This window comes from Thamnophis sirtalis, unplaced genomic scaffold (genome assembly GCF_051295495.1).
Source record: "Thamnophis sirtalis isolate CommonGarterSnake01/CBP01778 unplaced genomic scaffold, rThaSir2_p1.2 scaffold_3, whole genome shotgun sequence".
Classification (NCBI taxonomy): domain Eukaryota; kingdom Metazoa; phylum Chordata; class Lepidosauria; order Squamata; family Natricidae; genus Thamnophis; species Thamnophis sirtalis.
This window is the reverse complement of record NW_028261383.1, coordinates 168,415,058-168,557,667: the sequence shown is the minus strand read 5'-3', so window position 1 is coordinate 168,557,667 and position 142,610 is coordinate 168,415,058. Positions and strand designations below refer to the sequence as shown.

The following is a 142,610-nucleotide window of genomic DNA, read 5'->3' as shown; positions in this document are numbered from 1 at the left end:
TACTTTAACGGAAGTGGGTTTCAATTTTTTATTTTAAGATGTGGTATTTCCCAATTAATGGAGGAACTGTGGCATTTCCCCTTTTTGTTCATATACTTGGATAGCCTGTGCCTGACTTCTGTCACAACCACATTGGATGAGAACACTTCTGTTTCTTTGCTAGATTCAGTGACGTGCGGTGAGGTTTATGGCTGGTGAGGCAGCAATTGTTTTAGACTTGTGGACTTCAACTCCCAGAATTCCACAGCCAGGCATGCTTAGTTCCAATTTAAAGTGACAGCATTTGTTGTCCTCCTTTGCTAAATAAGTTTCCTTCTTTCTTTTTCTTATCCCTTCCCCTCCTTCCTCCCTCTCTCCCTCCCTCCCCCCTCTCTCAAACACACACACACAGACACAGACAGTTGCAGCAGGAGGATGGAGTTTGAATTCCTCCCTCTGACCTACACGTACCTTTTCCAACTGTTTCAGAGAGGATCTCAACTCTTCTTGCCTGCCATCATGAAAAGAAAACAAATGTAAAAGGAAAAAGGCAAGAGCTGAGGTCAGGCTGAGCTAGTTGCTGCCAGAGTCATCGTGGATGACTCTGCTTAACTGTTTTAAAAAGCCTCTAAAGAAACGCCCTCTACAGGAGGCAGGAGAACGCCATGCCTCATCTACGTCAGGAATTTTTCGGCTTTTGACCCTTGTTTAACTCTGCTCGAGTGATCATAAAAGTCAGACTAGATGAGGCACCTCGTTCTCCTGCCTCCTCCTGTAGAGGGCGCTTTTTTAGAGGCTTTTTTAAACAGTTAAGCACTAAGCAGAGTCATCCATGGTGACTCTGGCAGCAACTAGCTCAGCCTTTTTCCTTTTACATTTTTTTTCTTTTCATGATGACAGTGGTGAGGCTCTGCCTCCCCTGCCCGTGACCCAACAAAAGCGCGAACGTCATAAGCGCGCCGACAAAACCGCGGCGCTAAAACCGTGATGTCAAAACCGCGCCGACAACAGCGCGCCGACAGAAGCGCGATTTAATTTAAGGTAAGATTTAGGGTTAGGTTTAGGGTTAGGTTTAGGGTTAGGGTTAGGGTTAGGGTTAGGGTTAGGGTTAGGGTTAGGGTTAGGGTTAGGTTAAGGGTTAGGTTTAGGGTTAGGTTTAGGGTTAGGTTTAGGGTTAGGTTTAGGGTTAGGGTTAGGTTTAGGGTTAGGTTTAGGGTTAGGTTTAGGGTTAGGTTTAGGGTTAGGTTTAGGGTTAGCGCGCTTCTGTCGCCGCGCTGTTGTCGGCGTGCTTCCGGGCTCATTCGGCGCTCATTCGTCGCACGGTTTTGTCAGCGCAGTTTTGTCACCGCGGTTTAGTCAGGCGCGCTTTTGTCGTTCGCGCATTTGTGGTGGAACCCCCCTGCCTCCCCTCACTGCATGTCCCTGGCTAGATTCATACATCACCTTTCATTAGGATATCAACATAGCATACACACACCTTCCCCCCCCCACACACACAATTGCGACCGTGTGGTGGGTTGGGCTGAGAGAGTGACAAGGCAACCCTGTAACTCCCATGCCTCAAAGAGGGCTTGTCCATTTCTGCCCTTCACTGCTCCAGCTGTCCCTCGATCACTTCTGAATCTCGGTTGAGTACCAGCCACTCTCAGTGCACTGTTGTCACCACTTCATCGTCCACCCCACTAGTTTCATCATAAACTCACCTGGACAAGAGCTCTCATCACCCTCTGGTTGGCTGCCTTCGCTTGTCCAAAGCTTCGTATGTTGAAAGCACAGATTTTGAAAGATGCAACCACAAGCATCATGTCCAGCAAGAGAAACATCAAGGTGAAGGTTTGCGCCATGGGCTTAGTATGCATTTGATCGCAGGAGAGAACATGTGTGTCTCCAGCTGCATAGGAGACAAAACAATGGTGCAGAGAACTACATGGCCATGTCAGCAAGGGGGAGGACACCACCTTTTGTGCTGCATGTTGAGTTGAGAACAATGTAGCAGAGAAAACGCTGGACTTCGTTGGGCTTGTCCCCTTCCATCTCATTCCTGATTCTTTAGCATCCCCTATGGATAGACCTCAGGAGCATTCTGGCAGGATCCAAAAGTTGTTTGAAAACTCTGTTTTCATCTAGATGTGCTGGAATGCAATTCCATCAGTGCTCAAGCTGAGGAAGGATGAATGAAGCACACTAGCCAATTTACCTTTTCAAATCAATACTTTTATTGATCCAGTTTGATTTTTCATAAAAGAGTCTCAATCCAGTTGAATTGTACAATTGCAGTTGGGCATGTACAGTGTGAGCATACACTCTTTGGTATTACAAACCTGTGTATGTGTATGGCTGTGTGTATGTGAAAGAGAGTGTGTGTGGATCAGTGTGGATTCCTTGGATTAGTCTCTGTAGATTTTTCAGAAGATTTTTTAGAGCTGGTTCACCATTATCTCCTTCCTAGGGCTGAGAGAGAGTGACTGGTCCAAAGTTATCCAGTTGGCTTGGCCTAAGCAAAACTAGAATTCACTGACTTCCTTGCCTGGTGCCTTAACCACTAGACCAAACTGACTCGAGGTTCGAGGTTCATTTTATTTATATGCCGCCCTATTCCCGGCGGGAGTCAGGGCGGCGCACAAACCCAAGGAGGTGAAGGGAAACACAAAAACTACAGCAAAAAGTACAGGGCATTTAAAAACAACCAACAGCCACACGATTCGAGAAGGGAAGGGAACTCATCGACCCCAGGCCTGCCGACACAGCCAGCTTTTAACGGCTTTTCGGAAGGCCTGGAGAGAGGTGAGGGTCCGAATCTCTGCGGGGAGCTCATTCCAAAGGGCCGGAGCCGCCACAGAGAACGCCCTCCCCCAGGTAGTAGCCAGATGGTATTGGCTAGTAGACGGAACCCAGAGGAGGCCTAATCTGTGTGATCTAATGGGTCTTTGGGAGGTGATTGGCAGCAGGCGGTCTCTCAAGTACCCAGGTCCAATACCATGAAGGGCTTTATAAGTGACAACTAGCACCTTGAAGCGTATCCGGAGACCAATCGGTAACCAGTGCAGCTCGCGGAGGATAGGTGTAACGTGGGTGTACCAAGGTGCACCCACAATTGCTCACGCGGCTGCATTCTGGATGAGCTGAAGTCTCCGAATGCTCTTCAAGGGCTGCCCCTCTCTTATATGCACATGCATACTTACAATAAATGTTATCACAACAAGCAAGATTCTAATAAAGGAAAATATTTGTAGCTCAGGGTTGAAATGAGGGGTCCTTGGTGCTCTCTGAGTTTGCTTGTTTTCTTGCAGATGTTTCATTACCCAAACATCAGCGCTAGTAAGAAGTGCTGATTGCTGCCAGTTTATATACTCAAGCAAGATTCTTCTTGAATAACTCTGCTCGAAACATAACCTTTCATTATAATTTCCATTAATGGTATTATTTAAAAATACTGCAAATAATGGGGAAGAACAAAGTCAAAACGCAAGATTTAATCATGGGAGTAGAGCTAAGCTATAAATAAGGTGTGGCAGTGATTGAAAATAATGCAAAGCCAGAGCTATCTTTAACACATACCAGGGAATCTACTGAAACCAGTTCAAACAATGGTGCATCATTTAGAAAGAATTAAAAAGTTCTTGTTCAAAACCAGTGTTCATTCCACAGTTAATATTACATATATTTATATATGTAAGAGCCGAGGTGGCGCAGTGGTTAGGGTGCAGTACTGCAGCCACTTCAGCTGACTGTTATCTGCAGTTCAGCGGTTCTAATCTCACCGGCTCAAGGTTGACTCAGCCTTCCATCCTTCCGAGGTGGGTGAAATGAGGACCCAGACTGGGGGGCGGGGGCGATATGCTGACTCTGTAAACCGCTTAGAGAGGGCTGAAAGCCCTATGAAGCGGTATATAAGTCTAACTGCTATTGCTATTATATATTACCAGGCCCCTTAAAATTTTTGACACCGGTTTTACAAAATAAACAGTAGAACCATAAAGCCAGTGCCTGATATAAAATCCACAAAACTGTCCATCCACCTCAATGTACCTTAACTGACAACACCTTTTTGGTTAAAATTTAAAATTACAATAAAAGCTACCTTAATTATGTGTTTAACTTTAGGGAGCAGTAAAAGTGGAGAAAGCACTGAAATACACGAATCTTCAGAAATGCATTATTAAGGTGTTTTTTTCATATAATAATCTAAAGTTTTCTAAAGTTTTCCTTTATCATGACGGATTTGTCATATAGATGCATATTAAAAGAATAAATGAAGGACTTAATGAAACTTATTGATTCATAAGGAGAATTCTGCTCACAAGTTTATCCCTTCTTATTTAGGCCTAGATTTTTTTTTTTAAGTAAGCCAGGAAACTGAACTTCAACATGTAAATGTCAATGCTATTTTTGCTGCTGATTTTCAGAAATTGGCGGAGCTTACATTGTGCTGTAAAATATATAATATTTATACTATACAAAATCTACTATTCAGGATCCCTGAGGTAGTTGAGTACAATCAGGAAGCAGAATCAAGAAGTCAACCTGTAAGGATCTTTGAGAATATGAGTAGATATCCAAACTCAAAGAGGCTTTGCCCAAGCATGGCTCAACTGGATGAGAAAACCTTATACATTTTTACTGCCTGAAGGGTCCTTTTGCCAATCTTGATGAGAAGGATCAATCCAAAATAGTGGTGGGTTTCAAAATTGTTTGAATCTACTCTGTGGGTGTGGCCTCCTTTGTGGGAGTGGCTTGCCGCTCATGTGACCGGATGGGAGTGGCTTGCCACCCATGTGACCGGATATGAAGATGCCGACGACACTTGTCAGAACCACCTTAAATTACCTCACACACAGCACTGGCCTGCATAAGAATAGGATGTAAACTTGTTTTTAAAAGGCATCTTTGGTTTGCGTTAAAACAACTTCAACACACGCAATGTTCTGATTGCACCACAAACGCAGTAGTCATCCTTACCTTTCACAGAGGCACTGAGTTTTATAAATAGGAGCATGATAGTGTAGAATAATCATATCCAAGGACCAGTGGTGGGTTTCAAAAAATTTTGGAACCTCTTCTGTAGGTGTGGCCTGCTTTCCGGGTCCACTGGTGGAACCTCTTCTAACCAGTTCAGTAGATTTGACGAACCGGTTCTACTGAATAGGTGCGAACTGGTAGGAACCCACCTCTGATCCAAAAGTAGGTACTTTGGGGAGAACCTACTTTTGCAAGATCCAATCTGGGTTGGTTACTGGGACCGGAGGTTTAGTCTTCCAAGCTTTCAGACTTGTGTTGAAGCCCATCCTCAGGGAATGTCTCTCTAGTAGAGTGTGTACTTTCAGCTGTTCTCTGTGTGGTGTTTATATGGTGCCCAGCTGAAAATAGCTTTTTAGTTGTTGACTGGGAAGTTGATGGCTGGCTATTAAGCCATTGGCTGTTGTTTCCTTGAGCTGTCAAGCCCTCCTCTCCTAAGTACTTGATAAGCTGGTGGGAAACCAGCACTCCCGTTGACTGAGGAGGGATCCATTTCCCAGGCTTTCCCAGAACTTACTGTCAGAACATCAGAGACTCACCACAGATGGAAGCTGAATCTAGAGTCAACATAATTGATTCAAGTGCTGTTGTGAGAGTAATGTACCCTTTTAGTAAGCCTCATTGTTCTAGGACTAGCACAACAGCCATCTTCTTCCTTCATATGTCGTATCTTGAGTCTGATATCACAACTATAGTCAGCAGCACAAGACCAGCTAAACTAGCTGGCTGGAGCTTCTTGCAGGAAGAGACAAGTTCCACCTCGACAGGATAATGATCACTGATCTCTAAGGCCTGGAAAGTGAAGAGAAAGAGAAAAGGATCAGAAGTGGAAATGTTTCTGTTTTCTGCTCCGAACCCAAGGGAAGAATTGCCTTCGCCACCAATTCATCACTTCAGCCCAATCTTTCCTGCCCCAGTGCTTTTTTCAGAGACGTGGGATTATAGCTAACATCACCCCAAATCAACCTAATCATTAAGAAAGATCTTGCAATTGGAATTGAATGGAGAAGAAGAAATAAGAGAAGCAGCAGATAATCTCTCAGATTTAGTTATAGGGGTCATGTAGCATATCCTGACATTTTATAGAAATGTTGCTCAGGGATTGACTTTCCAGTCCCCTGTGACTTTAACATCCCTCTTTAAAAATCTTTCTCCTATCATAGTACAGAGAACTAGTGCCTGAATTATAAAATTTTTGGATCAAACCTGAGATTGGTTCCCACAATGCAAAAAGGTCACATTCTTTACCTTTATTTTGTGGATAAAAGATTTCAGATTCAGATTCAGATTTAGTGTATTTGTATGCCGCCCTTCTCCGGGAGGGACTCAGGGCGGCGAACAACTCAAAGGGGGAAAAAGGGAACATAAAACACAATACGCATGATTAAAATAAACAAGAATCATACAACCATACAAGTCGAGAGGGGAGGGGAACTCATCAACCCCAGGCCTGCCGGAACAGCCAGGTTTTGACGGCTTTCCGGAAGGCCTGGAGAGAGGTGAGGGTCCGAATCTCTGCGGGGAGTTCGTTACAAAGGGCTGGAGCTGCCACAGAGAAGGCCCTCCCCCGGGTAGTAGCCAGGTGGCATTGGCTGGTGGACGGAACCCAGAGGAGGCCGACCCTGTGTGATCTAACGGGTCTTTGGGAGGTAATTGGCAGCAGGCGGTCTCTCAAGTACCCAGGTCCAATACCATGAAGGGCTTTATAAGTTACGACTAGCACTTTGAAGCGTATCCGGAGACCGATCGGTAACCAGTGCAGCTCGCGGAGGATAGGTGTAACGTGAGTGTACCGAGGTGCACCCACAATCGCTCGCACGGCTGCATTCTGGACGAGTTGAAGTCTCCGAATACTCTTCAAGGGCTGCCCCATGTAGAGAGCATTGCAGTAGTCCAGTCTTGAGGTCACGAGAGCGTGAGTGACTGTTGCGAGTGCCTCCCGGTTCAGGTAGGGACGCAACTGGTGCACCAGGCGAACCTGGGCAAATGCCCCCCTGGTCACAGCCGACAGATGATGTTTGCACCACAGACTAAGCCAAAATCTAACTGGCCACACTGTGACTTAACGTGTTCTCATTATGCTCTTTTCTCCAGTAAACTGATCTCTTAAAGCAGTGGTTCTCAACCGGTGGGTCGGGACCCCTTTGGGGGTCGAATGACCCTTTCACAGGGGTCGCCTAAGACCATCGGAAAACAAATATTTTTGAAAAAATACGGAAAACGTAAAATAATTTTATGGTTGGGGGGTCACCACAATATGAGAAACTGTATTAAAGGGTCGCGGCACTAGGAAGGTTGAGAACCACTGCCTTAAAGCATCATACATGGCGCATTGGTTAGAGTGCAGAACTGCAGGCCACTTCAGCTGATTGCTATCTGCAGTTTGGCGGTTCAAATCTCACCGGCTCAGGGTTGACTCAGCCTTCCATCCTTCCGAGGTGGGTAAAATAAGGACCCAGACTGTGGGGGCGATATGCTGACTCTGTAAACCGCTTAGAGAGGGCTGAAAGCCCTATGGAGCGGTATATAAGTCTAACTGCTATTGCTATTCTGAGCTCTATTCAAAGCACAGTTTCTTATGAAGAAGCCCCTAAGTAGTTTCAGACCACGGTATTTGTGAAAAAAATTACATGTTAGCAGTGGTGGGATTCAAATAATTTAACAACCGGTTCTCTGCCCTAATGACCATCTGGGTAGGTGGGGCTCGGTGGTCATGTGACTGGGTGGGCATGGCCAACTCAAGGTCACTCAGGTCGATGGGCACTTCGCCTTGGCTGTTACAATGTGATAAGGGTTAACCGGAGAGGCAGTTTCTGTAAGCAGGTCAATAAAGATTAGGCTAGGCACAACACTAGAATGTTTCCTTCCTGCCTTCCTTACAGGATTAGCCCTGTAAAGTGGGGAAAAAACAAAAGGAGATTTCTTCCAACAATCGGTTCTCCGAACTACCTAGAAAGTTACCAACCGGTTCTCCCGAACTGGCTGAATCCCACCACTGCATGTTAGGTATGATTTTCCTGCCTCTTGTGTTGAGGATCCAGATTCATTATGAGTCCAGCAGCATACATCATACATTTAATAAATGATGATAATGAGGATAATGTATCTCACATACTTAAACGTATATTTGATATACCAAAAAAAACCTTCCTTTTTAGAAAAATTTCACTGAGCTATCAATATAATTAAATTTTCTATGCTTTGAGGCTGCACCACATTATCCTGCTTATTCATTTATTGCACTTACGTAATCTTACTAACTTGGATTACCCTTATTATGTTTTCTGTATTTCCTTAGCTTTATGGAAGGTTGCTTTTCATGCCCTTCATAGAGACAAAACTGACTAGACATAGAAACAGCTTTTTTCTTCTGAATGTAGTTGCATCATTTCTGTCTCCCTTCCAAAAGTGACCGGTACCTCTTCCTCAGAAAGCCCAAATTCCTTGGGGAAATCAAATGGACGAGCTGATCCAGGCACAACAGCATCCAGGCAGCGTTCACCATGAATCACAATCCTGTTGCGAAGAAGAAATAGATTGTTAGCAGGATGGATCTTGCAACATGTACACCAGACCCAAGCCTACAATGCTGGATCCTGCTGGTGATCCAATGAAATAATAATTCTAAAAAGTCAGGATGTTATATAAGCTCACTTTTTTATGATAAGGGAACCCTTCGAGATTTGGGATTTAGCAATAGCAATAGCAGTTAGACTTATATACCGCTTCATAGGGCTTTCAGCCCCCTCTAAGCGGTTTACAGAGTTAGGGTTAGGGTTAGGGCCTTGCACAACATTATGGAGTCATTTAGCACTTGGCAACTCTTCAGGGAATCAAAGCAGAAATAGCAATAGCAGTTAGACTTATATACCGCTTCATAGGGCTTTCAGCCCCCTCTAAGCGGTTTACAGAGTCAGCATATCACCCCCACAGTCTGGGTCCTCATTTTACCCACCTCGGAAGGATGGAAGGATGAGTCAACCTTGAGCCGGTGAGATTTGAACCGCTGAACTGCAGATAACAGTCAGCTGAAGTGGCCTGCAGTACTGCACCCTAACCACTGCGCCACCTCGGCTCTTCAGGGCTTTCCTGATGAGCAGCACCCTACCCTTCAGAGCTAAAGTCCTGTGCCCAAGCAGTCTTAATCCCACCTGTCATAAGCGCAGTGGGTCTTCTCTCGAACAGTGGTGTCAGCTTTGTCTCCTATGAGCCAATGAAAGCCAGGTTTCTGGCGCAGGCGGATGTCTTTCCAACGTTTCTTGGCCACGTATCCACAGTCTGCGTTGAAATCACCCAAGAAAATCATGTCCTGTGTTGGAAGGAAGAAAAATGACATCTGGTCTTTCAAAAATCAATAAGTTGCTAGTAGAATTAGCGACTTAGCATTATCTCAGCTGCAACTCTTACTGGCAGATCTTCACCTAGCAATGGGGGTGATGTTTTACGAGAATAATATGTAGCATTTGATATCCGCAGCACATGGCTGACCTTGAAAAGATAATCAGGGTGGGGCGTCGTTAGAACATGGATGGAAGACCACCAGGAAATCCCAGGCCTTGGTTAAACTGGGAAGTGGAAAAACGTCTTCAAAAGACAATAACAAAATATTTCTATATTGAGAACCAGGTTGGAGTGACAGTTAAAGGCTGGACTAGAATCGGAGAAATGGCATGGAAGCCAGCTGGGTGTCTTTGGGCCTGTGGCACGACAAAACCGCGCTCCACTAAAGTGCGCCCGATTAAACCGCATCGCTGACATCATCAGCAGGGCGACAACAGCGACCGCGGAGAAAAAAGGGCGCTTTAAATAGCGCTTTGAAAGCAAGCCGATTCAAGTTAAGGTAAGGGTTAGGTTTAGGGTTAGGGTTAGGGTTAGGTTTAGGGTTAGGTTAAGGGTTAGGGTTAGGTTTAGGGTTAGGTTAAGGGTTAGGATTAGGTTTAGCGTTAGGTTAAGGATTAGGTTTAGGGTTAGGTTTAGGGTTAGGTTTAGGGTTAGGTTTAGGGTTAGGTTTAGGGTTAGGTTTAGGATTAGGTTTAGGGGGGTTAGGTTTAGGGGTTAATTTTAGCTTTAGCTTTTACAGCGTGCTTTTTTCGTTGCGCTGTGATGACGTCAGCTACGCGGTTTCGTCGAGCGCGCTTTAGTCGAATGCGGTTTTGTGGTGGAACCTTTGGGCCAATCTATCTCTCTCAGTCCAGCCCACCTACAAGGTTGTTGTGGTGGGGGAAATAGAAGAAGGGAGCATAATGTATGCATGCTGCCTTGATTTGTACAAATAAAACTGATATATAAATCAATAAATAGATGCCAAGGAATATATTGTTCAACTAAAACTTCATTTCATTCTTGAGTGTTCAAGGTCCTTCACCTGTTATCTTGTAATCCTTTTCAAGGACCATCAGTACACATTGCAGAAGGATAACAGAAGCTGCATTATGAGTCTGCCTCAAAGATGAGATGCTTGCATGAATAAGGAAATGCTGTTTTAACCTGCTACTCATTAGATGGGCAATTTATTTTTGCTCTTTGCTTTTTTTACTTGTACTAACTTTTCTTGAATGGTAGTGTATGACTTCCATGAGTAAGTGGGGAAAATGTTGAAGCAGGCACAGAATTGGTAGAATTATTTCTAGCCACTGTTTTCAAAGTTAAGATAAATAGCAAACTCTAACTAGTCACATAAGCTGACATGAAATGGTAGCAATATTAATGTGGCATCGTGGCCCGACAAATGCGCGAACGACAAAAGCGCGCCGACAAAACCACGGCGCTAAAACCGCGATGTCATCAACGCGCCGACAACAGCGCGCCGACAACAGCGCGCCGACAGAAGCGCGATTTAAGTTAAGGTAAGGGTTAGGTTTAGGTTTAGGTTTAGGTTTAGGGTTAGGGTTAGGTTTAGGGTTAGGGTTACAGCGCGCTTCTGTCGCCGCGCTGTTGTTGGCGCGCTTCAGCGCTCATTCGTCGGCGCGCTTTAGAACTTGCGGTTTTGTCACCGTGGTTTAGTCAAGCGCGCTTTTGTCATTCGCACATTTGTGGGTGAACCATGTGGCATTCCTTGGAATTGCCCAGCATACTTAAATTCAGCTGATATGTTGCTGGTGGGATAGTAACTGGCTTTACATGTATCACAACTTTAATTCTACTTTCAGTCTACCTTTACTGATGCTAAGGATTTTCTTCTGAGAGTGAACAAAAGCGGTTCGGAAATATGGTCTTATTTTCAAGACCATATTTTCCAGGAAATGCTTTCTCTCATTTTTGAATCAGCACCATTTCCTAGGTAGGGGAAATGGGATGGGAGGAGAGGGACAGCCAGACACTAGGACATCATACCATTGTAGTAAAGGCCTTGCCCTTTCCTATGTGATTGTGGTGTTGTGTGCATGCCTCAAAGGAATGGAGATTGTGCAGTGATGGAATGCTGCTGCTTTTTTATTGGCTTAAAATGCATTTCTTCCCAGAGGGACTGTCCCCACTAGTGTTGACTGACAATGTCCCTTCCCCCTGGAAACAGGCAATTGATCACAAGCTGGGCTCTTATGGGCTCTCACCGTTATTCTTAATATCCCTAGGCTTTGAGCAAGCAAAGCAAGTAGTAATTAATAGAATGAGGGACATGGAGTTCCAAGAAGAACTAAATAGGTTGCCTCTCCACAGTAGGGACAGAATCAAACAGGGTGGGTGGGAATCGGCAAGATATCTAAATGACCTGATCTCCCCAAAACAAAGAATAGCTTTCTTCAGAACCAGATTTAACATTCTTCCTTCAGCAATCCTCCAGGGCAGGTATAAGAGAACACCTACAGCAGAACGGGTTTGTATATGTGGTAAAGGAGAAGTGGAAGATATCTCACATGTTCTATTACACTGCGAGCTATACAGAGCTTGTAGGTCTGCACATATTCTCCCCTTATTAGAGAGATTGCCAGGGAGGGCAGACAATTTTTATCTAGGCTTCCTCCTCCAGGACACTAACCCGGTTACCACGTATGCAGTGGCAAAGTTCTGCAATGTCCATAAGAAAAAAATTGAAGTATAGTTGTCATCTTGTACCAATTATCTGGACATACCTCTAACAATCTTTGGACCATTATGTTATTATCCACTTTTAATGTTAATTATATTTTAATGTTAGTATTTTTTAATATAGTGTAAAAACTAATGTGTATTGCTGGTCTTTGACCGTAATAAAGATTTTTACTTTTTACTGCTGCTTTCCTTGTGATGAAAGCAACAGGGTCCCATAGATGCTGATGGTCTGAACGGATATCACAACTCTTCTATTATGGGAATAGAGTTTCCATGTATACAAAGTCATATGAATGTTGCAAATGCAGCTGGGGATGTCAACCTGCAATGGAAAAGGAGTGGGGGGGGGGAGGGCCGTGTAAAGGCTCCAATGTTTGGGGCCCTTGTATAAGTTCTCTGCCTCTTGCATCAATCACTGACATACCTCTGTGGCCCAGCGTTCCTGAACATTCAGGAAAACATCATAGAGAGCATCGATTTCAGCTTCTGCCTTGGATGGCATCGTGTGCTGTGGGATCAGCACCAGCTCTGGAAGCTCTTGGGAGAAGTGCAAATAGAAAAAGACAACTGTAAGGACTAGCCACTCAGTTTGGAAACCAAAATCAACACATTATTCTGATGAACCACTGAGGTACCTGGGTAGCAGGGGTGGGATTCAAATAATTTAACAACCGGTTCTCTGCCCTAATAACCATCTGGGTAGGTGGGGCTCGGTGGTCATGTGACTGGGTGGGCGTGGCCAACTCAAGGTCACTCAGGTCGATGGACGCTTCGCCTTAGAGAGCCAAGGTGGCGCAGTGGTTAAATGCAGCACTGCAGGCTACTTCAGCTGACTGCAGTTCTGCAGTTCGGCTGTTCAAATCTCACCGGCTCAGGGTTGACTCAGCCTTCCATCCTTCCGAGGTGGGTAAAATGAGGACCCGGATTGTTGTTGGGGGCAATATGCTGACTCTGTAAACCGCTTAGAGAGGGCTGAAAGCCCTATGAAGCGGTATATAAGTCTAACTGCTATTGCTATTGCTATTAGTTGTTACAATGGTAATAAGGGTTACAGCAGTTTCTGTAAGCAGGACAATAAAGATTAGGCTAGAAACAACACCAGAATGTTTCCTTCCTGCCTTCCTTACAGGATTAGCCCTGTAAAGTGGGAAAAAACAAAAGGAGATTTCTTCCAACAACCAGTTCTCTGAGCTACTTAGAAAGTTACCAACCGGTTCTCCCAAATAGGTGCGAACCGGCTGAATCCCACCACTGCTGGGTAGTCAGTATAGGACAAAATACAAAATAAAGAAGCACATTCAACCACAACAGTGAGAACAAGCTAAACTTTGGAACCTCTGTTTGCTCTCCCCTGATTATTCTGATCAGATTTGAAACAAACCTTTGAATGCAGGTATCATGGAAAACATTGAGACTCTTCTTTAAAAAAAAAAAACACTCTGGCCAGAGGTGATAGAAAGCAAAGGGTCCCCATGCACTGCTCTAACTGACTGGACAATAGAGATTTCTGGCCCAGAACATCTTGGTGGTTCTAATTATCTAGAAGAGCAGGAGTCTTTGAAATGAGGCTTAAGGGGAAAAAATTGCCAGGAACTTCACTCTGGATCATTCCCTCCAGAGATCTGGATTATTCTTGTTGAAAATGAACCCTCGTTTGTAATATAGGATTTCACCTTTGTTTGCCGTGCTGAAACGGGCGATAAAGGGTTCACGAGCAAAGACATCCGGTCGGTCCGGATGCAGATCTTCATATGTATAGTGATCCAGTATCCGAGTCTTCTGGTTCCTACAGGAAGTGGGAAACACAGGAAAATAGGCTTGGTCCCAGGAAGGAGATGAAAATAAGGGTTAAAGATCCAACGATAGATTTCTCTCCAAGCTGGATTTCTCTTCCTAGCTCCAAAAGAATTTTCCTTGGTCGGAAGGATTCAGTTTCTCTTTGCGGTAACTTTTGTGTTCCCACTGATTTTTCTGGCTTTCCATTCCTCCACCTACCTTGGATGGACCACTGCATGTTTACAAGTAAAGAAGGGGTTAAGATTGTATTGATTCTGTAAGCTCTGCTGATATGGTCACTTTTCTTTTTTTCACCCATATTTCAGATCTTATAAAAAGTGATCTTTTATGGGTATATTGCAGGGGTTGGGTTCCTGCCAGTTCTAACCTCAGCTATAGAAGAGGTTCCACAAATCTACAGTGCCGTTTAGAACCGGTTCCAGCTCCCTCCCCCCATCCGCACACCATCAAGATGAAGAGCAAGAGGAGGAATTCTGGGAGTTGAAGTCCACAAGTCTTAAAGCTGTCAAGTTTGAACACCCCTGGGTTTTTTTCCTAAAGGATTAGGGGTGCAAGGGTCTTGCAACTTGACAGTTTTAAGACTTGCCTGCTTCAATGCCAGAGTTCCTGAGCCAACATGACTGGAGGAGGAATTCTGGGAGTTGAAGTCCACAAGTCTTAAAGCTGTCAAGTTTGAACACCCCTGGGTTTTTTTTCCTAAAGGGTTAGGGTGCGAGGGTCTTGCAACTTGACAGCTTTAAGCCTTGCGTGCTTCAAATGCCAGAGTTTCTGAGCCAACATTTTGGTTGCTAAGCAAGAGCGTTGTTAAGTGAGTTTCACCACATTTTACAAGTTGGCCACGCCCACCCAGTCACATGGCTGGTAAGCCACTCCCACCTCATCACATGGCCAGCAAGCCACTCCCACAAAGCAGGCCACACCCACAGAAGAGATTCTAAAAAAAATTGAAATTCACCACTGGTATATTGTGTGCTCTGCTTAATGCATTACGAAGGGGGAATTGATGGGGTTATAACTTAGTGACAAGTCCTAGTGCATTGTTTTGCTTTTGTCCTTTATCCTTCTACCAATAAAAACAAATTATTTGAAGACAAGGATTGGTCACATGGGGTCTATAAGCAACCCTGTGCTGCAAGATCTCCCTCGTGGGCTTATGCTAGGCCCATAAATCCCAATTATTTTCACCTCCTGCAACTTACATTGTGAGACCTTGCTAGATGTGCAGTTTGTGGAATCTTACAGCTTTTTAATCTTGGGCTCCTCCACCTTTAAGGGCATGGGTGAATCTTAATGTGTCTCTAAAGGATGATAGTTGGGAAATAGCAGATGTACGACTGGGAAAGTATTTATTAATGTTTGGAAGCGAATCATGGTGGTGGATGGATTTGTATACAAATCCATGTCTGCAGGTGACAGAGGATACAATGAAATGTGGATGGATGGATGGATGGATGGATGGAGGTAGGTAAGTAGGTAGGTTAGTAGGTTAGTAGGTAGGTAGGTAGGTAGGTAGGTAGGTAGGTAGGTAGGTAGATAGAGTAGATAGATGATAGATAGATAGATAGATAGATAGATAGATAGATAGATAGATAGATAGATAGATAGATAGATAGATAGATAGACAGAGAGAGTAGATAGATGATAGACAGACAGACAGACAGGCAGCAGATAGATAGAGTAGATAGATGATAGATGATGGATGGATGGATGGATGGATGGATGGATGGATGGATGGATGGATAGATAGATAGATAGATAGATAGATAGATAGATAGATAGATAGATAGATAGATAGATAGATAGGAGTAGATAGATGATAGGTAGACAGATAGACAGACAGACAGATAGATCAATAGATGGAGTAGATAGATGATAGATAGACAGACAGACAGACAGAGTAGATAGATGATAGACAGACAGACAGACAGACAGACAGATAGATAGATAGAAACAGTAGATAGACAGATAGACAGATAGATAGACAGACAGACAGACAGACAGACAGAAAAAGATAAATACAATAATTTGATAGACGGATGAGACATGGATAGAGAATAGATTGCAAGTATGTACGTTGCGGTGGAGTATACATGTTGCATGAAAACAAATAAAATAAATGGATTCAGAAGGCTTTTATGTTCAGGCCAAGTTCATCTCAAAGGCCTGATCTGGTTCCAACAAGAAACAACCCAAGTTTAGGAATTCAGAATTATAATTGATCTGACATAGAGGTTATAAAAATCATAACAATACATCATTATTATCCTTACGTTCAATAACATATGTAGATGCAATCATAAATATTGCTACAGGTAGTTGGGCTGAGTGAATATACCGTACCTGTATATGTATACATATCGTTCTTGATAATTTCCACGTCCGAGCAAAGGGCTGGTGAGGTGACTGTAGCTATGTAGGTCATCAAACCTGGGAAAAGAAAACCCCACGGGATTTAAGCCTGCTATATTTGCTGATCAAAGAGTACATGGCTATGGAAAGATAGGGAAATATTTACCCTTAGATAATCTCTTGATCTTGCCAAACTAAAGCAACAATCTGTCTATAATGATATTGTTGAAATTGCTAGGGAGGAGCTGTTTTAACATTAACTGGGTAATGAAAAGAAGGACTAGGGGAGACATGATAGCAGTCTTCCAATATCTCAGGGGCTGCCACAAAGAAGAGGGAGTCAAACTATTTTCCAAAGCACCTGACGGCAGGACAAAAAGCAATGGGTGGAAACTAATCAAGGAGAGAAGCGACTTAGAACTAAGGGGAAATTTCCAAATAATTAATTAGTGGAATGGCTTGCCTCCAGAAGTTGTGGAGGCTCCAACTCTGAAGTTTTTAAAGAAGAAATCGGGCAACCATTTGTCTGAAATGGTACTGGGTTTCCTTCTTCAGCGGGGGGGACCCTTCCAACCAGAGGTGGTATTCAGCCAGTTCTGACAGGTTCCGGAGAACCGGTAGCGGGATTTTTGAGTAGTTCAGAGAACCGGCAAATAGGCTGGCCCCGCCCCCTGCTGCCTCCCAGCTGATCTTCTTTTGTTGCCCTGAACAGGAGAACAGAGCAGGAAAGCAGGTTAGTGGGGTGGGGAGGGAATGGGGATTTTGTAGTACCCTTCCCCTGCCACGCCCACCAAGCCACACCCACAGAACCGGTAGTAAAAAAACTGGAATCCCACCACTGCTTCCAACTCTGTTATTCTGTTAACTTTCCAGTTTCAAGTTTAATTTTATTTATAGGCCGCCCAATCCCGGAAGGACTCCGGGCGGCTTACAGAGAGGGGAAAGAAAAGAAAACAAAAGAAAATAAAAATAAAATAGACAAGTTAAAAAAAAAAACACAGATACATTCATTTCAGTCGGGGCTGGACCTCAACAATGAGGTCAACAGCCCCAGGCCTGCCGGAATAGCCAGGTCTTGACAGCTTTTCTGAAGGCCATGAGAGAGGGTGAGGTCCGGATTTCTGGGGGTAATTCGTTCCAAAGGGTCGGGGCAGCCACAGAGAAGGCTCTCCTCCGGGGAGCTGCCAGCCAACATTGTCTGGCTGACGGCATCTGAAGGAAGCCCACCCTGTGGGATCTTACCGGCCGTTGGGAGGAGTGTGGCAGTAGGTGGTCTCACAGGTATGCTGGCCCTAAGCCATGCAACTTTATTTCTCCTGACAGATTTTCCATGCTTCCTCCCCCCCCCCCCCCCGCTCCCTCCCTCCTGGCAATATAAGGAGAAAGGCAATTGCTACTTGTCATCTTCAAATATCTGGACTACCTTTCCTGCCTAAAGGGGTCTCTTCCTTTTTCTGATCACTCCAAATTCTTGGCAGCCCCCGACTGCTCATCTATTTCAATGACGTACAGTCAGGGGGGGCACAGCCTCACCACTGTCAATCATGAAAAGGAAAAAAAAATGTAAACGGGAAAAGGCGAGTGCTGAGGTTAGGCTAGCTAGCTGCTGCCACACCGTGAATGACTGCCTGTTTAAAAAAGCCTGTAAAAAGCGCCCCCTACCATGAGGCAGGAGAACTGCATCCCTCATACTTGAGAGACCGCTTACTGCCAATTACCTCCACCCGACCAATTAGATCCCATAGATTAGGCCTCCTCCGAGTCCCATCTGCCGGTCAATGTCGACTGGCAACTACGCGGAGGAGAGCCTTCTCGGTGGCAGCTCCGACCCTATGGAACGATCTCCCCGTGGAGATTCGTACCCTCACCACCCTCCAGACCTCCCGCACAGCCCTTAAAATCTGGCTATCCCGTCAGGCCTGGGATTAAAGACTGTAACCCACCCGAATAGTATGAATGGCTCAATGCTTTTGAGCATTGAGCATTGAATGCTTTTAATGATGTATTGTCTTATGTGTTAATTGTTTGTTTCCCTCCCTTTTCGAGTTGTAAGCCGCCCTGAGTCCCCCCAGGGAAAAGGGCGGCATATAAATAAATTACTCAATACTCAATACTCATCTAGCCTGACTTTTTAGGTGCTCGAGCAGAGTTAAGCAAGGGTTAAAAGCCTAAAAAATCCCGAGGTAGTTGAGGCACGCAGTTCTCCTGCCTCATAGTAGAGGGCGCATTTTTTAGAGGCTTCAACTCTGTCATTCTGTTTAAAGCTGCAGCGTCGCGCTCACTCTTCCTCCTCTCTCTGTTTCTGATGCCCCCCACCCCACGCTTCCTGTTTTCTTTCAATTTCCTTTTTTCCCTCTTTTTTCTTTAATAAATGCTCAGGCATTCTCTCCTCTCCCCTGACACCTCACCAGGGGTGGGTTTCTCGCCCCGTTCCAACCAGTTCAGTTGGAACGGGGCCGGCGGCGTCCTTGTGCACGCGCGCAGTGCATGCATGCGTACTAGCGTCTGTGCAATGCTCCAGCTGCTCCTGGAGGATCGCGCAGGCGCTGTATGCGTCCTGCGCATGCGTGAAAGCGCAGAACTCGTCAAAACCGGGTAAGAAACGCGGGCCCTTCGGCGTTCCCAGAAGTTACTTACTTCCGGGTTCGCTGACCAACCGGTTCGCGGGGACCGCCGCGAACCGCCTGAAACCCACCCCTGCACCCCACTGACTAAAGCACTTTCTTTCACCCGCCTCTGCTCGCGGCAGAGCTCAGGCGGGCTGCCGCGAGCTCAGGCATGCAAAAGAAAGTGCTTTAGTCAGTGGGGTGTTCGGGGAGAGGACTGCCTCACCAGCCATAAACCTCACCGCACGTCACTGATCTATTTATATCCCTCTGATCTTTTGGGATCATGTTTCTTGTGCAGCCCTCAGACTCACTGGCGCAAGGCATCCATCAAAGCAGGCACTGCCTTTCCTTTTGCATCCATCACTTCTTGTAAGACTGAAATATCACAGCGAGCCAAGATCTGTAGACATAAAAAAAAGGAATAGAGCAGAGTAATAAAATTAACCCCTTTGGGTCCCTTTGAATTTCTTTCTTTCTTTCTTTCTTTCTTTCTTTCTTTCTTTCTTTCTTTCTTTCTTTCTTTCTTTCTTTCTCTTTCTTGCCAAGGTGGCGCAGTGGTTAAATGCAGCACTCTAGGCTACTTCAGCTGACTGTAGTTCTACAGTTTGGCTGTTCAAATCTCACCAGCTCAGGTTGACTTAGCCTCCCATCCTTCCGAGGTGGGTGAAATGAGGGCCCGGATTGTTGTTGGGGGCAATATGCTGACTCTGTAAACCGCTTAGAGAGGGCTGAAAGCCCTATGAAGCGGTATATAAGTCTAACTGCTATTGCTACTGCTATCTTTCTTTCTTTCTTTCTCTCTCTCTCTCTTTCCTTCCTTTTGTCTCTCTGTCCCTTTTTTTTCATCTCTCTCTCACTCTTTTTCTTTCTTTTTTCTTTTTTCTTTATTTATTTCTTCCTTTCTTTCTCTTTCTCTCTCTCTCTGTGTCAGTCTGTCTGTCTGTCTGTCTGTGTGTGTGTGTGTGTGTGTGGCAGTGGTGGGTTTCAAAAAATTTTTGAAACCTCTTCTGTAGGTGTGGCCTGCTTTCCGGGTCCACTGGTGGAACCTCTTCTAACCGGTTCGGTAGATTTGACGAACCGGTTCTACCGAATAGGTGCGAACTGGTAGGAACCCACCTCTGGTGAGAAGGATGGAGAGGAACGTTGCTGCCAGCTGCTCCTATTGCTTTTCTCTTAGCATAACTCAATTAGAAATAAGCCCAATTTAGCAAAATATAATTTGGAGAAGGCATTGTATTATGGGTACTGATGAATGACAAGGGAATCAAGAGTTTTGCATTGTTATGCACCCTACGCTTCTCCATTTAAAATGGACTTCTGGAATTGGTACATGAATACCCAGAGCTCTGGGATTCAGGCACATTATGGCATCATTGCACACATGATGCAAATTATGCACTTATTCATGCCATGAGGCAATTGATGCCAACTACATTGAACACATAATTTGAGGGCTGATGTCATGACCTCACTGGGATTTCGACAGGATGCATAGGATGAAATAGCTTTTCCCAAGCTCAGTTTCCAGATGCTAGACTAGGCCAGAGCATAATAGAGAGGTTGTGGTTGGACATTTCATGGAAGCCTAGTTGACTTGGCATGTTGGATAAACCAGGCCATCACATTCAACCACAAAATGACTTAATCGTTTGGCTTTTGTATCATATGAGAAGACAGCGATTATATTTGGCTGGCCCAGCTTAAGAGTTTAACATAACATGTGGACACATCTACCAGGATGTGTTCACACAGTACGTTTTAAGGCAGAGGTCTTCTGCTATTCTATTTTCTTTTAGGCAACATCTGTACAAACCAGTGGCCTGGCTGAATCATTTCTGAAGTGCTCCTTTTCATTTTACAGGAAGGAGTACACATGGTCGCCACTATGTTTCCAGTTCAAAACAAATTCCCTGCCCATATAAAATAATGATATTGTGAACTTAGCAAGATTGCAAATCTGTGTCAAGCCTCTACTGCTTTAGATTGTAATTCTCCTTCGTAATCATTAATACACACACACACACACACACATATGTGTGTGTGTGTTTTTTTATTTGTGCTGATAAATAAATAAAGGGAGACTAGTATAGATCTATTTCAAGCTATTTAGCTCTCATCAGCTAGCCATACCCTTACTGGGATTTGAACCTGGGCTCAAAGGTACCCAGGTTCAAATCCCAGTAAGGGTATGGCTAACTGATGAGAGCTAAATAGCTTGAAATAGATCTATACTAGTCTCCCTTTATTTATTTATCAGCACAAATAAAAAAACACAAATATAACAAAGGCAACAGTAAAAAACATTGGGTTTCTGTCATGATGGACTCTTGTGACGAGCTTCCTCCCATAATTGGGGCTTACCAGGGGTTGTAAAAATCTAATAGATACCTTTCACCCTGGCTTCACTGATAACGGATAAGAGCCTGTGGCCTAATGGCTAAAAAGTCTGCCTAGTATGCAATATAGCCCAGGTTCAAATCCCAGTAAGGGTATGGCTAGCTGATGAGAGCTAAATATCTTGAAATAGATCTATACTAGTCTCCCTTTATTTATTTATCAGCAGAAATAAAAACACACACACACACACACACACACATATATATAATAAAAATCTTCATGTGAAATGGTAGACTAAATGCTGAAGGTGCACGGAACGCTGTTACCTTCCCACCAAAGGCGGTCCCTATTTTTTTTCTGCTTGCATTTTTACATGCTTTTAAACTGTTAGGTTGGCAGAAGCTGGGACAAGTTATGGGAGGTCACTCCATTACGAGGTGCTAGAGCAATGGTAGTCAACCTGGTCCCTACGGCCCACTAGTGTGCCGTTCCAGCTTTCATGGTGGGCGGTAGGGGTTTGCTGTAATTCTGCTTTATAAATTTTATAAAGTAAAGTTACTTCCCTACTTTATAAATCACCATTACTGTGGAACTGGTGCGTGGTTAGAAAATTTTACTACTAACAGAGATACAAAAGTGGACGGTAGTTAGAAAAAGGTTGACTATCCTTGTGCTATAGCAATAGCAATAGCAATAGCAGTTAGACTTATATACCGCTTCATAGGGCTTTCAGCCCTCTCTAAGCGGTTTACAGAGTCAGCATATCGCCCCCGTAGTCTGGGTCCTCATTTCACCCACCTCGGAAGGATGGAAGGCTGAGTCAACCTTGAGCCGGTGAGATTAGAACCGCTGAACTGCAGATAACAGTCAGCTGAAGTGGCCTGCAGTACTGCACCCTAACCACTGCGCCACCTCGGCTCTTGCAAGAGATTCAATCTGCCAAACTGCTGACCTTTCTGATCGACAAACTTAGCGTCTTAGCCGCCGCATCCCATACCTTCCTATAGCTGGTCTATGATAACACTTCTAAGCCTACCTCTTTTACACCGTTTTAATTTTAAAAAGTATATATGCTTGTAAACAGCATTCAAATATACAGCCCTTCTTGTGTAACATAATTAATTCTTGTGTGAAAATAAAAGAAAAGAATTCCAAGACTCCCAATTTTGCAGCCTTTGCCATTTTATGCTTATTAAACCAGTTTTCACTTGCTTTATAGCAATAGCAATAGCAATAGCAGTTGGACTTATATACCGCTTCATAGGGCTTTCAGCCCTCTCTAAGCCGTTTACAGAGTCAGCATATTGCCCCCAGTAACAATCCGGGTCCTCATTTTACCCACCTCGGAAGGATGGAAGCCTGAGTCAACCCTGAGCCGGTGAGATTTGAACAGCCGAACTGCAGAACTGCAGTCAGCTGAAGTAGCCTGCAGTGCTGCACTCTAACCACTGCGCCACCTCGGCTCTTTATATTTGGAGAGTTGACTTGGCTTCTGATAGACATAAGAAATCAGTCCCATTGTAGTGATCTCAAGTGCTGGATGAATATTTCAGACTTTGCCCATACCTTCATAAAGGCTAGAAATTTAAATTTGTTTTTAAAGCAAAAGAAATTAGTTTTCCATATTTTTTTCTTATCAAGGGCCGCAAAGAGAAAGGGGAAGGAAATAGCTGGGGGGACTCAGGTGCTATTTTGCCACTTACCTTAACAAGTATGTCCACAACTCTAGGTTTGTTCACCTTTCCTTCAGCAAAGCGTTGAGCGTTGAAGGCACAAATCCGGAAGGCAGCTGCTTCTGAGCATAGCAGCAGGAGCAGCACGGCAGGCAGAGAGCAAAGCGTTTCCATCCCTTAGGAATCCAGCTCTGTAAGTGAAAGAATGAAGGAGAGAAAAGGGAAAGAGCGTGGCACGACAAAACCGCGGTCCACTAAAGTGCGCCCGATTAAAGCGCGTACGTGACATCAGCAGCAGCGCGACAAATAAAAATAAATTAAATTAAAATTAAATTAAAGCAAGCCGATTCACGTAAAGGTAAGGGTTAGGTTAAGGGTTAGGGTTAGGTTAAGGGTTAGGGTTAGGGTTAGGGTTAGGTTAAGGGTTAGGGTTAGGGTTAGGGTTAGGGTTAGGGTTAGGTTAAGGGTTAGGGTTAGGTTTAGGGTTACGTTAAGCGTTAGGGTTAGGTTTAGGGTTAGGTTAAGGGTTAGCGTTAGGTTTAGCGTTAGGTTAAGCGTAAGGTTTAGGGTTAGGTTTAGGGTTAGGTTAAGGGTTAGGCTTAGGGTTAGGTTTAGGGTTAGGTTTGGGGGGGGGTTAGGTTTAGATTTACGCGTTAATTTTAAGTTTACTGCTCACAGCGTGCTGTTTTCGTCGCGCTGTGATGACGTCACGTACGCGCTTTCGTCGAGCGCGCTTTAGTCTACCGCGGTTTTGTGGTGGAACCGGAAAGAGAGCAGACTGCTTGAGAAACTGGAAGGGACAAGGGGAAGGGGAGGAGAATTATCTCTCCCAACAAAACCTAGGCTAAAAATGGAAAGGAGGGCAACAAAGCAGAGACCAATCCAGACACAGGGAGTATGTTGATGCTTCCTGGGCCAATATAGCCTTTGGTCTTGGCCTGGGTAAAAATGACAGCCAGGGATGGTGTAGTGGCTAAAGCTGTGATGGTGAACCTTTGGCACGAGTGCCAGAGGTGACATTTATTTTATTTTATTTATTTATTTAGTGGGTTTATAGGCCGCCCAATCCCGAAGGACTCCGTGCAGCTTACAAAACGAAAAGAAGAGTAATTAATTAAAAAAAATAAAAAAACAATGTAAAACATCACCCATGCACCCAATCTAATCAGGGCTCGACTTCAGCAATGAGGTCAACAGCCCCAGGCCTGCCGGAATAGCCATATTTTAACAGATTTTCGGAAGGCCATGAGAGTGGGCAAGGTCCGGATAGCGATAGCGATAGCGATAGCAGTTAGACTTATATACCGCTTCATAGGGCTTTCAGCCCTCTCTAAGCGGTTTACAGAGTCGGCATATTGCCCCCAACAATCTGGGTCCTCATTTTACCCACCTTGGAAGGATGGAAGGCTGAGTCAACCCTGAGCCGGTGAGATTTGAACCGCCGAACTGCAGAACTAGCAGTCAGCTGAAGTGGCTGCAGTACTGCACTCTAACCACTGCGCCACCTCGGATCTCTGGGGGTAGTTCATTCCAAAGGGTCGGAGCAGCCACAGAGAAGGCTCTCCTCCGGGGAGCTGCCAGCCGACACTGTCTGGCCCACCCTGTGGGATCTCACCGGCCATTGGGAGGAATGTGGCAGTAGGCAGTCTCGCAGACATACAGAGCCCTCTCTCTGGGCACACGTGCTATTGCCAGCTCCTCTTCTGGTTTCCAGAGCGCACATGTGCAAGCCAGCTGGTCTTCACGGGTGCCAGAAAATGGTATGAAAATGGCACCAAAAATGGCCAAAAAAACAAGCCATTTTTCTGGGCTGTTTTCAGACTATTTTCCAGGCATTTTTTTGAGCCAAAAACAGCCCCCTAAACAGCCTGAAAATGCCCCCCAAAATGGCGTGAAAACCTCCAAAACTACCCCAAAACGGCATGAAAACTACCAAAACTACCAAATGCATGTGCTGGCCAGCTGGTCTTCGGGTTTCTGGCATTCTGGTGCATGCACACACATGCACTTGCATGCACACACATTCTGGTTTGTACACTCGGTGCTGAAAAGGTTCGCCATCCCTGGGTTAAAGGCACTGAAGAAATCCATTACTCCACTGCCATTTGAACTGGGTCCAAATGGCAGTAGAGTAATATGGGGCCAGTCCTTCTCTCTCAGCCCCTGGAAGAAGGTAAGGGTAATAAACCAACCCCTTCTAAAAGCACTGCCAGCAAACCTGTCCCATTTAGTCCCCAGGTGTTAAGACTGACTCAAAGGCACACATGCGCAAAAGTCAGAACCTGAGGATTGTTACCTGGCCCATGGTAGATGTTGTATTCCCTTCTCTATCATAGCCTTAATCCGGACAGAACGTCCATCCAATTAATTATAATTGAACTCTGCATCTATAATTTGTTTTATGGCTAAGCTCCGGAGCTTGTCCTTAAGAGTAGGCTAACTTGTTTGAGCTCTTGCAAACAGCTAATGCCTGAGTGGAGAATTAAGAGTAGCCTTGGGTAAGATGGGTAGCTATACGTATTCAATTAATTATAAATAAAATGAATTCATAAATAACTCAAAGCTCTTGCTTCCCGTTCCATTTCACGGCGTTTTAGAGGGGGGGAAAGGAGAATCGGTACCGAAAGCGTTTTAGGGAAGGCAAGAAGCGCCTATCCGAAGTTGCCCAACGTATCCCGGGCGCGGACCCGCATGTTAATGACTTGATAAAATCTACTGACTCACTAGAGCAGTGTTTCTCAACCTTGGCCACTTGAAGATGTCCGGACTTCAACTCCCAGAATTCCCCAGCCAGCATTCGCTGGCTGGGGAATTCTGGGAGTTGAAGTCCGGACATCTTCAAGTGGCCAAGGTTGAGAAACACTTGCACTAGAGTCATCGAAGCAAATCATTTTCTGCGGGCCGATTCTAATCAGGTTTACTACGAAGGAAGCCCCCGGGAGAACCAGAATACGAACTTGGAAATGGGGCCGGTATTTGGTTTGAACTCTGGGAGTTGAAGTCCACAAGTCTTAAAGTTGCCAAGGTTGGAGACCACTCCCTTAAAGAGCAGGCTTGGTCGCTCGGGCTGAACCTCGTCTGCCGTAAGACAGACACACCACAGATAGGAAGGGCGCCGGACATTGCTGCGAGTCCTCCCCCCCCCACACACACACACTTCTTTTACCCGCAAGTTTGGGCGATGGGATCCTGCTTCATGCACCCGGTCCTCGCTGCCTCCCTTCGATCGCCAAGCGCTTTACTGGAGTTTACATGGAGTTCGGCGACCGCCAGCGCCAAGTCAATCCCACTTCTCGCCGCCCCTCCCAATCCAGGGCTGCAGCCGACGGGGCGGAGGCTGGACGTAAACTCGACTCTGGGTCCTAACCCAGAGAGGGAGGGCGCTCGCAGACGGAGCTCAGTGGCTTCGCCTCTTTTGGGAGGACTTCACTTGCGCCCCCCAGTCCCTGTCTAAGTGGCTTTCTCTCGGAAATTCTCCGTTTCCCGTGGCTGGCCAAGCTGCAAGTTGTTAGCACAAGGGAGAGAGAGTCTTGTTTAGCAAGGATGTGTCACCGGAATCTACCCAACCAAAGATACCTTTTATAGCAATAGCAGTTAGACTTATATACCGCTTCATAGGGCTTTCAGCCCTCTCTAAGGGGTTTACAGAGTCAGCATATCGCCCCTGATGCAGCCCTCAATGAAACCGAGTTTGACGCCCCTGCTCTAGAGATTCATTGCCCCTCCTGAGGCCGACCTCAGACCTATGATTGAATTCAATAACTAGATCCTTCTCCATTGCAATTCTGGACAGCAGCCCTGTTGGCCACTGTTTAATAGCAATAGCAGTTAGACTTATATACCGCTTCATAGGGCTTTCAGCCCTCTCTAAGCGGTTTACAGAGTCAGCATATTGCCCCCAACAACAATCCGGGTCCTCATTTTACCCACCTCGGAAGGATGGAAGGCTGAGTCAACCCTCAGCCTCTTTTCTCTTGCTATAGTTGAGATTTTGAGATTTGAGAAGTTTATTTATATGCTGCCCTTTTCCCTGGGGGGGACTCAGGGTGGCTTACAACTCGAAAAGGGGGGGGGGAACAAACATTTAACACGTAGGACAATACGTCATTAAAAAAACACAACATTCATACCATTCAGGTGGGTTACGGTCTTTAGCCCCAGGCCTGACGGGATAGCCAGATTTTGAGGGCTGTGCGGAAGGTCTGGAGGGTGGTGAGGGTACGGATCTCCATGGGGAGATCGTTCCATAGGGTCGGAGCTGCCACCGAGAAGGCTCTCCTCCGCGTGGTTGCCAGTCGACATTGACCGGCAGATGGGACTCGGAGGAGGCCTAATCTATGGGATCGAATAGGTCGAGTGGAGGTGATTGGCAGTAGGCGGTCTCTCAACCCCCAGAGACTAGTTTCTGTCTCAACCCCCCACCCCCACCCCTTTTCTAGCTTCTCTGAGCTGCTTCCTTAGCGGCTTCCTGAGGACCCAGATGGTTGGGGGCAATATGCTGACTCTGTAAACCGCTTAGAGAGGGCTGAAAGCCCTATGAAGCGGTATATAAGTCTAACTGCTATTGCTATTAGCACTTTTCAGCGCAAACAGAACAATGGCATTTCCCCAGGACCTTTGGGCTCTTTCCTCCTGCACCCCTCTCTGCTCCTAGTTAGCCTGGGAATTAGTGCCACCCTTACCGAAAGGTATGCCAGGAGGCAAAAGATGAGTCCCGGCAAGATCAGAAATCTCTGGGCCTTGCTGAACTGGTTGCAGAGAGGCCCACCGCTTCTCCGTCATGGGTCTCAACAAATCATCCACTTGAGGAGAATGGCAATGGGCTCAGTTCCTGCCACCAGCTTCCAGGAACCGGTAGATCTACCCACTTGTGGGAATGGGGAGATGAGAAGTAGCTGGAGAAGTTCAGGATGACAAGGAAGACACTCTTTGACATAGCTGATCAGTTGATCCTTAGGCGAAAACCAATCTCTGTGAAGGAGCCATTGCTTTGTGGTGGCTGGTGGCAACCATGTCTTCCTACATGGAGGTTGCCCAACACTTTGGTGTTTGGGAGATCAGCAGAGAGCACGATTGTTCTTAGCAATAGCATTTAGACTTATATACCGCTTCATAGGGCTTTCAGCCCTCGCTAAGCGGTTTACAGAGTCAGCTTATTGCCCACAACAATCCGGGTCCTCCACCTCGGCACAGTGGAGTATTCCACTGTTCTTGAAGTATGCTTTGTCACTGATGAAAGAAATATCCTTCTGGGTTCAGCTCCAAGTGGGGAAAAAGACACTGGAGACGTGGAGGCTGCTTGGAAAGATGGTTTATTGGTGGACAGGACCACGTGGCTTGCGTCCTGAACAGAAAAGGTGATCACAGGCTTCAATGTTGGTGGAGAAGAAGAGAAGGGCTGAGGGAGGGGCTTGCTAGGCTTTTTATAACCTGTTCAGTCCCACCTCTCTGTTTCCTGTTCCTGTGTAAGAAATGCATTCTGATTGGTTGTCAGACTCCCATGGGCCCATGCAGGGGCTACTCTCTAGGCTGTGTTTTGAATCCAGGTATGGATGAGTTCTCAGATGCCATGTGGTCAGTTGAGTAAAGTTCCTTAATCCCTTCCCCCTGCAGCTGCAGTGGAAAAGTTTTTATTATGTAAAAGTGGACTAGTTTGGCCTTAATGGTCCATTAACAGTGGGGACGGGCAGGAAGCTACAGGCAACTATTCAGTTCCACCACAAAACCGCGGAGGACAAAATCGCGCTCGACGAAAGCGCGCATTTGACGTCATCACAGCGCGACGAAAACATCGCGCTGTGATCGAAAAATGTAAAAATAAATCGAAAACCTTACCCTAACCCCCCCAAACCTAACCCTAAACCTAACCCTAAACCTAACCCTAAACGTAACCCTAAATCTAACCCTAAACGTAACCCTTAACCTAACGCTAAACCTAACGCTAACCCTTAACCTAACGCTAAACGTAACCCTAACGCTCTAAACCTAACCCTAACCCTTAACCTAAGCCTAACCCTAACCCTAAACCTAACCCTTACCTTTATGTGAATCGGCTTGCTTTAATTTTATTTTTATTTCAATTTTTAATTTTTTTCGTCGCGCTGTGATGACGTCAAATGCGCGCTTTCGTCGATCGCGCTTTTGTGGACCGCGGTTTTGACGGGTCACGAACTATTCTGTCTTTTAAAACATGTTTCTTTCTTTTCATATCCAGAGAAATATTCTGCCTTTTTCAATATTTCCTAGGATATTTCATTTTTCTGGGAGAGGGCAGGGTGATAACTTCCCACATCACAAAGCATGTTCTTCTAAAAAGGATATTATTTGCTTGGGTGAATACCAGAAGCTATGTTTCCAATGCACCCAATGAATCATCAAGGTTGACAAAGTTGGTTGGTTGGCTGGACTGGATGTGTCCTTGAAGCAAAAACAGAACCTAACATATTCCTGCCTGCATAAAGGTGCCAGTATGGCAACTCTCAGTTGTCCCTTCCTGTTTTTGGTATGGTCTTCAGTGTCCTAAAGTTCCTAAAGTTGCATCTCACAAATGTCTCAGATCATCACTGAGCGCACCTTTGCTGATTCCCCCACCCCTTACTACTTCAGCTGGTCTTTCTTTTCTTTCCTAGATCATGGATGACTTTGGACAGATGGGCTTTCCACCCTGTTGGAACAATGGATGATTGCCCCATACCAGTTTGTGGGTTCCACCACAAAACCATGCTCAACTAAACCGCGTCCGACTAAACCATGTCGCTGACGTCATCAAAAGGGCGACAACAGCGCGGAGACAGAAGCACGCTGTAAACCCTAAACCTAAAATTAACACCTAAACCTAACCCCCCTAAACCTAATCCTAAACCTAACCCTAAACCTAACCCTTAACCTAACCCTAACCCTAACCCTAACCCTTAACCTAACCCTAACCCTAACCCTAAACCTAATCCTAATCCTAATCCTAACCCTAACCCTTACCGTAACCCTAAACCTAACCCTAACCCTTAACCTAACCCTAACCCTAACCCTAACCCTAACCCTAAACCTAACCCTTACCTTAAGTTGAATCGGCTTCCTTTCAAAGCGCTATTTAAAGCGCCCTTCTTTCTCCGCGCTGGCTGTTGTTGCCCTGTTGATGACGTCAGCGACACGGTTTAATCGGGCGCAGCTTAGTCGAGCGCGGTTTTGACGGGTCACGCAGTTTGTGCCCCCACGGGACAAGGGTACGAGTATGCAAACCACAAGGAAGTGTTAATGTTCTTCCTTCAAGGGATCATGGATCCTTCTGGTTGCTTCACAAACATTGAAGTGAGGGGGAAATTGTAAGAACCATGAGGACTTCTCCTTTGGTACATCCTCCCTCGGTGAGGCAATGGATTCAGGTGTTTTTGTGTCATCTAATCCAACTATTATACTTGGTGGGATGCTTATTCTCCCACACGTGTTGGCAGATAAACCTTACCCAATTTGTGCCTGGCTTACAAAACCTTCTGAAGATTATCTGGACTGGTGGAAGCTAAATTACAAGTGTATTTTCAATCACTGCTGTGTGGTTGTGAGACATGCATTTGCAAGGTTAAAGGCCCACAGGCAGCGCTTAACAACACAGTTGCCAGCTAGAGAGGCAAATGTGGCTTCTGTGTTGGGAGTCTTGTGCTGTTTTGCACCATATTTATGAAATGCAAGGGCATGAACCCAGCTGCAACCTTCTAGCAATAGCAATAGCAATAGCAGTTAGATTTACATACCGCTTCATAGGGCTTTCAGCCCGCTCTGAGCGGTTTACAGAGTCAGCATATCGCCCCCCACAGTCTGGATCCTCATTTCACCCACCTCGGAAGGATGGAAGGCTGAGTCAACCTTGAGCAGGTGAGATTAGAACCGCTGAACTGCAGATAACAGTCAGCTGAAGTGGCCTGCAGTACTGCACCCTAACCACTGCGCCACCTCTAGCACAGGAATGCCTTGTCATTCCACATAAAAAAATCATTGTTGAACCAAAGGATGATCAAATCATACTGGAAGGAAGGCATGTATGGGATGTAATTGCTGATTTCCTGCTTGAGGTTCATTGACACAGCATTTTGGTTCACCGGATGCGTGATGATTTTTGATATGTTAATTCTCCCGCTTGTGTGTGATCACCCAGGCAGCTAACAAAATGTCTGTTCCAGTGGATCAACTCTCATTTGTCCATTCCTTTGGGTTAGGACTGAGTTGTTGGAGAAGAGCAGAATTTCAGCATCTGGTTCATTTTATTGGACAGTTTCCACATGGACCCAACAACCATGAGAGCAGACCAGGCTGAAAACATACCAAATTGGCAGAACTGCCTTCTTGCACACAGTGTGTGGATCAGTGGTGGGTTTCAAAAAGTTTTGGAACCTACTCTGTGGGTGTGGCCTCCTTTGTGGGAGTGGCTTGCCAGCCATGTGACCTGGTGGGAGTGGCTTGCCGCCCATGTGTTTTCTCTCTCTCTCTCTCTCTCTCTCTCTCTCTCCCCCCTTCCTTTTGTCTCTCTGTCCCTTTTTTCTTTTTTTCTTTCATCTCTCTCTCACTCTTTTTCTTTCTTTTTTCTTTTTTTATTTATTTGTTTCTTCCTTTCTTTTTCTTTCTCTCTCTCTCTCTGTCAGTCTGTCTATCTGTCTGTCTGTCTGTCTGTCTGTCTGTCTGTCTCTCTCTCTCTCTCTCTCTCTCTGGGTGAGTGGTGGGTTTCAAAATTTTTTTGAATCTCTTCTGTAGGTGTGGCCTGCTTTCCGGGTCCACTGGTGGAACCTCTTCTAACCGGTTCGGTAGATTTGATGAACCGGTTCTACCGAATAGGTGCGAACTGGTAGGAACCCACCTCTGGTGTGGATGTTGGTGGAGGAGAAGAACTGGTTAGGTATAATGGGAAATAGAAGACATAGGAAGAAAAATGTCGCTTGTGAGGGAACCGCTCTTTCTTGGCAAAGAGGAAGAAACTCTGGCCTGCTGCAAAAGAGTCATAATGGAAGAGGAGACGGCATGAATGCTAAAATCTTAGCCATGAAGATGGCAAAATAATAAAACCTATGTCATGATATCACAAAACAAGCTTTGCACTTCTATCACAGCTCCTGTTTCTTGATTTCCTCTCTTTTGCCCTTCAAAAGATACCTACTATACAGTGGTGGGATTCAAATAATTTAACAACCGGTTCTCTGCCATAATGACCAGCTGGGTAGACATAGCTCAGTGGTCATGTGACAATGTGGCCTTGGCCAACTCACGCCAATGGGCGCTTCGCCTTAGCTGTTACAATGGTAATAAGGGTTAACCAGAGAGGCAGTTTCTGTAAGCAGGTCAATAAAGATGAGGCTAGAAAAAACACCAGAATGTTTCCTTCCTGCCTTCCTTACAGGATTAGCCCTGTAAAGTGGGAAAAAAACAAAAGGAGATTTCTTCCAACAACCGGTTCTCTGAACTGCTTAGAAAGTTACCAACCGGTTCTCCCGAATAGGTGCGAACCGGCTGAATCCCATCACTGCTACTATAGAAGGACTGACTAAAATTAACATCATGTCAGCATGTATTAGAGAGCCACTTTGGCGTAGTGGTTAAGACATCAGGCTAGAAATTGGGAGACCATAAGTTCTAGTCTTGTTTTGATCTTGGGCCAGTCTCTCTCTCTCTCAACACTAGGAAGAATGCAATGGCAAACTGCTTCCAAAATCTTGCCAAGAAAATGGTAGGGAACCAGTCATAAAGAAGAGTCAACCCTGACTCAAAGGTGTACATATGCACAGTAGCATGTGCTGATTATTCATGAAGTTAAGCAACGTTGTCTCGAGGTGTTTGGAGGTTTGAAGCTAGAACTTTTAACTGAGGCCAGAAAAAGACCAATACTCACTGATAAAACCCAGGTAAAACTAGGATCAACAATCCTGCTAACTTTTTAAAGTAACACGATTGCACTTGTATACTGTTGCTCTTTAATTCCAGTGTAAAAATAGGACAAGCTGAATATATTAATAGATAGTAGAAATACACCGAAGGGAGGAGTAGAGGGATAGAAGAAAGAGGGGTAGAGAGGGTGGGAGAGAGGATTGGAGGGAGGGTGAGAAGGAAGGGAGGGAGTGTATTGGGAGAGAGGTGTGGGAGAGGGGGAGAGGAAGTAGGGTAGAGGGGAATGATGGTGGGAAGACGGAAAGTTGGAGGGGGGCGAAAGAAAGGGTGTATGGAGGGTCGAGGAGGTACATTGGGTTTCTATTTTGGGGGGTATTATTGACAAGAGGAATGGCTGTGTTTATTGTTTAATATTATATGGCCCCAGTTCTGTACAGTATATATGTGACTGTACGAAAATGAAAATGGAAAATAAAACACATTTACACGGGGGGAAAAAACAATCCTGCTAACTATGCATTTTTATGCTTTTATTTTATTTTACGATGCGGTGGCTCAGTGGCTAAGACACTGAGCTTGTCAATCAGAAAGGTCGGCAGTTTGGCGATTCGAATCCCTAGCGCCATGTAAGGGAATGAGCTCCCATTACTTGTCCCAGCTTCTGCCAACCTAGCAGTTCGAAAGCATGTAAAATGCAAGTAGAAAAAATAGGAACCACCTTTGGTGGGAAGGTCACAGCGTTCTGTGCTCCTTTAGCATTTAGTCATGCTGGTCACATAACCACAGAGACGTCTTTGGACAGCGCTGGCTTTTCGGCTTTGAAACGGAGATGAGCACCGCCCCCTAGAGTCGGGAACTACTAGCACATATGTGCAAGGGGAACCTTTACCTTTTTAACTTTTACGCTAATCAAATGCAATTTCCAACTTGCTCCGAATTGAACAGTAGCAGTAATCTTTAAAAGTTGTAACTGAAATCTTACTGACTTTGAGTAAATTTAACTCACCAAGTCTCCTTGGGCAGAAAAAAGACTGCGACAAAGTGAAGACGGACATATGCAGATAATATCATTTACAAAGGTAACATAAAAACATGTCTTGTCTTTTGAACTTGAACCCACAACAATATGCTACCCGTTGACCAGGCTTCCCCAAGCTGATAGCCCTCAAAGGTACTAGGTGAGGATTCTGTTTTATAAGTCTGGGAATTCAAACATCACTAGGTCTAAGGAACCAGGAAAAACAGTTTTAGTTGCAATTAGACTTATTCTGCCATCATTATGTGTTCTTTTCATACTATGTACGTATGTCATTAAAGCATAAATCTCCCAGGAAGTCTTTAACTGAGTTCATTGACACCATTGCTTCAGACTCATTAAACAGGTGGAGAGATTACACCTTAATATGTGATATTAAATTAATATAGGTATTAAACATGGTGTATGTGTAATTGTATCTTACAAAGATGTGAATGTAGGACATCCAATAACAATGTCAGCCTGAAGTACAGAGCAGGGCCTTCTCTTTTATTTGTAATACCCTTAAACTTCCTACCGGGTAAAACCCACCTCATATTCATTTTTAATAATTTAAGTAAAACACAGTTGCTTAAAAAAACAACAACTCCCAACTGATCCTAGGATTGAAATGCAATCTTCCCCCCAGTGCCCCAAAGCCTTTGTTTGCCTGGAGAGGCAGAGGTTGCAATATTATTTCGTTTGATTGTTTAATGCTTGGTGTCAAGTATAAATAATACATTTGAAGAAATAAAATTAATTTAGGTACAATAAAATTGCATTGTTAAATACAATAAAATTGCATTGTTAAATACAATAAAATTGCATTGTTAAATTAAATAATAGGTGCTTCATTATTTAGTTAATGATACATTTACTGCTGCAACGTGCTCTACATGGGGCAGCCCTTGAAGAGCATTCGGAGACTTCAGCTTGTCCAGAATGCAGCCGCGCGAGCGATCGTGGGTGCACCTCGGTTCACCCACGTCACACCTATCCTCCGCGAGCTGCACTGACTGCCTATTGGTCTCCGGATACGCTTCAAGGCGCTAGTCGTCACTTATAAAGCCCTTCATGGTATTGGACCTGGGTACTTGAGAGACCGCCTGCTGCCAATTACCTCCAATAGACCGATTAGATCCCACAGATTAGGCCTCCTCCGAATTCCATCCGCCGGCCAATGCCGACTGGCGACTACCCGGAGGAGAGCCTTCTCTGTGGCTGCTCCGACCCTTTGGAACGAGCTCCCCGTGGAGATTCGAACCCTCACCACCCTCCAGGCCTTCCGCAAAGCCCTTAAAACCTGGGTGTTCCGACAGGCATGGGGCTAAAGAGTTTTTGCCCCCCTTCTCGAATGGTATGGTTGTTGTGTGTTTTTAAATTTTGTATTGTTATGTCTCGTCTTTTTTATCCCCCTGTCTGTACCCCCTTCCCTGATTGAATTGTGAGCCGCCCTGAGTCCCCTTCGGGGAAAAGGGCGACATATAAATGTAATAAATCCAATCCAATCCAATTTAGTTTTTATATAGTACTTTACACTATAACTTCTTTACTATTTTATCTCAATGGCATGGACATACTGAAGCATACGTAACACTGCATGCTGAACCAACTAATCAGATTAAAACAGGACAGATATATTCTTTTTTGAGAGCAAATCAAGTGGGAGGGAGGAATGCTACAGCGATTAGCTTATCTTTTATAATCATCTCAAATTCATCATCCTGAAGAGCTGCCCCAGGATCTCTATTACTACAGAATAATTTCTTTATGGGTTAGTTTTGCAACAGGGTGTTAAATTGTATAAAAACTTTTGCAATGGCTGTCTATCTTTTCATTTGTTCCAGATTGCATGATAGACTCTTCCAGAACTGTATCCAGAGTGTTTCTCAAGGTACATCGAAATATTGCCATCCCCTAATCATTTAAAACCATAGAAATTAGTAATATTTTATTTTTCAACAAGGTATTCTAAATAGTCACTTCATATGTATACCGATTTTTGATTACTTCCTTATTAAGATTATTTATCAACAAGATATCTTTATAATATATACTTAAAGTTATACATTATATCACCAATCCTCTATCAAGTATACATAAATTCATTTTTATCCTTATCCATTTTAAAGCAAAAGTTCTAAAGTATTCAATTCATATATGTATCAGTCTTTCATTGTATCATTGTTAGTCTAGAACATCTTTGTATGAATATATGTTGTACAAGGACAATAATGAACATAAGCATACTCGATAGTTGATTGGTGGGATTATATATAATTGAAAACAGTGATATACAAATATTAATGATTGGTAAAAAAAAAACATATCGGGATATGTGATTATATAAAGGTATATTGTTATTAAACAGGTAATCAAGAATGTAAAGGAATTGGGTTTATTGGGAAAAATATATATTAATTGTAATTGAATATACACTGTACAATGAAAGTGAGGTACCTAGTTATATATTAGATGAAAAATCTATGATTGTAAATGTAATTGAGAATATGGATGCAAAAACACTTGTAACCAATCGACATGCTGTATGTAATGGATGAGAATTTTTTTATGTTGTTTTTTTATGTTTAAAAATAAAAATAGCAATAGCAATAGCAATAGCAGTTAGACTTATATACGCTTCATAGGGCTTTCAGCCCTCTCTAAACGGTTTACAGAGTCAGCATATCTCCCCCACAGTCTGGGTCTTCATTTCACCCACCTCGGAAGGATGGAAGGCTGAGTCAACCTTGAGCCGGTGAGATTAGAACCACTGAACTGCAGATAACAGTCAGCTGAAGTGGCCTGCAGTACTGCACCCTAACCACTGCGCCACCTCAGTTCTAAAAACAAATCCCCCCCCAAAAAAAATTAATAATATTTTACTCTGGCTGGTGAGCATTGGCATATTGTCACTATGGAATCCTATCCTAAATTTAAGAAACTATTCTAAAATTTTAAAAAGAACTTGTGATTTTGGAGCTAATGAGCTTGAGGAATGTGGCACAGAAATTGTATTTGATGGCTTAATATTTTACTCCATTCAGCTGAGTCAAAAATTACATGCACTTTCAACATTTCTTTTTCAACTCACTTGAGCGGGGGGAAAAAAGAGTACAGGTAGTCCCCGACTTACAGCGGCTCATTTAGTGAGTATTCAAAGTTGCAACAGCACTGAAAAGAGTGACTTATGAACATTTTTCAACTTACAATCATTGTCATGTGAACAAAATTCAGATGCTTAAGAACAGGTTCATACTTATGACGGTTGCAGTATCCTGGGGCCATGTGATCACCTTTTGTGATCTTCTGATAGGCAAACTCAATGGGGAAGTCAGATTCACATAATAACTGGGATACTAATGTAACAACTGCAATGATTCACTTAACAATTTTGGGCTCAATTGTGGTCGTAAGTCGAGGACTACTTTTATTTTGTCATCTCTTACTGAAGTCATCCATTTAATACACATCCCATCAGAGGTGGCATTCAACGGGTTCTGACCAGTTCTGAAGAACCGGTAGTGGAAATTTTGAGTAGTTCAGAGAACTGGTAAATGCCACTTCTGGCTGGCCTCGCCCCCATCTATTCTCTGCCTCCCGAGTCCCAGCTGATCAGGAAGGAATGGGAATTTTGCACTAATTTTCCCCTGGAGTGGGGAGGGAATGGAGATTTTACAATATCCTTCCCCTGCCATGCCCACCAAGCCACGGCCACCAAGCCACACCCACAGAACTGGTAGAAAAAAAAATCTGAATCCCACCACTGCATACCATAGTTAGAATAGCATCCCGGAAGGACTCTATAGTCTTCTTTCCTGGAAGATGTCAATTGCTCTAGCATCAGGAGAATATCACCTCCACTCTTTCACTTACAAATTTCAATCAATGAATAATGAAAACATCTAGAAGCTGATGTCATCATCGTAATTTTAACAGTGCTATTTTCTGCAGAGGTAAGTTTTAGGATTGACTTTCTAAGGGTGAAACTGACAAGCTCCGAATGTTTTAATCAGTAACATTTTCTAAAGCTTGCTGTGTTTTTGTCTCCATCTACGAAGGACTGTGACCAAAACTTGAAAGAATGTTCACTGATAAAAGTTGAGCACATTGTGTCAATAAAAAGGCACAGTAGAAGTACACTTGATTGTGTACTATAGAAACAAGCATATATAAGCACGCCAGTGGTGGGATTCAAATAATTTAACAACTGGTTCTCTGCCCTAATGACCAGCAGGGTAGGTGGGGCTTGGTGGTCATGTGACTGGGTGGGCATGGCCAACTCAACGTCACGCACATTGATGGACGCTTCACCTTAGCTGTTACAATGTAATAAGGGTTAACCAGAGAGGCAGTTTCTGTAAGCAGGGCAATAAAGATTAGGCTAGAAACAACACCAGAGTGTTTCCTTCCTGCCTTCCTTACAGGATTAGCCCTGTAAAGTGGGAAAAAAACAAAAGGAGATTTCTTCCAACAACCGGTTCTCTGAACTGCTTAGAAAGTTACCAACTGGTTCTCCCGAATAGGTGCGAACTGGCTGAATCCCACCACTGAAGTACTCCCCTACCCCTACTCCCCTACCCCTTGAGAAATACATTTACTTCTCAGAGTTCTCCATAGTCCAAGTTATTCTTTAGGATTGAGAACTGCCAAAAGACTAACTGGAAATTGTTTGTGTCTGTGACAACATGAATCTCAGGCAACAGAGAAACAAGCTCATCATATGAACTTGGCTTAAAAAGCTGGAGATAGCAGATTCTCCCATCAAGTGAATGCAATTGTTCCAGTGACATGGAACTTTCAGGGAACTTGATGTGTCCACATATTTGCAATTGTGTAACCATAAGAAGCAGAGATCAATCTCCTTTTCAGCCTGTATCATTTTACTAATTTACACAAGGATTTGCGAGAAATAAAAGCAGCGACAGAAACTTTAAGAAGAATAAATCTATGTGATGGGAAGGAGGAGAAAAGGACTCAGATCGGGGGAAAAAGCGGGGTGGGGGAATTAAAAAGCTGGCTCAGAATTATTCAGAGATCTTTTTATGTATTAAATTTATTTATTTGTATCCCGCCTTTATTATTATTATTATTTTACAAATAACTCAAGTTCTTCACGCATTTATTCAAAATGTTCGACTCCGCGGCTCTTCAGTCATAAAGCTAAACCTCTAAAAATTGATCTGTGACTTTTCCAAGTCCCAAAGGACAGTCCTTGGGGCTCTTACCATAGAGACGGGGAAATCTAGAGCGAAACCCTTTCTTGCTCGCCTTGGAGAGAACCAAGAAGCGGGGACCTCTTTTTTTTTTTTTAAACCGCGACATGTTGGACCGGAAACTCAGACTTTCTACCCCTCTATCCTTTTTTTCTCTATCTCCGTGGGCTCCTCCGAAAGTGCGTCACTTGGGAAAGCCTTTTCCAGCAGCCCGAAGGGGGCGGGGTCTTGCGGGAATGGATACTTGACGGGCTTCCCTCCTTCGAAGTCCTAGTGGGAAGGTAGCGGCGCGTGAAGAGAGGCTGCAAAACTTGGGGCGCGCTGAGGCTGCACGTGTCTCCACCGCCGTGGGGGGGAACAAAGAGGAGAGGCTTGACGGGTCAGTCTCGGGGAAGTAAGTGCAGGTAAATGAATGGGATTTGACAGGGGGAATCCAGGCGGGGTTCTGGGGGGATGGAAAGAACAGACGATCCGATTAGGAGGCGCGTGCAGTAACGTGGGAACGACCCTTTTGCACAGAGGTGTCGTCTATGGGAGGTGGGGGTGGTGGGGGTGGTGCGGCGGCTTGTATTGTATTCCGGTGGTTGTAAGCCTTGCCTAGCAGATGGGAGAGGTTCAATGGGAGAGATGGACTCTTGAATTTGGGATGGGCAAGATAAATGCATCGACCCGCAGATAGAAGGGGGCTATCCACCCCCCCAGAGGAGGGTTTTAGAGTGGGAGAAACAGGTGGAGTTTGTATGTGTATGTGTGTGTGTGTGTGTGTGTGTGTGTGTGTGTGTGTGTGTGTGTGTGTATTTATATTTATATTTATATTTATATATTTATATTTAAATTCACAACCCCTGGTATGCCCAAATATGGGAGGAAGGTCACACTTCCATTCTCTGTCCTTCGGCTCGTCACAAGAGACCATCCAGACAGAAACCCAATATTATTTTTACTGTTGCCTTTTTGTTACATTTGTTATATTTATGCTGATAAATAAATAAAGGGAGACTAGTATAGATCTATTTCAAACTATTTAGCTCTCATCAGCTAGCCATACCCTTGCTGGGAATCGAACCTGTGCTCTATTGCCTCTTAGGCAGATGTGTTAACCATTGAGTTACAGGGCTCGACTCCTTATCAGCCAGGCCAGGGTGAAAGGTATATATTTAAAGTCACAACCCCTGGTATGCCCAAATATGGGAGGAAGGTCACACTTCCATTCCATATATATATATATTGTATTTGTGCTGTTAAATAAATAAAGGGAGACTAGTATAGATCTATTTCAAGCTATTTAGCTCTCATCAGCTAGCCATACCCTTACTGGGATTAGAACCTGTGCCTTATTACATTTTAGGCAGATGTATTAACCATTAAGCCACAAGGTTCTCCTCCTTATCAGCTGAGCCAGGGAAATAGGTATGTATTTAGTGATCTATACTAGTCTCCCTTTATTTATTTATTTATCAGCACAAATACAACACAAATGTAACAAAGGCAACAGTAAAAATATTGGGTTTCTGTCTGGATGGTCTCTTGTGACGAGCTGATAGACAGAGAATGGAAGCAGTAGACTTCCTCCCATATCTGGGCATACCAGGGGTTGTGACACTAAATAAATACATACATACATACATACATACATACATACATACATACATACATACATACATACGAATGAAGAAATCGGATGCTCTGATTCAGTGTGGTTCAGACTTTGCAAAGTGATGGAAAGGGAAGAATAGGCTCAAGAAACAGGTGGCTGAGTCGGGTTGCTTTGGAGGGGGGGGAATAAAAAAAGCAAATGGAATTTGGTTAGGGGTGGGTGGCTGCCTGGCAACCTGGAGATGCAAGCTTTAAAAAAAAAACCATTGCAGAAGAAAATGGAGTTGCTCTCTGCTGCAAGAGATTAGATTGCCATTTGTCAGAAATGGTGCTGGGTCTCCTGCTTGAGTCTGGGGAGGGGGAGTTGGATTAAATGACTACCAGTATATCTGTTATCTGCAGTACTTTACTGTATCCCTGTTATGAAATGTGGGAAAGAAGGGTGACCAAAAGATTTATATTTCAGTAGGCGAAGATGCTGATGATTTGAATGGCATTTTATTGCGGCTTCAGCTGGTTAATTCAGAAGGACAGGAAGTGACAGGTTTACTGGGGAAAAAAAATCAGGATCGACTCTGGGTGTGTGTGGGACAAAGCATTTGATTGCAACATTCTCTTTCCCCTGTCATATACAGTATTTACTTTTACACGGAATTTACAACCTTTAAAGATTGCTGCTGTCAAAATTCCAAACTGATGCTCAGATAAACTGGTTCTCTTCTGCAAAAACCCCACCATCAGCTTCTATTTAGAATGATGCATCTCTTCATTTTTCCTGTCCTGCATCTCAACAACATTTTTGGCTGTGGATGTTTTCCTATGGAATGAATTGTATGCACGCAGCCAAAATAAAAATTGCAATGATGTCTTTTCGCTTGGCTGGCTGCTCCAGCCAAGTACTGAAGAAGTTGCCTGATTTCTCTGCTATCTTGAAAACATGCTTATTAACTCAGTTCCGGAAAAAAGGAAAGACTAAATAATGATGCTAAAAGTATAAAGTTAAAAAATATCTACTGGCAGCCTATGTATCTAGCAACATCTCTGAAGGGTAACTGGGACTGAGGCCCATATTTGGTACACTGAGGAGAGAGCTATGATAATGTAGAAAGAAAATGAGATTGGGAGTTTTCTTCTTGCTCCTGAAATTATTGAGAACCAGATCTTTAAAGCTGTGGAGAGCCAATCTAAAGATGAATGAATACATGAATACACTCCAGAGTGTATTCACTCTCTAACTATTTCCTATTTCTCCCAGATGATATAGTTTCATGTGATGTGCATCTCAAAATCTTTATTTCCCTAAGAATAGTATATGTCCCGCATTTCATCCCTCAAACTGGTTTTTCTGGATTTGGGGTGGATCTATGACAGTGACATGATTGGTTAATAGTTTGCTTGGAGGTGTAATTATAATTAATATCAGCTTCTAAAAGCCATATATCTATGTGGCCATATGTCATATAGTATTACTAAAAAGCAGGCCATTATATTTCAGTTGCATCTTTCAATTATGTGATTCGGCTTAATTCTGATGACTAATTTTAAATAGAAAAAATAATAATCTGAGGTGTTATAATTGGAGAACAGGGTTCTGGAGAAATGGCTTTGATGTTGTTGGTTGTTTTTTTTTTTGTTTTGTGGCTGTGGCACCTCTTTCAAAATATAGGACATTTTTTTTAATGTTGTGTGGCAATCCATGGGCAAGATGATCCTGTAAGGGTGTGGTGCCAATAGCAAGTTCAGACTGTGGCCTCATGAGTAGAGCAAGGATTCAGCACAAGAATCTGTCAGCTGAGAAATATAATGGAAATCATTGGCTGAAAAACAGTCTGCTGTCTCTCCATTCACAGGGACAGCTGACAGCATTGCCTTTAGAGGATCACCAGGGATGGGAAGATGCCCCTGGAGGTGAAATGGCCGTTTCCTCAGGTCCCAAATCTGCCATGGAATTTGGCCAGCAGGGTGATCATGGGATTGGTGGGTACCTATAGCTGCTTCTGGACCAGTGAGTATTTATTACCTCTTCTCTGTTTTGATCAATGGCTGATTGAAAGATGCTTGACTGATGAAGCAAATTTGTCGCTTGGGGCTTCCTTGGCCATATTATCAGGGAAGGTACTTGGAATGTTAGGAACAGCCAAAAAGCTCATGCTATCACATGTCTTGGTTCTTCCGGGCATAATGCAAATTTTGGAGAAGAGGTCCCATTTTTCTGAGCTCTGGAAATTAGCAGTTAGACTTATATACCGCTTCATAGGGCTTTCAGCCCTCTCTAAGCGGTTTACAGAGTCAGCATATCGCCCCCACAATCTGGGTCCTCATTTCACCCACCTCGGAAGGATGGAAGGCTGAGTCAACCTTGAGCCGGTGAGATTTGAACCGCTGAACTGCAGATAACAGTCAGTTGAAGTGGCCTGCAGTACTGCACCCTAACCACTGCGCCACCTCGGCCTCTTGCTAATTAGCAATAGCAGTTAGACTTATATACCGCTTCATCGAGCTTTCAGCCCTCTCTAAGCGGTTTACAGAGTCAGCATATTGCCCCCAACAACAATCCGGGTCCTCATTTTACCCACCTCGGAAGGATGGAAGGCTGAGTCAACCCTGAACTGGTGAGATTTGAACAGCCGAACTGCAGAACTGCAGACAGCTGAAGTAGCCTGTAGTGCTGCATTTAACCACTGTGCCACCTCGGCTCCTTAATTGATTAGCAAGACGCCCAATACCTGGATTAGTAGATCAGGGGGGGAAACAAGAGGGTGGATACTAGCTCATGGATGGATGAATATGGATCAACATATTCAATAAGTTTATGTACCTTGCCTTTTCCAATGGCCAGTTTTGTCTGAGGACAAGATCCACCAAAATTCTCGACTTGCGTCTCCTCAGATCAAGTTCAACTCCAGGACATTTGTTTTCAGGTTTTTTTGGAGGCAACGGTGAAGAGATCATTTCTATTCCTTTCTTTTGGACTGTTTTTATAATTTTTCGCTTATGACCTTGGGTCTCTTTGATAGACCTGTATAAATTCTCTGAACACCCAAATCATTCAGAAGTTTAAATTCCTGATTCTGCTCTGCTTCAATCTGAATTAGATCCTGGGAACTCTATAAGTGGGATTGTTAAATGAAATCCACTTGAGTGTTTTACCTAAAGTGTTGCAGTTGCTGCTTTTCACTCTGCTGCCTTGTTGTCCTTTGTTCAGGATATATAAACAAGCTGAATATCCATAATGAAGAAGTTCTTTACGAGCTAATTGAGAAGCGCCAACCAGGAACCCCCCTCTTGACTATCTGCAACCATCAGTCCTGCATGGATGACCCACATCTTTGGGGTACGCTATGAGAAGGGAAGGGCTGCCAGTTTGAGAAAAATATTCTCCCCCACCCCCTTTGAGACATTGGATCATTATTCTTTTAGGATTTAGAGTCAAACAAGAGAAAGAGAGGGCTTCTCCCATTTCACAGATCTTCCATTAAGGTCTTTTAATTTGCTGTTATTAAATGCTAAACATATAAACTGTAGTACTACAATTATAATGCAAATAATATTGCTATGATTATAAATCATATATAGATGGTTATCGTGGCACGACAAAACCGCGGACCACTAAAGCGCGCCCGATTAAAGCGCGTCGCTGACGTCATCAGCAGCGCGACAACAGCAACCGCGGAGAAAAAAGGGCGCTTTAAAAAGCGCTTTGAAAGCAAGCCGATTCACGTTAAGGTAAGGTTTAGGGTTAGGGTTAGGTTAAGCGTTAGGGTTAGGGTTAGGGTTAGGTTAAGGGTTAGCGTTAGGTTTAGCGTTAGGTTAAGGGTTAGGTTTAGGGTTAGGTTTAGGGTTAGGTTTCAGGGGGTTAGGTTTAGGTTTAGGGGTTAATTTTAGCTTTAGCGCTCACAGCGTGCTTTTTTCGTCACGCTGTGATGACGTCAGGTATGCGGTTTCGTCGAGCGCGCTTTAGTCGACCGCGGTTTTGTGGTGGAACCGATGGTTATATATAGATGGTTATAATTCATCTAGCAATAACAACAACAATTGTGACATAATTAATACAGGCAAGGATGATTTATGAATGCACTGAAATAGATGGGGTGAAGCACACATTGTTTTACATTAAAAAAAAAGGAAAGAGGAGAAAGGAAATGAGGGAATTGCAGAGATCTGGAGCTTACATTGTTAATTTTTTAGAAACAGGTGGTTCAGGGTTTGCCCAAAAGTAAATGAGAAAGGAAGTCGTATGGTCATTAATCAATCTTGCTTGGTCAAATATTTCAATCATTTTCAAATTCTGAGTAAGTTTATTACTCTGGCTATTTTTGCAGCAAGAAGGTAAGTGAGGATTTCCAGTCCATGTGATCTTGAATCAAGCAGTGCTAGCAAGGGCTGTGAAACAAAAGCACATCTAAAGAATTTATTTGATTTTATTTATTTATTATTTATTTATTATTAAAACTTGTATGCCGCCCACTCTCGGAAGACTCAGGGCAGATTTTAGTTATTTCTGCCTATCAAATTTTTCTCTGATACATTTCCTAACACATCAAAGACTCATTTGGTTAAAACATCATAACAGATCTCATATTTAAGTCCCTGAATCAATTGTTATTGTCTGTCAGCCCTTCAACCTGAGCCAGGTCAGGAAACGTGGACTACTGAAACGCTAGAGCCGTGACGGTGAATCTATGGCACGTGTGCCAGAGGTGGCACGCAGAGCCCTCTTTGGGCACGCACGCCCTCAGCAGCTGCTCTTCGGGTCTCCAGTGTGCGCATGCACACCAACTAGGCAATCTTTGTATGTGCTAGAGCCCCAGAAACCCGAAGACCAGCTGAGCAGAGTGCATGTGTGCGCTGGAAACCAGAAGACCAGGTGGCCAGCATGTGCATGCACCAGTGGTGGCATTCAAATAATTTAACAACCGGTTCTCTGCCATAATGACCAGCAAGATATGTGTGGCTTAGTTGTCATGTTACTGGTTGGGCATGGCCAACTCAACATCACTCACGTTGATGGGCGCTTCGCCTTAGCTGTTATAATGTAATAAGGGTTAACCAGAGAGGCAGTTTCTGTAAGCAGGGCAATAAAGATTAGGCTAGAAACAACACCAGAATGTTTCCTTCCTGCCTTCCTTACAGGATTAGCCCTGCAAAGTGGGAAAAAAACAACAACCGGTTCTCCGAACTGCTTAGAAAGTTACCAACCGGTTCTCCCAAATAGGTGCGAACTGGCTGAATCCCATCCCTGGCATGCGCACTGGCCAGCTGATCTTTGAGTTTTCAGGGCTCCAGCGCTCGGTGCTTGTTTTGGCGCTTGGTGCCGAAAAGGTTCACCATCACTGCTCTAGGGTATCTTGAAAGCTTGCCACAATATCCTTCTTCCCCCGAATCAAGGCAGATTTACCTTAAATTTCTTTCTTAAGATTATTTTTTTAACTTTCCCAGGAAAGTTGACATGGCTCTTGCCTTCCTTTCTTAAGAATATCTTCACATTCCTGTTCATTGCCTCAAACAATATCTAGCAATATTCAGATATATCTGTATTGAACTTTAGCTATCTACTACTATGCTTTTAACAAATCATGATCAAATTGATGAGTCCATGGTACTTGTTTAATTTGTTACTGCTTGTAATAAGTGCAGACCCATCTTGAACAAGAATTTCCTTCATAGCTTATTCATAGAAGCATCTTTCTTTCAAGAAAGTTCAGTGTGGTCAAACTTCTCTGCTTTCAACATTCCACCTGTTTGAATGATACAACTGGTACATCTTTAAGGTGGACAATCACCTAGGAGTTTGTTTGTTTGTTTGTTTATTTATTTATTTATTTATTTATTTATTTATTTATTTATTTATTAGATTTATATACCGCTTCATAGGGCTTTCGGCCCTCTCTTAGCGGTTTACAAATTTTTTAGCAAATTGAGTCAGCAACTTGCCCCCACAATCTGGGTCCTCATTTCACCCACCTCGGAAGGATGGAAGGCTGAGTCGACCTTGAGCCGGTGAGATTTGAACCGCTGAACTGCAGATCACAGTCAGCTGAAGTGGCCTGCAGTACTGCACCCTAACCACTGCGCCACCTCGGCTCCAGCTAAAACTGGAATCTCAGTGAGGGTATTTTTTTTATTACAAGTTCACTTTTAAAAATTAAATACTAACAGTGCCGCAATACCACCAAATGTGAGACATAAGAGAGCTAGTTTGGGGGTAGTGGGTAGCGTGCTAGCCTAGAAACCAGGAAATTGTGAGTTCTAGTTTTCCCTTATATATGAAAGTTGGTTGCATAAGCTTCAGGCCAGTCACAGGATTGTTGCTGTAGAAAAAAATACAAGGCCAAAGTATTAGGGTGTGCATACTTTCTTGACTTGCACATAGAAAGGTGGAACAGACTACAATACATTGCATAACACTGCACTCAGGAATTTACCCACCTTTCCATGTTAAATCAAACCAGTGGCATCAAACCCTGGCTCTTCCCTGAATCACATTCCAAATAGTGATACGTATTTTAAAAATTCCATTCTTAACTGCAAAGCTACTTCAACAGCTTTCTAACATCACCTGTTTTTTAATGCATTTATTTTTCTGTTTGGTAGAAATAGGTTTGGATGGGTCCCATTAATGTTGTGTTTCCTACAGGTATCCTGAGATTGCGACATGTCTGGAACTTACAGAAGATGCGGTGGTAAATCATGAGGAAGAGTGGTTTTCTCTGGAAAAAGAAGGGGCCCCATTCAGTCCCTGTTGTGTGGGTTTGGTGAACATCTTTAAGTACTGTGACATATTTTTTATGGCTCTCTTAGGACTCCAACAGCTGCAGATATCTGCTTCACCAAGGAGCTGCATTCCCATTTCTTTAGCCTTGGGCGATGTGTTCCTGTCTGTCGGGGTATGTAGCTGATTTACTTGATAGAGGAATACAGACAGATCACGATTAGTGCATGTTCAAAAAAATGCAATATTCACTTAAGCGCTAATTGTAAAATTGAATGCAGATCATGTTTAATACCACCCAAAATTCAGTTAATGGGAGACTCGGGGTTCTGATATTGAAGGCAGTGCACGCACAGTTGCAGTTTGGGATTTTAGTCACAGCTACTCTTCATGTGTTCAAAACGAGAAAAGGAATTTTCCATCAGAAGAAAACTGTACAAGTTCAAAAAAGACTGCTCACTATTGCATTGGAGCAAAAAATTCATATAACTGAATGGCACAAACATGGCTACAGCAATGCTAAAAATAGGACGAGATGTTGGAATGGCGAGGAAGTGGCGCAGTGGGTAGAGTGCAGTACTGCAGGCTACTTCAGCTGACTGCTATCTGCAGTTCGGCGGTTCAAATCTCACCGGCTCAAGGTTGACTCAGCCTTCCATCCTTCTGAGGTGGGTAAAATGAGGACCCGGATTGTTGTTGGGGGCAATATGCTGACTCTGTAAACCGCTTAGAGAGGGCTGAAAGCCCTATGAAGCGGTATATAAGTCTAACTGGTATTGCTATTGCTATGGCTGAATTTACAGTATGGATTATTATAAAAAACAGAGGGGAAATAAAAGAAAAAAAATAAAATTGTACCAGCTTTTTATGGTTTGCAAACATCTATAACATCCTCTGTGTTACAACCACAGAAACAAAATATGGATGCATGGATTAAGGATTGCAGTAAAAATGCACTCCTCTTGGGAGGGTGGCCATTCAGAACAAAACTTAAAGTTTGTTTAAGAGAGTAAAAGAAAAAGAAAAGAAACAGAACAAAGGTGTTGCTTGATTTGGTTGACTTAAAAATCGAATTTGATGCAAGCTAAAATTGCTGTAATATTCACATATACATATGAACCTTTCTGCATATAAACATGTATTTATGTTTAAAATATTCCATTGCCTCTTTTCTATCAAGCTGGAACCAATTGCCCCATTTTCCATAGAAATATCACTTCAATTAATGTGAACTAGAATTATGGGATTCTTCTGTGGGATTCATTAATCAAGGCATGCAGCTCTTGGGATACAACTAGAGAGATGATATCAGGACCAAGGACAGAAGTGCCTGAAACAAAATGAAAAGTAATTTTCCATCTTAAGATCCCCACTAAATACTGAGACAGCAAGAGGTCTTCGGACCTTTATTCCCCAGTGTTATATCTCCATAAAAATATGAGTGATCTATAATGTTTTTAATAGTATCTTCATTAAAATTACTACAATAGAAATACCAATTAAAAAATAGAAGGTGCAGGGGGGAAAAGAAAATATATATACTGCAGTAACGAAAGAGACATATATGAAGAAATGACTTCCTAACTTCATAGCAAATATAACCCATTTTAGTAACTTGTCTTTCTTTTATAAATATACTTCTGCAGAGTAATTTATCATCCCCCCCCCCCCCCGGAAGCCTACATGTCTTACTGTTGCTGAGTAGATCCATTAAAAATTGCCAGTTGCTTGTGCTTGCTTCGGCAGAAATAGCAGTTAGACTTATATACCGCTTCATAGGGCTTTCAGCCCTCTCTAAGCGGTTTACAGAGTCAGCATATTGCCCCCAACAACAATCCGGGTCCTCATTTTACCCACCTCGGAAGGATGGAAGGCTGAGTCAACCCTGAGCCGGTGAGATTTGAACAGCCGAACTGCAGAACTGCAGTCAGCTGAAGTAGCCTGCAGAGCTGCATTTAACTACTGCGCCACCTCGGCTCTTTACATAGCACATATACTAAAATTGGAACGATACAGAGAAGATTAGCATGGCCCCTGGGCAGTGATGACACGCAAATTCGTGAAGCGTTCCATATTTTTAAGTAACAAACCTAACAGAGATGGCTAAAATATCAGCATATCTCAAGGACCACTCAAATGAGAGATACAAACTGGAGTGGAGAAGATGGATTGACTATACTCAGAATAAATATGGGACTAACAAATTCCAGATAGTTTATGACTGAAGAAACAAGGAATGATATAATCTGTTTAGAGCTAGCCTAGCAAAGAGGAGTTAAAGCTCAAATGAAAGATGATACTAACTATCTTTTAAGTTTATTTTAGAACATCTTTGTTAAAGATTTATACCCTGTATTGGTTCTGGGAAGTCGTGGGGGGGGGGGGGAAGGTGGGGGGGGGTTGGGGGGGAGGGGAGGGGGAGGGAGGTAAACATTTGTAAAAAAAAAAAATTCAAAAATTTTCAATAAAAAAAAAAGCCAGTTGCTTTACACATGGAAAAAGGGTCTCTAAATAAAAAATCTTGCAGATACCTATGTCTTTTTTTCGTAGGGAGGGATGACAAGTAGTATGGCTGGGATGCATGCTTTAGGAACCCTCTCTAAGAGTGTAGGTAAGGAGTTTCCATGTTAGATGGAAGACCTTGACAGTGTTCCTTCTTTTCACAGGAGACGGAGTCTACCAAAAAGGCATGGACTATATACTAGAGAAGCTCAACTGTGGTGACTGGGTGCACATGTTTCCAGAAGGTAGCAGTAGCTGAAAACTGTTCTGGGAGGTTGCTGGGGGTTAGAAGGCACGGATGCATTTCATAGCACCTTGCTATCATACCTGAACTGCCAGATTCCCTAGGGCAGTGGTCTCCAACCTTGGCCACTTTAAGACCTGTGGACTTCAACTCCCAAGAGTTCCTCAGCCAGCAAAGCTGGCTGAGGAACTCTTGGGAGTTGAAGTCCACAAGTCTTAAAGTAGCCAAGGTTGGAGACCACTGCCCTAGGGGACTTGCAGTGCACCCAATTGCTCCACATTTCCTCCCAACTTTCTTTTGCAGGTAAAGTAAACATGACCCAGGAGTTCATGCGCTTCAAATGGGGTAGGTATTTTCCCTAAGAAGTGAAGTGCATTCTGGGGTAACTCGGTCGCCTTTAATTCTGCTTCTTTTTCTGTCTTCCAGGTATTGGCCGTCTTCTGGCTGAATGCCGTCTGCACCCCATTATACTGCCACTCTGGCATGTAGGTGAGGCTTCAATCAAAAGTGTAGGGTGAGGTTGGAGAGAAGGGGAAGTAAAATTTGCACGGTGGCTACAAATTGCAGTTGCCGGAATAAATGTGAGATAGGTGTCCCCAGCCTAATTAATCCTCTAACACCTATATAGGAAGAATAATATGAGAAGAGGTGGCTTTTCTCATTCCGGGCCATAATAATCTTGAAAGCGAAGCAGATGTGCTCAAGGAAGCTGGCAGGAACTCACACATCAGTTAACCATCCAATGAAGTAATTTGTGATAGCTTAGAGGATAATAAATGGTTTGAAGGTGCCACAAGATCTTTTCTGCAATAGAGTAACATGGCCACAAGGACCTTTTCCTGGTTCACTGACAAATGCGCGCACAACAAAAGCACACCGAGAAAAGCGCGCCGAGAAAAGCGTGACGTCGAAAGCGCGCCCACAACCGCGCGCCGACAACAGCGCGCCGACAAAAGCGCACCTTCAACAAAAAATGCGAAAACAACATAATAACCCTAACCCTGAACCTAACCCTAACCCTTACCTTAACACTAACCCTAACCCTTACCTTAACACTAATCCTAACCCTTACCTTAACACTAACCCTAACCCTTACCTTAACACTAACCCTAACCCTTACCTTAACACTAACCCTAACCCTTACCTTAACACTAATCCTAACCCTTACCTTAACACTAACCCTAACCCTTACCTTAACACTAACCCTAACCCTTACCTTAACACTAACCCTAACCCTTACCTTAACACTAACCCTAACCCTTACCTTAACACTAATCCTAACCCTTACCTTAACACTAACCCTAACCCTTACCTTAACACTAATCCTAACCCTTACCTTAACACTAACCCTAACCCTTACCTTAACACTAACCCTAACCCTTACCTTAACACTAATCCTAACCCTTACCTTAACACTAACCCTAACCCTTACCTTAACACTAATCCTAACCCTTACCTTAACACTAACCCTAACCCTTACCTTAACACTAACCCTAACCCTTACCTTAACACTAACCCTAACCCTTACCTTAACACTAACCCTAACCCTTACCTTAACACTAATCCTAACCCTTACCTTAACACTAATCACGCTTTTGTGGGCGCGGTTTTGTCGGCGCGCTGTTGTGGGCATAATTTCGACATCGCGGTTTTCTCGCCGCGGTTTTGACGTGCACGCATTTGTCGGGTCACGCCTTTTCCTTAGTGATTGACACTTTCCTTTTTGGAAATAGTTTTCTGACAATGAGTCCAAAAGGATGGTTTTAAAAGGTAAAGTGGCAAATCACTGTAGAAGGACCTCCTTGTACCTGCCGACTCCTTGCGTGAGCAGGCAAAAAAGCACTGCAACTGGAACAAACTCTTCCCCATCTACACATATAAGTTGAACTTTGAGGATTTTGTTCTTTGTCCAAGTGCCTTGGATGAATGCAAGAGCCAAGGTGGCGCAGTGGTTAAATGCAGCACTGCAGGCTACTGCTAGATCAGCAGGTCAGCGGTTCAAATCTCACCGGCTCAGGGTTGACTCAGCCTTCCATCCTTCCGAGGTGGGTAAAATGAGGACCCAGATTGTTGGGGGCAATATGCTGACTCTCTGTAAACCGCTTAGAGAGGCCTGAAAGGCCTATGAAGCGGTATATAAGTCTACTGCTATTGCTATATTGCTATTGCTAGTACAGATCTGTTTCCTCAAAGCACATCCATTCAACTCCCATTTCCAGTTTGAGGATGCCTCATTATCTCATCCTCAGGACAAATCCCCCCCAGTCTATTTTGTATTTTGTATCTATCTGACCTGATGTAAAAGTCGCATTTTCTGTTTTCTCCCACCTCTCCCTGATGTGTTAAGATTTGCACAATGCCTGAAGCTGCTGGGGCTATAGAGCTGGTGATGTAGAAAAGGCCTCAGTTCCCGTAAGCCCTTTTGGTTATCTCCCCTCCTCTCCCCCTCCCCTTCCTCCTGTTTTCCTGGTTCCCTTCTGGTCATGCAAGGCTCCGGTACTAGTCCTGCTGCATGCCAGATAAAATCCCAGAACGTGTGTGTCGGGGGATAACACTGATTGAAGTGGGCCCACCATCATCCTCATACAAATTGCCAAGATGCCACAGGAGGGTAGGGTGACTCAAAGTCAGCCTCTATCAGCATTACTTCATTCAGTAATCAGGAAAGAAAACCACCGGGCTCCATTTGAATTGAAATCAAGGGTACTTTTACTAATTATAAATGAACAGTTGCAAAGCTAAGCTGAGTCTGGTTAATTAGGCGCGAAAGCGGATAATATCAAGTACAATTCAATCCCCTCCCCTTGGCACCCCTGTACATAGTCCAATTATAATGCACCCAACTGTCAGGTGGGAGATAACTTCAAAACGTGTCATCGGGATGGAAGTCTGGACAGTTAGCCTTGGCGGGAAACTCCCTTCTTCCACATGCGCAGTAAGGTGGTCAAATCAGCGACTAGAAACTTCCTCTAGCACATAATGATTTCCCTCCCAAATACCATGCTCCCTCCCTCCCCGTTTCAACGACAGCCGAAGCAGCAGCAAGCAGAGGCTGACAGCATCATTACTGGGCTGCCTGCAAGTCACAAGAGAGTTAGTGCTGGCCGAAGCAGTCAGATTCTTTCTAAAGTCACTCTCCCTTCCCGGAGCCTGAGCAGCATAGCATCATGCACTGAAACAAGAGAATTTGCTCTTGGAGCTTTCCCCTCCCAGATCTCCTCTGTGACCTGCCCACAACCCTTACACTTCGGTCAATACTGGCCTCCCCACCTCATGGGATCTGCCAACCTGCTTGTCAGCAGACTGCAGAGAAGATGTCGGATGGGAAGGTAAACAAGTTTCTATACTTTTACTGCCACAAACACGCTGTGCTACCTGCCTGCCCCTTCCAGCTCCAACTGCAGGTATGATCCTGCCAACTCCACGTATCAGCTGCGGTACCTGTTTCATGGGATGGAATGATGTCGTAGACACTCTGTCCAGTGTGAATTAGGTGCTACAATACAATACAATAGCAGAGTTGGAAGGGACCTTGGAGATCTTCTAGTCCAACCCCCTGCCTAGGCAGGGAACCCTAGACCGTTTCAGACAAATGGCTATCCAACATCTTCTTAAAGACTTCCAGTGTTGGGGCATTCACAATTTCTGGAGGGAAGCTGTTCCACTGATTAATTGTTCTAACTGTCAGGAAATTTCTCCTTAATTCTAAGTTGCTTCTCTTCTTGATTAGTTTCCACCCATTACCCTCGGGTGCCTTGGAAAATAGTTTGACTCCTTCTTCTTTGTGGCAACCACTGAGATATTGGAAGACTGCTATCATGTCTCCCCTAGTCCTTCTTTTCATTAAACTAGACATACCCAGTTCCTGCAACCGTTCTTCATATGCTTTAGTCTCCAGTCCCCTAATCATCTTTGTTGCTCTTCTCTGCACTCTTTCTAGAGTCTCCACATCTTTTCTACATCATGGCGACCAAAACTGAATGCAGTATTCCAAGTGTGGCCTTACCAAGGCATTATAAAGTGGTATTAACACTTCACGTGATCTTGATTTTATCCCTCTGTTTATGCAGCCTAGAACTGTGTTGGCTTTTTTGGCAGCTGCTGCACACGGCTGGCTCATATTTAAATGGTTGTCCACTAGGACTCCAAGATCCCTTTCACAGTTACTACTGTTGAGCAAGGTACCACCTATACTGTACCTGTGCATTTCGTTTTTGTCGCCTAAATGTAGAACCTTACTCTTTTCACCATTGAATTTCATTCATTCAAGAGCCAAGGTGGCGCAGTGGTTAAATGCAGCACTGCAGGCTACTGCTAGATCAGCAGGTCAGCGGTTCAAATCTCACCGGCTCAGGGTTGACTCAGCCTTCCATCCTTCCGAGGTGGGTAAAATGAGGACCCAGATTGTTGGGGGCAATATGCTGACTCTCTGTAAACCGCTTAGAGAGGCCTGAAAGGCCTATGAAGCAGTATATAAGTCTACTGCTATTGCTATTGCTATTGCTATTTTATTAAATAGTGCCCAATGTTCAAGTTTGTCAAGATCCTTCTGTATCTTAAGCCTTAAGTCTTCTGGAGTGTTGGCTATTCCTGCCAGGTTGGTGTCATCTGCAAATTTGATGAGTTCCCCATTTATTCCCTCATCCAAATCATTGATGAAGATGTTGAAGAGTACTGGGCCCAAAACAGAGCCTTTGGGTACACCACAGCATACTTCCCTCCATGAAGATGCAGTTCCATTGAGGACTACACGTTGAGTGTGGTTGGTCAGCCAGTTACAAATCCATCTGGTGGTGATGCTGTCTAACCCACATTCTTCTACTTTATCTAGTAGTAGGTTATGGTCTACCTTATCAAATGCCTTACTGAAGTCCAAGTAAACTATATCAACGGCATTCCTCTGGTCCACTAATTTTGTCACATTATCAAAGAATGCAATAAGATTAGTCTGTCATGATCTGTTTTTGACAAACCCATGTTGGCTTTTGGCTATTACTTTGTTTGCTTCTAGGTGTTTGCTTGATTATCTTTTCCAGAATCTTTCCTGGTATTGAGGTCAGGCTGATAGGTCTCTAGTTTCCTGGATCTGGTTTTTTCCCTTTTTTAAAGATGGGGACCACATCAGCTCTTTTCCAGTCCTCTGGTAGTTCCCCGGTGCTCCAGGATCTCTGAAAGATATAGTTCAGTGGTTCTGAGATCTCGTCTGCCAGTTCCTTCAGAATCCTGGGGTGTAATCCATCCGGTCCTGGTGATTTGAACTTGTCTAGGGTAGACAGGTGCTCACTTACCATTTTCTTCCCTATTTCAATGTGTATTCCTAATCTGATTTTTGTGGTGCCGTTTTTGATAGGTTGGACTGCTTTATCCCTTTGTATAAAGACAAATGCAAAACATGAGTTAAATAGTTCTGCTTTCTCCCTGTTGCTTGTCACCTTCTTGCCACTTTTTCCCAGCAATGGACCAATTGTTTCCTTAACTTTTTTCTTGTTTTTAACATGTTGGAAGAAGCTTTTTTGGGTTATTTTTTACTTTTGTGGCAAGCCTTTCTTTATTATGATCCTTAGCTTTCCTCACTTCATCTTTACATGCTCGGGCTATTTGCTGATATTCTGCCTTAGTTATGTCGTCCCCCCCCCCCCCCGCTTTCCACTTTTTATACTTATCTTTTTTGTCTTACAATTTGTCAGAGAGTTCTTTATGCAGCCATGCTGGTTTCTTTGGGGAGCTGTTATTTTTCTTCTTCATTGGTATTGTGCTAGACTGGGCTTTTGTAATCTCATTTTTCAAAATTTCCCAAGCTTCTGGAGTTGTTTTCCCCTTGAGGATTCTCATCCATGGAATTTTTCCCAAGCTCTCTCTAAGTTTATTGAAATTAGCTCTCTTAAAGTCCAAGACTCTAGTTTCACTTTGTTCTACTACTTGTGTTTGCATAATGTTGAATTCCAATATTTCATGGTCCCTTGCCCCCAGGGTTCTTGTGGCTTCAACACCTTCTATCATTTCCTCTCTGTTAGTGAGAATTAAATCCAATATGGCTGATCCCCTTGTTCCCTTCTCTACTTTTTGGGAAACAAAGTTGTCTGCTAGGTTTGTTAGAAACATGTTGGATCTTCCACTTGATGCAGAGTTTGTTTCCCAGTTGATGTCAGGGTAGTTAAAATCCCCCACTACTATTGTGGTGTGCTTCCTATATACCTTAGTTAGCTGACTAGCAAAAAGTTCATCTACTTCCTCTGTACTTTCTCTATAACTTTTGTTGTAGATAGGAGCAAAAGAGAACAGGAAGCAGTAAAAAATTGTCAGTGTGGAATCCTGCCCCTCTTACATAAAGGAAGGTACTTGGTGCTTATTTTTTCCATACCCAAATGGAAGTGGGAATCATAGTGGGAGGGAAAATGCAGTCATAAATTGTTGCATCTAAAACTTGTTCCACGGTAAACTCTTAGGGCGCTGCCACTCGCGGGCCTCACTACCCAAGCAGAAGGGAAATCTACTTTCAGGACAGAGCAAGACATGCTATTAGGAAAGCACATTAAAACATCTAAATGGGTGTGTCCTCGGGTCCCAATTTCATGATAATGAAGTACGTTTTTACCTTTCTATACTTTATTTTGACTAGGTTTAGAGACAATCGGTATGGAGAGTAAAGTTGTATATGTTTCATGTTGCTGCTGATGTCGTCATTATTCTATCATGTAGAATAGGCAGCAGCATCCATGGAAAGAATATCCAAATCAGCAGGAGGGAGGGTGGAGCATCATAAATGGAGGCCTCACACTTTCTGAATCTGCAGGTTCAAATAGGGCAGGGCTTGCGTTGCAGTGCTTCCATCTTTCCTTCTTGCCAATTTCCTCCTTCCCAACCCTCTAGACTGGGAATAGGATAGGAGGAAGCATTGTGAAAGATCCCAGATATCAAAGGCCATGATAAAAATGCTGGAAGCTGATGCAAATAGACTGCACAATCCCCCCACCTCCTGATTAGAATTTGCATAGTAAGGGCCAAACTGTTTGAGGGGGAGGGAAACTGGTTTGCAGGGATCCTATTTAAATAGAATAACATTAGGAAAAACTTATATATAATATATAATATATAAAGTAAATATATATATATATATTTATAAATATATATATATATAAAAAGACGAAAACACCAGCTTGAGGATGGTGCAACAGTAAAAATATTGGGTTTCTGTCTGGATGGTCTCTCGTGACGAGCCGAAGGACAGAGAATGGAAGTAGTGATCTTCCTCCCATATTTGGGCATACCGGGGGTTGTAAAATCTAAATAGATACCTTTCACCCTGGCTTGGCTGATAAGGAGTCGAGCTCTGTGGCTCAGTGGTTAACACATCTGCCTAAGATGCGATACAGCACAGGTTCGATTCCCAGTAAGGGTATGGCTAGCTGATGAGAGCTAAATAGCTTGAAATAGATCTATACTAGTCTCACTTTAATTATTTATCAGCACAAATATATATATATATACACACATACACAAACACACACATACATACATACATACATATATATATATATACACACATACATACATACATACATACATACATACATACATACATACATACATATATATATATATATATATATATATATATATATACACACATTCATACATACATATACATACACATACATACCTCAGTGGTGGGTTCCGGATCCTGTTGCAACCAGGCATCCTCCAGCGCATAGTGCGTGCATGCGTTCTACTGTCCAGCAACGCCTCCGCTAGCTTCTGTGATGCTCCAGCTGCTCGGCGGAGCATCGTGCAGGCGCTGTACGTGGCGTGTGCGTAAGTGCCGAAGAGTTTAAAGACAGGTAAGGACGACGGGCAGGCGGGTGGGCCTGGAACGGTATCCGGTGCTCCGGGCAGGCACCGATACGCCCGTCCCGGGGCGTACCACCTGCAACCCACCACTGACATACATACATACACGCACACACATACATACATGGGGGGATTCAGCTGGTTTGGACCAGTTCAGGCTAACCAATAGCTCCAACGATCAGCTGAGAGCGGTTCAGCCCGATGATCAGGTGGGCCCACCCGCCGGCCCTCGCGCTTTACTTACCTATATCCTCTCAGCTGATTAGCGGGGCAGAGTGGATTGCCACACCTTAGCTGCATTACTCCCCAAGGAGTAACGTGGGAGAGAAGTTCTGGTGAAACTGCGCAGACGCATGCAGCAAAACGCGATCACAGCATCGGTTGTTAAACCGGCAGGATCCCACCTCTGGATATGTAAACTAAGAACATGGAATACAAGTAGTCCTCAACTTACAACAGTTCATTTGGTGACTGTTCAAAGTTACAACAGTACTGAAAAAAGTGACTTACGACTGTTTTTCACACTTTACCCCATAGCAGCATCCCCACAGTCGGGCGATCAAAATTCAGATGTTTGGCAACTGATTCGTATTTATGACCGCTGCTGTGTCCCAAGGTCATGTGATCACCTTTTGTGACCTTCTGACAAGCAAAGGCTACGGGGAAGCCGGATTCATTTAACAACCTTGTTAATTATCTTAACAACTACAGTGATTCCCTTAATGACAAGAGAGGTCATAAAATGGGGCAAAAACTCATTTAACAAATTTCTCACTTAGCAACATAAATTTTGGGCTCAATTATGGTCATAAGTCAAGGACTACCCGTACTGGTTTAGAATTGTAGGTTCTTTTGCGATTGTATGTATGTATGTATGTATGTATGTATGTACAGGGCGGGGCATAACCTTTTCCTAGGGGGTCACAGCAACACTTGTAATAACAACACAAATAATTCATACACCATTCGAAAGCCCATCAAAAACTGAGTTTATTGACACGATTTAAGTCAGTATGACCACCATTAGCCCTTCGAACAGCATTCAAACGAGGTGGATAAGAACACAACAAATCTTCAAACAGTCATTATTTTGCAATTCTAGGGCGGGGCATAACCTTTTCCTAGGGGGTCACAGCAAGATCGACAGCAGTTTACAACTTCTGCGACACCTCATTTTAAAGCCCATAAAAAACTGAATTGAATGAGCTATTAAATGTTAAATTTGCTTTAAGAATGGCTGGAAAATTCGATTCGGAAGAACAAAGGATCATTGACAGAATAAAATGCATTGCCTTTCGAGAGGCACCTCGTTTGAATGCTGTTCGAAGGGCTAATGGTGGTCATACTGACTATTAAATCGTGTCAATAAACTCAGTTTTTGATGGGCTTTCGAATGGTGTATGAATTATTTGTGTTGTTATTACAAGTGTTGCTGTGACCCCCTAGGAAAAGGTTATGCCCCGCCCTGTATGTACGTATATGTATGTGTAGGAATCCTGTTTTATGTTGTCATTTGACATCCCTGCAAGGATCAGGGCTTGGATCAAAAATAAATATTCAGTCTTTCAATTTCCCTAGGAATGAACGATGTACTTCCCAATACACCTCCTTACGTACCCCGAGTTGGACAGGTAAGGGTTTTGGGGTTGCAGGATGGATATAAGGAAAAGGGGTTCCAATTGGCCTGGAAAATTATGAAAATGGAAATTAGTAATTTAGTAATTTAATAAATTTGTATGCCACCCAACCCCGTAGGACTCTGGGCGGCTTACAGAAACAAGATAAAAGTTAAAAGTTAAAAATAAAAAAAAAGATACAATTTTAAAAACAACACACCATACATTCCGTCTAGGTGGGGCTGGACCTCATTCATGAAGTCAACAGCCCCAGGCCTGCCGGAATAGCCAGGTTTTAGTGGCTTTACGGAAGGCCGGGAGACTGGTAAGGGTCCGGATCTCTACAGGTAGATCGTTCCACAGGGCCGGAGCAGCAACAGAGCATTGAAATCTAGAAACCCTCATTAGAGAAGTGTCATAACAGGGCATTTTCTTCCATACAGAAAATTACCGTGTTAATTGGGAAGCCATTCAGCGTCCGTCCATTGCTAGAACGGCTGCGGGCAGAAAACAAGTCGGCGGTGAGTGCCCAGGGAAAATACTGGGAGAACTTCCCTCCATGGGTGGTGATAGGATAAGCATTACGTGGCAGAGGTTGAAAGCATGAGTGTCCACGGGCAACAAAAAGCTTCCAGGGACGCTCAAGGCATTACATTAAAAAAATCCCTGAAATTTACCTTTAAATCTTAATGCCAGTCGCTGAAGAGATTGCTAAAGCTGACTTTATAGTATGATTCACATTGGACTCTTGACAATACAGTGAACATGCTAGATAGTAATGTTTAGATTTGTACCCTTTATCTGGCAAGCACCAGATCGGGAAAAGTTGTGCACTGTGGCCCTAGCAAAACAGACTTGATGTGGCAAGGTGTTAGCTAGATTCACACCAGTGGTGGGTTTCAAAATTTTTTAGAACCTCTTCTGTAGGTGTGGCCTGCTTTGTGGAGTGGGTTGCTGGCCACGTGACTGGGTGGGAGTGGCTTGCCAGCCATGTGACTGGGTGGGCGTGGCCAACTTGTAAAATGTGGTGAGACTCACTTAACAACGCTCTTGCTTAGCAACCAAAATGTTGGCTCAGAAACCCTGGCATTTGAAGCACGCAAGTCTTAAAGCTGTCAAGTTACAAGACCCTTGCACCCCTAACCCTTTAGAGAAAAAAAAACCCAGGGGTGTTCAAACTTGACAGCTTTAAGACTTGTGGACTTCAACTCCCAGAATTCCTCCTCTCGCTCTTCATCTTGATGATGTGCGGACGGGCAGGGGGGAGGGAGCTGGAACCGGTTCTAAACGGCACTGTAGATTTGTGGAACCTCTTCTATAGAAGAGGCTAGAACGGGCAGGAACCCACCCCTGATTCATACCCTATACAGAGCCATAATGTAGTTTATGTACTTTGGGCTCCTAAGAATGTGTGTACACTGCCAAAGTCTTGTTTATAACTTAACATGGTGTGTGGACGCAATCATTATAAGTATGCTTGCATTGCTTTGCTGATTTGGGCTCTTTCTGGCTGTAGATGGAGATGCGAAAAGCCCTGACTGATTTCGTTCAGGAAGAGGTCCAGACTCTAAAGGATCAGGCCGAGAGGCTGCATCAGACTTTCAAGCTACAGGCCTAATGTCGACTAGACCAAGCAGCAGCTCTGTTACCGAAGCATGGACTATCCACTCGTAGTCTACGGCAAGACATGCTGTCTATGCACAGACTACTTTTAACCCGTCACTTTTAAGTTAAATTTTTATCCTTTCTCCACCTACCATCCACGCCCTGCTGCAGATGGAATGGCATTGCATGCAGAAGATTGGATGAAAGCTCCAATAACCCTTTGTCGACCTTCACGCTCTCCTGACTGTACTGGCTTTGGTGTCTGCCACCCGAAGGGAGGGACTTGCAATGACTACTGTATGTAGTTCGCTCTTGCTGGAACCTAGAGGTGTTGGGACAACGGCTGGTCGTGCAAGAACAGGAAGAGGAGGGGATGCGGGGAGCGGGGGGGGGGAACCCACCTCCATCCTGTTCTTGCAAATATCTCCGCTCATTGGAGGAATAGATAATGCATTTTGTACATTTCCTCTTTTTGTAGACTATTGGTTTGCAAATGGTTTTATACTTGAAAACTCTCCCCCCCCCCACCTCCCCCAATAAATGATTCAGACCTGTTGCAGCCTGGGTTAAGCTCTGAAGTGCCAGGGACGAAAGCTTTCTGCACAGAATTCAGGTTTCTTCAGGGTGGAGTGTTACTACTGCAATGCGCTCTACATGGGGCAGCCCTTGAAGAGCATTCGGAGACTTCAACTTGTCCAGAACGCAGCCGCGCGAGCGATTGTGGGTGTACCTCGATACACCCACGTTACACCTATCCTCCGCGAGCTGCACTGGCTTCCAATCGATCTCCGGATACGCTTCAAGGTGCTAGTTATTACTTATAAAGCCCTTCATGGTATTGGACCTGAGTACTTGAGAGACCGCCTGCTGCCAATTACCTCCCAAAGACCCATTAGATCGCACAGGGTTGGCCTCCTCTGGGTTCCATCTACTAGCCAATGCCATCTGGCTACGACCCGGGGGAGGGCCTTCTCTATTGCAGCTCCGGCCCTTTGGAACGAACTCCTCACAAAGATTCGGACCCTCACCTCTCTCCTGGCTTTCTGAAAAGCCGTTAAGATCTGGCTATGCCGGCAGGCCTGGGGTTGATGAGCTCCCTTCCCCTCTCGACAGGTGTGGTTGTTGGTTATTTTAAATGTCTATTTTGTATTTACATGTTCCCCTTCCCGTTGGAGTTGTTCGCCGCCCTGAGTCCCTTTTAGGGAATAGGGCGGCATATAAATAAAATAAAACTTCAAACTTCAAACTTACTTTAAAGTACCTAGGAAAAGATCCTCCATTAGCCAGCAGGTACACCAAATACTGTCGCTTGTGAAAAACAATTAAGGCACCGTTCTTAAAAACAAGCAAAACAGGTTGGCATAAATTTCGTCAGATATATAAATGTCTGTATATACAATACAAGTACCACGACTACGGAGACAGAGTGGATTTTAGGCACTGAAGACAGGAAAAAATACAACAAACACCCCCCCCCCCGCCCCCAATTTAGTTGTTTCTGGTTTTGGATAAATCCCTTCAATTTTCTTCGCAAGGTTTTTCGGAAGCAGTTTGCTGTTGTCCCCTTCTTTGGACCAGACTAGTGCAAGATTAGAGAGCCGAGGTGGCGCAGTGGTTTAATGCAGCACTGCAGGCTACTTCAGCTGACTGCAGTTCGGCTGTTCAAATCTCACCGGCTCAGGGTTGACTCAGCCTTCCATCCTTCCGAGGTGGGTAAAATGAGGACCCGGATTGTTGTTGGGGGCAATATGCTGACTCTGTAAACCGCTTAGAGTGGGCTGAAAGCCCTAGGAAGCGGTATATAAGTCTAACTGCTATTGCTATTGCTAAGGTTACCTGTACCACTATATCAAACTGACTCTCTTACCCATTAATACTGGATATTTATAAAATCCTGAACGGTCACAGATGTTACAGTAATCTGCCAGTTTACATAAAATATAATTAAATCTTCAACCACTGACCCCATTAAACCATAAAAGATGGAGTTAGATCAGTACAATGCTTTCGGGAACATTCAATAGAGCACTGAGAAAATATCCAGTGTAGAGAACTTGGTGTCTTCCTGTCTGATACTCAGATAGCAATGCAAGAACAAAACACACACAACACGCACAGACACACAGACACACACACAGAGAGAAAACAGCTTCTGGCAATTAAGAACAATCTTAAAGACTAACTGCTACTTCTGTTTAAAAGCACAACCCAGTGAAAAGGCACCTTAAGCAACAGGTGCTGGGTGTGGTTAGAGTGATAGGATGGGGGTCAAGCTAGTAGAGAAAATTTGTCCAGGGTAAGGCCTCTGAATCAGAGGTGGGTTTCTACCAGTTCGGCCAGGATCAGGCGAACCAGTAGTGGTGGCAGCAGGAGGCTCAGCCTACCCGTCCAGACACTTCTGTGCATGTGTAAGAAGTGTCCTGAGTGCGCGCACAAGTGAACCAGTAGTAAAAAAAATGGAAATCCACCACTACTATGAATATGAGTGCTATTTATATAAGGGGAGTAGGGATTCTTATCAGACTATATCAGTGTTTCTCAACCTGGGAGTTGAAGTCCAGACATCTTCAAGTTGCCAAGGTTGAGAAACACAGGGAATATATGTTTTGTTAATTAGGGATAGTGGGAAGGAAATGTCTCCTTTCCCCTTTCTTCGTAATGTCTGTTGAAAGTTTCTATCATATTGGTTAATTACTGCTATTCCATTTACATAATTGACATTCATAATGACATTAGGCATTGAGTATTTTGTAAATCTATTATTAGTGCAAATATAATACCAGGAATTCAGCATCACTGAGGTGTATATTATGACGTATATTATGTATATTATGGCAAGAGCCGAGGTGGGTAGAGTGCAGTACTGCAGGCCACTTCAGCTGACTGCTAGCTGCAGTTCGGCGGTTCTAATCTCACCGGCTCAAGGTTGACTCAGCCTTCCATCCTTCCGAGGTGGGTGAAATGAGGACCCAGACTGTGGGGGCGATATGCTGACTCTGTAAACCGCTTAGAGAGGGCTGAAAGCCCTATGAAGCAGTATATAAGTCTAACTGCTATTGCTATTGCTATGACCTATGATTCTTCACATTACAGCTGACAACTTGATACCTCTTGTGTAAACCAACCTATAATCTTTTGGTGACTGCAGAAAAAAAGACACCCCCCCCCCCCCGAGCTTGGCCATCTGTGTACAAATTCCATTCATTTTAATAGGATTTGCAAAAGATCTTTTGGGCTGGGAATTAAGTTCAGAAAAGTGTGGTGTATTGAAAACCATTGGTGGCTGCTAGAGTAGACATGTAAATGAGTTAAGACTTAAAAGAATTAAGAATACCTTCCAATGTATGCCAAAAGGATTAAAATTTTAGTAGCAGCTAAAAAGCAATGCTTCCTATACACGGACTACTATAAATGCAAAACTATATATCTGACCTGCTTGAGGCCTTGAAAAGTCTGCATTCCTAATAAATGTCCAATATACAGGACATTACAATGTTGTTCAAAGGTCCCAACATAGATGCTGATTCAACCCAATCCTAACTTTCCTCCCTGGATCCCTCCATTACAGCAATCTTTTGAGATATGTTAAGTCGCAAGATATATGTAGTCCTAGACCAGGGGTGGGTTTCAACGTGACCCGTCAAAAGCGCGGAGGACAAAATCGCGCTCGACGAAAGCGCGCATGTGACGTCATCACAGCGCGACGAAAAAAATTAAAAATTGAAATAAAATTAAAATTAAAGCAAGCCGATTCACATAAAGGTAAGGGTTAGGGTTAGGGTTAGGGTTAGGGTTAGGGTTAGGGTTAGGTTAAGGGTTAGGGTTAGGTTTAGAGCGTTAGCGTTAGGTTTAGCGTTAGGTTAAGGGTTAGCGTTAGGTTTAGTGTTACGTTAACGGTTAGGTTTAGGGTTAGATTTAGGGTTAGGTTAAGGGTTAGGTTTAGGGTTAGGTTTAGGGTTAGGTTTGGGGGGGTTAGGGTAAGGTTTTAGCTTTATTTTTACATTTTTCGATCACAGCACGATGTTTTCGTCGCGCTGTGATGACGTCAAATGCGCGCTTTCGTCGAGCGCGATTTTGTCCTCCGCGATTTTGTGGTGGAACCGGTTTCAACTGGTTCGCGGCGGTCCCCGCGAACCGGTTGGTCGGCGAACCCGGAAGTAAGTAACTTCAGGGAACGGCGAAGGGCCGACCCGCCCGCCCGCGCTCCTTACCCGGTTTTGACGAGTTCTGCGCTTCCACGCATGCGCAGGACGCATACAGCGCCTGCACGATCCTCCAGGAGCAGCTGGGGCATCGCACAGATGCTAGTATGCATGCGTGCACTGCGCGCGTGCACGAGGACGCCGCCGGCCCCGTTCCAACCGAACCGGTTGGAATGGGGCGAGAAACCCACCCCTGTCCTAGACTTACAACCACAATAGGCCCCCAACATTTCTGTGCTAAGTGAGACAGTTGTGTTTCCAATTTATGACCTTTCTTGCTGCTTTTAAGTGAACCACTGCAGTTATAAAATTACTGTGTTTCCCCGAAAATACAACCTGTCCTGAAATGTGTCCTTGCCACATTTTTCGTGTGGGCAAAAATATAAGCTCACCCCCAAAAATAAACCCTCTGGACAAACACCCCCCCCCCTGGCCAGGCAGAGTACCGTTCATCGACATAATGGTATCCTGTAGGCGCCAAGCTGCAGGAGCTTGGGGGGAGAAAGGCGCTCACATTGGCGCCTTAGGGATACCGCTAGGTTGGGGAGTGGCATTCTGCCTGCCAGAGGGGCAAGTTGCCGGGCGGCTGCTCCCTTGTGAACTGGATCCCGAAGTTCCCCAGCTCCCGCGGCTTGGCACATTAGGGATACTCCCTAGGTCAGTGCATGGAGTTCTGCCCGGCTGGAGAAGGGGGTTGCGCGAGCACCTGTTCTGCCCCCAGCAGGCATGCCTCCTAGCCTCAACATGTCCGGAAGAGGTGCTCGCCCAACCCCCTTCTCCAGCCGGGCAGAGCTCCATGCACTGACCTAGGGGCTATCCCTAATGTGCCAAGCCGCGGGAGCTGGGGAGCGGGCAGAGTGCCACATGCCTTGGCGCCTTAGGGATACCCCCCAGGTCAGTGAATGGCGCTCTGCCCAGCTGGAGAGGGGGTTTGCCGGGCGGTTGCTCGTGAGCTTGGTCACCTCATGCCTGTTTCGCCCCTGGGGTTGTGCCCGGCTCTTCGGGAGCCAATTCGCAAGGGAGAAGCCGCCTGGCAACCCCAAAACAATAAGCCCTCCCCTATAATAAGCCCAAGGCCATATTTTGTAAGTAAAAATGAAAATAAGACCCTGTCGTATTTTCGGGGAAACAGGGTTTTTAAATGAATCTGGCTTCCCTATTATCTTTGCTTGTCAGAAAATGGCAAAAGAGCATCACATCATCCCAGGACACTGTAGCCATCATAGTTACCAGCCAATTGCCAAATTCCTCGCTTTTGTGAAAAATGGGCCGGGTTTTTTGCTCATTTTTGCCCCCCAGCCCCCAGGAGGACTTTGCAGGCCTCTCAAACTCTCTGCATGCCCAGTTTTTCACAAAAAATGAGGCATGCAGAGGGTTAGGGAGGTCTGCAGAATGCAAAAACCTTTTTTAAAATTTACCTCTTCAAACTCTTGGTGCATTTTAGACTCTGAAAAATACGGTAATTAAACATAATACATGGGCACTTCCAGTGATACACTACTCAGCTAGAATCATCAATTGGACTGTGGCTGAACTGGAAAACTTGGACCAGAAAGAAAGGAAACTATTGATTATGTATCATACTTTACACCCACAAAGTGACATCAACAGGTTGAACTTACCAAGAGTCATAGGGGGCAGAGGGCTATTGCAAATCCATCAAACTGTAGAAGAAGAAAAACAAAGTTTGAATAACTATGTTAACCAAAATACAGAAAAATTGCTGCAGGCTGTGAAAATGGAGATTATTAAAGCAACAGAAAAAAAGACAAAATATAAGGAAAAACAGCTAGATGACAGATTAAATAGATGGAAAAGCAAAGCTTTACATGGACAGCACTTGAAAAAATAGCATTTGCTCAAGTACTACAAACTAATGCCATGAAAGTGAAGATATAAAGATCCACTGACAATCCAAACTGCCGACTTTGCAACGATAAAATTGAAACTTTCACATTTAATATGTGATTGCAGCAAAATCGCACAGATTACAAAGCTACACATAGCCGAATTAATTGTTAAATTAATTGCTAAATTAATCCACTGGTCATTATGTAAAAAATACGCCTTACCTATATCAGAAAAGTCATGGGAACTTAAAGTGGAAAAAGTTGTTGAAAATAAGGTGAAGATCTTGTGGGACCGTCAAATACAGGCAGATTGTCATTTGGAACACAACATGCCAGATATCACAGTTGTCAAAAACCGAAGTGTACAATTTATTGATATCGCTGCACCAGGAGATGCCAGAGTCAAAGAAAAAGAACTGGGAAAAAATCACGAAATATCGCAACCTGGCCATCGAAACTATGTGATTATGGATGGAACATGTGACCCATTGTCATCAGAGCACTTGGTACCGTGTCCAATAATTTTATAAAAAACATCAAGAAATTGCAGCTTCCTGAACTCACACCAGCGGAACTGCAAAAAACTGATACGTGGTTGATACCTAAGATGCTGGCAGCAACCTGCAGAGCCAGTCAAAGATATTTGTGATACATTTTTAAATGTTCAGTTGACTGAGTTTCATGTTTAATGAATAAAGTATATAATGATGATGATGATGATGTAATTGTACATCTTAAGAAGGTATTTCTGTTGATACCTAGGATCCTGGCAGCAACCTGTATCAACCATTAGCACCAGTCAATGGTATTTGTGATGCATTTTTGAATGTTCAGTTGACTTGAGTTTCATGTTTAGTGAATAAAAGTTAATAATAATAATAACAACAACCAAAGTGTACAATTTATTGATATTGCTGTACCAGGAGACGCCAGAGTCGAAGAAAAAGAACTGGGAAAAAATCACGAAATATCACGACCTGGCCATCGAAACTACGTGATTATGGATGGAACATGTGACAGTGATACCCATTGTCATCGGAGCATTTGGTACCATGTCCAAGAATTGTATAAAGTACATTAAGAAATTGCAACTTCTTGCAATAACACCAGCTCGGAACATTTTAAGAAGATACTTGATCGATACCTAGGATGCTGGCAGCAACCCGTATCAACCATCGGCGCCAGTCAATGATATTTGTGATAACTGATAGGACTTTTAAATGTTCAGCTGACTGAGTTTCATGTTTAATGAATAAGAGATAATCTTCATCGTGATCATCACCAGTGGAACTGCAAAAAACTGATACTTGGTTGATACCTAAGATGCTGGCAGCAACCTGCAGAGCCAGTCAAAGATATTTGTGATACATTTTTAAATGTTCAGTTGACTGAGTTTCATGTTTAATGAATAAAGTATATAATGATGATGATGATGTAATTGTACATCTTAAGAAGGTATTTTGTTGATACCTAGGATCCTGGCAGCAACCTGTATCAACCATTAGCACCAGTCAATGGTATTTGTGATGCATTTTTGAATGATCAGTTGACTTGAGTTTCATGTTTAGTGAATAAAAGTTAATAATAATAACAACCAAAGTGTACAATTTATTGATATTGCTGTACCAGGAGACGCCAGAGTCGAAGAAAAAGAACTGGAAAAAAATCACGAAATATCACGACCTGGCCATCGAAACTATGTGATTATGGATGGAACATGTGACAGTGATACCCATTGTCATCGGAGCATTTGGTACCATGTCCAAGAATTGTATAAAGTACATTAAGAAATTGCAACTTCCTGCAATAACACCAGCTCGGAACATTTTAAGAAGATACTTGATCGATACCTAGGATGCTGGCAGCAACCCGTATCAACCATCAGCGCCAGTCAATGATATTTGTGGTAGACTTTTAGATGTTCAGTTGACTGAGTTTCATGTTTAATGAATAATACATAATCTTCATCGTCATCATCACCAGTGGAACTGCAAAAAACTGATACTTGGTTGATACCTAAGATGCTGGCAGCAACCTGCAGAGCCAGTCAAAGATATTTGTGATACATTTTTAAATGTTCAGTTGACTGAGTTTCATGTTTAATGAATAAAGTATATAATGATGATTATGATGATGTAATTGTACATCTTAAGAAGGTATTTTGTTGATACTTAGGATCCTGGCAGCAACCTGTATCAACCATTAGCACCAGTCAATGGTATTTGTGATGCATTTTTGAATGTTCAGTTGACTGAGTTTCATGTTTAATGAATAAAGTATATCACCCCGCCTGACCCAAAGTTGCTTCAAAGAGATAACGGGCTTTATAAACAGTCAAAATCAAGTCTGGCTGAAACTGGGAAGAGATTTCCCCATCCCGGGAAAGGAAGTATCAGGCGGCCAAAAGGAAACCCCCATTGGCTCTTGAAGGTCCCGCCTCGTCCTCTAAATGGATAGTTCCCTAAAGCCGGAAACTGCCTTCCGGGTTGTGATTGGCTGCAGCGACGCCGGGAAAGCAGGAGAAGAAGCGTCGGGGAAGGGAACAGGAAGGAAGATGGCGTTGCGGTGGGTCGCTGGGGCTTTGCTGCTGAGCTTGGGGCTGGTGGCCGCGCATACGGGACAGGTGCCCTTGATCGCTTGGTCGAGTCACAGGTATGCGGGACTCTGAAATAGCCGACGCGGGTAATTGCGGTCACGGGGGATGGAGGGTTTGAGATTGCTTTGCGTGGATATAAGACCCGAGTCTTTTATTCTTGCTCCCTTTATCCACACGTGACGGATATTTTAAACCTTTAAAGGTCCCGAGATGCAAACCACCCGTGCTGCAAATTGCATGTATTCGTATCCTCCTTGAACACTGTCTGGAGACGAGTCTTGATTTTGCTGCAATTATACTGCATGTGCAATTCTGGGGAACCTACCAGAGGGTCTCACGGTCGCAGATGATTTCGGTCCTTAGCTATTCTCAGGGTTGTGAGTGAAACGGGTCTCTGAGTCTAATTTGGGGTGCAAAAGCGGGGATTACTATTTGTGGGAACAATAAGAAATCTCTCCCTTTTGCTATATGGCCCTGGAAGAATATTGTGAAATACAACCGTCTGTTTGATCTGCAGGGTGCTTCGGATCTTGGAGCTCTTGAGATGTGTGTGTGTGTTTTAGTATAAGGTGAAAAATGGTTCTAGAGGTGCTAGTGTTGTTAAGGGGAACTGAGGTAATGAATAGCTTAGTTTTTGTGATATTAATAGTTTCTCCCAAGGAGACTGTAACTTTGGCCAAAAGTATTGTTTATAACTTAGGTCTTCGGTCCAAAGTGCCAATGTGACATTTCTTGTTTTAAAATGTTTTATTCATTTTCATTTTTCATTTTATACAATCACATATACTGTGCATGATTGAGGCCATATCACATTAAGCAATAAACACAACTCTTATTCCAAAATACAAAACCAACATAGCGCTTCAACCCTCCATACACCCTTTCTTTCTCCCCCCTCCAACTTTCCTTTCTCCCCTTCAGCATTCCCCTCTTCTACTTCCCCTCCCCTTCTTTCCTTTCTCCCCCTCCCTTCCATCTCACACTCCTTCCATTCCCCTCTCGCTCCCTCTCTAGCCCTCCCTCTTCTTTCCCTCTACTCCTCACTTCGGTGTATTTCTACTATTCAACGATGTATTCGGCTTCTTATTTTATACTAAAATTAAAAGAAAAAAAAAGAAAAAAAAATCAACAGTATACAAGTGCATTCTTGTTGTTTTAAAAATTGACATAAACTATATTTCCCCCCTCCCCCCTATGATCCCCCCTCCCTTCCCCCCTTCCGACTTCCCAGATCCCGTACCCGGTATAGCTTTTTATCAAACACAGTCTGGAGTATATTAAAACCAAGTAAGTTAAAAGTTAAAAGAAAAAAGAAAAAGGTAAAAGAGAAAAAAAAATAAGAGAAAAAAAAGAAGTCAATAAACTCTCTGCTTTGAGCTCAGCTTCCCAATGTGACATTTCTGACACCGCATGGGCAGAGTATTTGATTTACATATAATGTCTTTTCCCCCCGAAAGTAATCAATAAAGTTTGATTGTTCAAGGAGGACTTCAAGAGCTATAGGACGTTTTGCATCTGTATTACAATGTACAGGAAAAGGATATTCCACACCCTTAGAAGAGTTTGTTTCCAGCAGTTTTTAGGTATAGAAGATTTCCCACATTGATTTTTCCATTCTCCTTTCATAATTTTCATTTTGATAAATCAAGCAGAATCTACAGTCTTCATAATTTCCTCTTCTTTTTTTTAAAAAAAAACACCACATTTGATTATATTTCCCTTGGCGTTATTGTTGTCCTTGCCTTGTGAGATATAATTGTATTGTGACCAATCGCAATTAGTAAATGGACATATTTAAAAGAGCTAATGCAAACATAAACATAAATCAACCAGGTGATATGATGGGGTTTCTACTTACTCCTCTACTTCAATAATCTTAAATAATATTTTTGAGACTTTGACAAACTTAGGTGCCATTATATGTTAGAAATTCTGTGAGAATTTCTAGCATATAATGTGGCATGAGATTTTTTTTGCCCCTCAAAAAGACTTACTTCTTAGAATAAAACTTGGCTGTACATAAAAGATATAGTAACTTATTATTTCGGTCTTTTATCATGGCTGATAAGCCTTCTCAACTTACTGTTGCAACTCAAACTAGAGGAATTTTTTCAATGAGCAGATATGGAATTGCAGGTGGCATTAAGCTAGTTGATATTCTCAGTTGCAGAAACTGAGCTGGTTGCCAAGTATTGAACATAAAAAGCTCACAGAGCCTTTCCTTTTGGCTTGTGATGGGCGAAATGCTCATTTTAATGCGCTCTACATGGGGCTGCCCTTGAAAAGTGTTCGGAGACTACAATTGGTCCAGAATGCAGCCGTGCGAGCGATACTGGGTGTACCTAGATACACCCATGTTATACCTATCCTCTGTGAGCTGCACTGGCTTCCTATCGGTCTCCGAACATGCTTCAAGGTGCTGGTTATCACCTTTAAAGCCCTACATGGCCTAGGACCTGGATATCTCTGTGACCGCCTCCTGCAACATACCTCCCAGCGCCCAATAAGATCTCACAGGGTGGGCCTTCTCCGGGTGCCGTCGACTGCACAATGTCGTCTGGCGGCTCCTCGGGGGAGAGCCTTCTCTGTAGCTGCCCCGGCCCTATGGAACGATCTACCCCCTGAGATCCGGACCCCCCCCCCCACTCTCGGCCTTCCGAAAGTCTGTTAAGACCTGGCTGTTCCGGCAGGCCTGGGGCTGCTGATCTTTGATTGAGCTTCAGCCCCATTAAGATCGAGTGCATGTTGTGTCCTTTTTTAATTCGTTTTGTCTTGTATTTTAAATTCTTTTAATATTTTTTTAACTGTTTTTATGTAAGCCGCCCGGAGTCCTTCGGGATTGGGCGGCATACAAATCCATTGAAATTGAAATTGAATTGAAATGTACTATCTATGTCAGCCTCGTTCCCTAAACTGGTGTCATCTGAACGTGTTGAACATCAGTGCTTCTAACATCCAGCCAGTAGAAGCTGCCTGTGAGATTTGTTTGGAAGTTGAAATCCAGTATACAGCAGGCTGGAAAAGACTGTGTGATATTGGAAGAGAAAGATAAAAGCTCATGTGAAAGAAAAGAGTACTTGAGTATTTATTAATACTTATAGGCCACCCTTTTCCCTGAGGGGACTCAGGGCGGCTTACATAAAATGAGGGGAGGGGGTATACAAACAATAGACACACACAATACATAGAGTAAAATAATAAGCAACATCCATTCATCATTCGGGAGGGGGCAATTATCTTTGTCCCCAGGCCTGACGGGCTAGCCAGATCTTGAGGGCTGTGCGGAAGGCCTGGACGGTGGTGAGGGTACGAATCTCCACGGGGAGATCGTTCCAAAGGGTCGGAGCTACTACTGAAAAGGCTCTCCTCCGTGTAGTTGCCAGTCGGCACTGCCTGGCAGATGGAACTCGGAGGAGGCCTAATCTATGCGATCTAATGGGTCGCAGGGAGGTAGTTTTTTTTCTCTTTTTGACTTTTCCCCCCTCCGTCTTGTGAGCACAGCTCCTTGTGGTCCCCCTTGGCAGCTCCACATGAAGGCCATGTGGTAACAGAAGCTCAGCTGGCATCTTTACTGGACTCTGCAGTAGACGGTGGCCCCCACAATGTATTGCTGTTCCTTCAGGAGAAAGTAAGTTATGGTGACAGGCTTCTTCATTGTATTTATGTCAGTGGTTGAACGCTGGCCTGTTCATGTAGACTCCTAAATCCTACCTATCATAACCTATGGGAGTAGAAAAGTCTTTTGGAAATAGAGATGGAGCGCAAAAGAAGAAGGGGACGACAGAGAACGAGGTGGCTGGGTGGAGTCACCGAAGCAGCCGGCGTGAGCTTAAATGGACTCCAGAAGAGGGTAGAGGACAGGAAGATCCGGAGGAACGTTGTCCATGGGGTCACGATGGGTCGGACACAACTTCGCAACTAACAACAACAAATATATTTCATTGTCTGTTTACTGATTTTGGTTCTTTGGGGGATTCAGTGTGTGTGTGGGGGGGGGGAGCTTCCTGTTTCTTGAGAGAGCACATGGCAATAAAAGGAAGCTTCTTTAGCTTAGTCATGTTTGCTGGGAACCTTGTGACATTTGATCACTTCTTCTTCACTACATTTATCAGGATCTTTGTTGGCCAGTGCTGTAGGGTGGGGTATTTCTCTTCTCCTTCCCATGTAACATGATAAGAAAATACTAACGCATGTTCTCCTTAAACTGGAGCAGCAGCTTCTGTTGAAACCTCCTTTTGCCCGTTTTTTTCCTTTTGATCTGTTCTGTAGGTTTGAACTAAAGTCAAGGCGACCTCTTGTCAAAATATAAAATGTTAAAAATGCTGCTCGCAAAGCCCGGTTGTTCAGAGAGAGGTTTAAAACCATTTGTCTTCCCTTACAGCTTAGCGTTGAGGATTTCACAGCGTATGGCGGAGTATTTGGAAATAAGCCAGATAGCGCCTTCCCCAATCTGGAGGTGAGCAAAAATAATGGAGAGTTATAAATTATGCTGCATCTCCTATTTCTCTTACTGCGCATGTTATTTAATGTGCATCAAGATATATACGTGTTTGTATATGCATAGGTGTATACAGAGCGAAAGAGAGAGAGAGATCTTACTGTTTGGGGGGAAGGGGGATCCATTGCTCCTGGATGTCTGTTAAATCTTAAATTACATCAAGTTATGCTAATTATTCCATTTGCGAAGTGTCATAAATCTCATGAGTGAGATAAAATCAACTTGAAAATTAACATATATTTGACTACATTAGCTGTACTTCTTTGGATACAATGCATTTGTTTAATTATTTCAGGATGGAGGTTTAGCCTTTGCATCTGAAGTCTGAGTGGAGCTCCTTGAATTGAGTTTCATTATGAGTGTTTTTCCTCTACTGCTTCCAAAAAGTAGTAAAAAGAGGATCTTAAAATACAGTCACGGAATTAACATTTCCATTGTGTGCAGTTACAATTTCTTTTCTTTTCCTTTTTTTGGTTTGTATTATAGGCTAGAATGGCTTCTTGTTTCTTAAACATGTGGCAGCGAGGGACTGGAAGCCAAAAAAATAGGTCATTCCACTGTATTAAATAAAAGGAAAAAGGGGAAAAAAACCGTTTGGGGGTTTTGTTTAATAAAAAAAGCAGAAGGATCGCTAGTGTGTTTTATTTTAAGTATGTTTGATCAGGGTCTCCTGAGAACTGCGTTCATATTCTCTCTCAATTATATAGCTTGCAAACTCTCTCAAGCTAATCTTGCAACAAATGATGTCTGTGAGAAAATGTTAATTGGAGAGAGAGAAAACTTTCCCTAGCAGTCTTGAGCTTCTAGGAAGGAAAAGAAATAACATTCAGATTTAATTTGAATTCTAGCTATAGTCTTAACATCTAATTATATATTCAGCCTAGTGAATGGATAAAGGTCTCTTCATGTCCCTTAAAAAGGGGAGATGTTCAGATTTAGGGCCAATAAGGGGCTGCTTCCTATCTACTGTTCCGTTTTCCTATGTATGAAATTCAAAATCATGTAAAAATAATCAACAATTTTCCATGTATGAGTTTGCATAAATAAGCTGGAATATACAATGAAAAATGAAAGCCTTGTACTTTAACACCAATGCTATTTATCTCAGTCTGTAAAATTACAAATGGAAGTTTTAAAAGGTTCTAAACATTTCCTTTATCCCTTCTTTTCCTAACCCTAATCCTTTAATGGAACAATAAGCTGTTTATAGACAGTTGGTCACTGAAAATGATTGATGTGATTTCTTACCAGATCTTGGTAACAAATGAAAAACGGGCTATGGGAGCTGTATTGAATTTGGGGAAGGCTGCATTTCGTCCCTGACCATTAATCTCCATTTATATCTTAAGTTCTAGGAAAAATATGTATTTTAGAATTATCTATGATACACATAGTCCTTGAGTTTTGACCACAAGGGAGCCTGCCCATGGTCACTTAACCAACCTAATTTTATGACCTTTTATGTGGCAGTCATAAACGTGGTCATTAAGTGAACCCATTATTTGCTATGGTGCAGTTTTGACAAAACCCAGAAGTAATTGCCAGTTTGGGGCAAAACCATCATAAAATGAGATCATGAGAGCTTGGGATGCTGCAGATGGCTATAAATGTGGCCCTGTTGCCAAATCCCCAAAGTTTGGTCATGACTTTGAATCCAGGAGATAGGTCTCTGTTCTGACCCCCCTCGTCCCACACCAACACACACTCCGAGCCAAAGATAAGTTACGGCATTTAATTAACAGACAGACAGGTCCTTGGAAGCAAACCAGCACAGATAAGCCGTGGCAGCAATCCAGCCTGCCAAGCTCATAATTCCAAACTCACATTAGTTCCTGTGTTGACTTCTGCAAAAGGGGCGTGTGCACAAGCAGTCTTTTTATAGTCTGGAGAGGAGCCTAATGACCACCAGCTGAGTGCAATTACCTCCTGTACTTGCCCAACTGTTCCTGACGCCTATTAGCTCTTTGGTGCCGGGCATCCAGGAACAACTCACTGCTGGCTTCTGGATCACTCTCCCTTGTCTCCTCTCCACTGGTCCAAGGCTCAGGCGCCTCCTGGTGGCCAACCAGTCTCTCTGCACCCTGCTCGGAGTTGCAGCCCTGTCCACGGTCCTCCACATCCTCCATAGCCGACTCATAGGGTCCCTCGCTGTCGGAGTCTGGTGGCAGCTCCAACGGCTCTTGCTGGGCCACAACAGGTCTCCTTTGTGGATTCATTGTAACCTGTAATGCTGAAATATTAGACTAGAACGATGAATATTAAAGAAAACCCTGGCCATGTGTTAGATTGCGATGCGGCCAGTAGCTCTGAAAAAGCAAAATATTGGAGCAGTAAAAGATGCACCGTGGCAGTTCAAGATAATGAAAAAAGCATCCATCCTTTTATTAACAACATAATTTGGGAAACCCTGTTGCGCATAGAGCTGACTATTTCGTTCCTCCCCATCAGAATGCCTTAGGGACAGCTTCCTCTTCCTTGGTGCTTCCTTCTGTCGACTGGTTTGCAGCTGGGGCCGTGCCAGCCTTTTTGAAGGCCAAACTGGGCGTTTCACCTCTTCACGTGGACCAGAACACCTTGCAGGAGCTGCGACTCAATGCCAGCCTTCCTGCCTTACTGATGGTGCGACTGCCTTATACCACTGGGTAGGTATTCAGTCTTGTGGTCCTTTTTTTGTTGTTTTGTTACTGTAATATCCTCCCTCTTGTGCAAATGCACACACAGATATTGCAGGGTGCATCCGCAGGGCTGTAAGTGATAAAGGAACGCATTGATCTCTTTGGGGAAGGCATGAGAGAGTAAGAATAAGGTTACCCACTCCTGGAAAAAAAAGGAAATCAGGAGAAATGAGCTCAAAATAACCCCATCTTGATTGTTGGAGAGAGCTTTCAGGGGTTTGTTCTTATCCAATAGAGATTAATTCTGGAATCCCTGCCTTGCCTGTTTCTTGACTTGGCATACTTGAAAGCTTGTTCAAGTTTTTCTCTGTTCCATCTTATACTAACCTGTTCTGACCCCCCCTCCCCCTTCTCCGTCCAGGAACGAACGCCAAAACCAATGTAAATAAAAATACTTTTAATCAGTCCAGACTCTCGTTGGCTGCAAGCCCAAAATAAACAAAGAGATAAGCACTCTGGCAGCAAGTCCTACAAAACTTGTAGGAAACAAGCTCTCACAGCAAACCACTTCTCCAAGTTGGTTTAAACAAGATCTCTCAGCAAACCACTTCTCCAAGTTGGTTTAAACAAGATCTCTCAGCAAACCACTTCTCCAAGTTGGTTTAAACAAGCGCTCTCAGCAAACCACTTCTCCAAGTTGGTTTCTCTGAATCGTGAATGTTGACTTCTGCAAAAGGGCGTGGCCCAAGCAGTCTCTTTTATAATCAGGAGAGGACCTTAATAAGCATCAGCTAAACGTAATCATCTCCTTCGACGGCGTGCATCCCGAAACAACTCACAAGTGTTTTCCAGAACACTCCCTCTAATCCAAGGCTCCGCCGCCACCTGGTGGCCAACCAGTCTCTCCTCGCCCTGCTGGGAGTCGGCACCCCGTCCAGGGTCCTCCACCTCCTCCAGGGCCGACTCATAAGACCCCTCGCGGTTGGAGTCTGGTGGCAGCGCCAACGGCTCCTGCCGGGCCACAACACTAACCCAAGCCTAAATTATTTTGGTAGTTTGTTTCTCATCCTTCCTCTATCTCAGGGCTGTGTAATTTCTTGACTGGCTCTCTCATATCTCCCCCCCCCCCCAATCAGTTTTCCAATCCTTTGCATGAGCAACCGCTTCCTATTGATCATTACATGTTAACATTCAGATAATCTGTTTTACCGTTTCTTGCTCATGTGTATCCAGCTTTTGGTATTCCTTTCCCTCGAAGTCAACTTCTCTCAACTCACTCTGCAGTTCCTATTTCCACTCTGTGTGGCCTGTCTTGGTATTTCACCTTTTGTACTTTCCCCTTTGCCTTCTTACCCATACTTATCAGGAGGCATATGCATCTTATGCTTCCTTCAGGTTATTCAATCCGTGACCCGTCAAAAGCGCGGACGGCAAAAGCGCGATCGACAAAATCGCGCCTTTGACGTCATCACAGCGCGACGAAAAAGATCGAAAAATTCAAATAAAAATTAATAAAAATTAAATTAAAGCAAGCTGATTCACATAAAGGTAAGGGTTAGGGTTAGGGTTAGGTTAAGGGTTAGGGTTAGCTTTAGAGCGTTAGCGTTAGGGTTAGGATAAGGGTTAGCGTTAGGTTTTTCGTTACTTTAACGGTTAGGTTTAGGGTTAGGTTTAGGGTTAGGTTTAGGGTTAGGTTTAGGGTTAGGTTTGGGGGGCTTAGGGTAAGGTTTTCGCTTTATTTTTACATTTTTCGATCTTTTTCGTCGCGCTGTGATGACGTCACAGCGCGCTTTTGTCGAGTGCGATTTTGTCCTACGCGCTTTTGTGGTGGAACCATTCAATCATTCTCCACTGCAGACAGAAGGGTGATCTGGACTCCCTTCTATATGAGGAAGCAATACAGCTCCTGGAAATCTAGGCTAAACTTTCTCTCTCCAACTACAGTAGAGTATCATTGATAACTACAGTCCTCAACTTACACAATTGAGCCCAAAATTTATGTTGCTAAATGATACATGTGTTTGGTGAGTTTTGCCCCATATTACAACTGTTTTGCCACATTTGTTAAGCAAATCACTGCAGTTGGGTTAAATTGGTAACACCGTTACCACAAAGTGGTAGGGGTTGCCACAAAGAAGAGGGAATCAAAATAGTCTCCAAAGCACCTGAGGGCAAGACAAGAAGCAATGGGTGGAAACTAATCAAGGAGAGAAGCAACTTAGAACTGAGGAGAAATTCCCTGACAGTTGGAACAATTAATCAGTGGAACAGAAGTTGCCTCCAGAAGTTGTGAATGCCCCAACACTGGAAGGCTTTAAGAAGATGTTGGATAGGCATTTGTCTGAAATGGTATCAGGTTTCCTGCCTAGGCAGGGGGTTGGACTAGAAGATCTCCAAGGTCCCTTCCAACTCTGCTATTGTATTGTATTGTATTGTATTGTTGTTAAGTGAACCCAGCTTCCCCATTGATTCTGCTTGTCAGAAAGGACCCCGAGATACTGCAACCCTCATAAATATGAGAGTGGTCAAGCATCCAAATGTAGATCACGTGACCATGGGGATGCTGCAATGACCATTTTGCTGCAAAATGGTCCTAAGTGACTTTTTTCAGGGCCATCGTAACTTTGAACAGTCACTAAATGAAATGTTCTAAATAGAGAACTGTTGTGGCCCAGCAGGAGCCGTTGGAGCTGCCACCAGACTCCGACAGCGAGGGGCCCTATGAGTCGGCTCTGGAGGATGTGGAGGACCCTGGACAGGGTTCCGACTCCGAGCAGGGCGCAGAGAGGCTGGTTGGCCACCAGGAGGCGCCTGAGCCTTGGACCAGTGGGGAGGAGACAAGGGAGTGTGATTCTGACGTCACGCATTGGAGCAGTGGGGAGGAGACAAGGGAGTTGGTCTTGGATGCCCAGCAACGGAGAGCTAATAGGCGTAAGGAACAGTTACGCAGTTACAGGAGATAATTGCACTCAGCTGGTGGTAATGAGGCTCCTCTCAAGACTATAAAAGGAATGATTGTGCACACGCTTGTTGCAAGAGTCAATGTATTCACTAGAGCTGGAGAACTCTCGTGGCTAGCTTGGCAGGCTGGATTGCTGCCAAGGTTAGTCTGTGCTGAATCGCTGCCAACGTCTAGTCTGTGCTGGATTGCTGCCAAGGTCTGGACTGTGCTGGATTGCTGCCAAGGGCTAGTCTGTGTGTTAATAAATCCTTGAAGTATCTTTGTCTCGGCGTGCTTTGGTGTGTGAAGAGGGGGGGTCAGAACAGAGAACTACCTGTAAAATGGAAGAATCCAGATTCACACAAAGGGAGACCGGAGACGTTTTCGTTAACAAGCTGTAATCTCTCTCTTCCTCTCCCTCCCTCCCCCTTTCTTCTCCAGCTCTAGTCTTATGGCCCCGAAGGAAGTTTTGACCAGCAATGGTAAGCAACACCTTGAAAACCTTAACCCCTCTGTGGAAGAATGGCTTCCAGTTGCATTTCGGGTGGGGCCTGCAAAGCTGATCTGCTTGAAATTTCCTGGGGTGGGATTCTGGTTTTAAGACCAGCTCGTACAAATATTCTTGACCTACAGCCATTTGTTTAGCGAGGGTTCAGAGTTCAAAAAGTGACTTAGAACTCATCCTCAGGCTTATGACCGTCACAGCATCCCCCCACAGTACATGATCACAATTCAGGCGCTTGGCAACCGGCATGTAATGACAATGGTTGCAGCATCTTGGGGGTCATGTGATCCACATTTGCGATTTCTCGTCTGGCTTCCAACAAGCAGAGTCAGTGGGGAAGCCCGATTCACTTAACAAGCACGTCATTCACATAACAGCTGCGGTGATTTGCTTACCAACTGTGGCACAACAGATTATAAAATGGGACATAAGAGCTGAGGTGGCGCAGTGGTTAAATGCAGCACTGCAGGCTACTTCAGCTGACTGCAATTCTGCAGTTCGGCTGTTCAAATCTCACCGGCTCAGGGTTGACTCAGCCTTCCATCCTTCCGAGGTGGGTAAAATGAGGACACGGATTGTTGTTGGGGGCAATATGCTGACTCTGTAAACCGCTTAGAGAGGGCTGAAAGCCCTATGAAGCGGTATATAAGTCTAACTGCTATTGCTATTCACTTAACCGCCCTCTTGCTTAGCAACAGAAACTGTGATCCTAATGATTGCAAGTGAAGGACTGTCTGTGTTTGCAGTAGCCTGCTGTGTGGCAGTCTTAAAGTGGCTTGCTTTTTGCTGTACAAGACTGGCTTATGCAAAAGACAGTCTCAAGGCAAGTTCTCACTGACAGCAGCGTTCCAAATATCATCCAGAATTAAATCAGAGTCCAAGGCAGAGCTTTCCTCAAAGTTCCAATTTAATAAGAGAGACATGTTGGTACAATCTGTGGGAAACCTGAATCTGAAAACTTCCTGGGGTTCCCACCCAGTTGAAAGTTCATGATTGTCTCCACACCCACAAATCCATCGCAGGGTCCAATCTTCCTCTGCCACGCTGGCATTTCCACCCATCTAGTTCCGGTCAGGTGCAGATGTGCGGAGACAAAGGATGACCTTGGGCTTCTAGAAAGGAATGTTCTATTTTGACAACAAAACATTCTACAATTCTACTCCTTACTATTCCCCCTCCCAATTACCCCACTAATGAAACAGCATAGTAAAGAGAGAGAGAGAGGGAGAGAGAGGGAGAGTGTGTGAGTGTGAGTGTGAGTGGCAGGCCAAAAATCCTAAAAGGAATATGACTGCAGGCCCGACAGGCAGCCTTATGTGAAGCAGGGAGGTAAAGAACAGCAGAGGTGGGTTCCTGCCAGTTCGCACCAGTTCAGTAGAACCGGTTCGTCAAATCTGTAAAAGATTCGTGTAATCTTTTAACCTTTTCCCAGTTTAATAACAAAGCCTCCCTTATATAATGTCTTCTAAAATAGCCATGTGCTTTAGTTCCCTTATACCATAAAAAGCATGCCATCCCAACAGTAAATCTTGACCTTCTACATTCAATAGTCTAGAATTTTTTAGTGTTATCCACTCCTTAATCCATCTCAAGTTTGTTGCTTGGTAGTATAGCTCCCAATCAGGTAAGCCAATCCTCCTCTAATTCTAGCATCTTGTAACAATTTAAGTTTTATTCTAGCTTTTTTCCCCTTGCCAAATAAACTTCAAAACTATTTTGTTTAAGTCTTGAAAAAAGTCCTTACCCAATCTGATTGGGATTGTCTGGAACAGGTATAAAATTCTAGGTAGAATGTTCATTTTAATTGTAGAAGAGGTTCCAAAAATTTTTGAAACCCACCACTGACACACAGACACACACACAGACTCACACAGAGAGAGAGAAAGAAAGGAAGAAAGAAAAAAAGAAAGAAAAAGTGAGAGAGAGATGAAAGAAAAAAAGGAAAAAGGGACAGAGAGACAAAAGGAAGGAGAGAGAGAGAGAGAAATAACACACATGGCCAGCAAGCCACTCCCACGAGGTCACATGGCCAGCAAGCCACTCCCACAAAGGAGGCCACACCCACAGAGTAGGTTCGAAATTTTTTTGAAACCCACCACTGAAGAACAGGCATGCAGGTGGAGCCAGAAGTGCTGCTTGCTCTTGGGCCGAGTGCTGTGGGGTGATATTCATGCCTGGGCTTTAGCCTTCTAACAAAATGTCTTCTTGCAGATGAGATCCTGGGGCAGGTTCTGAGCACCCTTCAGTCAGAGGATATTCCCTACACAGCCATCCTGACTGCTCTGCGGCCTTCCAGGGTACACGCTCCTTCTGATTGCCTTGCATTTGCTCTGCTTGCTCTCCTCCCCAATTCCCGGGAAGACATCGTTGTCTGAATCGCATCCATCGGCTGCCTTTTGAGTCTGAGGCAGCTCGATAATAATAGGCGCACGGCTCACATTACAAGCGTTAAAAGAAAAGTCAAACGTAGTGATAATCAAATTGTACACAGAAATACGGTGAAATGAGGAGGAGGACAACAAAAAAGGGTTTTAAGACTCTTTTAAATATTAATAAGAACTAGCAGTAGGAGAGACTGAGTTAAATTGGATTCTGCCAAAGCACAATTTTCAGCAAATGGATTCCTGGGTGGATACCTGGGAGCATTTATTTATCGGTTCCACCACAAAACCGCGTTCGACTAAAGGGCGCTTGACGAAACCGCGTAGCTGACGTCATCACAGCGCGACAACAGCGCGGAGAAAAAAGCACGCTGTAAACACTAAACCTAAAATTAACCCCTAAACCTAAACCTAACCCCCCTAACCCTAATCCTAAACCTAACCCTAACCCTTAACCTAACCCTAAACCTAACCCTTAACCTAATGCTAAACCTAATCCTAACCCTTAACTTGAATCAGCTTGCTTTCAAAGCGCTATTTAAAGCGCCCTTCTTTCTCTGCACTCGCTGTTATCGCCCTGTTGATAACGTCAGCGACGCGGTTTAATCGGGCGCGCTTTAGTCGAACACGGTTTTGTCGTGCCACGTTATTTATCTGCTTACCTGCTTTATACTGTGCCTTGATTATATGCATTTCAAGCTACATAATGCTCCCTTTTGCTTTCCACACACTAATAACTCTGAAGGAGGTTGGACTGAGAGAGGGAGAGGGGGACTGATCCAAAGTCGGATGGGAACATGGTCTCCTGTTTCTAGCCCGGCTCCTAAACCATTGCACTAATCTTGTTCTCTAGAGCAATTATTTCTGCGGTATCTGAGAGCCCCACATGGCCTCTTTGACCTCTTCCAGAACCTATGCTATAAGGAGTGAATAAGCTAAGCAACATCAATTTAAGAATTCATTTACGTTCAGTAGGAGTAATGTGATTGCTCCTTGAATACTTGATAATTTGTTCCTTGCCGCTGCTATAAAATTTATACTTTGATAACAACTTTTTGGAGAGCAGAGGGAGCTATCTCCTTGTCTGCAAAGAAGAGAGGGAGCGATATCTTTTGTCTGTCTTTTCTGCCCCATTGCATTGTCTCCACCTTTATTTTTTCCTCTGATAAAGTGACTTTTGAGGAGCCGAGGTGGCGCAGTGGTTAGAGTGCAGTACTGCAGGCCACTTCAGCTGACTGCTAGCTGCAGTTCGGCGGTTCAAATCTCACCGGCTCAAGGTTGACTCAGCCTTCCATCCTTCCGAGGTGGGTGAAATGAGGACCCAGATTGTTGGGGGCGATATGCTGACTCTGTAAACCGCTTAGAGAGGGCTGAAAGCCCTATGAAGCGGTATATAAGTCTAACTGCTATTGCTACTTTTGGTGGATTTTTTAAAATATATGGTATTATAATTCTGTTTGTAAACTGTCTTGGGAAACACTGGTTGTATGATATAGCATATGAAGAAGAGAAAATTCTCCTGTAGGTTCTCCGGGATGTTTCGGATGTGGCTCCAGAGAAGCTAGGGAGACAGCTGCTTCAGAAGGAGACAGCATTTGTACCTGTTCGTTACCCGTCAACTGGGACCCCACAGATACTCTTTTGGGCCAGCAATTTATCAGTGAGCATCAACAGCACACTGTTTGACCTAACCAATTTAACCTTTGGGCCCAGCGCTGTGGTTGATGTGGCCGACTCTAAATTGACTCACAATACTTCTAAGTAAGTTGGGGCAAGGGCTGTGAGGATGGTGGGGGGAATTTAATGATGGGATAATATGAGCTGCTGTATGTATGTATAGGTGGGGTGGAAGGTTTCTGGCTGCTAGGAGTTGGAAGAGCAAGTTGTGTGCACTTTTACAAATAACAAGATTCACCTTTGAATCATTCAAGCTGTCATGTCAATCTGTAAACACTTCAAGTTTCAAGTTTAATTTTATTTATAGGCCGCCTATTTATGGTTAAATAAATACAACTAACTCTGCTTTCTCTCCATAGATTGGTACTGAAATATCCAAAAGTAAATGGGAAACAATTAACAATCAGGTAAAGTTGGCACAGTTTCTGAGATCCTGTTCTTATAGCAGCATATATTTTTCCCAGTTGTTACTTGTCTTTTTCAATCTGGGAGTTAAATCACCAGGTGGTTCTCTATCTACTGCAGGGTTGAATTTTGACATTTTTCTTAAGAAAAGTATTGATCCATTGTGTGTGTACGTGCGTGTGTGTGTGTGCACGTGCAAACACAAATTGTTTAAAGCCTGGCATTTTAAAGCATGAAACATTCTTTCTTGTGGTACAATTTGCATTGAAGGGCTCAACTGGGTCTTTTTGTTAATATTCTAAAACGGGAGTTCTTGTTCCTTAGATTTTGTGTGTAGTTTTTCCAGGGTTGCCCCTGAAGCCTCATAGACAAAGAGAGCCTTAAGTTATTCTTATCCACTCCCTGTGACTTCCAAGAAAAAGTGTGTAGACATTAAGAGTTCAGCTTGGCTCAGGTCTTCATCTTTAAAAGTCCTTTTATAGCAATAGCAATAGCAGTTAGACTTATATACCGCTTCATAGGGCTTTCAGCCCTCTCTAAGCGGTTTACAGAGTCAGCATATTGCCCCCCAACAACAATCCGGGTCCTCATTTTACCCACCTCGGAAGGATGGAAGGCTGAGTCAACCCTGAGCCGGTGAGATTTGAACCGCCGAACTAGCAGTCAGCTGAAGTAGCCTGCAGTACTGCACTCTAACCACTGCGCCACCTCGGCTCTCTCTTTTTACTACAGTAAAATTTTGAAGGGGCAATATATAGAAATAATCTCTTTACTAAACTAGACTTAATACTTTTAAAACATGGAGCTTCCTATTAAGTGTCCTCCAACAAAAATGGAGAAAAAGCAGAACATCCTGGTTCAATCCATTTATATGAGCCAATATTGTGTACACACACACACACACACACACACACACACACACAATGTGATCCTGAGTCTCAAGAAGATGCCAGCTCATCCTTTCTCTTTTAGCAGCAGTATTAAGGCTTGGTGAACATTTTAAGGCATTTTTAGAAATCCCATGTAAACTAGGAGACAAAAGTATTTTAATGAAAACAATATATGTGATATCTATATTAAATATGAAACCTGCCACTTCTAGGCAGCTTTGGGCTAGTTTAATTCAAGCATTGACCCAGAGGTTTACTAGTGGTTATTAAACTAAGGTTTAAAGAACTATCCAGGCTATTTTTACTTATTTTGTTCCTTCTCTACCCCTCCTCTCTTTCGATTTTTTTCTCTCTTCCCACAGTTTTCTAATGACAAATGCCAGTTATTCCATTTCTAAGCGTGACTGGTTTGTCCTCCACACTGTGGAATTGGCCAGACCTGGAGACCCACCTGCTGTCTTCAATGTTACCCAAATCACAGCCCCTACCAACTATTCCTTCAGCTGTGCTTGTGTCAGCAGTCAACCATCTTTGGGGGGCATGTTGTACCCCGCCAAAAATGCCACCCAGTGGGATCTGACTATCATGAGATTTCAGGTACGCCAAGTGGGGGAAATACATCGTAGCTGGCTTGAAACAGTGACAGAAAATCCCTAGTCTTTTGTAAAGCCAAGCTGTTCCCACCTTTCCAGAAATGTCTCATTATGTGCTGGTATCAACTCTAATAAATCTTTTTGGTATTTGTGAGAAGAATGGGCTTTGGTTGCTTTCTGATTGGTAGCCAGGAATCAAGGCCAACCTCCCACATCCTTTTGACTTCTGATAAGACAATTGTAAACAGCACTGGGCTAGAACTGTTTCTATATACTGTAGTGTTGTGGCCCGACAGGAGCCGTTGGAGCTGCCGCCAGACTCCGAGGGGTCTTAGAGTCGGCCCTGGAGGAGGTGGAGGACCCTGGACAGGGTGCCGACTCCAAGCAGGGCGAGGAGAGACTGGTTGGCCACCAGGTGGCGCCGGAGGCTTGGATCAGTGGGGAGGAGACAAGAGGGAGTGATCTAGAAAACACCTGTGAGTTGTTTCGGGATGCACGCAGTCGAAGGGCTACTCGGCAAGAACAACTGCGTAATTATAGGAGATGATTACGCTCAGCTGATGCTTATTAGGATCCTCTCCTGATTATAAAAGAGACTGCTTGTGCCACGCCCTTATGCAGAAGTCAGCGTTAAGGATTAACAAGAAACAAGCCTGGCAGGCTGGATTGCTGCCAGAGTTTGTTTGCATTGCTGCCAAGTTTTGTAGGACTTTCTGCCAGAGTGCTTATCTCCTTGTTTATGTGGCTTGCAGCCAAGGAGAGTCTGGACTGATTAAAATAAACATTCTCATTTACGTTGGTTTTGGCTTTCGTTCCTGGACGGAGGAGGGGGGTCAGAACACTGTAGTAATGGAATTTCTTAAGATCCTGTTGGGAATGTAGCAAGGTATAAGGAGATTTAAACCAGCCTGCAACACTAATACAATGCTCTCTGTCCTTGCAGATCCAAAGCCACAACCTGATAAATGAAACATTTGCTGATGCTAGTGACTGTGCCGGTTTCTTTTCTCCTGGAATATGGATGGGTTTGCTCACTTCTCTGCTTCTTGTCGCTATCTTCACCTATGGCCTCCACATGATCATGAGCCTCAAGACTATGGACCGGTTTGATGACCCCAAGGGGCCTACCATCTCTGTGCCCCAGACAGAATAATTGTTTGTTCACGTGAACCTCATTTTATTGGGGAAAAAAGTGACCAGCTTGTGTATACCATTATTCTGCCTATTCCATCAGTCATCATCCCAATCCCTAACAGGATGTACTAAATTCTACTTGGTCCTGAACCTTCACCTTGTATAGCCGTTCCCTGATTCAAATTCCCCTTATTTTTCTCCCCTCAATCTAATATTCCTGGAGACAAGCTGTAAGTAAATAAGAGGTATTGTTTCCATAGTGGATAAAGCTGGACATCCTGTGTTTTGCACACTGCTGAGAATATCTACACTGAAGTTTGCTATATCTCCTCAAAGAAAACAACCATTCCCTTTACATTTCTAGTGGACAGAAACCTTATCTTGTAATGTAAAGTGGTGTACATTTTCTCGTTTTTTTTGTTGAATGTTTCCCTCCCCCCTTGCTTTACCGAGATTCCTTTTTGCATCCACACTGCTGTATTCCAGATAGCTTTCTCCCCCATTGTATTTATTTATTTGTGGTTCTTGTGATTAGTTCTGTTTACGATAACTCAAGTATTTGGGACTTTGTGCTGCTCGTGATCAGGTTGAGATGGATTTCCCTCCCACGACCCATTTGTTGTTCCAGCAATTTGAAAGATGCAAATAAAGGAGAAAGAGTTGAATTTGTGTAGTGTGCATTTTAAATATTTTTTTTTATTGAAAATTTTTAGAACACAAAAAAACTTTTGCAAATATTTACCTCCCCCCATGACCTCCCCCCCGAGCCCCCCCTCCGGCCTCCCCCCCCCCTGACTTCCCAGAACAGATACAGGGTATAAATCTTTAACAAAGATGTTCTAAAATAAACTTAAAGAAAGTTAGTATCATCTTTCATTTGAGCTTTAACTCCTCTTTGCTAGGCTAACTCTAAACAGATTATATCATTCCTTGTTTCTTCAGTCATAAACTATCTGGAATTTCTTAGTCCCGTATTTATTTTGAATATAGTCAATCCATCTTCTCCACTCCAGTTTATATCTCTCATTTGAATGATCCTTGAGATATGCTGATATTTTAGCCATCTCTGCTAGTTTTGTTACTTTTAATGTCCATTCTTGAATAGTAGGCAAATCTTCCTTCTTCCAGTATTGCGCCACCAACAGTCTTGCTGCTGTTATTAAATACAAAATCAAGTTAGTCTCTATAACAGTACAATCAGTAGTTATACCTAACAAGAATAACTGAGGGGTAAACTTTATCCTTTTTTAAAGAACATTTTGCATAATCCACCATATTTTTATCCAAAATGCTTTTACCTTTTTACAAGTCCACCATATATGGTAATATGTAGCATCATGCATTTTAAATATTTAGGTAGCAGCCCCTTGTGAGCTATGAGGGCAACGTATTCTGAAACACATAGAATTTTAGTTGGATCCATGGAAAATGGTTTACTATTCAAATATATTATCTTCCTTTATTCCCACGTCTATTGTAAATGCCAGTTTTGAATGCTGCTGTCTGACATATTGATTTTAGGTAGGTCTTAAGGCAGGAGATAGCAACTTGCAGTCAAGGATTAATTTTAATAGCCCTCCGCTTAAGTTCAATTTTTACATGTGATTAATTCACAATAAAGATCAATCTTTTCCTCAGCAGGCTTTGTGGTATGAAATCAAATCATATCGATTTATTACACTCATTGGCCAGTGATTAATAGAATTTCAGTATAGAAAACATAGAATCAAAAACCAAGGAAAGATTAAATGGATACATAAGTGGAATCAAAGATATAAGTACAATCTTTAAAATAAGAGTAAACTGAAATGAAGTATCGCTGATAAAATAAATTTAACCAATTAATTGTAACTTTACTTGGTTAAACAGATTTAACTCTTCAAAACTAAATTGAGGGCCCAATATACTAATATGCTGAAAAGATCTATAAATCAATTTTATGAAAAACATTGAACATCCATAGTTTTCAAATGAGTTTTATTTGGTTAATAAAAAGCTGCAATGTCTAAATTGATAAGAGTTCACACCAGTTTGCAAGAGTATCTTATCAGTAATTATGACAGTGGTTAAAATAAAAGGATCTCCAATGTGTTTGCCCAGCTTCCTACTGATCTGTTGACAATTTTTTCATTGCTGCAACACAAAACCCAAGAGGTTTCCTATCCAATAACCAATTTCTTATCTGATGGAAGAAAATCAATGAGAAAACATTGGTTTTGATTTGTAAAAATGTAAAGGAAGAATAAAAGTTGATTCACTGTCCTGGTAATAGGGGCATGAAGACTGTGAAAAAAAAGAGTTCATGTGCGACATCAGTTTCATGACATTTATCATTGCTTTCAGCTCTTGCTATTGACATGGATATAGCACCTGAAATGCGCTTCAACAACAAAAAAGGCAGTTTATACATGTATTGGAAACAAATATCTGTCTTTCCTTTTACAGTAGTGGTTGCATTAAAGAATCCATTTCATTTGAAAAAATATTGTAACTGTTATTTTTAAAAAAACTTCCTGAAACATGTTGCAAGTAAATCACATTTAACAATGCACGAATAATTTCAAAGTATCCTAATTAGATTTGGCACTATTAAAAGCACATTATTAAACATTTACTACAGTTCTGTGTAGCCAGTATATTAGTGATACTTAGTTACAACTATATACTGGGAACCAGGATTTCATATTAAATGGGAAAAGTTGGTTTCTAAATCCTGTTTATAATAAAAGTGGATGATGGATTGCTGGAATTTGTAGGATATGCCAAATTATTGTAAAGGCACAAATGTTATATACTGTCATTTTAAAGATTCTATAATTCGATGCTATTGTAATCAGTAGTAGCTTGGCCTAATTTTAAAAAGTTATGGGGATGCTATCTATTTACAACTCAGGCAAGGATGCTAGGTAATAGTAGATGAGGAAGGTAGTATCATTGGAATGAGAACTTTTCATGTTCTACCTTTAATAGAAAGAAATTCCCCATTCCTGGATTTCTACAAGAAATAAAAATGTGCAATTTCTGTTACTAAGAAAGTAGAGGGATCAAGAAAAAGGAAGCCTATTTCATTTTAATGTGCATATTTCCCAGGGAATTAATGTACAAAACCAGCCTGCTTTTTCCTTTTATGTTCAAGAGAATTCAACAGAAGGAATTATGATACCTGAAGCTATTGTGGGTCTCAATTCTTCTTGTAATCGATCATGCAAAGGTATGTAAGAGTTGTTTTGTACTATAGTTCTCATGGGAAAGTGGGGAGCCTTTGAATTAGATGCTTTCTACCTCTGCAGCTGAAAAGATAGAAGGAAGTGACATTTCCTTGCATTTTCATGAATAGTGCCATGGGCAAGAGAGGAAATGGCTGCATCTGTTTTGACACTGTAAAACTAGTAAACCCTAAAATGCTAATACAGCGTTTCTCAGTCTTAGCAATTAAAGAAGATCCACTCAGAATTCTGAAAGTTGACAGTCAATCATTTTGTCTGATTTTTGCCTAGTGAGAGCATTGTCAGTAATGCCATTAGAACTGACCAATTCCTTGCATAGAATGCCTTTCTGCAAACAGCAAGAGGTAAGGAGAAAGAGGCAGAATACAGCCTAAAGAATATCTGTTTCTTTAGGCCTGTGATGGCGAAGCTATGGCACGCGTGCTGGAAGCGGCACACACAGCCATCCCACGTGGGACATGTGGCCTCGCTGGCTCCTTTTCCATGTTCCTGTGCACACATGCATCCTGTTCAGCTTATGGTCTTGCGCACGGGGGCGCCAAAACCCAGAAGAGCAGCATTTTGGCACGCATGCACACACTGGCACCCAAACTTCCGGGTTTCCATCACATGCATGCATGCCGGCCAGCTGTTCGTCAGGCATGTATCCTTGCTGGAAACTGGAAGTTCAGGTGCCGGTATGCCAGATTTCAGTGCTGCGACACATGCAAAGGCCAGTGAGTCTGTGCAGTCCAGGCGGGATGGTTTTGCAGGTTCCACCACAAAACCGCGCTCGAATAAACCGCGCTCGACTAAACCGTGTAGCTGACGTCATCAACAGGGCGACAACAGCGCGGAGACAGAAGCACGCTGTAAACGCTAAACCTAAAATTAACCCCTAAACCTAACCCCCCTAATCCTAAACCTAACCCTAACCCTTAACCTAACCCTAAACCTAACCCTAAAGCTAACCCTAAACCTAACCCTTACCTTAAGTTGAATCGGCTTGCTTTCAAAGCGCTATTTAAAGCGCCCTTTTTTCTCCGCACTGGTTGTTGTCGCCCTGTTGATGACGTCAGTGACGCGGTTTAATCGGGCGCGGCTTAGTCGGGCGCAGTTTTGACGGGTCACGGGTTTTGCATGCCATTTCCGGCACGCAGTGATGTAAAAGGTTAGCCATCACTGCTTTAGGCTGTATACAATACTCCTGGGCCTGCTCTCCTGAAGCCAGGAATGATGCTGCTGAAGACACAGCATCCATAGTAGTATCTCCGGATTGGCAGTGGCTCTCTAGGCTTGTAGAGATTTCTTTTACCCAGTCTTGAAGAAATCAGGGTCTGAACTTATTCTTTCTGAACCCAAAATGTATGCTATCTTTAGACGATGCTGGGATCCTGTTGGATGAAAACTTCAGTTCCAGTTCCAAGCTGGGAATAACATGGAGGCTGATTGTAAAGATAGTTTATTGGTGAACAGAACCAACAGACGTACACATGTGCAGTTCTGGGACAGCTGACAAAATGCAGTTGACAGTCGGGTGGGTTATACAATCGAATTCTTAATTGGCCAAGCGTGATTGGACACACAAGGAATTTGTCTTTGGTGCATATGCTTTCAGTGTACGTAAAAAGACAAGATATATTCGTCAAGAATCATAAGGTACAGCACTTAATGATAGTCATAGGGTACAAATAAGGGTTCACCGACAAATGCGTGCCCGTCACAAGTGCACCGACAAAACCGCGGTGAGAAAACAGCGAGGTCAAAATCGTGCACACAGAAGCGCGCCGATAAATGCGCGCCGATGAAAGCGCGCCACCAACAAACAACGTGAAAACAACGTAATAACCCTAACCCTTACCTTAACCATAATCACGCTTTTGTGGGTGTGGTTTTGTTGGCGGTCTTGTGGGAGCGCTTTCGACCTCGCGGTTTTCTCGGCGTGCTTTTGACAGACGCACATTTGATGGGTCACGCAAATAAGCAATCGAAACAATATCAATATAAATAGTAAGGATACAAACAACAAAGTTACAGTTCCTGCAGTCAAAACTGGGAGGAGATGGGATTGGAACTATGAAAAGACTAATAGTAATAGTAATGCAGCCTTAGTGAATGGTTTGACAGTGACGAGGGAATTATTTGTTTAGCAGAGTGATGGTATTTGGGGAAAAAAATAGTTCTTGTGTCTAATTGTCTTGGTGTGCAGTACTCTATAGTGTCTTTTTGAGGGTAGGAGTTGAAACAATTTATGTCCAGGATGCGAGGGGTCTAAATATTTTCATGGTCCTCTTTTTGACTCTTGCAGTGTAGAATGTCCTTAATGGAAGGCAGGTTGGCAGTAATTGTTTTTCTGCAGTTCTCATTATTATACCTTTTTGATTTCTATGGGGTAGTATAGGAGCCACTGTTGCTGGCTCTATAGGCAAAAGGGGAAATGCAAATCCTAGGTGTTTGTCTGAGCTAATCTTGTCTTGCCTACTGTAATTGCTTATCTGGAGTTTCTGTCTGACCTGGCCTTTCTGAATGGATTACCAAATTTCCATTTCTGAAAAAGCTGGCCGTTTCTGCCTGGGGCAGGGAGACTGGTATTGGTTTCTGCCTCCCTTAAGATTTCCCCCCCCCCCCATTTCTCCTTTAGGGGAAATATTCTATCCTGCCTTTTTAATATTCCCCAAAATATTTCATTCTCTTAGGAGGGAGGGTGGCTGGGTGCTGGCTTTCTACAATCCAAAACGGGATCCTCGGTCTCCCCCAAGTCAAAGTAGTTCTGCCTTACTACATATTGCAATCGAGAGAGAGAGAAATATGCCCTGCATATTCTGAACCCCTTTCCCCCATCCAGACGATTGCAACATTCAGGTACTTGAGATGAAACCAAATCAATGGGGCTTCCTTGGTAGCACAAAGCTTGCGGTCCTACATTGCTAAGTCGACCCAAAGCCATTCTATGGCCGGCGAGGATCGGGAATGCAGCTGGAGCGTGGAAGGCAGCTTGGTAACTGACGGAAATATTTGCCCAGTAGCCGAAGCGAGGTGAACCGCAGTCCCCGACCCCCCATTAACATGCAACCAGCGTCGGGTCCAGCTACCGCCCTCCCCCCCTCCGCGTCGCGGATCTCTTTTTCTTGGCGGAATCATCTCGGGAATCTCTGCAAAGAGATTGAAGTGGTTTCTGACGGAGTCTTGAAGGTGGGATGGGGAGGAGATGGGGAGCTGCATCCGAGGGAGGGGAATTATTTTTCCTCCCTTTATTCAGAATTCCCGGATCCCATTTACTTCCAACATCGGGTCGGTGGTGCCACCAACCGTTGCCATGACGACACGAGGGGCAGCGCCCCACGATTTACAAGCCCCCTCCCCTTTCTTCCCCCACCCAAGCGAGCAGCCCCCGGAAAAGCGGCTCCGGGACTTCTTTTTTTTCCTGCTTTAAAGCGTAGGCGAACACTCGGGGGGGGGGGGAAGGAACCCCCATCCCTCTCTCGTCTCGCTTGGCGTCTACGGCATCTAAAGGCAAAAGCGAAGTTCGCCGGGGCGGTTCCCCGCGGCGGAGAGATCCTCCAACGGGACTCGTTTCCGGCGGAGGGATCCAGGCGGGGGGAGACGAGCGCCGCGGTCCATCTTTGGTTCCTCGCGGGGAGGGGCGGGGGGAGGCGGCTCTGTAGCCGGCATCATGGACGAGGCCTACGACGTGATCGTGCTGGGCACCGGCTTGACCGTGAGTCCTTCTTGAGCCGCTTACCCTGCTCCTCTTCCTCTTCCATCCCTCGGTCTCCCTTCCGTGCAATTTTGCATTCCGTTCCCTGCGGCTCCTGCATCCTTGCATCCGTCACCAGCAGCCCTGCCAGGTTCGGGTGGGGTTTGAATCCTTGCATTGCCCTTTATTAAGCAGCTCGGCCTTTACGAAAGCTCCCCCAAACCCCCGTTTCTTAAGGATCGCAGCGATGCTTCCCTAAATCCAATACTCGGCGCCGCCACGCACACGAAACACACCATCACGCGCATAGATGATGCGGGAAGTGGGGGCTATTGTGCGCGTCTCCTTGCAGCCGCTGCACCCTCCTTATTTGCCCTTATATTCCTCGATGTCTGTGGATGCTTCTTACACCAGACACCCTTTCTGGATTGCAATCGTTTTGTCCAGCCCTACATTTCATCCCGTTCTCTATTCCATAATGAATGGTGTGTGTTTGGCCCCCATTGCAGCTCCTCTGATGCAACCCGGCGCCATCAGCGCTTCTCCGAAAGCTGGAAAAAAAAACGATAGGCACCAACTGCATGGATCCTTCATTTACTCATTTAATCCCTTAAGCATATATTCTTATTTGGTCCCTAGTTGCATCTTTAATACAGGCAATAAATTTGGAGGAGCCGTTTTGTAAAAAAAAAGCTTCTCTTGCAGAAATTATGTGATTGTCTGGTCCATATATCTTCAATGAAGGAGGAAGCAGGATTAGCATCACCGTGATTTCCAAGCGTTCTTTTGCCATCTCTGGTAGATCTGTTACACTTCCTGCTCCCAGATCCTATAATCCCCCAATGGGAACAGTGATCCTTGTCTCCCATCAGTGGCCAAGATTGAAGGCTCTGCAGTGCAGGATTATGTGCCCCATCCTGAGCATTTCAGGAGATGCAGGTTTATCGCAATGTAACTCAAAATAATGCATCTTCCTTGTACAATTTATTTAATATTGAGCTATCTATATGGTTTGTTCCCCATTCTGACTTTTGAAAATGCTACTGTAAATGCTTTTTCTATTGAGTTTCATTAGCAGCGCCCCCTTCAAATCTCTGACATACATAAATTGTTTTTTTCCTGCTATCTTTATTATGTCAGTAAGCCCCCCTTTCTCTCTTTTCTTACAAGATTCTAGTATTCTCATTACATCATTGGGTCTTCTTTCTGTCACTCTGAATGTTTTGAATTGTCTTATGTTGGTAGAACCAAATTAGTTTCTAGTAAGTTAACTGTTTTCCCATTGCTTGAGGTCTTTTGGTAGGACTGGGCAAAATTTGGAATTTTTTTTCTTTGAAACTCAGCATAGGACAGTTTTTCTTGCCTTCTACATTCGCTTTTTAAATTTGAAAAATGTGTATGTGTGGGGCAGTGTTGTACGACTGTTCTGCGGTGTTAAAAGATCTTGTGTTCTCTCTGTTCCTTTTGCCAAAATATGAAATAATTACAGCCCTTATATCTATATTATATTTTATTACACCCAGCCCTTATTCTGGGTCTATCATTCTTGTCATTCCAGTTGCTGGAATAAAAGCACCATCTGTCCTAATCACACAGTGGATCCCATGCATTTGTAATTGGGGAGGGGGGTGGTGGAGTGTTGATCCATTGCACACCTTTCTCAGGCTCTTACCTTCCTTTAATGAGCATTTAAGCAGGATTCCTCATTTCCCTGGAACATAGGAAAATATGTCTTTTACCAAGTCAGAGCATTGGTTAAGAACTGTTTGCATTAATAGCAGAGTTTCTCCGGGCTTTAAATAGTCAGGAATGTTTCCTAACTCAACTTGAAGATGTCAGGGATTGAATTTGTGACATTTCACATTTAGAAGGGGTAATCTGTCGCAAAGCAATGGCTCTTCATAAGAGAATGCACCTATTCCTGTATTGCAGATCAACAGTGGAAAGGTTCTTTTGCAGAAAGAAAGCCTGAATCTTCCTTTGATGTTTGCATCTATACATTCTACAGACTTTAATTCCCTAAATCAGTGACCCACCGATGACACCAAATTGATATCAGTGTTTGTACCAAGATTACTCTGCGTTGTCCCACTTCCAGTGCATTGTTATAAGTATAATTTTTCAGAAGAATCCGTAACAAGTGTTAGTTCAAGGATCTAATCTCCAATTTCCTGTATACATTCCTAATTGTGCATTCAAAGTACAATTTATTATTGCAAGGAAGTATGATCGCTATACTACTAAAACTCTCGTTGTCCCATTCCAGTGCATTGTTAGAAGTAAATTTTTCAGAAGAATCCTTAACAAGTGTTAGTTCAAGGATCTAATCTCCGATTTTCCGTATACATTCCTAATTATGCATTCAAAGTACAATTTGTTATTGCAAGGAAGTATGATCGATATACTACTAAAACTCTCGTTGTCCCACTTCCAGTGCATTGTTAGAAGTAAATTTTTCAGAAGAATCCTTAACAAGTGTTAGTTCAAGGATCTAATCTCCGATTTTCCGTATACATTCCTAATTGTGCATTCAAAGTACAATTTATTATTGGAAGGAAGTATGATCGATATACTACTAAAACTCTCGTGTCTGTGACCTTTGGCTGGGCAAAACAGTGCATCATAGGGCGAAACTTTTTCAATCGAGGTACCTTAAATGGGCTATCTTACAAAATGCATCCAAGATTCCCATGATACTGAAATTTAGCAATTTAAAAAAAAACATTTTATGAAAATAAAAATATAAAAACATTTTGTGACATAGTAAAAATGTCATAAAAAATTCCTGTGGTCAATTCTTGGTGTTTGACTGTGCTATACAATTGGTATTTCAAGGCAGATACATATCTTAATAACTCCCTAAATCTTGAAGACCTTTTCAAGTACTTTAGAAGCGCTGCCATTTTTGAAGGCATTGAGGAATGTGATAAGGAAGGACCTTTGAATCGATGACCCAAGTGATGCTGGGGAAGGCACAAATGCAGAAGCTTCTTGGATGTGTGAGACATCACTTACGAGAAGTGATATAGTTCCCATGCACACATTTAGTAATGTTTGTACCATTTATAACTAGTGTTCAGAGAGTTACATATGATCGCAACAATACGAATGCTGTGTGTTGCCTAAACTGTTCTACTAGAAGTAAATTTAGACAGTTTAAATAATAGGTGATGAACAAATCATGTAGAAAATTTGTAAGTTGGTATGTGTACATCCCATTTATGGACTTGGTGGAACTTATGTGTAAATGTCAGTATATTATCAGAATGATGTGGAAGTCTACCAAGATGATCGATTACTGATAACTTAAAGCTCTTGATTTTCACAACACAGAGAATCCTTTTGTTTATAGTCATGCACATTCATACATTCATCTTCAGCTTATCTTTAGGATTTGCCTTAAATCTCTGCCCTGCTAAGCTGTATACTGACTGACAAAAGAACATTAATCTATCTCCCAAAGACCTATTAGATCCCACAGATTAGGCCTCCTCCGAATTCCATCCGCCGGCCAATGCCGATTGTCGACCACCCGGAGGAGGGCCTTCTCTGTGGCTGCTCCAGCCCTCTGGAATGATCTCCCCGTGGAGATCCGGACCCTCACCACCCTTCAGGCTTTCCGCAAAGCCGTCAAAACCTGGCTGTTCCGACAGGCCTGGGGCTGACGAGTTCCCATCCCCACTCGAATTGTGTGGCTGTTGACTGTTTTTAAATTGTTTCTGTATTTTGTTTGTGTGTCTTTTGCTTTTTTGTTGTATTATTCCCTCCCCTTGGTTTGTTAGCCGCCCTGAGTCCCTCCGGGAATAGGGCGGCATACAAGTTTAATAAACCTTGAACCTTGAACCTTTGACTCCAGATCAAGACCAGGAAGCACCAAGTCAGTTCTGCTTCAGTTACCTATTAACACAATTCCAAGATCTTTGTCCACACATCCTGGATGGTGAAGCTCTTATCAGTATCTCAGACCTTGATATCAGTATCTGTTACTGGTCAGCCCTCCTTTTTATAAACACGCATACACATATGGATGTATGCTTAGAGAAATCCTGTGAAATAGATTGGGATGGTCATGAGGGTACAGAACAGAGGTGGGTTCCTTCCAGTTCACACCTATTCGGTAGAACCGGTTCGTCAAATCTACCGAACCGGTTAGAAGAGGTTCCACCAGTGGACCCGGAAAGCAGGCCACACCTACAGAAGAGGTTCCAAAATTTTTTGAAACCCACCACTGGCAAGGATCTTGTAACTTGACAGCTTTAAGACTTGCATGCTTCAATGCCAGAGTTTCTGAATAGCTACTTGGACCGAACTAAGTACTAATTCATAATTTCATATCCAGTCACATGGGTGGCAGGCCACTCCCATCTGGTCACATGGGTGGCAAGCCACTCCCACAAAGGAGGCCACACCCACAGAGTAGGTTCCAACAATTTTTGAAACCCACCACTGGTACAGAATAGTCACAAGTGCACTCATAAGATGCTTATTTATGCATTAATGTTTCACTTCGGGGACTTGTGGAGCTGACCATGTAGTAGCAGCACATTTGAATTTATTGTAGAGAAGGCATAATGCTACTCACTTTCTATCTTAGGAATGTATCCTTTCGGGTATCATGTCTGTGAATGGCAAGAAGGTGTTGCATATGGACCGGAACCCATATTACGGGGGTGAGAGCTCATCGATTACTCCCCTGGAGGAGGTGAGGATCCAGCCTCTGCATGTGCATACAGGTAGTCCTCAACTTATAACCACATTTGGGACCAGGACTTCAATAAGCGACGGAGTCATTAAGAGTTATGCCCAATTTTATGATCTTTTTGCTGCAGACATTAAGCAAATTATATGGTGGTTAAGCGAATCCAGCTTTCTCCATTAACTTATCAGAATCCCCCTAGGAAGGTCTCAAATGGCAATCGCGTGACGGTTCCACCACAAAATCGCACTCGACTAAACCGCGCCCGACTAAACCGCGTCGCTGACATCATCAACAGGGCGACAACAGCGCGGAGACAGAAGCACGCTGTAAACCCTAAACCTAAAATTAACACCTAAACCTAACCCCCCTAAACCTAATCCTAAACCTAACCCTTAACCTAACCCTAAACCTAACCCTAACCCTAAAGCTAACCCTAAACCTAACCCTTACCTTAAGTTGAATCGGCTTGCTTTCAAAGCGCTATTTAAAGCGCCCTTCTTTCTCCGCGCTGGCTGTTGTCGCCCTGTTGATGATGTCAGTGACGCGGTTTAATCGGGCGTGGCTTAGTCGAGCACGGTTTTGACGGGTCACATCGCGTGACACCCCCCCCCCCCCCAGGACATTGCAATGCATGCTGATTGCCAAGCAGCTGAATTTTGGTCACATACTTGTAAGGATGCTGCAATATTTGTGTGAGGGCCGATTGTAAGTCCCTTTTTTTAGTTCCACTGTAAGTTCAAATGGTTGCTAAACAAATGTCATAAGTTGAGGACTACCTGTATTTGTATTGAAAGTAGATTGAACACCGAATATGGAAACTGCACATTACAGTGCAATTACTGCATTATTTTCAGTAGCCAGGGTAGCTTCAGTAGCCACTGACTTCATGCAAGAAAACCAGAACTTCCTCAAAAAGCCAGTTATTTTCCTTGTATCCTTTTCATTCCTGCTTAGATGTACTAAGTATATCCAAAGGTTTTTCACAATCTATCTCCTTAGTTTTCTGCTGGAAAATAAAAGGAAATACATTGCCCATTTTCTGTGATGTGATCTAGATGCTACAGCAAAAAAGTTTGAATGCCACACGTGGTCTAGAATTTGTTCAATCTTTATGGGCTGGGCTTGGGCAACACATTGAATCACAGCAGCTAAACAACTTGCAGTTCTGTTTGCCCAAAATTTGGCACTTGATAATATGTGTCTTAATATATGGTTCATTACCATATTTTTCTGAGTATAAGATGCTCCGAAGTATAAGACGCAGCTGGCTTTTGGGGAGGAAAACAAGAAGAAGAAAAAATCTGCTTCTGCCTCCCAGCAATTTGCCTCCTTGCACCAAACGGCAAATAGTACAGAAGATATACACTGTTTGTGGTTACATTTCAGACTATACTTGAACAGATACTGTTAAAATTGATGTGGCTTTCTGGAAGTATACATTATTCTCTGTTATTTAAAAGAAGATACAATAGCACTGGGCCTCTTCAGATCAAGCACTTATTTTAAAAAGCTGCTTCATTTTGTTAAGCTGCCTAGAACAATAATAAAGCAGTCTTTAAAAAATGTCTAATAATTTGAACATTCTATAGGCATTTATAGTTATTGACTTACCTCCTTGCAACAAACATTATATATATATATATGAATATGTATATGAATATGTATATATACATATACATATACATACATACATACATACATACATACATACATACATATATATATATGTTGCATTTGTGCTGATAAATAAATAAAGGGAGACTAGTATAGATCTATTTCAAGCTATTTAGCTGTCATCAGCTAGCCATACCCTTACTGGGATTTGAACCTGTGCTGTATTACATATTAAGCGGTTGTATTAACCACTAAGCCACAAGGTTCTCCTCCTTTATCAGCTGAGCCAGGGAAATAGGTATGTATTTAGTGTCACAACCCCTGGTATGCCCAAATATGGGAGGAAGCATACTGCTTCCATTTTCTGTCTATCGGCTCATCACAAGAGACCATTACGACAGAAAGCCATTATTTTTACTGTTGCCTTTGTTACATTTGTGTGTCATTTGTGCTGATAAATAAATAAAGGGAGACTAGTATAGATCTATTTCAAGCTATTTAGCTCTCATCAGCTAGCCATATCCTTACTGGGATTTGAACCTGTGCTGTATTACATATTAAACAGTTGTATTAACCTTAGTGCAAATATATATATAAATATATATATTAGATTTTTACAACCCCTGGTAAGCCCCAATTATGGGAGGAAGCTAACTGCTTCCATCATCTGTCAATCGGCTCGTCACAAGAGTCCAAATAAAATAAATAAATAAAACAAATAAAACACACACACACACACACACACACACACACACATATATATATATATATATTTGCACTAAGAAACTTGGAAAGTCACAATAAAATAAGTTTGGGGTGATGAGGCTCTAATACCTATCATGTGATCTCCTGTTAGAGAATTGACAAACCTTTTTGCTGTTCTGCTCCAAAAGAAGTAACAAGCAGTCTGTGGGGTGAATAAAACTGAGCTACAGCTCCTTTCTTTATTTTGATGGCATTGATAATACAGTCGTACCTTGGTACTCAATGGTTTGAAATTCATTGAATTTGGTACTTAATGCATTTTGACTCAGAAAACTTTGTCCCAGTACTCCTCCTTTGTTTGGTAGTCAGGCACCAACTAGGACCTATTGATGTCAACTGTCTTGTGACTTGCTACATTATTTCTTATGGGAAAAAATTGTATGGTACTCATCGCACCTCCCAGAACCAATTAACAAGTACCGAGGTACGACTGTATTGTTTATGCTAGTATTTCTTCCATTCAATTGTGTCTGATTCTCAGGGTCCGCTTGGACATATTCCTGAAGTTTTCATGCCAAGGTTATTCAGAAGTGGTTTGCCAATGCTTCCCTACCAGGGCTAAGAGGGCGACTGACCAAGGATACCTAGCTGGCTTTATGCCTAAGGCAAGACTAAAATTTGGTCTCCCCAAGTTTTAGCTTTGATGTCTTAACCACTGTAAAAGCTGGCTCTCTTATGCTCGTAGAGCAAGTTCTAATGGAAATGTCTCTTGTAAGTACAATATTTCGAAGCTTATTTTGTCCTTTCCCCAATTGCCAGCTTTACAAACGCTTCGAAATTACAGAGGGGCCCTCTGAATGCATGGGGCGTGGCCGGGACTGGAATGTTGACCTCATCCCCAAATTTCTCATGGCCAATGGTAAGTCTCATTCTGTTTAGATGTTTTGGTCACCTAGCCAGAGATATGGTATATTTTCCTTGTATATGAATAGTAATGAAGGAACAAAGGACATCACTGCACAAGAGAACCCACACTATATTAAGTCACTGGGAATATATGCTGCTGAAGCACTGGGACAAGTATGCTGCTGAAGAATGCCAGGACTTTTGGCATTTTGTTGATTTACACTAATGAGTAAATGTGCACACTCAGCTTAGCAGCCCTTGGAGCTTTGTCTCTTATACTCATAGCTCAACTCATATTTTCCATGTGCACTAAAGTTTTTTATTTCTTGTTTGCAATTTCTTTGCATTCACTGAGTGGTACTTATTGTATTTATTATAAATTATTTGAGTCCTGCCTACTTCTACAATCTCCTGCAGGCAGTGTGGGAGCTCTAATGGAGGCGGGGTAAGAGTTTCAGGAATCTTTCTTATCATTTTCCATATAGGCCAGCTTGTGAAGATGCTCCTGTATACAGAGGTGACACGCTACCTAGATTTCAAAGTGGTGGAAGGCAGCTTTGTCTACAAGGCAGGAAAGATTTACAAAGTGCCATCAACAGAGACAGAAGCACTGGCTTCCAGTAAGTTAACCTGGTTTCATAAAGGCTAAATCTGAGGTTCCACCACAAAACCGCGTCCGACTAAACCGCGTCGCTGACGTCATCAACAGCGCGACAACAGCGCAGAGACAGAAGCACGCTGTAAACCCTAAACCTAAAATTAACCCCTAAACCTAAACCTAACCCCCTAAACCTAATCCTAAACCTAAACCTAATCCTAACCCTAATCCTAACCCTAACCCTAACCCTAACCCTTATCCTAACCCTAACCCTAACCCTTAACCTAACCCTAAACCTAACCCTTACCTTAAGTTGAATCGACTTGCTTTCAAAGCGCTATTTAAAGCGCCCTTCTTTCTCCGCGCTGGCTGTTGTCGCCCTGTTGATGACGTCAGCGACGCAGTTTAATCGGGCGCGGCTTAGTCGAGCGTGGTTTTGACGGGTCACGAAGTCTGATGTGTTTGAAATTATAGGAAATTTCAGTTGCATATTTATTAGCTTTCAGCATTGTAAAAGGTATATTCTATTTTATGCATTCTTTTTTACAATTCAGTAATAGACCTGCAGTTGTTTAAAAAAATAAAGCAGCTGCCAAAGTGCTACCAAATTTATTCTGAAGTGGTTCTAACCAGTGCCATATATAATGGCATTGGCAAAATTATAGAATGATATTTTTAGGATTTTGGATAGCCAAAGCATACTTTTTTCCCCACTTGAATACGTTTTTTGGGTTTGAATTTGAAGAAAGGTCATTTGTGGAGACCCAGGTGCTCTCCATCCATTTTCTTTCTTTGTTCCCAAGTCAGTGGAATGGACCTGTGTCCTTGGATGGTAAAATCTATACCTATACAGGAATGATTAGTCCAAATATTATCAGCTATAGAGCTAACAGGTTGTAAGGAAGCATGGTTATAACTGAGCTTCACCATACAGCTTTCTCTACAGGTGATACTTGGCTCTTTTTAATGATGTTTTTACAGTTAATCCCTTGCAGCATAAATTTTGCAGATTCATATATTTATAAGGGCCATACTTGCCTTTCTGAATATAAATCCTTTTGCCATATTTCAAGTATTGAGATTGTAGAGTTCTGATGCTACTCTTTATATGAGTACAGATTCAAAAACATGGTTCTGATATGCCATAACCCACCTTTAAGATTGAAGGAGGAAGAGAGGTGTTCTGTCTTCCTTTGAAGATGCTGCATTTGCATTATCTTCTTACGACTATAACTTTGTTGCTTGTATCATACGATTTATATTAATTGTTTTATTGTAATATCTCAGTATGACTTATATTGATTGCTTATTTAGTATCCTATGGTTATTACTGAGTGTTGTATCTTATGATTTATGATGAATGTATTTGATGATTATCATCGTGATTTCTCACTTGTTGCTTCTATGTACGGTGAGAGCTCATACACGGGACAAATTCCTTGTGCGTCCAGTCACACTTGGCCAATAAAGAATTCTATTCCTATTCCCATTCCATTCTATTCTATGCAAATTCTAGGGCTGCAAAAGCTCTATTTAGCTCTTTAACCTGCTATGCACCATCTCTAACTCTCATTCTGTCACAGATCTCATGGGCATGTTTGAGAAACGCCGCTTTCGCAAGTTCTTGGTGTTTGTGGCAAACTTCGATGAGAATGATTCAAAGACCTTGGAGGGAGTGGATCCTCATGTCACTACCATGCGCGAAGTCTACCGGCGCTTCGACCTTGGCCAGGATGTCATTGATTTCACAGGCCATGCGCTGGCTCTCTACCGCACCGATGAGTGAGTGATGGATCATAGCTTGCCTTCTTGCAGTCAGCTGACTTATCTTCATGCCTCTTTATCTTGATCATGCACCACACTGATTATGGTCCCACACTTCTAATATACATTTCTACTGCAATGTGCTCTACATGGGGCAGGCCTTGAAGAGTATTCGGAGACTTCAACTCGTCCAGAATGCAGCCGCGCGAGCGATTGTGGGTGCACCTCGGTACACCCACGTTACACCTATCCTCCGCGAGCTGCACTGGCTACCGATCGGTCTCCGGCTACGCTTCAAAGTGCTAGTCGTAACTTATAAAGCCCTTCATGGTATTGGATCTGGGTACGAGAGACCGCCTGCTGCCAATTACCTCCCATAGACCCATTAGATCGCACAGGGTCGGCTTCCTCCGGGTTCCGTCCACCAGCCAATGCCACCCGGCTACTACCCGGGGGAGGGCCTTCTCTGTGGCAGCTCCGGCCCTTTGGAACGAACTCCCCGCGGAGATTCGGACCCTCACCTCTCTCCAGGCCTTCCGGAAAGCCGTCAAAACCTGGCTGTGCCGGCAGGCCTGGGGTTGATGAGTTCCCCTCCCCTCTCGACTTGTATGGTTGTATGATTCTTGTTTATTTTAATTACGTGTATTGTGTTTTATGTTCCCTTTTTTCCCCCCTTTGAGTTGTTCGCCGCCCTGAGTCCCTCCCGGAGAAGGGCGGCATACAAATAAACTAAATCTAATCTAATCTAATCTAATTTCTTCTGGGAATGGCTGGGTCAGCTGAGAGTGAACTTGGAGTTCAGTTAAGGCTTTTCAGGAGAGAGTTTATAGAAATGCCCTGCAAAATTCTTTTTTTCTCCTCTTTCTTTCAGTTTCTTTAATCATTAAGGTCTGAGCAGATCCCAGTATTTATTTGCTTATTAAATTTTTATGCCACCCATCTCACGGATACTGGGCAATTAAAATATACCAGATAATATAAATACAGGATTAATACAATAATCATAAAAATATCAGTGTGTAAAGCAGTCCGTAACCTCTGGGAACTCATGATTTTCCTATAACAACGCCATTCACTCTTTCCTCAGGAATCCCCTTATTTCCCCCTTTCTTTGGGGAAGGAATGCCATTGTCTGTTCTCTCTTTTCACAGCTACTTGGATCAACCTTGCTTGGAAACCATCAATCGCATAAAACTCTACAGTGAATCCCTGGCTCGCTATGGGAAGAGCCCCTATCTCTACCCACTGTATGGCCTGGGTGAGCTTCCCCAGGGATTTGCCAGGTACGCTATGCCTCATAGAAAGTCAACAACATGAGGCAGCTTTTGCTTCTGATTCTATTCTTGGCCCTGGCGTGACCCGTCAAAAGCGCGTTCCACAAAAGCGCGGTCGACGAAATCGCGTATGTGACGTCATCACAGCGCGACGAAAAAGATCGAAAAATTGAAATAAAAATTAAATTACAGCAAGCCGATTCACATAAAGGTAAGGGTTAGGTTAAGGGTTAGGGTTAGGTTAAGGGTTAGGGTTAGGGTTAGAGCGTTAGCGTTACGTTTAGCGTTAGGTTAAGGGTTAGCGTTAGGTTTTTCGTTACGTTAAGGGTTAGGTTTAGGGTTAGGTTTAGGGTTAGGTTAAGAGTTAGGTTTAGGGTTAGGTTTAGGGGGGTTAGGGGAAGGTTTTCGCTTTAATTTCACATTTTTCTATCTTTTTCGTCGCGCTGTGATGATGTCACATACGCGCTTTCGTCGACCACGATTTTGTCGTCCGCGGTTTTGTGGTAGAACCGGCCCTGGAAGGTAAATGTCTGCGGAGATTAAGAGTGCTTTTCCAACAGGCAACTGGACTTTCTTGGTTGCCAAGAAAGTTGGTTGTTGGAGAAGCACCTTTGGGAGCAGAAGATAAGATACATTAAAAAGAAAAAGCCATTTTATATCAATATTTTTCTAGCCTGGCACTCTCCAAATATATTTGGACTACAATGCCTTTGAATTCCCAGTGAGCATAGCCTTACTCCTTCCTATACACTTCAGGGCTTCAAGAAAATTGATTTAATTTTATATGAGGAGGGGGGGGGAGCTAAATTCTATTGAAAAAAAGCAATAAAGCCCCTTAGTATAATTCTTGCATGCCTTTGGCACAGCCCAGGTTTGACAGCTATTTGCCAAAATGTGCCTTTGGTGACAGGGGTGGTGGAGGTCATGGTCTGCCCAGCGCCCCTTCACCATTCTTTCACTTCATGCCACCAGGCTCAGCGCTATCTATGGTGGCACCTACATGCTCAACAAACCAGTGGATGAGATTGTCATGGAAGGTGGCAAGGTCATCGGAGTCAAATCGGAAGGAGAGGTGAGCAGTTGGCATTTTCATTCCATTTGGCTAAGGGCCATAAAACTGCTGCTAAGGTAAATTGTGTAGGGAAGATGATTCCTGAAATAGAATGTCTTTGAAAATTAGTCCATGATGTAAGCAGTACTTTCTGTTTTAAGAACTTCAAGATTGCTTTTGCTACCTAACTCCATTTAGAGGCTGTTCTTTCTTATTAAAGCCCATCATGTTAATCTTAAACTGGTCAATATTGACTGATAGCAGTGACTGGGAGCAGTTGGAATGGGGAATTCTTCTTTCTTGACTCTCAGTTGTGACAATAAAATCAGGCCTGAGTATTTAAAAAAGAATTGTGGAAAACATACTGTGTTTCCCCAAAACCAGGGGTGGGTTTCAACCGGTTCACGGCGGTCCCCGCGAACCGGTTGGTCAGCGAACCCGGAAGTAAGTAACTTCCGGGAACGGCGAAGGGCCCACCCGCCCGCCCGCGCTCCTTACTGGTCTTTGAAGGCTTCTGCGCTTCCACGCAGGCGCATGGCACATACAGTGCCTGCGCGATTCTCCGCGAGCAGCTGGATGGCACATACAGCGCCTGTGCGATTCTCCGTGAGCATCTGGAGCATCGCGCAGGCGCTAAGACGCATGCGTGAACTGCGCGTGTGCACGAGGACGACGACGCCCCCGTTCCAACCGAACCGGTTGGAACGGGATTAGCAACCCACCCCTGCCCAAAACTAAGGGGATAAGGGTCTTAAGACCCTGTCTTATTTTCTTTTGGCCCCCAAAATAAGTGCTTGGCCTTAGTTTTGGGAAGGTCTTATTATTTTTGAGGTGCAGGAGATGGCGAGTGATGTCGCCTCATGGCTGCTGCTGTGTTGCAATATTTCGGGGAGGTCTTACTTTTTGGAGAGGGCTTATTTTAGCCCATGTGCTCAACGTGACCCGTCAAAACCGCGGTCCACTAAAGCGCGCCCGATTAAAGCGCGTACCTGACGTCATCAGCAGCGCGACGAAAATTTTTTAAAAGAAATAAAATTACAATTAAAATAAAATTAAAGCAAGCCGATTCACATAAAGGTAAGGGTTAGGGTTAGGGTTAGGTTAAGGGTTAGGGTTAGGTTTAGGGTTACGTTAAGCGTTAGGGTTAGGTTTAGGGTTAGGTTAAGGGTTAGCGTTAGGTTTAGGGTTAGGTTTAGGGTTAGGTTTGGGGGGGGTTAGGGTAAGGTTTTCACTTTAATTTTAAATTTACCGCTCACAGCGCGATGTTTTCGTCGCGCTGTGATGATGTCACGTACGTGCTTTCGTCGAGCGCGCTTTAGTCTACCGCGGTTTTGTGGTGGAACTGCGCTCAAAGGCTCAATTGGGCTTATTATCTGGGGAGGTCTCATTTTCAGGGAAACAGGGTTCCTTTATGCTCAGATATTTAGTTTCAATACCAGTGCTTTCATTTTCTCTATCCTACGCCCTTTTCAGTGTATTATAGAGGAAGTTGAGGTTTCTTTTGCTATTTATTGCATTTCATGTATCCTCCCATGCCGAGTTACTCAATAAAACATGGACAGTACAAAGTCTAGAAGAGCAGAACTTTCATAAAATTGCTGATAATAGGATCTCAGTGAAAACGTCTGCATGCTCAATGAAAGCATTCCTGGAGCATGGGTCCAAATCAGTTATTAACTAGATGGAATTCAGAAAGCTATGGGTTTCTGCTGACTGTTGACACAGAGCTGTAAGACCCCATCTGCTCTTAGCTTCCCTAACCCTCAAACAAGAGAAAAGGAGATATCTTTTTACTTAACCATTTTTCCCCCACAGGCTTTGAATTTGTAGCACGAGGTGTTTTTAGAACAAGGGAACTTCCTTATCAGTGCTCTGTTTTCTTGAACGTTTCTTAACAATTAGCTTTATGGCTAGCTGTTTCTTTCCATTGCGCCAGGCAGTGCACCAGAGCAAGCATCAAAAGCAATAGCTGGTGCCCTAAAAGCCACACTGAAGTTGGTACAGTTCACTGACAAATGCGCGCCCGACAAAACCGCCGTGACAAAACGGTGATGTCTAAAGTGCGCCGACAAAAGCGCGCCATCGAAAACAATGGTAACAACTTTAACAACCCTTACCCTAACCCTAATCCCAACCTAAAAACCCTAATCGTGCTTTTGTGGGCGCGCTTTCAGTGTCGCCGTTTTGTCGGCGGGCATTTGTTGGGCGCGCATTTGTCGGGTCACGAGTTGGTACATATGGTCTTTCCCCAACCTGCAAATTAAAGGTGGGGAGGGAAATTGGCAATTTTTAAAATCCAGCCTTTTGACTCAACACCTTCCCTTGACACAACATCCATCTGTAATAGCAATAGCAATAGCAGTTAGACTTATATACCGCTTCATAGGGCTTTCAGGCGTCTCTAAGCGGTTTTACAGAGTCAGCATATCGCCCCCCACAGTCTGGGTCCTCATTTTACCCACCTCGGAAGGATGGAAGGCTGAGTCAACCCTGAGCCGGTGAGATTTGAACCGCTGAACTGCAGATAACAGTCAGCTGAAGTGGCCTGCAGTATTGCACCCTAACCACTGCGCCACCTCGGCTCTTAAGTATATGCTGGCCCTTGGAAACATGAAGAAGACAGTGACAGTCTTCCTGATTTAGCACCATTGTCAGTACTCCATCCTTCTTGTTGTTGGCTTTTGTTCCTGCTTCCTTGAGTTAAGCTTGCTGGGAGAAGACTGGGAGAGCTTTGGAGAAACTTTGGTGTCAGTAGTGAAGCTGAGTTCTCCTCTAGAAGTGTTTCTGCTTTTGTTTCCAGAGCTACAGAAGCCCTCTTCTGGTTTCTTAACATTCCTCATTTTCTTGTGCTACTCCTGGCTAAATTACTTTCATTCAGTCATTCCCACATAAGTCATCTAATCCTGTATGAATGCTGATCTAGTTGAAAAGGATTGAAACATGAAAATCTTCCCCCAAAGGGGGAGAGGATCAAACGAAAACATGAGCGTAAAAACATTTTTTTAAATCCTCAAATAGTCGACATCAGTTACGTTTCCAGCAGGTTTTGCTTTATTCCCCTCAGTAAATACAACAGCTTTCTTGGCGAACATTTCGGCAGGCATGAAAATACACATAGTATCAAGGTCAATTTATATGCAGTTGTGTGAAGGTACAGTATTTCGTCTGCACTGCTACAAAATGAGTTTCTGAATTAAACATTTAGGATTCTGCATTTAGGTCCACATTCTTCAACCTGGCACCCTCCAAATGTGTTGGTAGAATTCTCAGCCTCTGTACTTCTAGAGAACACTGCGCTGAAGGAGGCTGGGAGTTCATGCGCAGGGAAGAACTGGTGAATCCAACATTTTCCTTTTGCTGATGCCGATTCTCCTTTCAGGTGGCACGCTGCAAACAGTTGATCTGTGATCCCAGCTATGTGACAGATAGAGTGCGCCCAGCTGGAAAAGTGATCCGCATCATCTGTATTCTCAGTCATCCTATCCGTGGCACCAGTGATGCTAATTCCTGTCAAATCATCATTCCCCAAAATCAAGTGGGACGCAAATCTGGTGAGGGTCTATTGATATGGGATTTCAGAGATATGGGAATAATGAATTGTTCTGACCTCCCTCCCCTCCTCCGTCCAGGAACGAAAGCCGAAACAAACGTAAATGAGAATGTTTTTTAATCAGTCCAGACTCTCGTTGGCCGAAAGCCACATAAACAAAGAGATAAGCACTCTGGCAGCAAGTCCTACAAACCTTGGCAGCAATGCAAACAAACTCTGGCAGCAATCCAGCCTGCCAAGTTTGTTTCTCGTTAGTCCCTAACGTTGACTTCTGCAAGAAGGGCGTGGCACAGGCAGTCTCTTTGATAATCAGGAGAGGATCTTAATGAACATTAGCTGAGCGTAATTACCTCCTGTAATTACGTAGTTCTTGACGCAGAGTAGCCCTTCGACGGCGTGCATCCCGGAACAACTCACAGGTGGTTTCTGGATCACTCTTGTCTCCTCCCCACTGATTCAAGGCTCAGGCGCCACCTGGTGACCAACCAGTCTCTCTGCGCCCTGCTCGGAGTCGGAACCCTGTCCAGGGTCCTCCACATCCTCCAGGGCCGACTCATAAGACCCCTCGCTGTCGGAGTCTGGTGGCAGCTCCAACGGCTCCTGCCGGGTCACAACAATGTATATATTATGCTTTGGGCTATTTTGCAGAATGTAGTACCACACATCTAGTATTCTTTTTATGTCCGTTAATTACGCAGCAACTATGTGAAATAGGGTGGGCTTCATGAAGGTGGGAATCCAGATACTTATTTTAGGGGTGCAAGAAAGTTTTTTTGGTACCAAGTTGGTGGACTCATCCATTTAATTCCATATTGTCTACTACACACTGACTGACAGCAGTTCCTCGGAGTTTGAGATCAGCTTCTGGGTATAGGGAGCAGTATAGATTTGGGAGAATTCAACAATCCTAACTTCTTTTCTTCATTCCCCAATCCCAGATATCTATGTCTGCCTCATTTCCTCTGCCCACAATGTGGCTGCCCAGGGCAAGTACATCGCTATTGTCAGTACTACTGTAGAGACAGATTCTCCTGAGAATGAAGTGCAGCCAGCTCTTGAACTGCTTGAGCCCATTGACCAAAAGTGAGTGATTCTGGGTTGATTGTGATGACAATTGGTCCAATGCTACAACTTGGGACCATTTTCTAACACTCTTGACAATCCACAGTCTTAAAGATAATGGTTCCACCACAAAACCGCGGTCGTCTAAAGCGCGCTCGACGAAACCGCGTACCTGACGTCATCACAGCGCGACGAAAAAAGCACGCTGTGAGCGGTAAAGGTAAAATTAACGCGTAAAACTAAACCTAACCCCCCCAAACCTAACCCTTAACCTAACCCTAAACCTAACCCGAAACCTAACCCTTAACCTAACCCTAAACCTAACCCTTAACCTAAACCTAACCCTTAACCTAACCCTAAACCTAACGCTAACCCTTAACCTAACCCTAAACCTAACCCTTACCTTTACGTGAATCGGCTTGCTTTAAAAGCGCTTTTTAAAGCGCCCTTTTTTCTCTGCGGTCGTTGTTGTCGCGCTGCTGATGACGTCAGCGACGCGCTTTAATCGGGCGCGCTTTAGTGGACCGCGGTTTTGTCGTGCCACGAAAGATAATATGTACTGTATATGTATTAAGGAGTCTCAAGGTGAGAGAAGTACACTAGGGCACAGCTGAAATTTATTAAGGGTTGCTAAACATGGACATTCCTGAGAGACGCTTTCCAGCTTTGCTTAAGAATGAAAGCCTAAGGAAAAGAGCTGCAAGTTTTTGAAATATAGCGAGCAGGAGTTAAAGAAGAAATGAATTGAGTCTCATGAACAGCAGCCAGATGTGGTGGGCCTGTAATTTTACCATTTTAGATGGTTCCATCCATGGAAGAAAATCACACATGACAGAAAGAAAGGGTGTAGTGTAATTCATCAACCCTGCACAGTAATTTTCCGCGAGTGGGACATTGCCTCGTATGAATTCTACAGATTGCGGAATACTGTATTTTTGGAAGAGAAAAAGAATTTAACAAAGATTGGATGATGGTATAATAAACCCTGAAAGGCATAATGATGAACAGATTATAAAAATAGGTTTATGTCAGGTCCCAGAATGGCTAGAACAGTGTTTCTCAACCTTGGCAACTTGAAGATGTCCGGACTTCAACTCCCAGAATTCCCCAGCCAGCGAATGCGAATGCTGGCTGGGGAATTCTGGGAGTTGAAGTCCGGACATCTTCAAGTTGCCAAGGTTGAGAAACACTGGGCTAGAATAACAGAAGTTCTGATGGATATTGTGAGGTATGATAGTGGTAGTGGAATTTGGGCTGGGAAAATATTTGAAGCTAAAGGCCAAATAATGGGTCTCAAAAATGGTTTGAAAAAGAAGAATCAGCGCTGATGAGTGACCAATGATTGTGGTTGGCTGGTTGCTGCATCTGTAAATTATATTAGTGTGATTAGAATCGGGAGTAAGAACATAAATGTCTCCGTAGCAACTTGTTCCATTGATTTTTAACTTCTTTAATTGAAATGGTTTTAAGCATTTTTCTTTCCTTGCCAGGTTTGTGGCCATCAGTGATATATATGAACCCACTGATGATGGAACTGAAAGTCAGGTGAGATTTCTCAGGTTTTCTGAATTGTTTTAGAGCAGGGATCCTCCAAACGTGTGGACTTCAACTCCCAGAATTCCCCAGTCAGCTGGCTAGAGATTCTGGGAATTGAAGTCCACGAGTCTTAAAGTTTCCAAGTTTGGAGACCCCCTCTTTTAGAGCGTATTTTTCCAGGATTGGTTCTGGATCTTGCCCCTTTTTTCCCTTTCCCCATTGACTCCAGTCGGTGAACTTGTATTTTGTTTCCCTCTTTTCCTCTCGCAGATATTCTGTTCGCGATCGTATGATGCCACCACCCACTTTGAGACAACATGTGATGACATCAAAGACATTTACCGGCGCATGGCTGGGGCTCCATTTGATTTTGAAAGCATGAAACGGCGCCAAAATGATGTCTTTGGCGAGAATGAGCAGTGACCATTTCCTAAACCCTCCCCCTCCCTGGGTTTTTCCCATGTAAGGGACCACATTCGCAGCTAGGGACTGGCTTAATTCCCACACCCCACTGAGGTTGGCTCTTCCTCCAGATCCTCATTCAGGCTATGCCAGATGTCTAGTAACTTATTTCCATGGGCAAAATATAGAATAATTTTCCTTCCCCTCCCCCCCTTGCTGGTTTATTTTTGTTTGGTTTGGGGGGGGGGGTTTGCACACAACAAGGTAACCCTCTCTCCGGGACTGAGGTTGGATTAATGCAATCTCAGTCCTCTGAAGACAAGCCTCTTCCAGTTTTTCCAGTGCCTGTAGGGATTTGGGTCCAGATTATGTACAATTGCCTGGAATTGAGTTCTCCCCCCCCCCTCCTAGGAAAAAGTACCTTTGGGGACAGGAAATTCTGCCTACTTTTCTGTTGCAACTTTTTTCTCCCTGTGGTTTCCATAAATATAATAAGGAAAGGCAGAATTAAGCACATCTAATTTTCATTGTAGGTTGGTCCATCACTAGTCTATTCTAACCGAGGAAAAGAAAAACGGTTCCACCACAAAACCGCGGTAGACAAAAGCGCAGTCGACGAAAGCGCGTATGTGATGTCATCACAGCGCGACGAAAAAGATCGAAAAATGTAAAAATAAAGCGAAAACCTTACCCTAACCCCCCAAACCTAACCCTAAACCTAACCCTAAACCTAACCCTTAACCTAACCCTAAACCTAAACCTAACCCTTAACCTAACGAAAAACCTAACGCTAACCCTTAACCTAACGCTAAACGTAACGCTAACGCTCTAAACCTAACCCTAACCCTTAACCTAAACCTAACCCTTACCTTTATGTGAACCGGCTTGCTGTAATTTAATTTTTATTTCAATTTTTCGATCTTTTTCGTCGCGCTGTGATGACGTCACATACGTGCTTTCGTCGACCGCGCTTTTGTGGAACGCGGTTTTGACGGGTCACGAAGAAAAACAGCCACTGGGTTTTAAAAGCATGCATGTAACATATATTTTGGCCTTAATTCTTGCTATTGATCTCCAACTGTTACCATCTGCTCACCTTTCTTCAGTCTCTCCCCCCCCCCCCCCCCGGTTTCTCTTCCATTTGCTGGGTGTTCTCATCTCTGCCATCTGTGCCCCTCTTAACTCCTCTGAGTGTCACGTTTCTCCCCCCCCCTTCCTGCGTATAGTGAATCGATTTGCTGCTTAACTTGCAAAGGACCATCTGGGACCCTATCTTTGCCATATGTATAATCCGTCTTTCCTCATTTTTGCCATTTCCCCTGATCCGTGATGTGAAGCTGCGTTCCTCTGTTTTGAGAGGAGACCGGGATTGTGTGAGGATGTGGGGCATAAAGAGCCATTCTGAACCATCTCTTCTATACAATGCTGCCCTTGCAGCTGGTCCCATGTCCCCCCCACCCACCCCCACACACCTTGCACTTGAGATTCCCACGGGCCTCTCTGTTTGTCTTGCATCCATTTTGTTCCCCTCGATCCCTTTTAGTTTCTTTAGCCTCAAGCGTGAGAAGATTTGTATTTGTACGTGTGTATGTCTCTCGTGTGCTGGATATAGGGACAGGGAGACGATTCTGTCCTTTCCACTTGCTGCCACCTGCTGTAACTTATTGTAATTTATTAATGAAGCAGGTTAATTATTTGTTGGCACTTCTGACAATTAATGAGGTTTGGGGGGGGGGGTTAGGCTGGGGCATGAGTACAATGGCCTGGGGCCTGTCCTGCGTTAGAGCCTGCCTTCCTTCCGAAGCCAGCGTTCTGGTTAACAATCTGTCTGTAACTCTAGGGGAATGTGAGGGGTCAGCTCTCTCCACCCCACAACTGCTCAGTTGTCTCAAGATAATAAATTCACTTAGTCTAGTTCTGGCTCTTGTCTGGTAACCCTTGCTGCAGAGGAGGGACGAGGGAGGGTGGAGCAGGGGAATAAAGTTCAGGCTTAACTCACACTATTAAGAGGAAAAGAGACAGCACTGAATTCAGGAAAGGAAGAAAGATTTTTTGAAAATAATTCAAGAGAAGCACCTCAGTTTGGCTATGAAAACTTTTCTGAAGGCGTGCAGTATACAGAGAGCTTTGAATGATAAAATGTACCGTTTGGCATAGCTGATTCTGGCTTCAGACTGTCGGATAATGCACCTTTGTTACTGTTGAAGTCTCGAGGCAAGGATGTGATGCTAAGAACAAGACAGCGTGGGAGTCTATACAGATTTGTATCGCCAGATCTCCTCATTTTTCCCTATGCCAAAGTATTGGAAATTGTGCTTGAACCACGCTGGCTTAGAAGAATTGAAGGACTAGTCATACTGCATCCATTTTCCAAGGGCCAAAAGTTTAGAATGGGATTTGGGGGGGGGGGGAATCTCAATTCTGTTTTGTATTTAATGCCTTAGTACTCTATAACTAATAAGATTACTACGGTTGTATTAGTTGTTTTAATATCAAATTAGAACTGCCACTGTTTCAACCATCCCATGTCTTTTAAGCCTAATTGATTTACTTGGTATATCTTTTTCCAAGTGTGCATGGAGGCAAGGCTAGCGTTCCAGTTGTGAATCAACACTGGATGTAGTTCTTAACATTTTCTTTGCCTGGTTCTCCTTTAAAAATTGAACCTTGAAATTCTACTTTTCCTGAAGATCCCTCCTATAATTTAAGCCCTTTTCCTGTAATTATTCTTCCCTCCTCTAGCTGTACAGTTGTAAAACATGGCTAGTAGTAAATAAAATGACCAGGGAGGCATTTCAAGGTGACTTTCTACTGAATATCATCTTTATTCATGAAAAAAAACAAACAGCTGAAGGTGACATATTTACTTAATAATGCATCTCTTGTCTTGAAGGATGCTCTGTATTTATGGGTTAGATTTTCGTTCATCTGGCACAGTGCCTTCTGCTATACATTAAAAAATGTGAAAAAAGAAATCTCTTAAAATCTAGCTTTAGTGATTATTTCAGTTAAATTTAAATAACTGTCTCTGAAAATATTTGGTGCCGGTCTTTGAATGTACAACTGGCACAAAGGTAGCCGTTGAGGTAAATCAGATTCTTTCAGACATTAAACTTTAAAATGTCAACTTTCTATTGATCAATTAAAAATGGTGAATGCGTATCACTTCTGTATATTTTTAATTTGGCATCATATGGCAAGTTGAACATTCAGTACCTAATGCAGCAAAGGAGGAATATCAACAATTTCGATCAGCAATCAGTGCAAACAAAGTTCAAATAAATAATATAAAGGAAACCAGGAAAACATTCTTCCCAACTGACATGCTTGCAAATAATGACAACATAACATCTCATTTAAGGATCATTAGAATACATTCATCCATATTGCATACAAAAATACGAGAAGTCTATTCAATGCTGTCAGTCCAGCTTCTTTAAATTATTTTTCTTTATCCCTTTTGGCCAATAAATGCACAGTTGAAGCCATGATGATAATCCCACCTTTTTAATAAGGAAAATTCAAACTATCTGTCACTGCTCATTCCTAATTGGAGTTCATAACTTCCTCCACACATACCCTATAGGGTAGCTTGTTTATCAATCTACAGTTGGTTTGTCGACATCACCCAATTCACCAGGTTGGTGTATCCTGCTAAGCCACGTTTTATAAACGTTACATAGTTTGTCAATTAGCACCCGTGAGTACAAAATGATGAAAAGGATTCGCAATGATTTCGAAGTGCGGTTTTTCAAAAAGCGAGTGGCGCCGATTTTGCCTTTCTCCTTAGCGGGATTGCTTTCAATTTGAGTTTCACACACAGGATTGGCAAGCTTCAAATCCAGAAAACACGCTTACATTATCAACTGGAGAGATTGGGGGGTGTTGGTGTGAGTGTGAGAGAGAGAGAAAGCTGAGTTATCCTCAGGTATCCCATCCTGACAGTCGATTTGGTTTCCTATAGCAATAGCAGTTAGACTTATATACCGCTTCATAGGGCTTTCAGCCCTCTCTAAGCGGTTTACAGAGTCAGCATATTGCCCCCAACAATCCAGATCCTCATTTTACCCACCTTGGAAGGATGGAAGGCTGAGTCAACCTTGAGCCGGTGAGATTAGAACCGCTGAACTGCAGGTAACAGTCAGCTGAAGTGGCCTGCAGTACTGCACCCTAACCACTGCGCCACCTCGGCTCAATCTTCCCAGAAGCTGCACTAGTTGAAAAATATTTGCCACCTTACTCGACAAGGCTTAATTATTCACGTCATTATAATATAAGTGACAAACCAGCAGCGACTGGTTCCCCGGGGAAAGCCAGCATTAACTTCACGCTAGAAAATGAAACAAAACCTCGTTTGCCAGTTAACAATTAAAAACAGCAGCAGCCAAACTGGCATTTTCCCGATGCTTTAGACTAGGGTTTCCCAACCTTGGCAACTTGAAGATGTCTGGACTTCAACTCCCAGAATTCCCCAGCCAGCATTCCCTGGCTGGGGAATTCTGGGAGTTGAAGTCCAGACATCTTCAAGTTGCCAAGGTTGGGAAACACTGCGTTAGACTAGTGGTCTCCAACCTTGGCAACTTTAAGACTTGTGGACTTCAACTCCCAGAGTTCCTCAGCCAGCAAAGCTGGCTGAGGAACTCTGGGAGTTGAAGTCCACAAGTCTTAAAGTTGCTAAGGTGGAGATCGCTGCTTTAGACTCACTATCAACTTTTTACAACTTGGCTGAGGTTTTTGAAGGTCTGTTCGATTTTGCTCAAAATCAACCCAAGCAGACTTTTGGGCACGTTTGTTAATTCCCACGCCTCCCTGCAAGCGGGCGAGGAAACGAACCACGACATGGATAATAAACCAGCAATTTTACGTGGAATCTTAAAACCCAGTTATCTGGGAGTCCGTCCTCTTTTTAATTCCTACGGACAAACAAGTATCGGTTTCTGTAATTTTCATTTTCTCACAGGGAAGGAAGAAGCGCAATCAGGGAGAAGCTTCCCCTCGAGATTGATTCCTCTTTTATTTCTCGCTTTCTTTTAAGTATTTCTCCAGAAAGCAAAAAGCTTACGCGCGCAAACCACGCCTCTCTTCCGTCTTGATTGACACTTCCGATTCCATCAGCCCGCCTCGGCAAGTATAAAAGTCGACTTATCATAGAGCTGCCATTTCTAGAACAACCTCCTCCCCTACCCCGGAACATTCATGGAGATAATAACAACAAGCCGTTTTCTACCGGAAGTTCCGGTTGTGAATCGATAGAGTTCTGTGCCGATCGTGGGAAAATAGGAAGAGGAAGGTTAGAGTTCAGTTGTGTCCTGGTGCGCGCGAGTGACGTGAGCTAAAAGCAGCTGGTGGGATTTGCGGTTAGAAGAAGGAGGTTTTCCTGAACATATTTGGAGGGGAAAAGGAAGAAATTCCACGGCGTTTTGACCAGGCAAGGATCATAGCGATCTCTCTATATTGAATTTTCCTTATGTCAGCTCCAGAAATCCCATATCTCATCCTGTATCTTCCCCTTGTATCTTTCCAGTCCTTGGATCTCTTTCTGTTTTTAATGTCTTCACCATTACCATTGATGATCAGTGGTACGATCATCTGTTTTTTTTTTACAGGCACCCTATCCCAGGTTTGATGCGGCATCCATTAAAACAGTGTTTCTCAACCTTGGCAACTTGAAGATGTCTGGACTTCAACTCCCAGAATTCCCCAGCCAGCGTTCGCTGGCTGGGGAATTCTGGGAATTGAAGTCCAGACATCTTCAAGTTGCCAAGGTTGAGAAACACTGCATTAAAAGGACCATAAGGAGTAATAAGATGGGTTGGTTTCTGGAGAGCAATACATATAACAGTGGCTTCATGTATGTGTTTCGTACCCCACAGGTTCCCATCAGCGATCATGGCACAATACAAAGGAGCTGCCAGCGAGGCTGGCCGGGCCCTTCAGTTGATGAAGAAGAGAGAGAGGCAACGTGAGCATATGGAGCAAATGAGGCAACGCATCGCTGAGGTGATGAAAACTTAGAAGTCATCCAGAGATTGGTTTTTTTAAAATTCTTACAGGAGATAATGCTAAGAAACACAGGGTTGTTTCTTAGAAATAAGAGTTTGTTTGGAATCATTCTGGCAAAGGTGGAGGTTTTAAGGGGAAGGAATGGGAGAGAATGTTCTTTTCCTTAGTCAAAAGCAAACAAGAACAAAAATTTCCACCGTTAATCATGAATATATTTCTAAAAAAGTGTGCATGTTTTAAAAAATGAGGTTTTTTTTAGTATTTTTGCTTCGTTGTTTTTTTTTGTGATATGTGTAGGCTTCATCATGCAGAATAAAAAAGCTAAAGAGAAGAAAAACAAGTAGATATTCTACCAAATGTCACATTCAAATAATTAATGCAGGGAGTGCAACACACCAGGGTTTAAGCTGATCGTTATATTTCTGATTTGAGCGCAATATTTCTTCCAGAACATCTCTTCTTCAGACACTTTACTTTTCTTGTCGAGTTGTCTTACAAATGGAAACTCTTCCTATGATTTTTCCTATTTATTCTTCTGTGAAGCAACTATGATTGAATGTTTAGTCTTAAGGTCACTTTAAGAAATTTCTTATCTTCCTAAACATCTTTTGTCGCCTTTTAAGAATATTTTACTCATAGCCTCCAGAATATGAATATTGCTGTAATTTTCCTTTTTTATTTGAAAAATCATGTCTAGCATATTCATATCTGCTCGAAACATTCACCATTTCAGATGTCTTTTCTCTAGCGGAACAAACTTAAACTATTCTGGTTATGTCACAGTCATTTCATTGACTTTCTGAGAGAGAAAATTTGTCTCAAATGCACTCCTGAATGGACTATATTTGCTTCCTTTTCAGCAAAGATGAGAGATGTAAGACATTTTTAAAAAACCCTGTAATGGATCCTTATTATTACCTTGCACATAAACTTACTATTTTGTGACTTGTATATTAAACATAAGTCTCCTAATGCAGTAGAAGAATTTTTTTTCTGGTCTTTTGGGGAAGAAATGACAAACTGAGGATGGCTCTTCTAAAAGAGAGCCAACAACCAGGGTAGAATGAAGAGTAGTGGGTAGACCTGCTCTTCATAATTCCTCTCTTGTAAGGAGTGGATTTGAGATCGCCCACAAGTGCTCCAGATAGTTGATTCTTGTGAAAAAAAAATCTCAGGACAGTCTTCAGTGGGTTTAGAGCTTTGGGAAACAAGAGATTAGCCATCTTTTTGCTCAATAGCAATAGCAGTAGACTTATATACCGCTTCATAGGGCTTTAGGCCCTCTCTAAGCGGTTTACAGAGAGTCAGCATATTGCCCCCAACAATCTGGGTCCTCATTTTACCCACCTCGGAAGGATGGAAGGCTGAGTCAACCCTGAGCCGGTGGGATTTGAACCACTGAACTGCTGATCTAGCAGTAGCTTGCAGTGCTGCATTTAACCACTGCGCCACCTTGGCTCAGTAGGTGTGCCTACTGGGTTTGCATACTTTCTTTTTTAACCATTTTTGAAATTTTGTTTAGTTGCATTTTAACCATTAGGAATCCTTGGATTAACAAGTTTACAGCAGTGGTTGGTTTCCTTCAGGAAAATAAGTTTTAAACACAAGTTTAAGAACCTTAAAATTTATTTGGGAATAAACAGCAAAAGAGTACATAGAACTTTGATTTTGGAAAGTTACAAAGGATTCAGTTGGATTGGAAATAAGATTTAGGCATCAATTATAAAATTCTTTCCTGTGGGAAAATGCTTTTTAGAATTAGCTTTAAAAAATAGGATACAACTTTGAAGGTTCTCTAGAGAGAACCACAAAGAACTAAAGATTACAATTAAAGAAGAACACTTACAAATTTGACTTACTAATAGAGAAATAAAATATTAGAACATTGGAACAGGGAAGGATATTTGTGAATAAAGAATTGGGAAGTTAATTTTAAGAGAATCTGTCTTTATAGATAGACTGTATTTAGAAAATGTTATGAAAGAGAAACAGGTTTTACTGGAAAACTGAGACTGATCTAAAAGTAGAGTTAAAAATGACAGGATACAAGTATGATATGGAAAAAGATACTACACTGGACATACAAATGAAACTGGCTGATGTCTTAATAATCAAAAGGAATGTACACATAATGAACCAAAAAAAGGGCCCTGGATAACTTTCCTATATTGTATTTACAAAAGATACCCATTAAAGCCTTGAAAACAAAAAGGTGCAGTATATAATTTGAAGGGACTAAAGATCAAAATGGTTAAAACAAAAGAGAAAGAATGTAGAGTTGGTCTATCTGATCAAAGTTAAAATAGAATTGTTATCTCTAGTAACCCTTGAATGACTTTGCTGCTCAGGATTAAATAATGAGGTTTTAAGGATTGCTTTATAGATAAAGCGATGGGATGCTGGAACAAGAGATCATTTGTTGTATTTTAAGAAAAAGTGATAAGTTATTAAAATTGTTTATACTTGTGATTAAGCAACTTTTATATATTTGTTTTGCTTTTGTTTATTATATTCATATTTTTCTATTGTCTATTTTTCTTTCTATTTTTTCTTTTTTACATTTTCTGTTTTTTTCTTTTGATTTAATGTTTTACTTTGTATTAGCTTTTATCTTCTTCATTGTATTTTTTAATAAAATTATTCTAAAAATATTTTTTGACTTTACTGAAACTTGTGTGGGTATAGCTTACTCTGTTCTGTTGCTATTTCATGCAGCATTGTAAGTGGGTGTCATCCTTAGGATGAAGTAACATGCTTTCCTCTTTTGTATGATGGGATTTAAAGATAAATCTGGTATGGAGGTTTATCTTTTAATCTCTTTATTCTGAGTGCCTAATCAAAAAAGAATTTTCATTATAAACAGAAAAGCTAAAATTCTTCAGCCTTTTTGAGAGCAAACTATAGTAATTCAGAACACCTCACCTATTTCCTTTGATATATTTGCAGGACTACAGTATATTCACACTGGCTATTCACAGATTTGACATTCTTTTACATCAGAACCTAGTTGACTGTTTATTTTTCTGTAATATTCTCTCTTTTTTTACTTTACTTTTTTTACTGGTAATAAGCTGTATTTCCAGCTTGTGAAATCTTTACCAAATATTGATACTGACAGATAATTCTGCTGCTTCTATCAGTGTTCGGTTGAGATTGCTCCCTTGTGTTCATTGTGTAATTGCTGCATAAGTGCTTTCCCAGTGCTTTGTCTTGGAGTGTACTCAGCCAACATATGTTTCTTCCAAATGCAATAACAAATCCCCTATTTGACACTAACAGCTGCTGTTCATAGAATATTTCTGATCCTGATTGCCCAGGTAATTCCTGAGGATTCCTCAGTTTTCATAAGCAGTACCTCATCTTTGTTGGTGGTCTTTTATCACGCAATTTAATATAATATGCAACCATATGTTCTGCTTGAGAATTTGCCCATCCCCACATGAACACTTATCCTTGATGAGAAGAAACATGTTTCTTTATCTACCTTGCTAATTGAAATTCGTATGAAAAATTATGTAATCTATCCTGACTTCTGTGGTTAGGTTAGGTTATAATCTCCTAAATTTGCTTAAATACAGTAAATGGATTGAAATCCCAGTGTTTTCTACCTAAGATACTTGCCGTTTTTTTACTGGGTTGAATCAAAAAATGGGAGCTGAAATGTCATCAGGGTCTACGGTTACTTCTTCTGACTGATCTGTTCTTTGCCCGTGGCAGGAGAACATCATGAAGTCAAACATCGATAAGAAATTCTCTGCCCATTATGATGCAGTGGAAGCTGAGCTGAAATCTAGCACCGTGGGTGAGTCTGGATGTAGTTAAAGGGTGACCTATGTTTTAGAAAGAGGCCCCAAGCCCTGGCCTCCATCCCTTAGCTTGTGTGAATTACCTTCTCTCCTGCATAGTGTTTGGGCCTATTTCCAGCACAGCTTCTTCCAATAGGTTTGGTGACCCTCAATGACATGAAGGCCAAGCAAGAGGCCCTTGTAAAGGAACGGGAGAAGCAGCTAGCCAAAAAGGAACAGTCCAAAGAATTACAACTGTAAGTTTGTGAGTGTGTGCATGAAAGTCTGGGCAGAATAACTTGGGTCTTGGAGAATAGCTTCCATTACTTGGGAATGGGCAGCCTTGTATCTTTCAGCTCTTTTAACCCATAGCTTACATAATCCCTTGATATTAGGTGTGCGGATTTGGAGTAATTGGAGCTCAAAACATCTGGGGAGAACCAGTTTACCTGTTTGATAAAACTATTTTGTGTGTGTCTGCGAAGATGTGAGCCCCTTAAAAAGAATGAAGGACAGTAGGTTTAGGACATCTAAAAGAATGTGATTTTCATGCCTCCAAATTTATGGAATTTATTATCTAGTGAATTAAACTACCCTAGAATGAATTTTTAAATGATTTCATTAGTAACAGAACAATCAAGAGATAAACTAACAAAGATTATGGATTTGTCTTCATGCTTTTCCTGTCAACATCCCAGGGATATTTTACAAGAGTTCAAAATGAAGATGTTGAGAAAATAATTTTGAACTCTTATCAGTCCTTTGTGTACAGTTTCCCTTCATTTGTAATTTGGTTTATTAAAGTATTATTTTAAGAACTTAATGAATATCACTAATAGAATAAGAAACTATTTCAGTAATTTCCTAAATGTGGGGAAATGTCAACAGTTTGAGAATGACATACTTACATCTGAATATAACAATTGCATGATTTGTCCAAATAGTGACTGTGTGAATACTATCGTAGCGATAAGACACCATTGGTCTTGAAAGTCATTATTCCCACAATGTCAGTGTAACCAACTATATAATATTGCTTTGGATAGCATAACAGTTCTTTTAAAAAAGCTCCCTTCCTTCTCCTTCTAAGAAATGAGATTGAATCAGTTTTGTTTTGGATTCTCTGCCCCCTTCAGTGATCTTAATGTTTTTCCAACATTCTACCTTTCTCAGAAGTCTTGTAAGAGCTCCCTCAAGTGTACATTCCATGCCAAACTTGATTTTTTTTATTTCCTTCTCGCAGAAAATTGGAACGGATGCGGGAGCGGGAACGCAAGCAGGAACAAAAGCGTAAGATCTCAAGCCTGTCCTTCACTCTGGATGAAGAGGAGGAAGATGATGCTGAGGAAGAAGATGAGGAAGCAGAATTGGAACGAGAAGGTGAGGAACGGTAGGCTGGATGCGTTGCAGAAAGTGAAGCTGAAGTAGGCCTGGTGTGATGATAGCAATAGCAGGAGAGGGAAGTGTAGGAGAGCGGTTCACCAACAAAAGGGCGACCGACAAAAGCACGCCCAACTAAACCGCGATGACAAAACCGCGAGTTCTAAACCGTGCCGACGAATGAGCGCTGAAGCGCGCCGACAACAGTGCGCTGACAGAAGCGCGCTCTCAACCTAACCCTAAAACTAACCCTAAAACTAACCCTGAACCTAACCCTAAAACTAATCCTAAAACTAACCCTAAAACTAACCCTGAACCTAACCCTTACCTTAACTTAAATCGCGCTTCTGTCGGCGCGCTGTTGTGGGCACGTTGATGACATCGCGGTTTTGATGACACGGTTTTGTCGGCACGCTTTAGTTGAGCGCGCATTCGTCGGGTCACGTAGGAGAGCAACTGTTGAATTCAAGCAACAGAATGGTAGCTCTTCCTTCATACACGATTCTCCTGCTTTTCTTAGAGTTGCCTCCCAAAAAGAAGAAACTTGGGAAGAACCCAGACGTGGACACTAGCTTCCTCCCTGACCGTGACCGTGAGGTAAATACCTGTCCTGCAGGTGATGCTGATCACGTAACTCCCATAAAGTACAGCAGTCAAGAGTAATGGAGGCTGAGAGTCCTACTTCACCAAAATCTGGAGGGCCACAGGTGGCTTCATCCTTTTCTTTTCCACATCCTGGATTTCAGGAAGAAGAAAACCGCCTGCGAGAAGAGCTTCGGCAAGAGTGGGAGGCCAAACAGGAAAAAATCAAAAGTGAGTGATGGGGAAATGAAGCTGGTCTGGCGTGCCTTCCAAGTGGAGGGGGGGTGACCCGTTATAATTAGGTTTAAAGAGAGGTGTCTCCCATCCTTTTAATGATTTTCTTTCTTTGTCTTTGGCCAGGTGAAGAAATTGAGATCACATTCAGTTACTGGGATGGCTCTGGGCACCGCCGAACGGTGAAGGTGAGCTTCGCTTCCAGCCTCCTTGGATTCTCTCCTCAGCTTTGGAAAACCCAACGGGTGGTTTAATGCTTGGGTCTAGAATACAAGGACTCAGGTTGTTGGCTTTTTCCATACAGTACCCTGGTTTTTATTGTGCGACCATCTCTACGTATTCTGTGTCCTGGCCCAACTTCTTAAAATGACTGATGCAAAATGCTACTCCATAGCTGTTTAGCATTCCATCAAGTTTTCGGCTTTGTTCATTCTTAGTTCAGGACAGGAAACAGAAATATAGATACAGATATATCTTCTGCCTTTATTATTTTAAAATATAAAATAGGTGGTGAACATATTTAATAGTCCTTCCTGTTTTCCCCACAATAGCATTCCTGGGAGGTGGGTTGGGCTGAGAGAGAGAGAGACTGGCCCAAAGTCACCCAGCAGCTTTCCTGCCTAAAGTGGGATTAAAATTCACAGTCTCCTGCTTTCTAGCCTGGAGCCTCAATCACTAGATAAAACTAGCTCTCAGATGTGCAGTGCATCATAGCTATTCAAAAAATAATAATAATATTGTGCTAAAATGTGGTCCCAAGTTGTCTCTTGTCAAAAGAGTGATCAGACTCACAATTTTTTTTCCACCCAGCAATACTACAACCTCAGATACTCACAGGCCAGGAAAAGAAACCTTTCTTTTGTGATTTTTGTCCCACACCCAAACTTTTTTTTTAAAAAAAATCCTCCATATAAACAATTGTCCCCTTTAACCTATAACCTCTAAAGAAAAACCACCCTCAGAAAATCTGGTAAAGGTTTCACTGGCTAATCTTTCAGTTAAAGGTCAGGCTTCTAAATCTTTTATATAAATAAACGTGGGAGTGGGGGGTGATAGAAATTACTCACAGGTCGGCCGAGTGTTTAGAGTATCAGACGAGTTCTGGAATGTTCCAAATTCCACGTTCCATCTAGGCACGAAAGTGGCGGCCTAGACGAGTCACTTTTCTTAGACTAGCCAGGGTTACGTGAACAAGTGTTTATTGAGATGAAGATGAAAAATGGATTCCTTGAGAGGTTTTACTTTTTGGGATGAAATAAAGTAAACTAAGAGATATGACTCCGCCGAGAACAGCGTGAGTTTTTAGTTGTGGGGGTTGTTTGAGAGAAATCCGTTCCCGACTGACTCTTCTTTTCCCCCAGTGTAGATGAAAAAGGGAAACACCATTCAGCAGTTCCTGCAGAAGGCCCTGGAAATCTTACGCAAGGACTTCAGTGAGCTTCGGTAAAGGATTTTGTGGCGTTTTATTTTCCATGCAGTGGGCTGAGGAGAATTCGTTTCAATTTGCGTTCATTTGTGAGGGCAAGTTGGTGAATATTACAGTTAGCCCCGCTAGACAGAACCTGGCCTTGTGCCAGCTGATGGTATCAGCCTCATCGATTGCAATTGGGGGGAAAAAAAGTTTTTGGGCTTTTTTTTTAAACTCAGAAGTCACTACAGGTGGTCCCTGACTTACAACAGTTCATTTAATGACCATTCAAAGTTGCAACGGCACTTGAAAAAAGGGTCATAGAGCCGAGGTGGCTCAGTGGTTAAATGCAGCACTGCAGGCTACTTCAGCTGGCTGCAGTTCTGCAGTTCGGCTGTTCAAATCTCACCGGCTCAAGGTTGACTCAGCCTTCCATCCTTCCGAGGTGGGTGAAATGAGGACCCGGATTGTTGTTGGGGGCAATATGCTGACTCTGTAAACCGCTTAGAGAGGGCTGAAAGCCCTATGAAGCGGTATATAAGTCTAACTGCTATTGCTAAAGTATGTAGATTTTCATATACGTGCTGCTAATCTCTCTATAGTAGAGTACTGTAATAGCAAACAAAAGAACAGAGAGCAGGAGCTGCTCCAGAAAAAGCTCTTTGAGTAACACTGGGAATTGAAGTCCACAAGTCTTAAAGTTGCCAAGCTTGGACAGCCCCTGCACTAAGCAGTGCTTATCTGACTGATCCTTTTATACTGGTCTTCCTGGCCTTCTCCATGCCTTCCCTTCATGTCCCATAACTGGGTTGCGCATTAACCCGCCTTATCCTCCTTCCTGACCAGCCCATTCAGTTTCTCCCTCCCCCCATATTTCTAGCGTTCACTTTATCCTCCCCATCCCATTGCTTCCCTTTAAAAATGAGCCACATTCCACCAGCCTGCAACACACCCACCCTTCCACTCTCCTAACTCTTACTTTTGCTTAACTGCTGCTACCAATGAACACACCACCTATCTGCCCACCTGGGAACGCGTCTGCCTAAGTACAGGCCTGTGAAACTGGATACCAGCCCGCGCAGACCAGGCCCACCCTGACTCTGCAAAGGCAAAAAAAGCATCATGATACATCACGATCTGGCCCACAACACAATCAAGTTTGACACCCCTGGAACATATCCCCTGCTCTGTACGTGCAGAAGCCGCTGAGCCCAAAACATTTGAGGCCTCTCCAGGAAGACTTGAGAGCCTAAGTGCGCATCTTTCCCTGCAGGTCAGCCGGTGTGGAGCAGCTTATGTACATCAAGGAAGATCTCATCATCCCACATGTAAGTAGAAGACTCTGTCTCAGTGTGCTACCGGCATTCCCCTGCAGGGTTCCCCTACTTTGCCCTTATGCCCCCCTGTTATGCCAATGCCACAGTGGTCTAGAAGTTCTGGATCAGCGTGGCACGACAAAACCGCGCTCGTCGAAATAGCGGTGATAAAACCGCATCGCTAAAGCCGCAACATCATCACCGCGTGTCATCACGGCCGCGACAACAGCGCGGCGACGGAACGGTGCTTTAAAACAGTGCGGCGGCAGAAAGCCGATTTAAATTAAGGTAAGGGTTAGGATTAGGTTTAGGGGTTTGCTTTAGGGTTAGGTTTAGGGTTAGGTTTAGGGTGCTGAGTGCTTCGGAAGGCGCGGATTTGCCCTCCGCGATTATGTCATCGCGGTAGGGTCGCTTTTTTCCTTAGCGCTTCGAACGGCGCGGATTTGCCCTCCGCACTTATGTCGGCGCGGATAAGGGCTTCGCGGTTTTGTGGTGGAACCCTGGATCAGTAGATCTAATTCCCTGGCTACGAGAGGAAGGGATTGGAATCTTTCTCCAGCACACACAAAAGTGATTCGGTCTCAAGCAGGGGATAAGTGCAGAAGGGAGAGTTCCATTTAAGGCAGCTCACAGTCAGTGTTTGCATTTTTTCATTTAATAAAATCCCATTGGCGAACTTGAACACTTTTCACGGCATCTCAGAGAAAACCAAACTCTGCCCCCCCACCCCAATCTAGATATTTCGCCACCGCTAGATTTGTATAGTTGTGCTAGCCCCAATCCCCATTGCCTTTGGGACCAATTGGGAGTTTTCCAAGCACCAGTGCTCCTGATCCCAAATCCATGCCCACTTTGGGAACATTAGACTTCAAGAGAGACAGACAGACAGATATTTTAGCCACCTCTATCTGCATATCTTAAGGACCACTCAAACGAGAGATATAAACGAGACTGGAAAAAATGGATCGATTATATAGAAAATAAATATGGGACTAAGAAATTCCAGATAGCTTATGATTAAGATCAGGAATGATATAAATTGTTTAAAGTTAGCCTAGCAAGGAGGAGCTAAGTTCAATGTAAAGATGTTATCAATTTTCTATTCTTTTTTCCAATATATTTTAGACTGTTTTTGTTAAAGATTTATACCGTGTATGGGTTCTGGGAAGTCGGGGGAGGGAAGGCTGGGGGGGGGAGGGAGGGATTAATATTAGGCTTGACGAGGGGTATTAGATTTTAATGTAATATGATTGCACATGTATACTGTCTTCTCTTACTTTTTCTTTAAAACTAGGATATGTTAAGTATATTGATATGGAAGCATAAATACCATCAACATAGAATGGAGTTTGCTCAGAAGCTGAAATACACCAATAAGAGGAAGAATGGGAAACAGAAGGGAGAAGAAAGATGGGAAGAGAGGGATAGGAGAGAGGGTAATGGGGGAAGATGAGGAGGATAAGGAGGAGTGGAACGAAGAGAGAGGAGAAGGAGAAAGGAAGGGGAAGTAGAGTAGAAAAGGATGATGGAGGGAAGAAAGAAGGTAGGAGAGAGGTAGAAGAAAGAGGTGTATGGAGAACAGAAGAGCTAATAATGGGTTGTTATCTTTCTGGGTGTTGATGACAAGAGGAGCTGATGTAATTACTACTTAATACAATAGGATATTGGCTATGTAATAGTATACAAGTGATTATATGTTATGAAAATGGAAAATAAAAAAAGTATATTTTAAAAAAAAGAGAGAGAGAGAGACAGACACCTCCCAAACGGGTATCCAAAATGAAATGGGCTAAGGTCAGTGCTTCGCTGGAAAAAAAGCAAGGCAATTAAAGTTTTGCTTGGGAAGGAAGAAAAAAGAATAATGGTTCTCACCACTCTGCTTAGGGTATCAGGCAAGACAGGCTTGTGAAAATTCCTGCTGTCTCTCCTTCAGTGCTTGTTGGGAGCAGCTGCCCTCTGCCCTTAAATGTAGCGACTCCAGATGGCTTGCTCAGGTTTGGTTGGGGGGGATCTTTTTGTGATGTCTCTTCCTCAACCCTTTTCTTCTGCCCATCCAGCATCACAGCTTCTACGATTTCATTGTCACCAAGGCCCGAGGAAAAAGCGGTGAGTGTCTTCTTTGCTTCCTCCTTCCTTTTCGGCTTTTGTCTTCCTCCCATCCAAGCCCTCTGGAAGGATGGAGGGTAGAGGAACGGGAAGATGCAGGCAACTGGGCTGAACTTTTATCCTGGCTGGAGGAAAAGGCAAAAATCCAGACCTTGAAATGGGAGCCCAGTTACTCTCTAAATCTCTCCTCCCTTATACGTACTCTCCCTAATTCAGGCCCGCTCTTCAATTTCGACGTCCATGATGATGTCCGGCTTTTGAGTGATGCAACAGTGGAAAAAGACGAGGTGAGGAAAAGAGCTTGCCACTAAATTAGTTGGTTCTGAAAGTCCATTCTTAAAAGGACCACTTTTTGCAAAAAAGAAATACAGATGACCTTGACACTCCGTTGCTATTTTTTGCTTTTATTCAGACACACACTGAATCTTGCAAATACGTGTTTTTTTTTCCATTTTCCTTACCTCTTAAAAAAAAACACAAGTTGCCTTCCCCAATCTGGTGCTATCTAGAAGTATCCCTAACCCCAAGCCAACTATGAAAGGTATGGTTTACACCTTAATTCCGTGATGGCGAACCTATGCCATGCGTGCCAGAAGTGGCATGCAGAGCCATCTCGCTGGGCATGTGAGCTGTCACCCATTGCTCTTCTGGCACACCGGCCAGCTGGTATTCATGTGCGCGGGAGCACCGGAAACCAGAAGAGCAGCCGCCTGGTGTGCGGGTGTGCGCCGGGAAGATGATCTTCCAGTTTCCGGCATGAGCAGTGACCACCTGGTCTTCCAGTTTCTGGCACGCATGCATGCACGCAGACCAGCAGGCGGGTCCGTATGTGTGCGCAGGAAATCGTAAGATCAACGGATGGCTGCTCTTCCAGTTTACGGCGCACGCGCGCACGCTCCCATTTCGGCACTCAGTGCCGAAAAGATTTGCCCACACTGCCCGAATTGATCCAGCAGCTAAGAGGCAAGCCAACAGAAATAATTTGTTTCCATGATCCGCACTGAACGAATTCCTCCCTTTCTCTGTTTTGAGTGTTCTGCGTTATCTTTCATTGGTTCTTGGGGAACACTTGTCCTGTTCCCATCTGAGCTGATTGGGAAGAGTATTTGGAAGTGATTTATCAAGTGCTTTGACTTCTGCTGATTCCTCTCTCATCCCCCCCCTTCAGTCCCACGCCGGTAAAGTTGTACTTCGCAGCTGGTATGAGAAAAACAAACATATTTTCCCCGCGAGCCGATGGGAGCCTTACGATCCAGAGAAGAAGTGGGACAAGTATACGGTAGGAAGGGAAGGGAACTCTCTTTGGTTGTGGGATGGTGTCCAACGAGGATGGGATCATTTGCGCGAAGGTCACGTGACCATAAACATCTCTCTTTTTATTCTCAAGCTATGAGCTAAAATATTAAAGCACCGTTTTTTTGTTAAACATTTTTGGTGAATATCCAAAAAGCCTGCAGTCACACATTTCATGCATTACCCTGCAGACACATAGATTTCACGTGTAATGTGTGTCTGAAATATAAGCCATTGTTTTTCTGCCTGTGCTATATATCAGAAGGTGGCCAACACTGTAAAAAAAGAGTGACAATCAAGTTCGTTTGCATCCTTTCCAACCAATCACCCTTTCCGTCAACTGTAACATCCGTCCAACTCCACAAACTATTCTTCACAATCTCTTCTGTCTCTTAACACTTGACCTACTTCTACAGAAATCATACGGAGGCATTCTTTCCCCCTATTATTTAATCATGCAAATTGCCTTGTTTCTCAGTTGTGGGAAAGATCCAGGTTAAACTCTTCTGCCTGCACAGCACCGAAAAACATAGAAACAACTGGAGACAGGAGCATTAATGAGGCTTGCAAAAGAACATTTCTTAGGGCAAAAGATGATGCAATCTAATTGACCCATTCAGCATTGCCTTGGGTCAGGCTGAGGTGTGCAATAGTTTAGCAATATTGGGAGATGACAAATTGTCTTCCTTATCCCAGCAACCGGACAGAGCCCGCCTCAGGTATGGCGCCCGGTTCTAATAGTGCTGTTCAAAATCTTGAAAGGATGAGATCCAGAAGGTCAAGAGCTGCTCCATTTCTGAGTGCAGGACACTGAATAATGGGTTGAAGTTACAGGAAGGCAGATGTTGAGTGAACGTTCTAAAAAAAGACCCCTTTCTGACAGTAAGAGCAGTTCAATAGTGGAAATGTTTCTCAGAAAGGAGATGGGTCCCCTTAATTGAATCCGTTCAAGCAAAGGCTAGAGGTCCATCTATCTGGGAAGTTTCCAGTTGGATTCCTGCCTTGACCAGGAGGTTAGACTTGATGGTCCAAATGAGATCTTCCGATCTGAGGATTCTGTGATCCTAGTGGATTACGTCCCTTCTAAACACTGTAGTAATACAATAATACGCCAAGACCTAAGTGGACGGCGTATTTCTGGCAGAAAGCTTCATTTCTTATTGATTTAAAAATTAGGCCTAATCTATGCCGCAGCTGCTTGCATACTAATTGGATTGCTGCCATTTGCTTTTCTAGGTCAAAGAAAGGCGGCCTCTTCCTCGCTCTTAAATGTGAGCTAACGGCCCCGGTCTAATCCTTAAATGAAAGGGTGCCATACTGTGCGGTGCTTTCCACTTGCGCTCCATATCTGGCAGGATTTTTGCCTCCCTACTCCTGCTTAAAATGTGCTTTCCTTTGCCTGGGTGAAGAAGAAAGGAGACCCCCTTCTAAAGGGCAGATTCATTTCATTTCATGAAATGAATCTCAGTTGATTTTGTGAAGTGATTTTTTTCCCCTCTTCAAAAAATGAGGAGCTTACAAGAACCTTACAAGCCCTACATGGCATCGGACCTGGGTACCTGAGAGACCGCCTCCTGCCGATTACCTCTCTCAGACCAATTAGATCACACAGGTTAGGTCTCCTCCGGATTCCATCTGCCAGCCAATGTCGGCTGGCGACTCCCCGGGGGAGGGCCTTCTCTGCTGCAGCTCCGGCCCTCTGGAACGATCTCCCTGTTGAGATCCGGATCCTTACTACCCTCCCGGCCTTCCGCAAAGCCACCAAGTCCTGGCTGTTCCAGCAGGCTGGGGGGAGCTGAGAAGCATCTACCTCCACTGAAATTGTGAATGTTGGTTTTGTTTTTAATATGTTGTCTTTGTCTCGTTCCCCCCTTTCCCTTGTCTTTTGTGAGCCGCCCGGAGTCCTCCGGGAGTGGGCGGCATACAAGACAAATAAATAAATAAATAAATAAATAAACCTTTGACCATTATAAAAGTAGAAGGAACCACAAGACCTTAGGCTTCATATGAGTCATGTGCGGCCAAATTATATATCCTTTGCCTCTCCTGGAGTCACTTCTGTGGAGCACACATTAAACCAAGAAGAGATTGTCCAGCCCATGGACTTTCCTTTGGCTTCTGGGTCTTCCTAGCAGCACGATTCATGCTTATGTCGGTCTATGTGCGTGTTTCTCTGTTTCTCTCTGTGTGTATGTATATCTGTTCTTGTCATACATTGTGATGTTTCATAGAGATTTGAGGCAAATTTCTAAAGTGAATGGAAATTTTGTGGCATTCTAACAAGTGCTGGAGACTAAGAGCATAATCTTTAGGCCTCGCATTTTGATTTCCAGAAGCTATTTGAAATGGATTGAATGCCCAAAGAAGGCTGGGAACCCCCTGAAACAAATGATTGTGTCCTTTCCCTTCCCCTACTAGACAATATTGTGTTATTATTTTGGAAGCAAATGAGGTGCGAAGAATATAAGGGCCAAGTTACCTATGAAATATAGCCTTGCATACAACTGAGGAAGTCAGATACTGAGATTGAACAGATGTTTGCTGCAATTAAAATAGGAGATACACAATTGCACCTATAAAAATGATCCAAATAAAGACATAAATTCACCCCTTTTAAAGAAAAAAACATATAGTATATGCACAAAACCCTCCAAGGAACTACAGTGTTTGAGGGTCTGAGCTTCAGTGGAGGGGTGATTTTATTTATTTATTTTTGTTTTATTTATGGCTTTTATGTACTACCCCCTTCCCAGTGGTGGGATTCAAATAATTTAACAACCGGTTCTCTGCCCTAATGACCAGTGGGGTAGGTGGGACTTGGGGGTCACGTGACTGGGTGGGCATGGCCAACTCAACATCACTCACATCGATGGGCGCTTCACCTTAGTTGTTACAATGGTAATAAGGGTTAACCGGAGAGGCAGTTTCTATAAGCAGGGCAATAAAGATTAGGCTAGAAACAACACCAGAATGTTTCCTTCCTGCCTTCCTTTACAGGATTAGCCCTGTAAAATGGGGAAAAAACAAAAGATTTCTTCCAAAAAACGGTTCTCCCAACTGCTTAGAAAGTTACCAACCGGTTCTCCCGAATAGGTGCGAACTGGCTGAATCCCTCCACTGCCCCTTCCATTCAACTTCAGGCAGTTCAGAATACAGTATATGATAAAATAAAACATTAAATTTAGGTATAAAACCAATGAAAGCCATAATAGTAATAATAATATCCAATCCAATATTGTCCCCATCCGGCAGTCCGTCCAGCGTCAAGCATTGAAAAGCGTCAACAGGACATCTCCGCTTTTAACTCCACAAAAGACATTGGGGGGGGGGGGTGTTGACCTTTGGACCGCTGGAAGCTACCCTAGCGGAGGGAGTTCTACCAAATTCTGTCTCCTCCCTTCATTCTGCCCCCAGCCACCTTTCCGAAGAGAAAGTATCCTTGAGGATCCCCCTCAAGGACAAAATGAACAGAGTTAGGCAGGTTCAACTTGGACACAGTTCTGGAACTACCTGAGAACCAAGCCCTGCAGGTTAAGCCCAGCGTTTGAAACATGGCACCCAAGGTAGCGTCCACAAAATCAGTGTCACAGAGTTGTGACAACTATCATCCTCCAGTAAGCTGGGCTGCTCCCATTTGTACCAGTTGTAGCTTGTGAATCATTCTCAAAAGGGGTTCCACCACAAAACCGCGTTCGACTAAAGCGCGCTCGACGAAACCGCGTAGCTGATGTCATCACAGGGCGACAACAGCGCGGAGACAGAAGCACGCTGTAAACGCTAAACCTAAACCTAACCCCCCTAAACCTAATCCTAAACCTAACCCTAACCCTTAACCTAACCCTAAACCTAACCCTTACCTTAAGTTGAATCGGCTTGCTTTTAAAGCGCCCTTCTTTCTCTGCGCTTGCCGTTGTCGCCCTGCTGATGACGTCAGCGACGCGGTTTAATCGGGCGCGCTTTAGTCGAGCGCGGTTTTGTCGTGCCACGCTCAAAAGGCAGCTTCGTGTTAAAGTCTCTAAACAGGTAGTCCTTGACTTATGACCCGTTAGTTTTAACGATGGTTCAAAATTATGATGGCCTGGGAACGAATGACGTCCGTTTCACCACCACCGCGTGTGGTCACAATTTGGGCACTGGGCAACTGGCTCCCATTGACAACAGTCGCAGCATCTTGCTGTCAAGGGATCGCAGTTTTCAGTCCCAGTCCCAGCTGGCTTTTAACAAGCAGAGTCAAATTGGGCATGCTGGATTTACTTAACCTTGAGAATCACTTAATGGCCTCAGTAAAAATAGTCATAAATATCGGAGGACTCAATTAATGACTGCATCACTTAGCAACCAAAATTCCAGTCCCAACTGTAGTCATAAGTTGAGGACACCCGGTACAGTGATCCAGTCTAGAGCTGATAAAGGCATGAGTTATTGCTGCTGCTCTAGAGGAAGCTGCTACCGATGAATCCAAGGCTCCTCTCATAACTGTATTGCATCGATGGCTTGTGACTGTACGGAGGTTTGCTTTCTTGCTAGATTACTTCCCCAATTGTCAGCAAAAATGATTATTTTTTTAACCCGCAAGCCCACGGCCTTGTCCTTTGGCATAATTTCTTCCCCCATGTTTATTGCTGTGGTCTATGAGGTCATTCCACATTCTCTATTACTAATTTTCTTGTTCTATAATCATCTTAAGCCACTATATTAAACTAAGCAAGGAAAGCACTTAGAGGCAGAGAGCATCTACTCTGGCTGTCCAGGGACCAGAGGTAGCAAATTGCTGATGAAATGAGACAAGTCCGGGGCAGGAATAACACTCTTTCTCTACCCTTCCCCCAACAGATCCGCTGAGCCACCACTGTTGGAGCTCCTGATCCACTCGGTGCGTGTCTGTGTGTGTGTGGAATCTGGCTGTGCGTGTGTGTCGAACCTGGCTCTTGCCACCGCAGATCTCCTGCGGTGTTTCTAGAGCTTCCACCTTTTCAGCTACGCCTTGTCCATATTTGTACCACCCTTCAGCGAAATAAACGTTTGCTTTTCCCAACCCTGAAGTGACTTGTTGGATCCTAGGGTTATTCATCGTTTGTAAGATCTGATGGCCCGGCTCTAAAGCCATCAAGTTAAAAACGCGATTCGAAACCCAAGTTGATACCGGAAAATGCTTTTAGCAGCAAGGTTTGGAATCTAAGGTGTAGGGGTAGTATTTTTAAACTCTAGGCCATTGTTTCTCAACCTTGGCAACTTGAAGATGTCCGGACTTCAACTCTCAGAATTCCCCAGCCAGCATTCCCAGAATTCTGGGAGTTGAAGTCCGGACATCTTCAAGTTGCTTAAGTTGAGAAACACTGCTCTAGGCAATCTGTTTACTGGTAAGGAACCACATTTCAGAATTGGTCATTTTTATACTGTTTTATTCTAGGTTTTTTTTTTTTTTAAAAAAAACCCACATAACATTTTAATCCAGGAGTTTAAAAAAAATGGGTTATGGAACTCTTAATTGGTAGAAGTCTGCAATTGTGTGGTTCTTTGGGCAACCTCTGAGGAATTTCCTCAGGTGAAATATACTGACATTTTCATCCTGTCCTCTTGGTCATCAGAAAAGAAAAAAAAAGACATGTTGGCAGTTGGCTAGGAATATATTGGTTGGAGCTATAAAACTGTTGATCCAACACCCCCACCCCCCTATTTCTGATAAACCTCTCCCATAATGAAATCCAATTTATGCCCACTCTGGAGCTGATATTCTTTCATTTCCCCCCAACTAATTTCAGTGTGAAATACAGAGAATAAAAGACTGGCATGATTTAGCTCTCTGTTGACTTTGGTACAATCACTGCTAAGGGGGTTTACATCATCATCATCATCATGGTCAGTTGCCTTTAAAAAAAAAAAAAACCTTTAAAATATTTTCTGATATATATTTTTTTGGAACCAAACAGAGCAGTTGGGGAAATGAGGCACATGAATTATTTACTTTCATCAATCATCATAAAATGGTAAGCAAAAGAGAGAGAAAAATATTGGGAGAGTTTTTTTTTTAATTTAAAAAATGCAGCAAGATGAAATGAAAGTGATTTCCTAATCACCTGCAATAATGTCACAACAACGGCATGATACAATCATGGGATTTCACTGCATTTTGTTAAATATATAAGTATAATCTTTATTGTCATTGTACTTAAATACAACGAAATTGTGTTGCCCTGCATTCAAATCTGAGCCCAAGCAAATAACGCCATTGGGAGAAACTATGTTCTTTAATACGGGCATCGTACTGCTTCCTTACGCAGGTAAAAAAAAATTCCATTTGCTCCTCTAAAATTATCTTCTCTGTACGGTGAAATTGCAAGGTTCTATCGTTCTACACTTTCCTAAAGATTTGCCTTCTCCATGCCTCACCTTTGATTCATGGGTCAGTCAAGGAGGACTGTACCACTTAAATCTTGATGAACTCATTCCTTGGCTCATAATCACAATCTTACAACATAAAGCCTGGAATTGGAAACAGCTGCAGAGTCATCGCCACGAAAGGCAGAGTCAAGTACCCAGGCAAAATAATAGGAAAGTGGGTGGGATGATAGAATGGTGCCCCCCTCCCCCAAATTATCCCAATTAGCTGAGCTTCAGCTTCCAGGATTCCTGAGCAACATACAGTAGCTGTAATGGGAATTTATAGGACCACTAAATTTCAGTGCTGGGAAGAAACAAGGAAACACAGAAGGGCAGTTAAGAAAGAGTGCCAGAGTCCTTTGTATTGTACAGAAACTGCACCATTGAAGAGTCATGTAATTATATGGAGTAACTGACCAGCTGCCTCACTGCAGATCCTGCAAATCTTTTACTGCAGTGGTTCCCAAACTTGGCAACTTTAAGACTTGTGGACTTCAACTCCCAGAATTCTCCAGTCAGCAGAACTCTGCTGGCTGGAGAATTCTGGGAGTTGAAGTCCACAAGTCTTAAAAGTTGCCAAGTTTGGGAACCACTGTTTTACTGGGTCAGTGCATTCACATATGTGAATCCAACAAGGGCTTGGACCAAGGAAACTCATGCCTGCTTCAATCTATTTGCTCCTTTCTTTCATAACCGGAAAAAGATTTCTCAGTTTCCCTTATAGGTATTCCTATATGTTTCCCAATGGTTAACTAAATCATGGTTTACTTGGTCAGCTTTCTGGGCACATTAGAGCTAAAACTGCACAACATGCTAGCTTAAAAATCTGCTCGACTTAAGTTTGAGTTCGATGTGTTTTGTAAACCTAGCTGTTGTGGTTAAGCTTGAGTTGGATCTGCAACAAGACTCTGATCCCAGCATTCGTTTGGTCAGGAAAAAAAAAAGACTCCAGTGGAGAGCTAGGAGTCATCAGCATTGCTTTTTTTTTGCTTTTAAATTACTGTGGGGAAGAGGCATGACTCTCGGATATCACATTTTTATTCCAGAGATTTTCTGGACAGAAGAGCGAAACTGTTGAGAGGATGGTGATTTAGGGCAGTGTTTCTCAACCTTGGCAACTTGAAGATGTCTGGACTTCAACTCCCAGAATTCCCCAGCCAGCATTCGCTTTGAATTGAAGTCCAGACATCTTCAAGTTGCCAAGGTTGAGAAACACTGATTTAGGGAAAGTGGCTTGCAGCAGCCCTTCTGCTGTGTGGACACTAGATGGCACTGTGATTGTGCAAGAACCCATCTAGCTTAATCCGTTCCCTCCCTCCCCACCCCACCACTTACACAGGAGGGAAATGGGCCCCCTCCACAGGCAGGTATTAAAGCCATTCATCCAGGGTGTTGCCACAAGCTGCTTAAGAGGGAAGTCAGATTATGTCATCTGAATATGACACCTCCATCTACCGCAGTTCAGGCAACTTTTTAAACTAAGCTTTGAAAAAAAAACTCCCTTATATTTTCATTTATTTTTGAGGAATCCCCAAATGTGCGGCAGTGTTTGAGCTGCCTATTTCTATCTTCCTTACCCAGAGGCTGCAGATTTGCTTCAACCTGATGTCTTGGGAGATTTTGCACACATTCAGGCAAAGCGGCACACCTGTTTGTATCCTGTGTACCCATTTGTGTGGCATGTCCTGCGTTGTGCACTTATACCCAGGGATATTCCAATCACCCATCACTCTGGCCTCCAATTCTTTGTAGGTTCTCTTGTAAGCAGGAAAATGTAACACACTCCAATTGCAGCCTCTTCAAGACCAACAACAATGCATGGCCTCATGGGCCTCCCTGGCCAGTTTCGTAGCCTGCTTCATTGGATGCATGGAATATTTTGCTGACAGATTAACAATGCCCCATGTGTCTGATGAAGTGGGCTACAGTTCATGAAATCATGCACCATAATAAATGTGCTGGCCTTTGCCACAAGATTGTTTATTGGTTTTGCTGCAACAGATGAACGCTGGAAATTAATACTGTTATTAGCCAGCAGTTTCATAGCGCGTTATGCAAACCGGAAGATTCTGGAAATCTAAAGCATGGTTGGGAAATCTATGCCATCCACATAGGGATGGATTCCAGTTTCTATCAGAAATGTCATAGATGTGAGCTTGTGTGCAAACTCATTAATTTTTAGCCCCCTCCCCTTGACATTTCTGCCTTTGTGTGTGTACATCCCGACACACTCCATTGTTTCTCTTACAATGGATGGATGGGAATTATACCTCTGGAACATACTTGATTGCAGCATATCTGGGATCTCCATTTTCTCTCCCCCCCCCCCCCGTTGGGATTTAAAGGGCTGCAAATGAAGATTTGATCTAACATCATTTGGGTGGCAGAGGGAAGATTGGGCGGTGAAAATGTTCTCTCCTTAATATAGAAGCTGTAGGCCTCTATTATTGGAATGGAGATGAAGTTATGGAGCTGGCTGTTGGGAAAAACAAATTATTCTAGCCACCTGTTTCTTATTTTGTATGAAAATGTACGATTACTAAATAAAGAACCCTCTCGAAAATAAGAAACGTATGGCAAGGCTAGAACAAGTAACACTACCTGAAATAAAATATCACAAATCCTATCAATCCTGAACTCCTAATGAGCGTTTTACTTTTAAATGAAAGCAAGAAGAGTAATGCTGGCTGAAATGGAAGCTTGCTAATTTTCACGGAGAGAAGCTGGGGGTCACAGTTGACTCAGCCTTCCATCCTTCCCAGTGGGTAAATGAATTGGTTAGGGGAAATAGGCTGACTCTGTAAACTGCTTAGAGAGGGCTGTAAAAGCACTGTGAAGTGATATATAAGTGCTATTGCTATTATTATTAAACCCGGTAAGAATTTGCATCGGAGGCTACCAGGAAATCCCAAATTGGTGGGATTATTCTGCTCCGAAGGGCAGACTCTTATCTCCAGGATTTAAATTCCAGAGAAGCAAAAACAACATGCAAGACTGCAGGATGACTGAAAGTCCAATGTGACTGAATTTCTCACCCAAAAATAATTTGTCATTATTTGCATTATTGGGGAAAATCTAGGTACGAATCTTCTGCATTCTATCCTGTGACTCCTCGCGTGAGATCGAAGGAATTTTCTGGAATCCTATTCTGGGATACGTTTTTGGGACATATCATCCATTTCCCTGGATCCTGAAGTCTTTGGTGCTCTCTGAGCTGTGCTGTTGCTTGCAAAAGTTTCATTAACCAATTAGGCAACATCACCAGTGCTAGAGAGTGTGGGGTTTACTTCCTGTTTACAGTAGCTGCCAGTAAAACTGGGGTGGGTGGGTTTCTCCTTGATAAGTCCATACTCCGTAGCCCTGATGATGTTACCTAATGGGGTAGTGAAACATTTGTAAACAGACAACTAAGAGAGTTCCAAGGACTCCACAGTTCAACCCTGAAAATTTATCTTGTTATTGCTAGCCACACACAGTGGAATCTGCAGACAGGATTGTAAACAGGGATATTAGATTCATTTCATTTCATTTATTATATTTCTATCCCGAGGGACTCAGGGCGGCTAACAAGGAGGGGGGAAGGGGAATACAAACAAGAGACAAAGAAGCAAGTTAAAAAACAAGGCAACAGTCACATCAGATTAAGTGGGGCCGGGAACTCATCAGCTCCAGGCCTGCCGGAATAGCCACATCTTAGTGGCTTTGCGGAAAGCTGGAAGGGTAGTGAGGGTCCGGATCTCCACGGGGAGATCGTTCCAGAGGGCCGGAGCAGCCACAGAGAAGGCCCTCCCCCGAGGGTCGACAGTCGACATTGGCTAGCAGATGGAATTCGGAGGAGGCCTAATCTGTGGGATCTAATTGGTCGTAGGGAGGTGATCGGCAGGAGGCGGTCTCTCAAGTACCCAGGTCCGATGCCATGTAGGGCTTTAAAAGTAACGACTAGCACCTTGAAGCGAGTCCGGAGACCAATGGGAAGCCAGTGCAGCTCGTGGAGGATAGGTGTGACATGGGTGTACCGAGGTGCACCCACAATTGCTCGCACGGCTGCATTCTGGACTAGCTGAAGTCTCCGAATGCTCTTCAAGGGCAGCCCCATGTAGAGCATGTTACAGTAGTACAGTAGTAGTAGTAGTAGTAGTACAGTGTAGATGGAACTTAGCTGCAGATTGATGAAAAGTGGAAAACCATTCTTTTTGAATTTTTTATTTATTAAACTTACGTGCCACCCTTCTCACTGTTGAGCAACCTTTTTGCATTCGATCCTGTTTACAATCTGTGGCCACTCGGGGAGAATTTGGCCTCTGAAGAAAAACCTTCTTTTCCAGCTACTGATTACACTAAATATTGCTTTTGCAGTGCCATGCAGCCTTCCATGCATTTGAGCTTGGCTTGAAAGGATTTGAGACCTTTTGATCATGGACAAAATTGCTTCCAAGCCTGGAACAGAACAAACAATCTTTAGATCAAATCACCAACGAGAGAAAGATGCTTCCAATGTTTGTGGTGCATGAAGAATGAAACAAACCCATAGCAAGAGGGGAGGAAACCCCTTTTATGTATAGGGGAAAATACTATCCTGCTGTTGTGTGGTTTATATGTGCTTTGAGGATTTCTCTTTCGCGCGCACTAATTTTGAACCATCCCAATTTCGTTATATACATAGACTTTTTTTTACTGTCTTTGCTGCTATGTATATATAGTCTAGATCAGTGTTTCCCAAGAGCCAAGGTGGTGCAGTGGTTAAATGCAGCACTGCAGGCTACT

The 142,610-nt window shown here is 43.4% G+C and overlaps 6 protein-coding genes and 1 non-coding gene across 9 annotated transcripts in view; 5 read left to right on the top strand and 2 right to left on the bottom strand.

Moving 5' to 3' along the window:
• Positions 1-1,823, bottom strand: part of LOC106557141 (deoxyribonuclease gamma-like) — an 11,830-nt gene extending 10,007 nt beyond the window's left edge. Inside the window, exon 1 of the mRNA XM_087708283.1 lies at positions 1,683-1,823. Coding sequence (XP_087564409.1) covers positions 1,683-1,823 — 141 coding nt within the window. The remainder of the gene's footprint in view (positions 1-1,682) is intronic.
• Positions 1,824-5,621: 3,798 nt separating this feature from the next.
• On the bottom strand, positions 5,622-23,069 carry DNASE1L1 (deoxyribonuclease 1 like 1). The gene is made up of 8 exons (XM_087710858.1): positions 22,820-23,069; positions 19,091-19,179; positions 16,162-16,248; positions 13,698-13,810; positions 12,449-12,561; positions 9,147-9,304; positions 8,415-8,511; positions 5,622-5,787 (listed from the first exon to the last, which is right to left on the bottom strand). Exons 1-8 carry the CDS (start codon positions 22,961-22,963, stop codon positions 5,653-5,655), a joined length of 936 nt encoding a protein of 311 aa, XP_087566984.1. The 5' UTR covers positions 22,964-23,069; the 3' UTR covers positions 5,622-5,652.
• Positions 23,070-39,024: 15,955 nt separating this feature from the next.
• Positions 39,025-61,563, top strand: TAFAZZIN (tafazzin, phospholipid-lysophospholipid transacylase). 3 transcript variants are annotated; one of them, XM_087710854.1, is made up of 11 exons: positions 39,025-39,278; positions 42,331-42,485; positions 43,686-43,814; positions 47,118-47,163; positions 47,282-47,367; positions 49,859-49,939; positions 50,242-50,283; positions 50,365-50,452; positions 59,365-59,417; positions 59,846-59,923; positions 60,919-61,563. In XM_087710854.1, the coding sequence occupies exons 2-11, from the start codon at positions 42,377-42,379 to the stop codon at positions 60,942-60,944; spliced, it is 738 nt and encodes a 245-aa protein (XP_087566980.1). In that variant the 5' UTR covers positions 39,025-39,278; positions 42,331-42,376; the 3' UTR covers positions 60,945-61,563. The 3 variants fall into 3 exon arrangements, with proteins under 3 accessions (XP_087566980.1, XP_087566978.1, XP_087566977.1); XM_087710852.1 differs by having other exon boundaries at positions 39,027-39,288; positions 50,365-50,427; XM_087710851.1 differs by having other exon boundaries at positions 39,028-39,278; positions 50,365-50,427.
• On the top strand, positions 49,168-49,271 carry LOC148048356 (U6 spliceosomal RNA). The gene has a single exon (XR_015696204.1). It is a non-coding gene; the product is annotated as a U6 spliceosomal RNA (small nuclear RNA).
• A 7,945-nt stretch (positions 61,564-69,508) lies between the features above and the next one.
• On the top strand, positions 69,509-87,959 carry ATP6AP1 (ATPase H+ transporting accessory protein 1). Its single transcript, XM_087710850.1, has 10 exons — positions 69,509-69,711; positions 73,157-73,283; positions 74,037-74,111; positions 76,602-76,795; positions 80,151-80,191; positions 82,426-82,511; positions 84,121-84,356; positions 84,632-84,679; positions 85,930-86,164; positions 87,104-87,959. The coding sequence occupies exons 1-10, from the start codon at positions 69,509-69,511 to the stop codon at positions 87,311-87,313; spliced, it is 1,455 nt and encodes a 484-aa protein (XP_087566976.1). The 3' UTR covers positions 87,314-87,959.
• A 6,144-nt stretch (positions 87,960-94,103) lies between these two features.
• GDI1 (GDP dissociation inhibitor 1) lies at positions 94,104-115,272 on the top strand. Its single transcript, XM_087710849.1, has 11 exons — positions 94,104-94,218; positions 98,792-98,899; positions 102,035-102,134; positions 102,607-102,741; positions 104,303-104,501; positions 105,635-105,766; positions 106,730-106,829; positions 110,188-110,359; positions 111,297-111,441; positions 112,911-112,965; positions 113,227-115,272. The coding sequence occupies exons 1-11, from the start codon at positions 94,174-94,176 to the stop codon at positions 113,377-113,379; spliced, it is 1,344 nt and encodes a 447-aa protein (XP_087566975.1). The 5' UTR covers positions 94,104-94,173; the 3' UTR covers positions 113,380-115,272.
• A 3,337-nt stretch (positions 115,273-118,609) lies between these two features.
• Positions 118,610-136,500, top strand: FAM50A (family with sequence similarity 50 member A). Its single transcript, XM_087710848.1, has 14 exons — positions 118,610-118,786; positions 119,232-119,358; positions 123,079-123,163; positions 123,304-123,403; positions 124,390-124,526; positions 125,047-125,123; positions 125,273-125,339; positions 125,469-125,530; positions 126,709-126,785; positions 128,024-128,078; positions 130,124-130,172; positions 130,389-130,459; positions 131,341-131,451; positions 136,299-136,500. The coding sequence occupies exons 2-14, from the start codon at positions 119,248-119,250 to the stop codon at positions 136,305-136,307; spliced, it is 1,011 nt and encodes a 336-aa protein (XP_087566974.1). The 5' UTR covers positions 118,610-118,786; positions 119,232-119,247; the 3' UTR covers positions 136,308-136,500.
• Positions 136,501-142,610: the final 6,110 nt, after the last annotated feature.

What these genes read in the sequence shown, in the direction of transcription:
- GDI1 (XM_087710849.1), top strand. Translation starts at nt 94,174, where the DNA reads ATGGACGAGGCCTACGACGTGATCGTGCTGGGCACCGGCTTGACC. An exon ending in CTTCCCCAGGGATTTGCCAG is followed by an intron (nt 105,767 to 106,729) that starts GTACGCTATGCC and finishes TCATGCCACCAG; the next exon opens with GCTCAGCGCTATCTATGGTG. An exon ending in GAGTCAAATCGGAAGGAGAG is followed by an intron (nt 106,830 to 110,187) that starts GTGAGCAGTTGG and finishes TTCTCCTTTCAG; the next exon opens with GTGGCACGCTGCAAACAGTT.
- TAFAZZIN (XM_087710852.1), top strand. Translation starts at nt 42,377, where the DNA reads ATGCCCCTGGAGGTGAAATGGCCGTTTCCTCAGGTCCCAAATCTGCCA. An exon ending in ATGTGTTCCTGTCTGTCGGG is followed by an intron (nt 47,368 to 49,858) that starts GTATGTAGCTGA and finishes TTCTTTTCACAG; the next exon opens with GAGACGGAGTCTACCAAAAA. An exon ending in ACTGCCACTCTGGCATGTAG is followed by an intron (nt 50,428 to 59,364) that starts GTGAGGCTTCAA and finishes CAATTTCCCTAG; the next exon opens with GAATGAACGATGTACTTCCC.
- ATP6AP1 (XM_087710850.1), top strand. Translation starts at nt 69,509, where the DNA reads ATGGATAGTTCCCTAAAGCCGGAAACTGCCTTCCGGGTTGTGATTGGC. An exon ending in GCGCCTTCCCCAATCTGGAG is followed by an intron (nt 74,112 to 76,601) that starts GTGAGCAAAAAT and finishes CCTCCCCATCAG; the next exon opens with AATGCCTTAGGGACAGCTTC. An exon ending in TTGACTCACAATACTTCTAA is followed by an intron (nt 84,357 to 84,631) that starts GTAAGTTGGGGC and finishes TTCTCTCCATAG; the next exon opens with ATTGGTACTGAAATATCCAA.
- DNASE1L1 (XM_087710858.1), bottom strand. Translation starts at nt 22,963, where the DNA reads ATGGAAACGCTTTGCTCTCTGCCTGCCGTGCTGCTCCTGCTGCTATGC. An exon ending in TTGTGGACATACTTGTTAAG is followed by an intron (nt 19,180 to 22,819) that starts GTAAGTGGCAAA and finishes TTATGTCTACAG; the next exon opens with ATCTTGGCTCGCTGTGATAT. An exon ending in CGATATGTATACATATACAG is followed by an intron (nt 13,811 to 16,161) that starts GTACGGTATATT and finishes CACTTCCTGTAG; the next exon opens with GAACCAGAAGACTCGGATAC.
- FAM50A (XM_087710848.1), top strand. Translation starts at nt 119,248, where the DNA reads ATGGCACAATACAAAGGAGCTGCCAGCGAGGCTGGCCGGGCCCTTCAG. An exon ending in CAAACAGGAAAAAATCAAAA is followed by an intron (nt 125,340 to 125,468) that starts GTGAGTGATGGG and finishes GTCTTTGGCCAG; the next exon opens with GTGAAGAAATTGAGATCACA. An exon ending in CAAGGCCCGAGGAAAAAGCG is followed by an intron (nt 130,173 to 130,388) that starts GTGAGTGTCTTC and finishes TCCCTAATTCAG; the next exon opens with GCCCGCTCTTCAATTTCGAC.